Genomic DNA, 144179 nt, shown 5'->3' with positions numbered 1-144179 from the left:
CATTTGGCTAGCTGGAGCTTCACTGGTGTGCAAAATAATGCCTATTAAAGACGTTGAGCAGGGTGCTCAAAAAGTCCCCCATTAGCTTGCTGAGCTTGAAAGGTAGGGCAGAAAGTAAAATCATGGAAGAGCTGGTGCTCATTGGGACTGGTAGAACAGAAGGGAAGGGAGCCCAACAGTAAGAAAGGGGGGTAAAGGACCCCTCAACAGTTAAGTCCAGTCAAAGGTGACTATGGGGTTGCGGCACTCATCTTGCTTCAGGCCACGGGAGCTGGCGTTTGTCCACAGACAGCTTTCCAGGTCTTGTGGCCAGCAGGACTAAACCGCTTCTGGCGCAAGTCCAGTGATGGAAGCCAGAGCACATGGAAACACCATTTACTTTCCTGCCACAGTGGTACCTATTTATCTACTTGCACTGGTGTGCTTTTGAACTGCTAGGTTGGCAGAAGCTGGGACAGAGCAATGGGAGATTACCCCATCATGGGGATTTGAACCACTGACCTTCCAATTGGCAAGCCCAAGAGGCTCAGTGGTTTAGAGCACAGCACCATCCGCGTCCCCAACAGTAGGCATTGCAGAACCAATGGTGGCCAGAGCCAACTCATTCCAGTTTTGTCCCGATCCTTCTCCTCCCTGCCGAGTTCTGCAAGGGGCAGCACTGAGGCAAAGGAGGCAGCTGACAGGCAGTGCCATCCCCGGTTGTAACAAAGAAGACAGGAGCTGGTTGAGGGCAGGTTGGGATTGGTGGGGCAGTGACTCATTTGATTCCACTGTGGCCAAGATGAGCTATGAACCAGAGACCTTCAGATTTACAACTCAGGGTTATATCCTAGGTTATATTTTCCTGCAGTGGCTCAGGTTTGTTGGAATGTTCTCCCCAGGGAGGTTCAGTTCATGCCTTCATTATATACCTTTAGGGTAGGACATGGGTGGCGCTGTGGTCTAAACCACTGAGCCCCTTGGGCTTGCCAATCAGAAGGTTGGCAGTTCGAATCCCCATGATGGAGTGAGCTCCCGTTGCTCTGCCCCACCTCCTGCCAACCTAGCAGTTCGAAAGCACATCGGTGCAAGTAGATAAATAGGTACCACTGTGATGGGAAGGTAAACGGCATTTACGTGCACTCTGGTTTCCATCAAGGTGTCCCGTTGCACCAGAAGCAGTTGGGTCCTGCTGGCCACATGATCTGGAAAGCTGTCTGTGGACAATGCCAGCTCCCGTGGCCTGAAAGTGAGATGAGCGCCGCAACCCCATAGCTGCCTTTGACTGGACTTAACCATCCAGGAGTCCTTTATCTTTACCTTTTTAAGGCACCATGCAAAAATGTTCCTTTTAAACCAGGCCTTTGGCTGATTGACGCCCAATGCCCCTTTAAAATGTATTGGGGAGCAGGGGGGAGTTATTGGGGGGTTTTGTTGTTGGTTTTCTTGGTTATGTATTTTGTATTGTAATACTGTGATTTTATGTTGTGAACAGCCCTGAGACCTGTGGGTATAAGGCGATATACAAATGTTAATAATAATAATAATAATAATAATAATAATAATAATAAAAATAATAAAAATAATAAAAATAATAAAAATAATAAAAAATATCTAACTAAGTTTTATTCAGAGCATACCTATTTGCACAAGTGGACTGAAGTTTGTTGTGTCCATTAACCATTAGCTAGTGTGATATAGTGGAGAGTGATTTGCACTAGGACCTGGGAGCCCAGAGTTCAAATCCTCAACACTTCACCTGGGAAGAAGTGGGGGCTACAGGGTGGGGAATGTTGGTGAAATCTCCTGGCTTAAACACCAAGCCGATCATCCAAAATGTTGAGGCTCCTGTTTCAAACTTCTTTGAGGGAGAAAAAACAAACAAATATAGGCACAACTCTCATCTCTTTGAGGTTTGAAGGAAAGATGGCAAGAAATTATATGGAAAACGACACTCTGCAAGCCTCACCCGGCAAAGATTGAAAATGATCCAAAGGGATAATAGGAAGTACTTATGGGGTCAACATCCCCCTGATTGGCACATTTTGTTCATAATGGAATATGAATCACTTCTTACATTTTCGCAATGATCCCCACACTTAACTCTAATTAAAGTTTCTCTCTCCTTTCACTTCCTCCCTCTTTTAATTGCAAGAATCTTGGCACAGGATAATGGGTGGTGATGGAGGAGCGCGCGCGAGGGGCGCGGGGAGGGAGGCAGTGGGAGATTCATTCTCCCTGGATCTCAGAGGAAGCGAAATTAAACCTTTTGGTAAACAACTGCTTGTGCCCACGGATCTCTCCAAGGCAGTCTGTGGAGGGGAAGCTAATGGAGAAGGCAGCTTGACCTTTGAACTCAGCTGACAGAATTAGAATTGGTATGATTATAACATGCATCTCTCTTCCAGGCTATGCCCACTTTCCCAGAATCCTTTGCAAGCGATGGGCAGCTGGGAATTTCTGGCTGCTTATGTTGTTTTGGAGGAGAAGAGGGCTATTCGGTTGTTTGAAGATTGAAGAGCTTTAACCAATATATAACTTTCCTTTTTCTGGAAGAAGAAGAAGAAGAAGAAGAAGAAGAAGAAGAAGAAGAAGAAGAAGAAGAAGAAGAAGAAGAAGAAGAAGAAATAATAATAATTTATCTATTTTTAATGGGCATGTTGATTAAGCCCATTCCAGCTGGGCTGCATAAGAAACAGGGAATTGTGATTACCCCAGCCATTCAAGGCCAATCTACACACAATATACTAAATGTGTAGAACCATACAATTGTAGAGTTGTGAGGGAGGATGAGGATAATCTAGTCCAGCCCCCTGCAATTCAGGAACCTTTCACCCAACAGGGGGCTCAAACTCACAACCCTGAGATTATGAGTCTCATGCTCAACTGAGAATCACATTGAATGCACTTGAGTTCCTAAAGACTACAAAACCCATGATGCAGATATGAAGGAATATCTGGTGGGAATGCTCTGAAAGCCAGGAACCAATAACATTGAGCGTGTGGGTTTTGCTTTTTGTTTTGTTTTTGTTAAATAGCAGCTGTGTGGGGCCCAGTCATGATTGGGACCACAAGATAACTCCTCCCCCCCCCCATGCTGCTGTCCGGTCAAAAATCCCTCCCCCTTCAAAACTGCCATTTGCTGCAGGAGGGAAGGTGCAATCAGTGCCAGTAGTATTTTTCTGGGAAACTTTCTCTGCTCCTGACTACATCACTGGGAGCATAGAAAGCCTCCACCCGCCCCCCACTCAGTGTCCCCAGGATTTCCCAAGGAACACTGGTTTGTAAACCTCAATTTCTGATAGGTCCCATTGCACAATGCACAATGAATGCCTTGATTGATACTTTCCATTTCTGGCATTTGGAAAAAAAAGACCCTTCTCCCTGCATCATGGATTTTGTAGTCTTTAATAATGCATCGATGAACATCAGACCTTTTGCTAGCAGGGCTAAAGATGGATGGGGTTCATGCACAGAAAATCCGAAACACCACCACAAATATGAGCATAATATGTTCTTGCATATGTAGGAGTGCAGTGGGTGATAGTTTGGGGTACTTCCTCGCCAACCTCGCCCTGCCCTCAACCCTCATCCAGTCTCCTTACTTCTACTCACTCAGAAGTGTGTCTGTCATTGGCATCACCTGTTAGCCACTACTTGATTCCAGTAGATTTGCATGAAACGGCAGCTTTCCCCCACAGAACAGTGGCCAGAATCTTCAGAACAGAACTGAATTGAGCCAGGATACTGGGTCCAATTCCGCCCCCGCCCCGCCCCCGCCTCAAATTCTGGTGGGAGATGAAGTCTAGAACAACTCCCACTACCCAGAGCCATATGAAACGTTTGCTTTTGCGTTGGCTTGGAAAGAGAAAAGGGAGCCTTCCATCTCCGTGGGTCGGAAAGCGGAGAGGAGAGGAGGAGAGAGGGGGCCGGTTTCGTGCTCTCAGCGTGTGGATTAAGCGGCATGAATATTCATGAGGCTCTAATTGGCTCCCGCATGCAGCCAAAGGTGCCCGAGGGCCTCGGCATCCAGGCTTAATTGTTGTAGACAATTAATAACTTGGATTGTCTTAATTCCATATTGCGCGCCGCAGCTCATTAGAAGAGCAAGGAGAAGGGACCCCTCTGAGCGAACAGGTTCCGTCTGCTACCGAGACCCGTCGCCGCATCAGGCTTTCCTTCCGTAAGGCTGGGCGGATGCAAAGGTCATGGCTAAATACCGATCTGGAGCTTCTGCCGCCTCCAGAAGTTAGAAGCGCTTCGGAAAAAGTTTTGGTTTCTAAATGCGGTGACGTCTAGGCCCAGCCGTGCCTGGGGGTCTTTACCTTGTGATCTCAATTAAGTTGTGAGTGTGGTTAAATAATAATAATAATAAGAATGCTGGTTTTATCTGTAAATTATTGATAATGGTTTGATACTGCTTAATGTGCTCTGCTTAGGGCAGGGGTGGGAAATATTTGACCCTCCAGGTGTTGCTAAATTATATCAGGTCTCACCCACTGTTGTTGTTGTTGTTGTTGTTTGTTGTTATTATTATTGAAACACAGAACTGGAGAGTTGGAAGTGACCCCAAGAGTCTGTCACTGAATTTCTACTCCAGAGTGTGGGAATGTTCAGGGATGCAGGAGAGGATATATTGACTGATGATATCCTTTTCCAACTTGTGCTAACAAGTTCCCAATATCAGCAGAGTAAAACATTTCCCTTTTATTTTACGTTTGCAATGGCATTGTTTGCTCAGGCTCGCTTAAGCCTCTATAATAATCACTCTGGTAATTTCCCCTTTATTCCCTCTTAAAATACAAGACACGACACAGCCCTTTACAAAAGTATAAAAAGAGTTTACTCACATTCTGTTCACATCAGATCCCAGAAGGCCGACTTAGGCTTAATGAAGTAATATACATTTAGAATCCATCTTATAAGAAGATAGTCCCTTTCTCCTCTCTTGGCTGGGAGCCAAGAGGGCATCTTTAGCTTAGTAGATGTTGCTTGTTCGATGGAAGAGAGGCAAGAGAGCAAGAGAGAGAAGGCTGCCCCTGCCCTGTGCTTTTATCATTACCTGCACAGGTGAGGCCACACCCACCTCTAGTCACATGCAAAGGAAGTCTGTCCCAGCCCAGAAGGAAACAGGAAGTTTACCTGCTGGCTGGACAAACATCCCTCCCCATGTCTAAACATGTACACTCTAGGAATGTTGTAATTGACTGCTCCTGTGTTTCACATCCCACACAGAGCAGATTCCAATGTTTAGTTAGCAGAGTAAAAACTTAAACACGTTGCAGGATTTCCCCAAAATAGACCAGAGGCAATTAATATTTCATCCAGCAGAGCTTTACTGCTACTGAAGGCAAGCTGAGCATAACAGTCACAAACCCAATATGTTCTGGACTGGCACTGTCCACAAGAAATCCAGTTGCAGCAGACTTAAACTTACAATAAGTCTAAACCTTAACACTAAGCATACTATGTACAGAACACCACACCAGAAGGGAGATAGAAAGAAAAAGTTTAACCCAGACTTCTTCAGGCCTTACTTGTACAGTGGTACCTCGGGTTACATACGCTTCAGGTTACAGACTCCACTAACCCAGAAATAGTACCTCGGGTTAAGAACTTTGCTTCAGGGTGAGAACAGAAATCATGCTCCGGTGGCGCGGCAGCAGCAGGAGGCCCCATTAGCTAAAGTGGTGCTTCAGGTTAAGAACAGTTTCAGGTTAAGAACAGACCTCCGGAACGAATTACTGTAAGTACCTAACCTGAGGTACCACTGTATAGTCAGCATGAACTTGACAGGAAGAGATAAGAGAACCAGTTTAAGCCAGCTGTATTCAGCTTCTCTGAAGGAATAACCCAAACATCAGGAACCTGCTTCCTTCTTTCACACAGAGAAGCTCCCAGAACCCTCTTGAATTAAGTGGAATAGGAAAGATCTCTACACACCAGAGCAATACTTTCTGCACTAAGAAAATGCAAACTTGACAGGGTCATCTAGTCCAACCCCCTGCAATGCAGGGATCACAGCTAAGGGATCTCTGACAGATGACCATCCTAACTCTGTTTAACAACCTCTAATGAAGGAGACCCCACCCCCTCCAAAAGCATCCCTTCAACCATGGAAGATGCTCCTAGCATCTTCCTGGTGCTCTAGATTTGGGAGAGGGACCCACCCCCTTTAAACCCTTGAATTTAATAAATGGTAGGATTTTGATGATTTCGGGTGTGAAAGGAGAAATACAAGCTGCAGAGGAATTCCTAGGCTAGCCTATGCAAAAAGTAAAAGTAAAAAAGACCTAGGGCCATTAAGAAACAATACAGAGCCATTGGCAATGCAAGAGAACTGTCCTCCCCCCTCTTACCCTGAGGTGTAAACAGAGACCTGAGATTTCGAAGGTTGCCAGGGTAACTGGGTGTGAGGTGACAGGAAAAGAGTCTCTTGAGCGGGCAGAAGAAGGAAGGAAGGAAGATTGGGATCCGTCTTGGGAGTCTGGCTGCTGTGGCATACAAGCCTTTCTTGAAATGACTAGGCTTATGAGATCCGGACTCCCTCTATGTAGACTGAAGGTGCAAATAGGTGAATAAACCACATTTCTTAAAGCTACGACAGTCCCCGCTGTGTCTCAATTCTCCAAAGGTCCACAGACCCTGGGTGAGTGCCTGGATGCTGAAATGGCTAAAAAGACCGGAAGAATCAAAAATCAGGAAGACCAAATTTTTAATAAGGAATGGGGAAAATTTATAACTTATCTTAAAGACCATTGTAAACAGCTAAAACCGTTAGTAGGATTGGAATATCACTCGTAGCTCAAGGGTGAATTTTCGATACAATGGAGAAGTAAAAGATTTTGGATTACAGTGGTACCTCGGGTTAAGAACTTAATTTGTTATGGAGGTCCATTCTTAACCTGAAACTGTTCTTAACCTGAGGTACCACTTTAGCTAATGGGGCCTCCCACTGCCGCCCCTCCCCCTGCCGCCGTGCAATTTCTGTTCTCATCCTGAAGCAAAGTTCTTAACCCGAGGTACTATTTCTGGGTTAGCGGAGTCTGTAACCTGAAGCGTCTGTAACCCGAGGTACCACTGTATCATAAAAGATGCAGGAGGGAATGATTGACAATAGGACCCACAGAGGGGAGGAGGGGAGTCCAAGTGATTCCTTGGAATCTTTTTCTTATGTTGTATGTTGGATATGTGACAGTAAAATATTAATCTGAAAAAAGCGAATACATAAATTTTATATATAAAATCTCCTATGCAGTGTGCCATTCTGTTTCTGGCATTACATCAGGGTGGGTATCCTGTGGCCCTGCAGGATATTGTGAGACTACAACTCCCATCATCCCCGGCCATTGGCCATGCTTGCTGGACCCCATGGGAGTTATGGTTCAGCAACAACTGGAGGGCACATGGTCCCCCCCCCCCCCGCTTCTGGTTTAGAGATCTATTTGCGCTTTTATTTATTAATGTATTTATTTTTAGTTAAAAGGTGTATACTGTAAATTCTTTTGAATGAATGAATGAATGAATGAATCAATCAATCAATCAATCAATCAGGGGTGGGGATCAGCCCAAAGGCCACAGAAGAAAGCTTCTGGGGGCCACATTCCAGTGGTGGGTGGAGGAAGAAGAAGAAGAAGAAGAAGAAGAAGAAGAAGAAGAAGAAGAAGAAGAAGAAGAAGAAGAAGAGTTTAGATTTGATATCCTGCTTTATCACTACCCGAAGGAGTCTCAAAGCGGCTAACATTCTCCTTTCCCTTTCTCCCCCACAACAAACACTCTGTGAGGTGAGTGAGGCTGAGAGACTTCAAAGAAGTGTGACTGGCCCAAGGTCACCCAGCAGCTGCATGTGGAGAAGCGGGGAATCAAACCCAGTTCACCAGATTACAAGTCCACCACTCTTAACCACTACGCCACACTGGCTCTCAAAAGTAGCAGAGCAGATAATGCTAGTTTTACCGTTGTACCGTCAGCTTGTTTCCAAACTCCTCTCTATTCTCCATCCAGGCACACAAAAGGCATAATCCAAGTTCAAGGACAGATTCCAGCCTGATGAAAACACTTAAGGGTGGTGTGAAACAGGGCTTCCTGGATCTGCTTCTAGGCAGTTAAATATGTCAGAAGCAGTATAATTCTGAGAATCTCAACTGGGAAGATTTATTGTTGCACTGCAGTCCTGTGTGCAGGCTTCCCATAGGTATCTGGTCAGTCACTCAGAGAACAAGATGCTAGACTAGATGGGGCTTTGGCCTGACCCAGTAGTAAAGCTTCACTACTTAAGCTAAAAAAAGGTAAAGGACCCCTGGATGGTTAAGTCCAGTCAAAGGCGACTATGGGGTTGCGACGCTCATCTCGCTTTCAGGCCAAGGAAGCCAATGTTTGTCCACAGACAGCTTTCCGGGTCATGTGGCCAGCAGGACTCAACCACTTCTGGCGCAACGGGACACCATGATGGAAACCAGAGCGCACAGAAATGCTGTTTACCTTCCCGTCGCAGTGGTACCTATTTATCTACTTGCACTGGTGTGCTTTCAAACTGCTAGGTTGGCAGGAGCTGGGACAGAGCAACGGGAGCTCACTCCATCGTGGGGATTCGAACCGCCAATCTTCGGCAAGCCCAAAAGGCTCAGTGCTTTAGACCACAGCACCACCCGCATCCCTAGTCCTATGCTATATTCTCCTAAACTCCAGTTTAAGACAAAAGGCAGATTATTTGGCTTGGACATGGTTTGGCTCAGGTGTTAGTCTCTGTGCTGCACATAGTTAAATTATGGAACTTGCTCCCACAGGTGGCAATGATGTCCACTCACTTGGATGGCTTTAAAAGACAATTGGACAAATTTCTGGAGGAGAAGATGGCTAGAGGCAGCACTGCTTCTGAACACCTTTCTGTGGGCAACCTCAGGAGGGTAGAGGGCTCCTGTGCACTTGGGCTCTGCTTGTGAGTTTTCCACAGGCATCTGGCTGGCCACTGTGAAAACAGGATGCTGGACAAGATGGGCCACTGGCCTGATCCATTATGTTCTAACACCATCACCCTTACCTGCTTTGCTTAACATCCAGTCTATTGAAGAACCCTAGAGAAATCGCTACTTTATACCCTCCAACATTTCTCTGATGAAAATAGGGACACAACAACAATGACAACAACAACCCGTTTCTGAGCACAATTCAAAGGGTTGGTGCTGACCTGTAAAGCCCTAATCGGCCTCGGTCCAGTATACCTGAAGGAGCATCTCCACCTCCATCGTTCTGCCGGGACACTGAGGTCCAGCGCCGAGGGCCTTCTGGCACTTCCCTCACTATGAGAAGCCAAGTTACAGGGAACCAAGCAGAGGGACTTCTTGGTAGTGGCACCTGCCCTGTGGAACACCCTCCCACCAGATGTCAAAGAGAAAAATAACTACCAAACTTTTAGAAGACATCTGAAGGCAGCCCCGTTTAGGGAAGCTTTTAATGTTTTAATAGGTTATTGTATTTTAGTGTTTTGTTGGAAGCCGCCCAGAGGGGTTGGGGAAACCCAGCCAGATGGGCAGGGTATAAATAATAAACTATTATTATTATTATTATTATTATTATTATTATTATTATTATTATTATTATTATTATTAAATTGACCTAGCCACTCTGGGTGGCTTCCATAGGTGCCAACTCCCTGGGGCACCCACACAATTCCTTTTGAATGGGCCGGACACCCACAAATTGTGGTGCCAGGGCCATGCATGGTCCCGGGCACCCATGGTTGTGAGGCCAAGTTGGCACTCCTAGCGGCTTCCAACATACCATATTTTTCGCTCTATAAGACGCACCAGATCATAAGACGCACCTAGTTTTTGGAGGAGGAAAACAAGAGGGAAAAAAAATTCTGAATCTCAGAAGCCAGAACAGCAAGAGGGATCGCTGCACAGTGAAAGCAGCAATCCCTCTTGCTGTTCTGGCTTCTGGGATAGCTGTGCAGCCTGCATTCGCTCCATAAGACGCACACACATTTCCTCTTACTTTTTGGGAGGGAAAAAGTGAGTCTTCTAGAGCAAAAAATACGGTATATAAAAACATAATACAACATTAAACTTTTTTTAAAAAAAAAACACCTCCCTATCTAGGTCTGCCTTCAGATGTCTTCTAAAGGTTGCACAGTTACTTACCTTCTTGGCTCGGGGGTCGCATGACACCATGCCCCACAACGGCTTCTGTAAAATCCGGGGCTGACCCTGGGGAAAGGGGGACACTTGGAGGGTCTGCTACTTTGCAGCATTTCGGTGCATCAAAATAAACAGGCCAAAGGTATTATTTGACCGTGGATAGAGGAGAATGTCATCGTAGATATCGAGGTAAGAGGCAACCAAAGCATAAAGCAGAGTTTGAGCAGAGCGGGGGTCAACGAGAATAGTGTGGATCTTTTGCCATGTGTTGCATGTCATTGTGTACAGGCAACCTATTTTGCGCAGGTCATTCCAGGTCATCATGTGTATCAGCAAAGCATGCATAGCCCTGCCCCCACCCACAGCACACCCCCACCTCACCCACTTCTGGGTCCGAAAACAGCCTGCACAGTTGCACGTTCTTTGAACGCATGCAAAACGGGAGTTGCCTGTATTTATTTTGCCCGAATATCAGATGTGAAGCAAGTTCTGGGAGGAAAGCCCTTTATTTTAAACCTCTCGACCCCTGGCTCCCCCACCCTAGTAGGGCTTGGCAGGGAAGCTGCAGGCCTGCAGTGGAGACAGGGCACAAGTCATGTTTTGACTGGCAGCTCACAGCAGGTGGGGAACAACAGGAACTCATCCTGTGTTCTTGAAGCCCTGACTGTTTTATTAAAATACGTTGAAAAGCAGTGGGGGGGGGGGGAGGTAAGGGCTGGTTTCCTACCTGCAAACAAATTCAGCCTCACTTCCTGGAGAGAGATAATTGAGTACCATTCCACTAGAACAACCTTGGAAATTGACGGTTTCTCAAAATCCAGGGTTTTGTCCTCGGAATAGGCAGTCAGCTTTGGTTGAACTGACACCTGTTTCTTTTTTCACGGCTCAGAAACATCGTGCAACATTGGTGAGCTGTAGCACTACGGCCCTCCAGATGTTGCTGAACTACAACTCCCATCAGCCCCAGCAGGCATGGCCAATGGTCAGGGATGATGGGCATTGTAGTTCCCTGCAACAATTTAGAGGGCCTCAGGTGACCCATCCCAGGACTGGTGATCTGAGTTTGAAAATGGAATAAAAAATCCTTGGGGGAAATAATAATAATAATAATAATAATAATAATAATAATAATAATAAATAAATAAATAAATAATTTACATATCCCGCCCTCCCCAGCCGAAGCCGGGCTCAGGGCGGCTAACAACAATAAAATAATACAACATTCTAAAATCATTTCATTATAAAATTAATTCAAATCAAATTGATGGCAACCACTGGGCTAGAGTTCTGTGAAGATTGCCAAAGGAGGGAGTCAGGCTGTGCCCTGGCCAAAGGCCTGGTGGAACAGCTCTGTGTTGCAGGCCCTACGGAAAGATGTCAAGTCCCGCAGGGCCCTAGTCTCTTGTGACAGAGCGTTCCACCAGATCGGAGCCACAGCTGAAAAAGCCCTGGCTCTAGTTGAGGCCAGCCTAACCTCTCTGTGGCCTGGGACCTTCAAGATGTTTTTGTTTGAAGACCGTAAGTTCCTCTGTGGGACATACCAGGAGATGCGGTCCTGTAGGTACGAGGGTCCTAGGCCATATAGGGCTTTAAAGGTTAAAACCAGCACCTTAAACCTGATCCTGTACTCCACCGGGAGCCAGTGCAACTGGTATAGCACTGGGTGAATGTGATCTCAAGTGTATAACAGGCAGATAAAAGTTGAGGAGGGCACAGAGCAGGTAAGGTGAGAGTGTGGTCTGTGGAAAGGGGGTGTGGCCTGTTGAGGGGCGTGGCCTAGGGCATTTCCTGAGGGCCACAAAGAGGCACGAAGCTTCCTCATCTCTGCCGCATGCCTTTGCTCTGATCCAGCAGAGCTCTTCTGATGTTTTCCAATTGTCAGCTGTGTTATATTACTGTTTATTTATACTGTGCCTTTCAGCCAAAAAGGCTTCCAAGGCTCTCCGCGAGAACAAACAGATGCAGCAATACAAATACAAAATAATGCCGGCGTACGAATGCAAATGCGACGGAATGAAAATCAAACAAAATCTTAACGTTTCAAAAGCGTTCAGATGATTCATTTATCTGCCGAAAAGACAGCAGATTGTTCCCCATAATGAAACAAGGAGAGCGAGAGAGAGCAAGACTAAGTACTCAAACAGCAGCTCCTCTGTTTAAAGGTCCCAAGGAAGCAGGGTGGGGCAAGGCAGGTGGAATAGCTGGTGCCCCATGAGGCTCCAGCAGACTTTCCCCTCTAGCAACCTGCATGTCCACAACAGCTGCACCAAAATAATCTGGTCCTAAGACTTCTATGTGCTCCTTTCTATGCAAGAGAGCCATGTTTTCTCTGACGCTGCAGGTGGCCAAGCCATCGTTGACCTACCAGCAGGTGGGTGGGTGGGGAGAATAACAGCGCTAGATTTTAATTTTTTCTCCCCTCTTGCAAATAATTTGCCCAGTGCGCAGACTGCTATTAACAATGAATGACAGCTGCATTATTTATACACGCAAGTACATGAAAGAAATATCTCTTGCCGTTTGACAAACATTCAATTTGTTGCAGTGGCCATAAAAAATAAGGAAAGAAAAATCCTCCCCAAGTGTTTAAGTATTGCAGAGCAGAATCGGAGAGACAGGGACAGAGAGAGAGAAATGTTTAGTTGTCATGTCTTCCACTGTTTCTTTGTGTCTGGAATGCAGTTTCGCAGTGACTGGTATTTATTTTCCCCCCTCCAGCAAATGTTCCTGAAATGAAGGTTCCCTGCCTAACATTGGCCAGCGCTAATTGGTGCCTGTGGAATCACCATTTTGAAGCAAGCCGTTCCGCAATTTCACATTTCCTTTCTCTTTTGCTTAATTAAATCATCTAAGCCCGTAGCTAAGCTATGGAACGCCCTCCAGCAGGAGGCAGTGAGGACCACCCCCTTAGATGGCTTTAAACAGAACTGGACAAATGCAAGGAGGACAGGGCTATCAATGACTGCCAGCCATGATGGCTGAGCTCTGCCTCCATGGAGAGGGGCAGTGATGCTTCTGAAAGCCAGTTCCTAGATGCTGCAAGGGGGCAGAGTGCCCAGAATGCAGCAGCTAGACTGGTGACTGGGAGCAGCCACCGAGACTATATAATACCGGTCCTGAACCAGGCAGAGGGCCTTCTTGGTAGTGGTACCTGCCCTGTGGAACACCCTTCCATCAGATGTCAAGGAAATAAACAACTACAGTGGTTCCTTGGGTTAAGAACTTAATTCGTAGCTCAAGGGTGAATTTTGGACACAATGGAGAGGTAAAAGATTTAGGATTACAATGGTACCTTGGGTTAAGAACTTAATTCGTTCTGGAGGTCCATTCTTAACCTGAAACTGTTCTTAACCTGAAACACCACTTTAGCTAATGGGGCCTCTTGCTGCCACCGCGCTGCTGAAGCACGATTTCTGTTCTCATCCTGAAGCAAAGTTCTTAACCCGAGGTACTATTTCTGGGTTAGCAGAGTCTGTAACCTGAAGCATCTGTAACCTGAGGTACCACTGTATCTGACTTTTAGAAGACATCTAAAGGCAACCCTGTTTAGGGAAGTTTTTACTGCTTGATGTTTTATCGTGTTTTTAATATTCTGTTGGGAGCCGCCCAGAGTGGCTGCGGAAACCCAGCTAGATGGGTGGGGTATAAATAATAAATTGATGTTGTTGTGCTCGGGTCCCGAATTCAAGCTTCCCAACAGGGACATCTGGTGGGCCACTATGAGGGCAGGATGCTGGGCTAGATAGGCCATTGGGCTGATTGACACGCTCCTCTTATGTTCTTAAGCGTTCCTAGTAGTTTAAGGAAAGCGACATTGTTTGGAAGGCCATCTGGCAAGGTTTGTGATTCCTGCACTGCAGCGGGTTGGACTTTCAACAGCACAGTTCTATGATTAACAATGACTTTTCTCTGGTAAGCAGTGTATACATTTTGTGAAATAAATGAATCATGGGACACTTGCAAGAAGGACTGGTGCTCAACTGCAGATCTCCTCAGTTGTGATTCTCAGCATTCAGGAGTTGCTTCTTCTTTGGTGATCCCTCGTAGCCAAGTAAGATTGTCTTCCATAAACACGGTTTTAACAGTAAGTCCATAAGTGACTGTGGAGGGCAATTCTGGATCCACACATCCTTCTGCAGTGGGGATGTAGATTTCTGGGCAGGAGTTGATCACGGTGAGAGTTTGCCAAGCGTGCCTTCCTCTTAGCACGGTTCTCCCTTTCATCCTGAGTTCAAGCGTCTTCAAAGCCCATGGCACCTTTGCTAAAGGCAAACTCCAATTGTTCTCCAAATGGAGCACTCACAGGCCAGTGATTCCCAGTTGCCAGTGTTCATGCTACTTTTTTTTTTAGGAGCTCACTGCCTCCAACAAGGGAGGTATAACATGGCCTTCACAATTAGTATCCACCAGTAGCCCCGAAAGGAATCTAACTCAACCAGCAGGGGTCAGGAACCTTTTTCAGCCATGGGCCACTTCACTGTCCCTCAGACCATGTGGTGGGCTGGACTATATTTTTGGGGGGGGGGAATGAACGAATTCCTATGCCCCACAAATAACCCAGAGATGCATTTTAAATAAAAGCACGCATTCTACTCATGTAAAAACACCAGGCAGGCCCCACAAATAACCCAGAGATGCATTTTAAATAAAAGGACACATTCTACTCATACAAAAACACACTGATTCCCAGACCGTCCACAGGCTGGATTTAGAAGGCGATTGGGCCACATCCGGCCCCTGGGCCTTAGGTTGCCTACCCCTGCTCAACCAGGGTTGTATTTATCCAGAAACACCCCCTGCCTGCTTTTACCCATCCCCATATTCAGGTTGCCAGTGAATATCTGGGTTGTCATATTTTTCTTGTATTTCTTGTTGATTTATTATTATTATTATTATTATAGAGTGTGTGTGTGAAGGCTCTGGAATGTTAATCGGTATTCACAGCATCAACATGTAGCAATAAGCACTGTGCAATTTTGCCAAGTGTGCCTTTCTGAGAACAGAGGAGAGAAGCCGAGGGGGAGGATTCCGATAGGAGAAGAGCCAGAAATGGGTGTTTGGGGAATGCAAATGAGCCTTGGGTGACAGAATCCCTTTTCAAGGCAGGGAGGGAGAAAGATATCTTAAGTGGGAGGAGGAAGGCATGCATGGCAAAAGGTGTATAATCTTGTCGCAGAAAGGTGGCTTGCAAAGGAAACAGTTGGGGATAATTGCTTCTGAGTATTATATCCCCATTCGAATCTCTTGCAAGAATTAGAGCTGTAATGCAGGAAGGGGCCTTGAATGCAGTGGTGACTGGTGCCCATAAGAACTGGTGGGGAGGAAGGCAAGGAGGTCAACAGTAGGGGGAGCCAGAGCCCAATGGCTGCCTATGGCTCAGCTTTGGTGACAACTTTTATCATGAGGACCAGAGACTCTCCCCTAGGTGTCAGGCGTGGAGAGTCCTCCTCTCCCTTCGGTAACTTCACAGATAAGAATTAACGAGCAGTTGATCTATTTATAGTCCTTTTGTCACAGCATCATGTTGTAAGCACAAATGCACAGCTCTCCGCAAGGAGGGCAGTTGGCTACACTAAATCCTCCTTCCGATTTCTGCAGCATTTTAGACACCAACATGAAGTTCCTCCCTCCCTCTGACTCCTTTGCTCTCTGATACATTCGGACCTCCAAGTCCATGGTGGTGGTGGGGGGTCCCCCACACTCTCAAGTGACGTATCAACTAGTTGCCCCCTCCTTTCTGGTTCCCTTGTCATTATCTCATAGCTGGGTAACTCCTCCCTAAGCTGTTCAGCTTCTGCCTCTCTCTCTCTGCTTCTGAACACGTTGTGGACAAGAGGGGGGGGAGGAGACTCTTCCCCCTCCAGCTCTCCATCAGAGAGAAGCTGGTCTGCCATAGAATGCACTCCCCAGTCCTTGTCTTCAGACCGTTCCCTGACACTAGGTCTTCTCATCTCTACACTGCTGTTGCCTTCTTGTGCTGGCCTTTGATCGAGTTTGAAGATACTGGAATCAAGTATCCTCATAGATGAGATTAAAGTAAGCAAATTTAGAGAGCTGGAATTAAAATTCTTTCTAAAACGGTACAGAACTCTGGCCCAGCTGGCTAATACGGTAGCAGGATTGAATTCTAACTGTTGGCACTGTAAACTAGCCCAAGGATGGTTTCCCCATATATACTGGGAATGCCCAGAGGTAAAGGAATTCTGGAATAAAATCCTAAAGGTTATTAAATCCTAAAGTGAAACTTTCAATAGACTTTGATTTCACGACAATGGGTATACTTGGAAACACGGCTATAGAGAAAGGTGACCAGCTTACCTTCAAAGCTATGATATTAGTGGGAAAGGCAACGATAGCTTTAGGCTGGAAAGATAGAGAAAAATGGACAGTAGAGGCATGGAATAGTTATTTGTTTGAATTTATTCAGTCGGACATTGTCACAGTCATGTTATAGGAAACAACATGGAAGGTCAAGTCCACCACAATAAGGAACAGATGGAACCCCTATCTTCAATGGATAAAAACTACTGGAACAAAAGACATTCAGTGGAAACTAAAGACGCTATGCCTGTGGCTGAGGATAATTGTTTGAACCCTTCCAATGGATATGGGTGGGGCGGGGTGGGAAGGGAGGGAAAGGAAAAAATTGTATGGGAAATTTAAAAATTGGAAGGAGATAATATAATGTATGTAAAAATTCCAAACTCAAAGAAAAGAAAAGAAAAGAAAAGAAAAGAAAAGAAAAGAAAAGAAAAGAAAAGAATCAAGTATCCTCAACCTGCTGTTTTTTTTAACCTGACTGCCCCAGGGAGCTTCATGGCCAAAGGTATATTTATTTCTATATTAAGTTATGAAGGTTGCACCTATGCCATTAAAGCAGTGAACTAAATTTTAGTTTGGTAAGTACTTATTGCCTGTATTTCAATCTTTCCAAACGATTTCTATTTGTGTGTGTGTCTGTGTAAAAATGGTAGGAAACACGCCCCGCCCCAGTCTGTTTCTGAACGTGTTGCAACTCTAGAGTTGATCTTCACAAAGATGAAAACCTCTGTTCTGCCTTGGTCAGACCCCACCTGAAGTCCTGAACTCTTTCTTCTTTCCATTGCACCAGAACCATTTACAAGCAGAGCTGACACATTCTAGTTTTGTCCCTGTCCTCCTCCTCCCTGCTGAGTCCTACAAGGACAAAACAATGGTACCTCGGGTTACAGACGCTTCAGGTTACAGATGCTTCAGGTTACAGACTCTGCTAACCCAGCAATAGTACCTCGGGTTAAGAACTTTGCTTCAGGATGAGAACAGAAATTGTGTGGCAGCAGCGGGAGGCCCCATTAGCTAAAGTGGTACCTCCAGTTAAGAACAGTTTCAGGTTAAGAATGAACCTCCAGAATGAATTAAGTTCTTAATCGGAGGTACCACTGTACTGAGATTGAGGGGGAGAAGCTAGCAGCCAGAGTCATTCCCTTGAACAAAAGCATCGCTCAAGTGCCAGTCTACTCAAGATCTCCATAATTCAAAATATGCATTTGGAGTTTGGTATTTGCCTTTTGCTCTTCATTCTGCTTCGCTGGCTGGTGACAGCGGGCCAAGAACTCCAAAGCCTTTCAGACAATCAGGGAATAATAGACCTCGCGGAGGCTGGCTGTCCCCCAGACAGAATTTACAGGGCCCGAGAGAGTCTCCTTGGTGTTATTTAACACCCTGGTAATGAGCACCTGAACGGGGAAGATTGCTCAGGCGGTGTCACACAGCCTAGACAAACCACCAGGAGCTCCAAATGGAACCATAAATTTAAAAAACCACTGGGCTAGGTGGCCAACCAGATTTCATTCTGTCAGGAAAGATGAAGGTGAAGGCCATTGTGAGGATGATGATGATGAAGTTGACCAGGGATCATGGGAAATGGAGGAAGTTGGTGACAGAGAGCAACAATTATAAAAGTGGGGTGGGTGCAGGATCAATGGTCTTTTATTGGCAGCAAGAAAGATTGGGGGGAAAGGGACATGGGGGGGGGAGGCAAAGTACATCTTTGCAGCTCAGTGGGTCCCAAACCCCCTTAGTTCCTTAAATTCATCCCCAGTGCTCCCTACCCTGTAAAAAGCATTATTCAGAATAGTGCTTTGCACAACTCACTAAGGAAGATAATAACACCATATAATTCAAAACAGTAAGTTAATTGCACGTTTATTCAAAATCCAATAAGATTCATTAATTGATGAACTTGATCCAGTGATGCCAGCTTTTCAAAGTCTGATAGTCTTTTGCAACTCCAGGGGTACCTGCAGTCCCCTTGCCTCTTAGTGCCTCCCCAGGGAATCCCACTTCCCGTCAGGGGGTGGTCCTCCCCAGTTTGGGAGCTACTATTCTAGCTGTTTTATCCTGAGTTCTCAGCTACAGATCAATAAATGTTGTTTTTTTCTTCCTATCCAAAATCCTAGGGCATTTCCTTTTTTAGATATTCATTAGGAATTGAGAATCTCGGGCTTTCTCAGCCTCCCAATTCAGCCCTTGGACTTCTCCCTAGACCATGTCCCATCCCCTGGGCACACCTCTTGCCAGCCTTGTTCTAGGCCCATCCTCATCCATTGGCCGGGCTGGAATGTGCCCCTCATCCTGCATGCATGAAGATCTCTGCTTTTTGTGAGTCTGAAACGGAGTCTACTGTGTAAAGGTAAGAGTCACATCCCTTGCTTCACCCACATTTTTCTCAGGCTCTGCCCACCACTGTCAAAAGGATGCTTGGAAATGTGATGGCCTGGGACGCAGACTTGGATGCTGAACCTGAGGAATCCCAGCCTGCACAGGCGTCCCTGCCTCTAGGACCAGCTGAGCCAGGGCTGGGGCTTGAGACTGAAGGGTCCTCACCTGTGCCGGATCCTCAGGAGCAGTCACCAGCTGAGTCTGCTCTGGCTCCTGAGATGATGGATGACCCATTGCCTGCAGGTGCTCCACTCTCAGCCCTGTCAGGGGAAGCTGAGGTTGCCTCTGGGTCCGGTAACCCTCCAGCCTCTCCTGAGCTGCAGAGGCTCAGGGCAGAGAGGCGGAGGGAACTAAGTTCCTGCAGGAGGAGTGCTCGCCTCCAGGCCAGGAGAGGCGAGTCACCTGTGGACCGGGGCCGCCCTATGCCTTGGGGCAGATAAAAGCCAATCAGCCCCAGTCCCAGGTTGTGGGAGCAACGTTGTTGCTAACCTGTTCCTGCCTGCACCCTGTCCTGCTCGTTTGCCAGAGTTCCTGACCCCACCCGACTCCCTGTCTTGGACCCAGCTACAGCCTTGATGGACAACCTCCATACTGCACCATCGACCTCGGACTGGACTCGGACCTCGACTCTCGGTTAGCCCCCGGGACCAGCACAGGAAAGTTCCTAACTAGGGAATGAAATTGTACTTCAATCTCCAGTTATCTCCAGATAGGACTAGGAAATGTATCACATTTGGAGCTGTTCCAGGTGCTGAAACCTAAACTATTGCCCACAGAACAGGGCTGGGCCCTTCAGAAGTTGTTGAACTCCAATTCCCATCAGCTCCACCCAGCATTGCCAATGGTAAAGAGTGATGGAAGTTGTAGTCCTGCAGCGGCTGGAGTTCCCACCATTGGCTGTCCTTGCTCTTCAGCATATCAGGGTCCACAATTCCTGGGATGCTGGAACAGGACTTTGCCCCCAAATCTATTTTGACACAGCTGTGGAAGGAATGTCACTTTGCAGTAGAGTAGAGCATCTTCTCTGCATGCAGAATGCACCAGATTCAATCTCCAGGCAGGGATGGGAAAAGACTCCCTGCCTGAAATACTGGAGAGCTCCTGCTGGTCAGTGTGGACAATACTGAGCTAGATGGACCAATGATCAGAATCAATATAAGGCAGAGTTTCCTATGTTCATGCAATGTGATGGTGTGTGTGTGTGTGTGTGTGTGTGCGCATGTGTGCGTGTGTGTTTTATTACACAGGGTTCCAACCGATCAGTGAACAATTGGGCTCAAATAATGTAAATCTATAAGTATGGACTAAAAAGATGCAACAAATCACACATGCTTTGTATTGTCTTGCTTAATCCAGAACTCCAAATCCCAAGGAAATGGTCCAGGGATGAAAACTGAGGTATTCATATCTGGAACATGGTAGAAGATTGCAGGGCCACAGGTGAGGAGATGTCCTTCCTGGGGCGAGTTTGGGACATCTGTGAGGCTGCCTGAGGCTTTTTGCTGGAGTCACTACCAACAGCTGCATTGCAAGTGGAATATGGGGGCATTGTGGCGCATGCTAATTTAAGATTGTTTACTGGCCTCTCGGTTTGATTGATTGATCACTGTCCCTCACACCCACAGGGGTTCCACTCGCTTGACTGCACTGCCGCATTTTCCATTTGGCCCCTAAATGCTCTCTATATTTCCCTGTGTGGAGTTGAACATCAGAAGAGCCTGCTGGATCAGGCCCAAAGCGACTCATCACACCCAGCGTCCTGTTCTCACAGTGGTCAGCCAGATGTCCCTAATGGGAACCCTGCATGTAGGACCTAAGCACAAGAGCATTCTCCCCCTTTTGTGGTTTCCAGCTACTAGGATTCAGCACCTTGGCCAGAGAGAGAGAGAGATTGAGTTGGTGGTACTCACATCAAAGCCCTGGGTCTGGAGATGCAGGAAACTGAACCAGAGATCATTTGCATGCAAAGTAGATACCACTGAGCTACGGCAAGTCTCCCTCACTACCAACACCTCAGTATCCAAGGATGTGTACCCAAACTCTGCCCTGAATATGACATGTAATTCTCTGTACAACTGAAAGATAAATTCTGGGGAAAGTGAGGGTTGCAGGTGGGAGCAGCCCCTTGCCTTCTGCAACAGCGGCCCCCAGGTCCTTGCTGCATCACATGCGTGAGGGATTCTGTCTGCCCCTCCTTTCCTATTTGCCCCTGTTTTATGTATATTTTATCATTCAATATTTTATCAGCTCAATATTTACATGGTCCCTGCACTGAGACCAGTCAGGTCCTAGGGGTGTTCAAGGGGATATTATAGTGCCATGCCTCTCATGTCGCTAGTCCTGAGTGAGGTTCTGCCCCAACCCTTCCCTGTTTTCGAATCTTGCATTTGACTCCAAATTCACATTTTGTTTAGCAACAAAAAAGACTGTATTTTGGTGGTTGGGGGTGGTGGTTAGACTTCTTTTAGCTCAATTATATCATTATTTTTATTTATTTATCACCTACCCTTCACACCTCCTGCCATCCTAGCAGTTTGAAAGCACATCAAACTGCAAGTAGATAAATAGGTACCACTCTGGTGGGAAGGTAAATGGCATTTCCGTGCACTGCTCTGGTTCGCCAGAAGCGGCTTAGTCATGCTGGCCACATGACCCGGAAGCTGTACGCCAGCTCCCTCGGCCAGTAAAGCGAGATGAGTGCCACAACCCCAGAGTCGGTCACGACTGGACCTAATGGTCAGGGGTCCCTTTACCTTTACCTTTTACCTTTCACACTAAGATACGTGGGTTACACCATTAAAACACAATATTAAAAACAATTTAAAACAACATAAAAATTGAGTGGGTCTCAAAAACATAACCTCAAGTGTCATAAAGCCAGGATGAAAAGGTGTGTCTTCAGCATTTGCCAGAAGCTGTATAATGAAGATGCCAGATACATCTCTGTTGGGAGGGGGTTCCACAGATTAGGGGCTACCCCAGAGAAGGCCATCCCCTTCCCCGAGCCTTTGAGGGCAGAGGAACTGCCAAGAGGGTTCTCTCTGCTTATCTTGGCACCTGGGAGGTTCTGTAGGGCCTCCAAGGTTGCTAGTCCTCTATGAGATTTTGTCCCAAATGCTTCCTGTCTCTTGGACATACGTGAGGCTGATGCCCCTCCTCATTTTGCTCAACAACCCCCTTCCTGAAGACTCTCTTTCCCCTTAAGGTAAGGTAAAGGGACCCCTGACCATTAGGTCCAGTCATGACCGACTCTGGGGTTGCGGCGCTCATCTCACTTTATTGGCCGAGGGAGCCGGCGTACAGCTTCCGGGTCATGTGTCCAGCATGACTAAGCCACTTCTGGCGAACCAGAGCAGCACATGGAAACGCCATTTACCTTCCCGCCAGAGCGGTACCTATTTATCTACTTGCACTTTGACATGCTTTCAAACTGCTAGGTTGGCAGGAGCAGGGACCGAGCAACGGGAGCACACCCCGTCGCGGGGATTTGAACCGCCGACCTTCAGATTGGCAAGTCCTAGGCTCTGTGGTTTAACCCACAGTGCCACTCGCGTCCCTCTTTCCTCTTACTCCTTGCCCAAGCCCACTTGCCCTTATTCACTCCCCACACTCTCATGTCCCTAGGCCCCGGGGAATGTTTCCCACAATCGCCTTCCAGCCTTTTTTGCCCTGCCACTTGTCTCTATATATTTAATCAAACATATGACTCAAGATTCACATGATTTCCAGAGCCGGAGCAAGTGGCGTCTGAGTCAGAGGACAGGCTGCATGCCGGCTGGTTTACCAGGAGGACTAAATGATGCAAGGATGCCTGGGGGTGGGGGCCGCTCTTGCTCTCTCACCCTCCTCCGCTGCAGCTTAAAACTCATCCTCGTCTCATCTCTCTTCATTAAATTTCTCATTACTCAGCATTTGACACTGCGCAGCCCTGATACATCAGGCGATTATAGACTGCAGGCATCTCCTCACTGACTTCCCCAGGGAATGCACCCCCACCTCCCAAACCAGCAGGCGAGAGAAGGGAAGGCTGCCTCCAATGCTTTCCCTACTCGGAATAAGCATGCTGAAATTGATGGCTCTCACGTAGTTTTACTTATTTCAATGGGTCGACGCCAAGTAAAACTTTGTGGGTGGCAACCCAGAGTTTTCTAAGTTCCCAAGGTCCGTGGCTGCAGATGCTTCTCTGGTCAGACCTCCACAGGAACAGTGTAGTGTAGTGGTTAGAGTGTCAGACCAGGACAAGCATGCTCGGTCTTTTGTGTGTTTCAGGGTTGTTTACATATGGGGAGGAAAGGGTTAAAAGCTCCAGCCAAAAACAGCCCCATCTGCTGCATTTAGGCTTAACATCCCCTGTCACACACACACACACACCTGTTCCAATAGGAGGCTGTTTTTAAGCCTTATTGCAGCTGCCATTGACAAAGGGTTGTATCGAGAGAGTAGGCGCATTCAAATTTATGAGCCTAAGTTTGTAAGGCCCATTGATTCAGTGTGGCTCTCAACCTAACCTACCTCACAAGGTTGTTGTGGGGATTAAGTGAGGGGTGGGAGAAATACTTACACCGCCATAAATGCTCACCAGCAGCAGTCACTCTCCAGGGTTTTGAACCTGGAACATCCCTCTCCTACCTCTATGCCTACAGAACCTCTGGAGCAGCCTTTCTCAGCCATGGATCCCCAGATTTTGTTGGACTACAACTCCCATCATCCCTGACCACTGCTAGCTAGGGATGATGGATGTTGCAGTCCAACAACACCTGCAGATCTAAGGTTGAGAAAGGATGCTTTCGTGTGTTAATATCAGCAGAGAGGACTCCTATTCTGCCATCCTCAGAAGGGCTAGGTATGGTTGTCTGGGAAAGGGCTCTCTCTGTGGAAGCCACTAAGCTGCTTGTCTAGCATATTCGTTGCATAGCTTTCCCTGACTCATACAAAATCTAACTGTGCAATGCATAAACTTGCAGGTTGAGCCCTAAGCATGCCTACTTGGATGCAAGCCTTAGAGATCCATAAGGATTCTAAAGAAGCATGCAGAGCAGAGGTTGAGAACCTGTGTGGTCCTCCAGAATGGTGTCATTGGACTCCCTCCCATCTGTCCCCAAAGCCAAGGATGATGGGAGTTGGAGTCCAGCGGCATTTGGAAGGCCACAGACTCCCCAGCATAGGAAAAAGATCTTCTTCTGAAGATCACAGGAGGTCTAGCATGAGTGGCAGAGCCCAGGTTCAATCGCCATACCCGGAAATGACCAGGAAAAGTGACGTGCTCGGAGCTGTCCCAGGTACTGAAACTCGAACTACCGAGCACAGAACAGGGTCGCGCAGGCATTCGTGGCCCTCCAGATTGAACTCTAACTTCCATAGAAAGCGCGTGTGGTGTAGTGGTTAGAATGCCAGACTAGACCCGACCTGGGAGAGCAGAGTTCAAATCCCCACTCGGCCATGAGGCTCACTAGGTGACTTTGGGCTAGTCCCTGTCTCTCAGCCTAAAGTACGTCACAGGGTTGCTGCAGAGATTAAATGTGGGGCGAAGGTTTGTTCAACTGCCCTGAGCTCCTTGGAAAACAAGGTGGGATAGAAAAGCAATAAATAAAATAATGAATCAGCCCCAGTAAGGGATGATGGGAATTGTAGTTCGGCAACATCTGTATGCCCACAGCCACTGTCGAAAAGCATTTTACCTCTACTATACAAAGACCGGTTCCCCCCGCCGCTTTCCCCCCTTCGTCTCCCCCCTGGTTAAAATCCCCCTTTTCCCCTCCACGCCGAGGGCTCCTCCTCCTCCCTCCCGCTCAAAAGGCCATACCATCGCGCCCGTCCTTGCAGGGGGAGGCGAGGGTCGTGCGTAAATGAAATACACCCCCACCTCCATCCCACTTACGCGCGAAGCTCTCCAATTTGGAGAAGCTGGAGGCGAGCCGGGCGCAGGAGGCGCACAATCCGGGAAGGGGTTCGGCGCCCCTTCTGCCTCCCCTCCTGCAGGCGACGCGTTGGTAGAGGCCAGGGTTCTCGGAAGCCGAGCAGCCGAGGCGGAGTATAAAAAGCTGCGGCAGGAGCCGGTGGAAGCTTGTGAGCTGGGCGCTACTTCCCGGCGTGGAGCCTGGAGAGAGGAGCGCGGGTGGGTGGCTGCCTGACTTGCCTACGCGCGCCCTGGCCGTGCTGGGGGAAGGCGCCTTTGTCCCGTGGTGTCTCCCCACCTCTCCTTTGCATGAGGGAGTGGTCCATTGAGCGCCCTCACACCAGCACTAAAGAGGTAGCGGTCTCTGGTCGTGCTCTGCAACGGAGTGCCTTCAGATTTATTATAATTACTTTGTGGGAGGTGGGTGCTTTTTTATTTGTTGCCCGCTTCTGAGCCAGCGATTGTAGTGGAGATCGGTTTGCTGGTCGGGATTGAGAGGCAGATTTCCCTGGCTGAATTTATGCCCTATGTATTTTTGGGGGGCGGGGGCGGCAGGCTAGGCTATATACCTGTTCCTAGAGAGAGTGAGCAAGCTTCCTGTATTTTAGCTGGGGAGAGAGAAGGGGTGTCTGTGTGTGCCCATTAGTGCTATCCATTGGTTCTCAAGTGCTAACTGGCGTTCCTAAGTCTTCGCAGCTGGAGGGCGGGTGGTTTATCCTGAGTCTGCATTGGAGGTTATTATTATTTTGAAATCATACTCCCAATGCTGTATAAGGAACCTTCAAGCGACTTACAAAAATTCAAAAGCATAATCTAAAATCAGAGGTCTTGCCTCAAATCTGTGGCCAAGGGTTTTTTGTCATTGTCTACGGGTTGTTGTTTTTTTGGGGGGTGTCAATGTGTTTTCTACACTGTAGCTATGCTGGGAGTGGAGAATTATAGCCTAATGCTTGTGAGGCATTAAGGTTATCCTGCTTTCTGTGATTCTAAGTGTCCCCATAAAGGGGTGTTTTGCTTGCTAAGGGTTTTGTTTGTTTATTAGTGGGGTGTGCCTTCTGGGATCCCCTTGATATTTGCCTGGAGATTAAATTTTTCTGGCACCTTGACCCTGCTCTAGAGGGAGGGAGGAGGCTGGTGGCCTGATCCTGGCTCAAAACAGTGTTGTGGCGTGTGTGCTTTGTGGGAGGTTGTTTGCGGCACCCCCCACTACCCCAGCTTCTGCTGAGAAGAGAAGTTTTCCCCTTGCCATCTTCTGCCGGCTTCAGCTAAACAAAAGTGATCCTGTGTCCAACCAAGAGGTAGGAATCAAACTTGATATTTAAAAAACAACTTTTTGGAGTAAAGCGAGAGGTGGAGGAAAAATGAAGATGCGTGAAACAGCACTGGTGGGGAGAGGGTGTCCCAAGGGAGGCAAACGACCACTAATTCAAATCTTTCAGTAACATGAAGAACGGCACTCCTCAATTAGAAGCTCACTAAATGGGGGGGGGGGAGTCACTTCCCCAGTTCCCAATAGGGCTCTCCTGCGGAAGAAGACCATAGCTCAGTGGTAGAGCATCTGCTTTGCATACAGAAGGTTGCAGGTTCAATCCCTGAAATCTCCAGGTAGCGCTGAGATTGTCCCCTCTCTGAAAACCTGGAGATCCATGGCCAGTCAGGGCAGACAGTCCTGAGCTAAATGGACCAGTGGTCTGATCTGTTGTATTTCCTATGTGCCGACGCCGGGTAAAAGCTCTCACCTGCTTGCTTTATTTAAAGACTCTGAACCGAGCAAATATGTTTTATGAAGTGTGGACGTTTCAGTGGCATATGTTTGATGATGCGGAGCCTGGCTAGGAGATAGCTGTTGCCTTCACCTTCTGCTTATAGTCTTCCCGGAAGCGTCTGGTTGGTAGCTGTGGATAGCGGGGAGGATATAAAGAGATAGGTGGCAAGTTAGCTTGATCCAGCCATGGCTCAGTGGGAGAGGAACCACTCTTTGTGCAGGATGTCCCCAGGTTTGATCCCTGGCATCTCCAGGTAGTTCTGGGGAAAACTGTTTGAAACTGGTCAGTGCAGAGCTCAATGGACCATTGGGTCTGACTCATTTATTATTACTATTATTATTATTATTATTATTATTATGTATACCACTGATATGCCAAGACTATATAAGGCAGTCTCCTTTGTTTCTGATTTAAATCCAGTCGATGAGGACTAGAACCTTGTGTTATTTTGAAGGGAAAGGGTCTGAGCTCAGTGTTAGGAAAACGCGTTTTGCATGTAGGGGGGGAAGCCCCAGGTTCAGGTTCTGTGCAGGGCTGGGGGAGATTACAAAAAAGGCTGGAGAGCTTCTGCTGGTCAGTATTGACAGCATGGAACTAGAATCATAGGACTGTAGAGTTGGAAGGGACCCCGAGGGCCATCTAGTCCAACCCCCCTGAAATGCAGGGATCTCAGCTAAAGCATCCATGACAGGTGGCCGTCCAACCTCTGCTTAAAAACTTCCAAGGAAGGAGAGTCCCCCGCCTCCTGAGGGAGTCCTTTCCACTGTCAAACAGCTCTTACTAGGCGGGCTAATAGTCTTGACTTGAGATAAGGCAGCATCCCTTGGGGACAGTGGGATTAGTTGTGGTTTCCCTTTCCACCCCAGCTCCCTCTAAGCATCGTCCTGCTTGGGTGTCTGGCTATGTTTGAGGTTTCCCACAGAGAAAGTGGAGTGGTAGGCGATGTGCAAGTTGTACGAACACAGAAAGCTGCCTGAAACCCTTGGAGAGCTGTTGCCAGTCAGTGTAGACAATACCAAGCTCTTTGGACCAGCGGTCTGATTCTGTATCAGGCAGCTAGCTTCATTTGTCCCCGTCTGAGTCATCCCGTCAGAACCATGAATCTTATTTTCTTTCCGGTGGGGATCTCAGCAGAAGATCACCTGCTTCACACGCAAAAGCTTGCAGGTTCCGTCCTTCACTAGGGCTGGGGAAGCCCCTGTCGGAACCCTGGTGTGCTGCTGCCAATCAGTGTGGACAGTACTGAGCTAGGTGGGACAGTGGTTTGATTTCGGTATAAGCTTCCCATGCTCTGTGTGGCAGCCATTCACCCATTTGAAAGCTACTGTTGGGTCTCCCTTTATCTTTCCTGCCATCGGAATCAAACTCGGCTAGCTTGCAGGAGTGTGTGTTTGTGTGCAACAAGAATTGACCATCTGGCCCATAAAGGCATTAAGATCAAGAAATGCAACCCAGTTACGTTTGCCAGTGCCTGGTGATTATCAGCTTGCAGTAACTTGAAAGCGGGCTTTTTTCCCTGGTAGTGCCAGTGTTGTGGAATGCCCTCCCCGTTGAAATATGAGCAGCCCCATCAGTGCCGGCGTGCTGCAAGGATACACCTGCTTTGACAAACCTTTCTCTGATCTGGTTTGAGTCTCCTGCTCTGATTGTTGCTTTGTTATTCTGTGTTCATAGGCTCGCCTATTACATGTTTTAATTACGGGTGTTGCAATGCAGCTGTTTATGTTTAATAAGATCTCTTTCAATTACGGGCAGTTCTATTTTTGCAACTTGATTTTTAGCCTTGTTATCTTGCTGCCGGCTTTTATCAGTTCCACGACCCACTTGGTATTCCTTCTTGAAAGGAAAGGTGGTGTGTGTGTTCTTCTCAGTTATCCTAATGAGCTCAGCATTGCAAATCTAACCACAGGTCCTTCACCCACAACACCTACCCATGTATGTTCCTGCACTCCCAGTTTAGAGCTTCCTAAAAGCTGTGAGCATAGGATCAGCTCCCAACTCTTCCCAATATCCCCTTTCTTCATTAGGAAAATTCTCCCGTCTGGTTTTTCCTCCCGAAGCCTGTGCTTAATTACTCACCTTGCCCACCTCCCTGTTACGAGCCTGCATAAATTATACGGCAAATACCTGTGATTAAAAAGTGATCACCTCTGCTAATGTTGGAAGACGCGGGATGGATAAGAGAAAGTCCTCCTTCACTCAGCGGATATTTAAGCTGTGGTACTTGCTCCCACGAGAAGCAGGGATAGCTGCCAACTTGGATGGCTTTAAGAGAGGATTAGACAAATTCCTGGAGGATTTATTTAGAAATTTATGTATTTATTTATAGTTCATAACTATAAACTATGGACTATAAATAGTTCATAAGTGGAAATAAAATTCCACGGGGGTTGGGGGTGGGAAGGAAATTCTGGGGGAGGGAATTCCCTAGAAAATTCCCTGTATCACTGACTCTGGGGCGGATTTTGCTGGTTGAGAGGTTGCCCTACTTAAAGCGAAATATGTGTAACTTGTTTTTTCTTGGCTATGTGGAAAGGAGCGCACGTCAGGACTCCGGTGCTGTCTTCTCTCACTGCCTCTGTCAACCCTTCTCTGCCCCCCCCCCCCCGGTAAGAATTCTAGTTTTTCAGTCCATCCATTTGTATTCCTCCGCTTCCGAGGCAGAAAGCCAGATTTGATGACAAGCTTCCCGGTATGATAAAAGACGGAGAAAATCAATCTCCCTTTTCTCACTCTCATTCTGTTTCTCCCGGCCTTTTCTAGGCAATAGTGACTTCAGTTGCTAGGCTTCCATCTAGGTTTGTGCTGTTATTTATTTAAATATGGTATAACCATCAGCATGTCTCAGCTGCGCCCGTAAATATGAAGCCCGCAGAGAATAAAGGAAATAAAGTGTCGCGGTAAAACCAGACGCTACTTTAAAATGCCTGCTGGAATGAGAAAGCCTTTGTTGTGCGCTGAAAGCTAAGCAGAAGAGCGTGCCTGTCTAATCTCAAGTGGGAGGGAGTTCCACAGGCTTGAGCCCAATGCACCAAGTGCACGGCTTCTGGTAGTTGCAAGTCATGCGGTTGACCCACAGGGGGGCAGAAACAGAGACCCCAGCTACATTACACCATACATTTAAAGTGCCATGATGACACTTTAAACAGGCATGTCTCCCCCAAAAGCGTTCTGGGAACTGTTTTTTTTAGGGGTGCTGAGAGTTGTTAGGAGACTCCCTGTTCCCTCCCCTGAGCTGCAATTCCCAGACCAATTTAACAAACAGTCCCATCCAGAATGTTGTTTATAAGGCCCTGTCTGCACCATACATTTAAATCACTATCATACCACTTTAAATAGTCGTGACTTCTCCCCACCCCTCCAAACCACCCTGGGAACTGTAGCTTGTAAAGGGTCCTGAGGGTTGTTAGGCGGCATCTATTCCTCTCCCAGAGCTACAGTTCCCAGAGATCCCTGGGAAGATGGATTAATTGTTAAACCGTCCTGGGAATTCTAGCTCAGGGAGTGGGAGGGGTTCCTCCTAGCAGCTCTCAGCACCCTGAACAAATGAGAGCACCCAGAATTATTTGGGGGTAAGGCATGAGTGTTTGAAGTGGTATCATCACACTTAAAATGTGTGGTGTGAATCTGGCCTCATTCAAAGACCTCACTGATCATTCAAGGATATAAGGGATCAGGTGGTCTTTAAGAGATCCAGAATGACCCTTAAAATATGCATGGAGTTTTGGAAAGCAGAGTTTGTGTCTCTCTATTGGCATTTGACCAGGAGGTGGAGGGTAAGCTAGGAAGAAGCTTGACTTCAGATAACTCTGAGCTGCAGAGGGGGAAGAACAAAGCAAGGCTTGGAACAATCTCCTTTGCTTTTGAAGACATGTCCAGAGTACAAATTTAGGAACATAAAAGAAGACCCTTCCTAGATCAAACACGCTCCGTTTCCCCGCTGCCGATCTAGGACCAGCATCTAATTTCCAATGGATGACTCCAGGAGGCTTTGAAGGAAAGCACGATGAGGATAGCTTTCTCTCTTTTGTCTGTGCAGGATCTGGCCTCCGGGGGTAGGCTGCCTTCAAGGTGGAGGTTCTATGAGGTTGTTAGTTGCGAGCTGTTAAATGAAACCATCCTTGCCGAGTCTGCCCAATCCACAGGGAGCTTCTGTGAGATATTATCCAGGTAGATAGCAATATAAGAGGCAGCAAGGGGCACAAACGTGGATGGCTTTAAAAATCATGAAAGAGGATAAGGCTATCGGTGTCTACCAGCCACAAGGGCTGGGTTGCCCCTCTACCATCGGAGGCAGTGAACTTCTGCATGCTGGTTGCTGAAAACCACAGGTGGGGTTTACTTGCCTTTTGCCCCCGGCTTTCTAGGTACAGGTCTGCCCTTTAAAGCACCCTTTCCGAGCACTTTTTTTGGCCCCAGTGCTTTCCCTGTGAAAACCTGCTCTTCACTGCCAAATTGGAGCAAATGGCAATTCAGGGATTGCTGTTTGCTCCGATTCAGCAGCAAAGAGTGGATTTTGGCAGGAGCAAAAAATGTTTCAACTGAACGTTCAGACAGAAAGCTTTGAAGTGCAGACCTCTGCCTAGAAATGTGACACAAATTGAGGTCTGGATGAGCTCCAACTGTTGCACTAAGGTCTTGCTTGTGGGCTTCCCGTTGGGGCAGCTGGTTGACCACGGAGAGACCAGGAAGCTGAACTAGATGGGCCTTTGGCTTGATCCAGCAGGACTCTGGATCAAGGTGGGGGACTCTCCATTGGGGGCTTTTAAACATAGATTGGATGGCTGGCTGCCCGCATTTCCAGGTAGGGCTAGGAAACATTCCCTGCTTGAAACCCAGAAGACTTGCTGCCAGCCAGTGTGTTCAGTAATTTTAAAAACTTGTAGCTTGGAATTCTTTGCTAGAAAATATTAATGATAGATTCATTCTGTCAAAACAAGAAGCATGTAATTTCTTTTATTTGGCTGCTTAGGAAGGATCTGTGGGTAGGGGTTGCTTTTTCAAGAAAGGAAAAAAAATTCCCCTTTTTAGAAATGCATAAGCAAGGCTAAATTAAGTACCGAAAATAGAAGTGGCTTTTACTGTGGAAGCTTCCCCGAAGTGTTTCAGCGAATGTAGGATGTATCGACAGCAAATGAGATCAAATAGATTTCACTGCCAGCATCTTAAAAAACAGAGAGAGAATTGTCCCTTTCAGATTAATTATCCATGTGCCTAAAATACTAGGGAACAATCGGAGCTGTTCTTTGGGGAGAAATGAAGTGGTATCTACATATTTATTTTCCTGGCTTTTGTAGAACTGTGGAATGCCAGTTTGGAGCTGAAGGCAGCTTGAGTCGTTCTCCTCCTCTCTGTTTTGTCCTCACAACATCTCTAGGAGGTAAACAGAGACAGATTAGCCAATGGCCATCCAGTGAGCTTCGTGGCTCAGAGCGAGATCTGAACGCGGGTTCTCTCAAACTCCTACACCGGTGGTGGAGAACACAAGGCCATGGGTCTAGTTAGGAGTGAGAGACCCTGATTTAGCCTATGAAATCATTTCCCACAAGCCCACCCACACACCTGGTATCATATATTACAGGTTGTAATGCTCACAGTAGACTGTTATAAGAATTTGAAGGCCTCAAATATAGAATAAATATTCATAGATGCACACATACCTAAATATATGAACCACGTGTCTGAAATAGGATGGGAGAGCAATCCTGAAGCCATTTTGACTCTCCCAATGACTTCAAATATTCCTCTGCAGTAAGGGAGGCAAATGGAGAAAGCCTTCCCATTGGCTTTTTGCTTGCAAATCCTGTCTTAAGGGCGTATTTGTGTATGAATAGGGTGAGCCTGTGAACTAAAGTATTAACCATCACAGAAGAATGGCCAGACTGCCGGTGGCAGAAAGCCGACCGGGGTCCTGGGGCGACACATGTGCCCTGCGCCCAGGGGCAGGGCCAGCTGGGGCAGCACGCTCTGTGGGGCCTCCAAGGAGGCTGCCTGCCTCCTCCCAGTCAGCCACCCTACAGCTTGGGGGGGGGGAGGCAGCTGGCGGACTGTTTGGGGCATCGCGGAGCCTGCAGGTGCCCCAGCTACTGCGTCACTCCCAGGAGAGACTTGTGGCTTGGGCATGTTGCAGGCCCCACAGTGAGTGCCGCCCACCGTTTTGGCACTCCCTCCATGGTGACACCTGGGGCCACCCACCCCTACCACACCCCTTTTCTCTGCCCCTGCAGACTGCCTAGGTATTGCAGTCAGTGACCATTGTCCGGTATCCTGGCAGGCAGGAATTCTGCTGGCGACTGCCTCCTTCTGTGATGTATGTATGATTTTTTTTTGGGGGGGGGGAGTGGTCGGGCTACAGGTTGGGCAATTTCAAAAGTCTATATAACGGCTTGCGCACCATTGTTCAGGGTTCTCCTCCCTCCTGCGTGTGGTGAGTGAGGACCCTGTTGCAACAGTTCCTTGAATAAAAATCAGGCTTACTAGCCGCTTTGCTTCTCAATATACTCTGGTTGGCCTCTGTTTCTTCCTACCGATAGGGAGCCCACTTAAGGACTCTATACGTGCTCCAGAATACCCCATAAGTGAAGGGGAGCAGTTTTTCTTATAACAAGACCATTGAAGTTAATTGGCAGCCTTAACTTAGGTCCATCCTGCTCTCACAGGGGCCATGCAAATTCCTGTGGGAAACCCACAAGTGGGACATCAGCACAAATGCCCTCTTCCCTCCTGTGGCTTCCAGCAATAGGTATTCAGAAGCATCACTGTCTCCAAATGTGGAGGCCGAGCAATGGTCATCACAGCTAGTTTCCATTGATAGCCCTTTCCTCCATGAATTTGTCTAATGCTCTTTTAAAGCCATTGACAGTGGTCGCCGCTGCCTCTTGTGGCAGTGAGTTCCATAGTTTAATTGGCTCTACCCCGGGCTTCCTCAACCTCAGCCCTCCAGATGTTTTTGGCCTGCAACTCCCATGATCCCTATCTAGCAGGACCCGTGGTCAGGGATGATGGGAACTGTAGTCTCAAAGCATCTGGAGGGCTGAGGTTGAGGAAGCCTGATCTACCCAGTGCTTTTTTTTCTAAAATAAAAATAAAAATGTTTAGTGGTACCTCGGGTTAAGAACTTAATTTGTTCCGGTGGTCTGTTTTTAATCTGAAACTGTTCTTAACCTGAGGTACCACTTTAGCTAATGGGGCCTCCCCCTGCCGCCACGCCTCCGGCGTGTGATTTCTGTTCTCATCCTGAAGCAAATTTCTTAACCCAAGGTACTATTTCTGGGTTAGCGGAGTCTGTAACCTAAAGGCTCTGTAACCCGAGGTACCACTGTACTCTCATTTTGACTCAAGAAAATCACCATTTTATAGTTCAAATCGGGGAAAATAAATACAGTAAAGGGACAAAACATTCACAAAATGTTTAGGGGTATGTGTACCCCTGCGTCCCCCCAGAAAAAGCACTGGATCTACCATTAATTGGATACAACCACTTCCTTTTTTCTTTTCTTTTTACTCCACAGTTTCAGTAAATGCCACACTTTTGACATTGGGGGGTAGATAAGGCTTAGAAATAGCCTTCCATTGAAACAGTAGAAGGTGTGTCTGAATGTGTGTGTGTTGGGGGGAAGCCTAAATGGGTCTGGTTTTGAGTGCAGGTGTTAAGCTTTCTCTCCTCGACCATACCCCCCCCCCCAAATCTTCACATATTTCAGTTAGGCGGGCAGGAGCTCCTTTTGTTTTCGATGGGAGGTCTTCTTCCAAGACTTATTCCAGTGCTGGATAATGAGTAGGAGCGGGCGAGCCAGGGAGGCCATGGGCCAGAAGGGGAGACCCAGGGGGGCACTGTTTTTCCACCCCTGCTCCGTTGGACGCTGAATAATGGGTTTTGATAGACGTTTGTTTGGGGTCTGGCAAGCCAATTAATGTTGAACAGCGGCCCTGGCATCCACTGCCCATGAATAGTTCATCGTATGGTTTTTTCACCTGATGCACCCCTTGTCTGGCTTTTACTCGGTAAGAGCCTTGTGAAGAGCAAAGGTCTTCATCCTGCCCTCAGAATATAAGGCACTGCTCACCGCATTATTATTCAGACTGATACGGCCAGCCCATCCATAAACATTCCCTGGGCGACTTACAATGAAATATTAAAAACCGACTACCCCACACTGGGACATGGTCACAATGGCGGAGGCTGAAGTCCTACTCAGAGTAGACCCCTTTAACTTAATGAACCTAGGCTTGTCATGTTTGCTAGCATCAGTGGGTTTACTAGCATTACACACAGCATCTAATATTTATCTCTCTCTCTCTCTCTCTCTCTCTCTCTCACACACACACACACACACACACAGTTTTTATTAAATTTTCTGTTTTGCAATTCAAAATACTCTACGATTTCTGTGCGCACACACACTATATATATATATATATATATACCGTCCTCCTTACGAATGCTTCGGGTAGCAAGCTCCGCTGGAAAGTAGATGCCCCTAGTTGCAAACTTTGCCCCAGGATGAGAATGGAAATTGTGCGCTGGTGGCATGGCAGCAGCGGGAGGCCCCATTAGCGAAAGTGTGCCCCATGTTAAGAACGGTTTCGGCTTAAGAACGGACCTCTGGAATGAATTAAATTCGTAACCAGAGGTACCATCTGAAGGCAGCCCTGTTTAGGGAAGCTTTTAATGTTTGATGCATTACTGTATTTTAATATTTAGTTGGAAGCCGCCCAGAGTGGCTGGGGAAGCCCAGCCAGATGGGCAGAGTATAAATAATAAATTGTTATTGTTATTGTTATTGTTATTGTTATTGTTATTGTTACCACTGTACTCTTTTACCCTTTTACAAGTCCACCACATGTGAAGGAACATTCCCTCCACCTCTTTGCATCTCCAGCACTTATCTGATTCAGTCTTATGCATCTTAACAAAGCCACTTGGAGTTAAATACCATCTGTGAATCATTTTCAAGTAGTTCACCCAGAGGTTAAAATCTATATTGTGTCCTATATCTATTGCACTTCTATCCCACTTTTTTCTCCAAGTTGCTGAGTTCCTGTGTAATTCACTTCCACAGGAGGCAGTGATGGGCACCAAAGCTATCAATGGCTACTAGCCAGAATGGCTGTGCTCGTCCGTCACAGTCAAAGGCAACAATACCTCTGAACACCAGTTGCTGGAAACCTCAGGAGGGGAGAGAGAGCTCAAATCCTGCTTGCAGGTTTCCCAGAAGAGGCATCTGGTTGGCCACTGTAAGAACAGGATGCTAGACTAGTCCATAGGCTGGATCCAGCAGGCTCGTCTCAGGTTCTTATGCCTTCCCCCTTGAACACCTGGTCATCTGTGGGTTGTGGTGTGTGTTTGTGCATTTTAAAAGCAAAACCGCTTTGCTAAGCACACAGTGGCTCCACACCTTTCCCCTGCCATCTGCCCAGGGGCCGCACGCTCTGTGAGCTGGCACAATGAAGGCCTTGAACTTTGCCAGGCCTTGTTAATGGAGAACATTCCTTGCAGCCAAAAAGGTGGGCTGATCTCTCTGCCGAAGCATTGTTGGAAGAGGACTGCAGGCGTGCCGAGGCTGGGCGAGAAGGAGCAATGTTCTCTGGCCATCTGGATGCTCCAGAAGCATCAAGGCTGGCATTTGACACACCTGATATTGAGGGGGAGGAGGTGGGGAGAGGAATACCCAGCCGAGCTGCTGAGGATGTGAGTTCAAGCAGATCTAGGCTGCAAAACCAGAGAGGCTTTCAGGCTAGTTCAGCTGTCTGCGGGGACATCCGATAAAGCTGAACGTTGGAAGATTCAGGATAGTTAAAAGGAAGTCCTTCATGCAGCGCAGATGCGGGTTGGTGCTGTGGTCTAAATCACTGAGCCTCTTGGGCTTGCCGATCAGAAGGTCAGCGGTTCGAATCCCCACGACAGAATGATCTCCCGTTGCTCTGTCCCAGCTCCTGCCAACCTAGCAGTTTGAAAGCACATTGGTGCAAGTAGATAAATAGGTACCTCTGTGGCGGGAAGGTAAATGGCGTTTCCGTGCACTCTGGTTTCCATCACAGTGTTCCATTGTGCCACAAGTGGTTTCGTCATGCTGGCCACATGCCCTGGAAAGCTGTCTGTGGACAGATGCTGGCTCCCTTGGCTTGAAAGCGAGATGCACACCACAACTCCATAGTCGCCTTTGACTGGAATTAACCATCCAGGGGTCCTTTACTTTTGCCTTTCACCTGGTTAAACTATGGAACTAACTCTCACGGGAGGCAGTGATGGCAACCAGGTTGGATGCCTTTAAAAGAGGATTAGACAAATTCACAGAGGAGAAAGCTATCAGTGGCTGCTGTCCAAGGTGCTAGGCTTCTGAATACCAGTTGCTGGAAACCACAGAAGGGGAGAGTGCTCTTGTGCTTGGGTTCTGTCTAGGGCAGGGGTCGGCAACGTGCAGCCCATGGGCTGGATGTGGCCCATGAAGACCATTTTACCAGCCTACAAGCCACCTCCGAACTGATCTGCCGGCTCGACAAGTCCCACTGCGTGCTGCTCTAAACTGGCACAGCGCGGCACGGGGACTTGCCGAGCAGTGCCGGAAATTGTGTCTGTACACACAAAGATACAGGAAATCACTTCTGTGCATGCTCAGATGCCAAAAATCGCACCTGCTCAGGAGTGATTTTCGGCATCTGGGCATGTGAAGAAGCGATTTCCAGCACCGCAGACATGCGCAGACTCAATTTTCGGCGTCGCGCTGCACCAGCCCAGCCCACGGACGATCTCCATGGGAGTGATCTGGCCCATGGCTGGTAAGCCTTGCTGACCCCTGGTCTAGGGGTTTCTCACAAGCCTCTGGGGGCCCAGTGGGAGAACAGGATGCCAGACAAGATGGGCCAATAGCCTGATCCAGGAGGCTCTTCTTACGTTGTGGTGCCTACCTAAATAGCAACACCCTACTGGTCCCGGGCCCTAAGGAAGTTAGATTAGCCTCAACCAGAGCCAGGGCCTTTTCAACACTGGCTCCAGTCTGGTGGAACGCTCTGTCTCGTGAGACCAGGGCCCTGCGGGATCTGATTTCTTTCCGCAGGGCCTGTAAGACAGAGTTGTTCTGCCTGGCCTTTGGCTTGGAGCCAATTTGATTCCCTCCCCCTCTTTCTTTTTCCTTTTTCCTTTTTCCTCCTGCGATGAGGCTGCATTTTAATATTTTAATGTTTCAATATTTTAATGCTGTATTTTAATCTTGTTTTTAAGTTGTATTCATTCAACTTGTTTTTATTATTGCTTGTTAGCTGCCCTGAGCCTGGCCTTGGCTGGGGAGGGCGGAGTATAAATAAAAATTATTATTATTATTATTATTATTATTATTATTATTATTATTATTACCTTTTGATTTTCCCTCCTCCTGGTAAATATTACACAGTCTGTTGTCATTTCAGCACCTACCAAAGACCTTCCTCTTTTGGAGTCGGGGACACAAAACCCTTTTAAGTTGAGATCTTCTTCCTGGTCGACATCTGTACTGGAATTCTTTTTCAAATATTTTATCGCTTGTTGCTTGCCGCCCCAGGCTCTTTTGGAAGGAAGGGTGGGGTAGAGATTTGACACAGAAATAAATAACACTAGGCAAATTCATAGAGGGCAAGGCTGTGAATGGCTGCTGGTGTTGACAGATGTGTGCTACCCACAGTATCAGAAGCAGTATTTCTATTTCATCTTACTAGATTTATAACCTACTGTCCAATTCCATGGTTCCCAACTCTGATAGCCTTGAAGCACTTTGAATGCTCCACTAGATATCACAAACTCGCTGACCGCTTATGGGAACGGATGCTGGTAAGATGCTCTGGTCCAGCATCTTCCTCACAGGGGCCACCTGGAAACCTGTAGGAAACCCTCAAGCCCAAAAGCCCTCTCCCCTTCTGCAGCTTCCAGCAACTGATATCCAGAAACATTACTGTCTTCGTCTGTGGAGGCAAACCATAGCCAGGATGTCTAGTAGGGCTGGGCGCTATATCAGTATGTCATGCAAAACCATTTTGAAGTCGTGATATCTGTTTCATAATTTTTGACCTGGCAATATATCGTGAATCATGCATGATTTTGTGTGTGTTTGTGTGTGTGAACGCTATGCAAAAAAATCACAATGCGGGAAAAACCACAAAGCCAGACAATGCCTCTCCATAGCTCCATCCTTTTTTTTCTTTTTTCTCTTGCCAATTATTTTTTCCCCATTTTCAAATTTATAACACATCCAAACCAAATCAAAATTAGTGTAATACAAATTTTCTTCAAAAACTTGCTTTCCATTCTCAGATATATTCAAATTCATTCCCTTTTGCATGCTGCTTATTTTGCAGATTTATCTCTAATTAACATCCATTTCCTAGCAAATCGCTCATCCTTCAGCTGTCCCTTTACCGACTCCTGCGTATAGATACAACAAAATTACATAGCTCCATCCTTATTTCAGGCATTGTGATATATCACTATCCCATGATGTTTTGTTGGTGATCTATCACAATGTTAAAAACCAGCCATCAGCCATCACTAGTAGTAACCATTGATAGCTTTATCCTGACTGATCCTCTTTCTGATCCATGGAGGCTCCTCTTAAATTAAAGCCCACAGCCCAGTATACCTGAAGGAGTGTCTTCACCCCCATCGTTCAGCCCAGACACTGAGGTCCAGCTCCAAAGGCCTTCTGGTGGTTCCCTCCCTGTAAGAAGTGAGGTTACAGGGAACCAGGCAGAGGGCCTTCTCTGTAGTAGCGCCCTCCCATCAGATGTCAAGGAAATAAACAACTACCTGACTTTTAGAAAACATCTGAAGGCAGCCCTGTTTAGGGAAGTTTTTAATGTGTGATGTTTTATTGTGTTTTTAATATTCTGTTGGGAGCTACAAAGAGTGGCTGGGTAAACCCAGCCAGATGGGTGCAGTATAAATAATGCTGTATTTTTGCTCCATAAGACTCACTTATGGAGCAAATGTGTGGTCGATTGCTGGCTCCCTTTTTGGCCACACCCCCTTGCCCAGGCCTCCATTGTTGAATGTTCTGCAGATGGAGGCCATTTGTTTCCCCAGTGATATGGGACTGGCTGATTAGATTATCTGTCTGGAAACTGTAGAAATGGCTCCCTTTCCTTTCCTAAAGAAGCTGCAGAACTGTGAGTTGAACCCCATGAAACCAGGATTTTTCCCCTTTGCAAAGTAAGCTCAACAACTTTGAGCTGATCCTCAAAAAAGGGGGCTTTTCCCCCTTTGCAAAAGAAGTTGCACAACTGTGAGCTGATCCCCTCCAAAACAGGGCTTTCCCCCTCCTCTAAAAACTAGGTGCGTCTTATAGTCAGGTGCGTCTTATGGAGCGAAAAATACTGTAACTGATGATGATGATGAATACTTAAAAACATGAAAGTCTTTTTGGATCAGGCCAGTGATCTGTCTAGCATCCTGTTTTCACAGTGGCTAACCAGATGCCCCAATGGTTAGCCTCCAAGCACAACAACCCTCTCCCTTCCTGTGTTTCCAGCAACTGGTATTCAGAACTGTTTACTGCCTCTAACTGTAGAGGCAGAACACAACCATCATGACCAGTAGCCACCGATGCTGTGTGTGTTTGTGTGTGTGTGTGTGTGTGTGTGTGTGTGTGTGTTGATCTGGTCTTCCTTTCTGGAAAACACATGTCACTCAAGTATAATTGGATAGACTGGGAGGGGGATTAAGAGCTTTCTGTTCAAAGGCAGGCAGCATCAATTGGAGCCCGTTATTGACTCTGATAGAGATCAGGAGGCTGTTATTCAATTGTCTCGCCTCCTTCCCACCTCTGAAAGAAATTCTCTCTCCTCCTTTTTAGTTAAGCCCCTTCTTTTTTCTGAAAAGTCTCTGGCAATTTCCAGTCTTTCCGAGTGCCAAAGATGCCTCCTGCAATCAAAGGAATATCTCTATGTGCTCTTGTGTGTGTGCGCGCGCTGTGCTTTTTAAAAACAAGTCCCATAGCTTCCCTGACCAAGAGAGAACTGTAGCTTTAAAAAGGTGAACCTGGAAGGTCTCTATGCGTGGGAAGAAACCCTCCAAGCCCATACTGGGAAATGGAAAGCAGCCTAAAATGCGCTGCTCTTGAAATGTTCTCCTCACTTCCTCCAACTCTCCGTTGCTCTTAAGCTCCTGGCTCGGCACGCCAAGTCGAATCTGACAGCCAATTTTTACAGCTGAATTGAAACGGAAAGATGGGCACACTCGGGAGAGCATGGGAAAAGACTCAGTAAAAAGTGAGTTTCCCGCCCACCCCCCTTTAAAATGAAGCCTGTTTTGTTTTGTCTTTTGGGGGGAAAAAATCCACCATAAACCTTTTTAAAATGGCTATCCTGTGATAGGAAGCTGCTCTTTGGTCCATTTGGCTCAGTACTGTACTGTTTACACTGGCTGGCAGAGGCTCTCAAGTAGCTCCGCCCGTAGAGCATAGAATCATAATATAGTAGAGTTGGAAGGGACCCCATGGGTCATCTAGTCCAACCCCCTGCAATGCAGGAATCTCATCCAGACCTCTGCTTAAAAACCTCCAAGAAAGGAGAGCCCACGGCCTCCCAAAGGAGCCCACTCCACTGTCGAACAGCTCTTATTGTCAGAGAGTTCTTCCTGAGGTTTAGTCGGAATCTCCTTTCCCATAACTTGAAGCCATGGGTTCGAGTCCTACCCTCTGGAGCAGGAGAAAACAAGCTGGCTGCATCCTCCATGTGACAGCCCTTGAGATATATAGATATAGATATAGATATATATGTAATTTTAATTTGATTTTACAAATATAGAATTATGACAATCCAAATTACATATCCATATTTAGAGATATCTTCAAATCTCTGGACTTCCCATCTTCCCCTCCGTGAGTATTATTGTATACCTTCTCAGCTGGATATTATTTCATAATCCATATCTTATATCTCTCCATATTGTCCATAATATTTGCTACATTACAAGCGTTATTAGAATCCTACAAATGTTTTCATCAGCTTACAGTAGTCTCCTAGATAAATTATAAAATTTCCCCATTGTTTAGTGAAGTTTTGATCCTCTTGGTTCCTGAGCTTTCTGGTTAGTTTTGATATTTTGGCATAGTCCAACAGCTTGGTTTGCCCATTCCTCTCTTGTCAAGATGTTGTCTTCTTTCCATCTCTGGGCTAGTAGCATTTAATGTGGCTGCTGTCACATAAAACATATGGGAAAAACTTTCTGACAGTAAGAGCTGTCCGACAGTGGAATGGTCTCCCTGGGAGGTGGTGCACTCTCCTTTCTTGGTGGCTTTTAAGTAAAGGTTGGATGGCCATCTGTCAGGGATGCTGTAGCTGAGTTTCCTGAATTGCAGAGGGTTGGACTAGATGACCCATGGGCCCCTTCCAACTCTTTGGTTCTATGAGTATATGAAGAGGAGGTTAAGGGGTGATATGATAGCCATGTTCAAATATATAAAAGGATGTCACGTAGAGGAGGGAGAAAGGTTGTTTTCTGCTGCTCCAGACAAGCGTACACGGAGCAATGGATCCAAACTACAAGAAAGAAGATTCCACCTAAACATTAGGAAGAACTTCCTGACAGTAAGAGCTGTTTGACAGTGGAATTTGCTGCCAAGGAGTGTGGTGGAGTCTCCTTCTTTGGAGGTCTTTAAGCAGAGGCTTGACAACCATATGTCAGGAGTGCTCTGATGGTGTTTCCTGCTTGGCAGGGGGTTGGACTCGATGGCCCTTGTGGTCTCTTCCAACTCTATGATTCTATGATTCTATGAATCCAGCCAGGCAAAAGCACTTGAGGCTGATGAGAGTGTGGTTGGGAGAGAGTCCCAAGGGCCATATATAGAGGTCTGGGGGCCACATTCATCCCCTGGGGCTGAGGTTAGGGCATTCCTGACTTAGGTCATTTATCAAGGTCTCCATCTGACCCTACAAGGTCGTTCTCTCTCTCTCTCTCTCTCTTAATTATTATTAAATTGTTCTAATTTACATTTCAAAATATTCATTTAAACAACCTTAAATTAATGACATCCCTTCTTCTCTTTCTGTGGTTCATTTTGCATACCATACATCCCTGCATATTTTGTATAAACTAAACCGTTCAGTATTCCATTATTACATCCATCAAAACTTATTTACACTCTTGAATTTATCTTAATGCTACCAGCGTTTTCAAATGTACAAAATTTTCACCTATATATTCAATAAACATTTTCCAGTCTTCTTTAAACGTATGTTCTTCTTGTTCTCTTTTTCTATAAGTCCGCAAGTTGTGCGTATTCTGTCAACTTAAGTTGCTACTCTTCTTTGGTTGGGACCTCGCTTGTTTTCCATTTGGGGGCTAGCAAAACACAGGCTGCAGTAGTGGCATACATAAATAATCTTTTTCGACACCTGGAAATTTCCCTCTGAATTATTCCCAACAGAAAGGACTCTCTCTTTCTCTCTCTCTCTCTCTCTCTCTCTCTCTCTCTCTGTGTGTGTGTGTGTGTGTTTCGAATGTGCTTTTCAACATTTTTTTCAGTTCATTATATATCATTTCCCAATACTCTTTTACAAGTCTGCCACATACAAAAGAACGTTCCCTCCACCTCTTTACATCCCCAGCAATTATCTGATTCGGACTTATACATTTTAGCAAGTCTACTCAGAGTTGAATATCATCTATAAATCATTTCCAGGTAGTTCTTCTTCAAGGAATAACGTGCTGTGAACTTCAAATTGCTCTTCCAAAGTTTCCCCCAGAGATTCAAATCTGTATTATGTCCTGTGTCTATGGCAGGGGTAGGCAACCTAAGGCCCGGGGGTGGGATGCGGCCCAATCGCCTTCTCAATCTGGCCCGCGGACAGTCCGGGAATCAGTGTGTTTTTACATGAGTAGAATGTGTCCTTTTATTTAAAATGCATCTGTGGGTTATTTGTGGGGCATAGGAATTCGTTCATTATTTTTTTCAAAATATGGGATGAGGGTGGCGATGTGGGTTAAACCACAGAGCCTAGGACTTGCCGATCAGAAGGTTGGTGGTTCGAATCCCCACGACGGGGTGAGCTCCTGTTGCTCGGTCCCTGCTCCTGCCAACCTAGCAGTTTGAAAGCATGTCAAAGTGCAAGTAGATAAATAGGTACCGCTCTGGCGGGAAGGTAAACGGCGTTTCCGTGTGCTGCTCTGGTTCGCCAGAAGTGGCTTAGTCATGCTGGCCACATGACCCGGAAGCTGTACGCCGGCTCCCTCGGCCAATAAAGCGAGATGAGCGCCGCAACCCCAGAGTCGGCCACGACTGGAGCTAACGGTCAGGGGTCCCTTTACCTTTACCCTTTACCACATGGTCTGAGGGACGGTGGACCGGCCCCCTGCTGAAAAAGGTTGCTGACTCCTCTGGTCTATGGTATTGTTGTCTCTCTCTCTCTCTCTCTCTCTCTCTCTCTCTCTCTCTCTCTCTCTCTCACTTTCACACACACACACACACACACCCCTCCAGGGCCAAGATGGGACCTGCATCTGTTACCTGCCTTTCTCCATTGTGTACCCGGCATAACAGGTAGCTTGAAGGGTGCTTCTCCTCTGTCCTTTCCCTGCCTCTTCTAAACCATGCCACACGTCATTCTTTGAAGGGAGCCGCGATCTTTAATGTGTTGTGTTTTCTGCCTCCCTCTTCCCCCCCCCCACTTCGTCCTCCCCAATTGTCAACAACCTGCCCGGGATGCTTAGGGAGACAGACTTTCCTCTGTATCAGACCTGGCAGCGTTCAATGACAGCTAAGGAGCAAGATCATCAGCAGGTGAACGCTTTATTCCCAGACGATCCACTTAGAGCAAAGATAAGATGTTCGCTCCTCCGAAATTTGATGCCTTCCATGTACAGAACCGATTCCTCAGTTAAGCCAGCTGCCAGTTAGCCTGGGAGTTCGTTAACTCACTTCCTCCCAACTATGTACTGTGGAAGTAGGTCTGTCACAAACATTTTGATCTTATTTTAGAGGGCAATGGTGGAGGGTTGTGTGTAGGCGGTGGTGGAATAAAGGCTCTTCTCTCCCAAGGGGCACAAACCCTTGGGGGGGGGGAATCCTTTGAGGATTCAGTGGAATCATAGAATTGTAAAGTTGGAAGGGACCCTGAGGTCCCTAGTCCAACCCCATGTTATGCAGGAATATGCACTTGCCTCATACGGGGACGAAACCAGCAATCTTGGTGTTATCGGCACCATGCTCTAACCAACTCAGCCATCGAGGGACAGCTGCAAAAGATTAACCCCATGCATCTTTCTTTCTTTCTTTCTTTCTTTCTTTCTTTCTTTCTTTCTTCTTTTTGAGTTTATGCATTTCACTAATTTTACAATCATTTTAACATTTCCAAACTTGACTTCCTTCCCCCTCTTTCTGCGGTTCCTTAAATTTCTTTTTAATATCTTCGGCATATCCAAATTAACTCGCTCATTTATTCACCTTCTTTAAGTATATACTGTATCTTTCGCCCTATAGGACGCACTTTTTCCCCTCCAAAAATGAAGGGGAAATCTGGGTGCGTCCTATGGGGTGAATGCAGGCTTTCGCTGAAGCTTGGAGAGCGAGAGGGGTCGGTGCGCACCGACCCCTCTCGCTCTCCAGGCTTCAGGAAGACACCCGCAGCCTAGGCAGCCCTGCGGGAGTTCCCACATGGATGTCTAGGCTGCGGATAGTAGCCTGCTTCCCAGAGCGTCGGGCGACCTGAAAGCAGAGCGCCCGGCGCTTCGGGAACACATCCGCAGCCTAGGCAGCCCTGCGGGAGGTCCTGCAGGGATGCCTAGGCTGCGGATAGTAGCCTGCTTCCCGGAGTGTCAGACGCCCTGAAGCAGGGCGCCCCGCCCGCCGGACAGACATCCGCAGCCTAGGCAGCCCTGTGGATAGCAGCCTGTCCGAGCACCCCACCCGCCGGACAGACATCCGCAGCGTGGGGAGCCCTGCAGGAGTTCCCCGCAGGGCTCCCCACGCTGCGGATAGCAGCCTGCCACCCGGCGGGCGGGGCGCCCTGAAGAAGGGCGCGCCTCGCACCGGGCAGTCATCGGCCAGCCCCACAAGCTCGGGGGACAGCAGGGAGGCGCAGCGCCGCCATCCCGCTGTTCCTCAACCTGGTTCGGTTTCCCCAGCCTGCTTTTGGGGGGGAAATAAAGGGATTTTTTCCCCCTTTATTTCCCCCCAAAAAAACTAGGTGCGTCCTATGGGACGAAAAATGCGGTACTCTTTCGAAGCTGCAGGTTATTACGAAAATCCTGCCAATGTTTTTATCTGTTTACAATTTATCTGTAAATATTCAATAAACCATTTCCGTTCTCTTATTTAAAAATTGTTATCTTGATTTCTTATTCTCCTGGTAAGTTTTGCCATTTCTGCATATTCCGTAAGTTTTTGTATGCATCCTTCCTTTTCTGGGACTTCTGCTTCTTTCCTTATTTGGGTGAGTAACATTCTTGCCGCTGTGGTTGCATACATGAATAAGTTTCTATACAGTTTAGGTAGTTCTGTCCCTATAATTCCCAAAAGAGAAGCTTCTGGGTTTTTTTGTTTGCTTTTAAACAAAGGTTATTTTAAACATCCTTTTCATTTCATTATATATCATTTCTCTGGCATCTTCAGATAAGTCTGGGAATATATCCAATCTTGAATCCTGGAAAGCTGCTGCCAGAGAATGTAGACAATATGTAAACCAGGCATAGGCAAACTTGGCCCTCCAGATGTTTTGGGACTACAACTCCCATGATCCCTAGCTAACAGGACCGGTGGTCAGGGATGATGGGAATTGTAGTCCCAAAACATCTGGAGGGCCGAGTTTGCCTATGCCTGACGTAAACAATATGAGATGCTGAGATTCCTGCATTGCAGAGGGTTGGACTGGATGATCCTTGGGGGGGGGTCCCTTCAAACTCTGCAGTTCTATGATTCTGTGACCAGTGTCTGATTTGGTATAAGGATGGGGGAAGATGGACTTGAATGTCCCCCAAGGTCTCTTTCAGTGGTGTGATTTCTGGTGCTTACTGGTACCTTGACCCAGTAGGCAGTGGCGTAGCGTGGGTTGTCAGCACCCGGGGCAAGGCAAGTAATTTGCGCCCCCTAACCCGTGGATTTTAGTAGGGGTAGAGAGCTGCAAGTGCGAGCACGCGCCCCCCAGATGTTGCGCCCGGTGCGGCCAGCCCCCCCTGCACCCCCACACTACACCACTGCCAGTAGGAAGGCCTGGGGTCACCAAGACCTCAGCCACATAATTGAATTTGCCAGTCAGGCGTGTTTTGCTCAGGGAAGCCATCCTCCTCCTCTCCCCCACTCCTTTTCCTTTTTTTTTTTTAAAAAAAAATTAACAATTTCAACATACTAACTATCAAAACATATCACATTCATTATTTTTCCCCTTCCCCCCTTCAAACCCTCCCCCCCCGAGACTTCCCTAAGCTCCTCTCTCTGATTTCTCAGCACATATTATTCTCTGCGTGTTATAAAATTGTACATATCCTTACGTTCTCTATCTATCATGTTATCAAACCAATAAATTTGTGTATGTTTATTCAAACCTCACCAAGGAGTCTAATTCATTTTGTTGTCTTTTTAGATCATTTGTAAAAAGCTCCCATTCTTCCTTAAAGTCACAGTTGTCCTTGTCCCACAGTTTGTATGTCAATTTAGCCAGTTCTGCATAACTCATCAATTTTTCTTGCCAATGTTTTTTTCGTTGGGATTTCCTCATTCTTCCATCCTTGTGCTATCAAGACTCTTGCCGCTTTTGTAGCATACATAAATAAGTTCTTATTTTCCTTGGCAGGTCTTGTCCTAGAATCGCTAACAGAAATGCTTCTGGGTTTTTTTACTCCTTTTCCAGCCTAATGCCTGCTTTTCCCCCCCTCCCTGGCATGGCACAGGCTTTTGCTCAGCGAGGCGAGCTAATGTTTTAATGCTTTTCCCCTGTTCTTGCTTGGCTGATGCCCCTAGCAAGAAGCACGAAGCCAGAATCCTCCGCTTTAGATCAGACGACATTCTCATTTCCAACCTCTTTTTCTCTCCTTCCCCTAAAACACACACCTGCCTAACCTCCTTGACTGTTTTTGGTATACGAGAGAGAGAAGGGGGAAATCCATCCATTTGCTTTCCTGATTCTTCCTCAGGAGCCATAGCAGCCTCAAAACCTCCTCCTTCTCTTTGGGTTTTCCCCCTGATCCCTTCCAGAGCTCAGGTATTGTTGTTGTTGTTTAGTCGTTTAGTCGTGTCTGACTCTTTGTGACCCCCTGGACTCAGGGTCCCTTCCAACTCTGCAATGCTATGATTCTATGAAATGTGGATTAGACAAATTCATAGGCAGAAGCCTATCAAGGGATAGTAGCCTGGCTATGCTTTGCATCCATGCTGTTGTTGTTGTTTAGTCGTTTAGTCGTGTCTGACTCTTTGTGACCCCATGGACCAGAGCACGCCAGGCACTCCTGTCTTCCACTGCCTCCCGCAGTTTGGTCAAACTCATGCTGGTAGCTTCGAGAACACTGTCCAACCATCTCGTCCTCTGACCTCCCCTTCTCCTTTTGCCCTCCATCTTTCCCAACATCAGGGTCTTTTCCAGAGAGTCTTCTCTTCTCATGATGTGGCCAAAGTATTGGAGCCTCAGCTTCACAATCTGTCCTTCCAGTGAGCACTCAGGGCTGATTTCCTTCAGAATGGATACGCTTGATCTTCTTGCAGTCCACGGGACTCTCAAGAGTCTCCTCCAGCACCATAATTCAAAAGCATCAATTTTTCGGCGATCAGCCTTCTTTACTTCCATACATCGCTACTGGGAAAACCATGGCTGAGACTGGGGAAGGGGCGTGGCTCAGCTGGAGAACAGCTGCTTTGCATGCAGAAGGTCTCTGGTTTGCTTCCAAGACATTAAAAAAAAGACTTAATTTTTCAGCAGTCTACTTAACGCCAAGGTAAGTTCGATCCCCATATGGGACAGCTGCATATTCCCTGCATTGCAGGGGGTTAGACTAGATGGTAGGGACGCAGGTGGCGCTGTGGTCTAAACCACCGAGCCTTGGGCTTGCCGATCAGAAGGTCAGCTGTTTGAATCCCCATGATGGGGTGAACTCCCTTTGCCCTGTCCCAGCTCCTGCCAACCTAGCAGTTCAAAAGCACACCAGTTCAAGTAGATAAATAGGCACCGCTGCGGCAGGAAGGTAAACAGTGTTTCCATGTGCTCTGGTTTCCGTCACGGTCTCCTGTTGCGCCAGAAGCGGTTGAGTCATGCTGGCCATGTGCCCCGGAAAGCTGTCTGTGGACAAGCTCTGGCTCCCTTGGCCTGAAAGAGAGATAAGAGCCGCATCCCCATTGACTGGACTTAACCCCATTGACTGGGGTCCTTTACCTTTACCTTACTAGATGGTCATATGGGTCCCTTCCAATGCTACAATTCTTTGATTCTATGTTCTACCTCGGCAGTCTGGGGTGGTCTGGTCCTGGGAGGAATCAGAAGTTGAGAGAGCTGCTGCTGCTGCTGCTGCTGCTGCACTGAGGGTCCTGCTTTCAGGCTTCCCATTGAGGGGCTTGTGGCTGGTCACTGTTAAAATAGGATACTGGACTAGATGGGTCTTTGACCAGCTGCAGCCCTCTTCTTACAATCTTATGAGTACCAGAGAGGGAGGTCTATTGTCTTCATACCCTGCATGTGGGCTTCTGAGGGGGAACGACTTTTCTGTTTGGCCACTGGACTAAATGACCCAGCAGGGTTGTCCCTATGACGGAGGAGAAATCCATTTTTTTAAAAAAAGGATTTACTGTATACATGAAATTTGGTGGTTCTGACGCAATTGATGTTTGCCCGCATTGGACCGTTTCTTTCTTCTGTCTGAGCTACTGTGCCTTTTTGCTTCTGGAAAGCCCTACTAACAAAATTACAAGCAAAAAGGGGAAAAAAGCCTATAAAAAGAGTCAAGCTCCATGCAACACCATATTTCTGCAGCATAATTTTATAAATATTAATGCATAGGTGTTTTTACATGGCTGTGTGCACTGCCAATGCAGGCAATGATTCAGATAATGTGTGAGAATTGGTCATATTTTCAGCGGAACTGGTGGAAATTGTTTTTATCTATATAATTGTTCTATATACACCCACACCCCTACCTGTGTGTTTTTATTGTATTGTGAAATTGCTTTGAGATGCTCTCTATAGGAAGCAATTCAGAGTTGAAATAAATACATAACTCACTTCTCATTGAGCTCAAGGAATGAGCTGGGCATCAGAGAGAGAGAGAGAGAGAGAGAGAGAGAGAGAGAGAGAGAGAGAGACCCATTTGACATTGGCATCTTCAGGCTTGTATGCTGTGTTGGCCTTGCTCAGAGTAGACCCACTAAAATCCATGGACCATAGTTATGTCACGGGATGGGGGCAAATTTGATTTGGTGCACATTTAAAGGCAAACAACATCCAGTCCACACTTTCCAAAAAGATAGGAGATTCAGAATAGCCATCCTTCAAAATCCACACATTTCTGAATTTTGCAACGCAGTGCTCCAACGAAACAATGTCTACAAAACTGAATATCTTTGGGGGCAAAGTGTCTGTTTAAATGCATATATTAGTGAAATGAACATGCAAATATGTGCTCTTTTAATGCAATTAGTTTGCTAAAAGAAAAAGGAAAGAAAAAAGTGTCAGGCAAAAATTGCATATGAATGTGTATCTGGTGGATTTTCATGAGGATTTTGAAACAAAAAATTCGCAAACTGCTAACAGCCTGGATAGCTCAGTTGGTTAGAGCCTGGTGCTGATAATGTCAAGGTTGCAGGTTCAATCCCTGTACGGGATGGCTGCATATTTCTGCATTTCAGGGGGTTGGATCTGATGATCCACAGGGTCCCTTCCAGCTGTACAATTCTAGGATTCTATGATGTGGAAATACAGGGAGCTGAATTCATGATTTGGGAAACGAGGAACTGAAATGGACAGATTCACTCATCCCTAGCTGTGTATGTTAATTTCAATGGGTCTGCTCTAAGTAGGGTTGGAACCTCAAGCTTTGAAATAATTCCGCCTGCCCCAGTGAGGCCAGCAGTTGTTGGAAAGCACAGGAAGTTATCATGCTATTATCCTGCTCTGGTCAATGTTGCCAGTTTCCTATTAGATGTCTGGTCATCGATTGTGAGAAAAGGTTATTGGACCAGGGAGGCCATTGGTCTGATCTAGCCGGGCTCTTCACACACACACACACACACACACACAGACATTTTTTTAAATTAATTTTTCTGTTTTACAATTTAAAATACTCATTTTGCATCCTTAAGATTGGATGAACTCATGGAGGAAAGGGCTGTTGATGGCTACTAGCCAGGATTGCGATCCTCTATGCTTCTGGATACCAGTTGCTGGAAACCACAGGAAGGAAGAGTGCTCTTGAACTCAGGCCCTGCTTGCAGATATCCCATAATGGCCATCTGCCTGGCTACTGTGAGAACAGGATGCTGGACTAGATGGGCCATTGGCCGGATCCAGCAGGCTCTTGTGTTCTTATGCCAGGCTTCCTCGCTTCGGGGTTTTCTTCTTCTCCCTATTCTTCTCTTCTCTCTTTTAAACATGATCTTTATTCAATTTTCTGTTCTACAATTTCAGATAAACACTTTACATACTTAAGGTATCAGTGACTCCACTTCTTCTCTTTCCATGGTTCATTTTACATATGAATCCCTGCATATTTTACAAAAACTGTACCAATCAGTATTCCATTATTGCATCCATCAAAATTTATTTATCTTAATGCTGCCAGCGTTTTCAGCCGTACACAATTATTTCTCATATATTCAGTAAATGTTTTCAAATCATCTTTTAAACATATGTTCTTCTTGCTCTCTTATTCTATATGTTAAATCTGCAAGTTGTACATATTCTGTCACGTTACCACTCTATAGGACGCACCTTGTTTTAGAGAGGGAGAACAAGGAAAAAAAATATCCCCCTCTGCTCAGTGCCCCTTCAGCGAAGCGGCAGGAGAAACGGAGCCCCTTCCATTTCTCCTCCCGCTTGGCTGAAGGGGCGCCACGCAGCTCTCCCTGTCTGCTGAAGCCAGGAGAGTCTTGCTCTCCCGGTTTCAGCAAAAGGAACCCGAAGCCTCCGGAGCGCAGTGGGAACTCGAGCTGTGCTCCGAAGGCTTCAGGCGGCTGTCCCCAATACTCTTTCACCCTTTTACAGGTCCACCACATATGAAAGAACGTTCCCTCAAGCTCTTTGCACCTCCAGCACTTATCTGATTCAGTCTTGTACATCTTAGCAAGAGCAAGGCTCTTTTTAGGTTCTTATGATGTTGTTTGCCTGGAGGTCCATCAAAAGACCTCGCAATGATCCCTTGCAATGCATCAGCTGGGTCTCAAGCAAATGTCTAAGAAATTTCTTGAGCATGAATCTTTCAGAAGTCTCACTTGGCCAGCAGCATTCAGCTGCTGAACTTGGATGCCGCACTTGTGATTTTACAAAACAGAAGGATCCTCTTCAGTAGTAAACACTTGAGCTAGGTAGGGCATGGTGCTGCCGTTGCTTCTAGAAAGATTTCATGAACCCTATCAGATGTGCGTCTCCATCCGAAGAAGGCTGGCGGATGCTTCTCCCTGTCTGGCAAGGAGCCATCCATCTTCGTTACCAGCTGGAACGGAAGAGTTGTTGTTGTTTATTTAAAGCCATTTAGAAATCTCTTCTCGTAAAGTATTTCAAAAGCAATTTTGCAATAAATGCATGAGCCATGGGGGGGAGAAGGAACAATTACATATAAGAAAAACAAACCTAACTTTTCTGCTAAGAAACCCAATTAAAAATACTTTTATATGTAAAACACCCACAAAACTTTAATCTATGGAACAGTGGCAATGATGGCCACTGTTTCGGATGACTTGAAATCCGCCTTGGCAACAACAAAATGAATTGGACTCCTTGGCAGGTTTTGAATAAACATACACAAATTTATTGATTGTTAACATAGTAGATAGATAATATAAGTATTTATACAATTTTACAGTAGGCAGAGAACAATATGAGTTGAGAAATCAGAGAGGGGCTGAGGGAAGTCTCGGGGTGGGCGGTTGATGGGGAGGTGGGGTGAAAAATGGGGGAAAATAATGAATATGAGATATTTTGATATTTTGATATGTTGAAATTGTTAATAAAAAAAATTCTATAAAAAAGAAATAAATCCGCCTTGGCGGGTAGCTCCGTTGATAGAGCATGAGACTTTTCATCTCAGGGTCAGGGGTTCAAGCCTCATGTTGGTCAAAAGATTCCTGCACTTCAGGGGGGTAGACTAGATGATACTCAGGGTCCCTTCCAACTCTGCAATGCTATGATTCTATGAAATGTGGATTAGATAAATTCATAGGCAGAAGCCTATCAAGGGATAGTAGCCTGGCTATGCTCTGCATCCATGTTGTTGTTGTTGTTTAGTCGTTTAGTCGTGTCCGACTCTTAGTGACCCCATGGACCAGAGCACGCCAGGCACTCCTGTCTTCCACTGCCTCCTGCAGTTTGGTCAAACTCATGCTGGTAGCTTTGAGAACACTATCCAACCATCTCGTCCTCTGTCATCTCCTTCTCCTTGTGCCCTCTATCTCTCCCAACATCAGGGTCTTTTCCAGGGAGTCTTCTCTTCTCATGAGGTGGCCAAAGTATTGGAGCCTCAGCTTCACAATCTGTCCTTCCAGTGAGCACCCAGGGCTGATTTCCTTCAGAATGGATAGGTTTGATCTTCTTGCAGTCCATGGGACTCTCAAGAGTCTCCTCCAGCACCACAATTCAAAAGCATCAATTCTTTGGCAATCAGCCTTCTTTATGGTCCAGCTCTCACTTCCATACATCACTACTGGGAAAACCATAGCTTTTACTATAAGGACCTTTGTTGGCTAGGTGATGTCTCTGCTTTTTAAGATGCTGTCTAGGTTTGTCATTGCTTTTCTCCCAAGAAGCAGGTGTCTTTTAATTTCGTGACTGCTGCCACCATCTGCAGTGATCATGGAGCCCAAGAAAGTAAAACCTCTCACTGCCTCCATTTCTTCCCCTTCTATTTGCCAGGAGGTGATGGGACCAGTGGCCATGATCTTCGTTTTTTTTGATGTTGAGCTTCAAACTGTATTTTGTGCTCTCCTGCATCCATTTCTGCATCCATAGTTGGAAGCAATAATGCTTCTGAATATCATTTGCTGGAAACCACAGGAGGGGAGATGGCTATTGTGCTAGGGTGCTCTTTGCAGGTTTCCCATTGGGGCATCTGGTTGGCCACTGTGAGAACAGGACGCTGGACTAGATGGGCCATTGGCCTGATCCAGCCGTGAACAACTTGGCTGGCTTTAAAAGAGAATTAATCCGAAAGACCCTTTATTTAGGGAGCGGTGGAGCTCTATTCCACTCACAAACGTTCCAGAAAGATGCCTATATAATGAGAAGTTCTAAATAGATGAAGAGAACATGGACACATTTTGTTAGACACCCGCAATTCTATTGACCGATTGCATTCGAATCGTAGCATTGTAGAGTTGGAAAGGGACCCCAAGAGTTATCTAGTCCAGCTCCCTGCAGTGCAGGAATCGCAGCATCTGAAGCAAGTGTTTCTGGAGCAGGGTTGGAGAGCTCAGAACTGGCCAGAAGCACGTTGACGTTAGCAAATGCACAATTGTAAAATACAGGATAATAATAAAAATTAACTGGTTAGAATCAATTAATTAAAATATATTGGAGCACATTTAGAACCAGCAATTAAAGGCCTTTCTGGGTGGGAAGGGCCTGTTCATGGAAAGATAGCAAAGAGTGATTCAATGTACCGGTAACCTCTCTCAGGAGGGAATCCCATGATATGGGTGCAGCCACAGAAGAGCTCTCTCTCTCTCTCTCTCTCTCTCTCTCTCTCTCTCTCTCTCTCTCTCTCTCCTTCCTTCCTTCCTTCCTTCCTTCCTTCTCTCTCTCTCTCCTTCCTTCCTTCCTTCCTTCCTTCCTTCTCTCTCTCTCTCTCTCTCTCTCTTTCTCTTTCCTTCCTTCCTTCTCTCTCTCTCTCTCTCTCCTTCCTTCCTTCCTTCCTTCTTTCCTTCTCTCTCCCTCTCTCTCTTTCCTTCCTTCTTTCCTTCCTTCCTTCCTTCCTTCTCTCTCTCCTTCCTTCCTTCCTTCCTTCCTTCCTTCCTTCCTTCCTTCCTTCTCTCTCTCTCTCTCTCTCTCTCTCTCTCTCCTTCCTTCCTTCCTTCCTTCCTTCTCTCTCTCTCTCTCTCTCTCTCTCTCTCTCTCTCTCTCTCTCTCTCTTTCCTTCCTTCCTTCCTTCTCTCTCTCTCTCTCCTTCCTTCTTTCCTTCTCTCTCCCTCTCCTTCCTTCCTTCCTTCCTTCCTTCCTTCCTTCTCTCTCTCTCTCCTTCCTTCCTTCCTTCCTTCCTTCCTTCCCCCCCCTCTCTCTCCCCCTCCCCCTCACCAACTGTGCCTCTCATACTGAGAGGACCAAGACAAGGTGCTCACCTGAGGATCTTAGCACTCAGACAGATTTGCAGAGGGATATACGATCTTTCAGGCAGCATGGATAATAACGATAGTTATTAGTAATAATGGATGTAGATAGGGTATATAGGGTAAAGGACAACTGAGAAAATGGGGAAAGAGGTGGAGGGGACAGAGAAGCAGGGAAAGGGGTGGAATTTTTCTCTCTGTGTGGCTTTCTTTTCTCTGGGAGGTTAAGTTGTAGAGATGGGGGGGGGGAGCAGTGAAAGCTCAATCTTCTGGATTTTCTACAGCTGGTGTGCCACCCCCTCCTCAGACCCAGTTGCCTTCCAGGTCTGCACAAATAATTTCTCTTAGTGTGTGTGCGCACGTGTAAGATGCTTTTCCCTGGCTCTGCAGAGCCTTAAAAACAACTAATGAAGCAATTATTCCAATCAGTCTGGGAAATTGCAACAAGGCTGCAGGGATGATGGCTTAGTCAATTTTGCCAGTGAAGAGGAGGAGGAGGAGGGGTGGGTGAGTGGGTGGGTTTATTTAAAGTCTCCAAGGACTCAGGCGCCTGCAAGGCCAGGAGGGGTTGTGAACAGTCACGGTGCTGATTTTCGGGTGGGGATGGGGGAGGAGTTTGCCCAGGCTACTCATAATAATACTAATAATAATAATTTTACAGTGGTGCCTCGCAAAACGAAAAGAATCCGTTCCGCGAGTCTCTTCGTCTTGTGGTTTTTTCGTCTTGCGAAGCAAGCCCATTAGCGGCTTAGCGGCTTAGCGCTATTAGCGGCTTAGCGGCCTTAGCGGATCAGCTGATAAGCGGTTTAGTGGATCAGCTGTTAAGCGGCTTAGCGGCTTAGGATCAGCTGATAAGCGGCTTAGCGGCTTGGGGAAAAGGGGGGGGGAGGAAAAAAACCCCGCAGGAACTCGCAAGACATTTTCGTCTTGCGAAGCAAGCCCATAGGAAATTCGTTTTGCGAAGCACCTCCAAAACGGAAAACCCTTTCGTCTAGCGGGTTTTCCGTCTTGCGAGGCATTCGTCTTGCGGGGCACCACTGTATTTATACCCCGCCCTCCCTGGCCAAAGCCAGGCTCAGAGCGGCTAACATCAAATATATAACATATTAACATAAAATCAGGCAATCAAGTAAAATACATCCTAAAATCAGATCAGAATCAAAGTGAAATCCAATCAGATGGCAGCCCACAGATTAGGGCTGGGGACCTTAAATGCTTACCAGCCTAACTGTTTGTACTGGTCTTATATGAGCCTGTGAGAAAAGTTGGAGGGCCACTTTCATACAAGTTCTTATAAGGAGAGAGGGGAAGTCAGGCTGAGCCCTGACCAAAGGCCTGGCGTAACAGCTCCGTCTTGCAGGCCCTGCGGAAAGATATCAGATCCTGCAAGACCCTGGTCTCTTGTGGCAGAGCATTCCACCAGGTCGGGGCCACGGCCAAAAAGAAAGGACTTCTTCATGCTGCTGCTTCTTTGACGATCCCTCATAGCCGAATAAGATTGTCTTCCATGAACACGGTCTAAACAGTGAGTCCGTAAGTGACTGTGGAGACCAGTTCTGGATCCACACGTCCTTCCACAGTGGGGACATAGGTTTCCGGGCAGGAGTTGATGACGGTGAGGGCTTGCCAAGCATGCCTTCCTCTCAGCACATTTCTCCCTTTCATCCTGAGTTCAAGCGTCTTCAAAGCCCATGGCACCTTTGCTAAAGGCTATAGGGATGTGCTCTTGTGCTTTGATCCTGCTGGCAGGCTTCTCATAGGCATTTATTTGGCCACTGGGAAAACAGAATTCTGGACTAGATGGGTCTTTGGGCTGATCCAGCAGAGCTCTTCTAATTTATTTGTGTTCTCGCTAGATCATAGAGAGAAGCACTGTAGAGGATAAAGCGATCAATGGCTCCTAGCTGCAATCACCATATCTGCCTCCACGTTCAGAGGCAGCTAGGCTCATTCATTCCAGTTGCTGGAAAGGAGCAGAGAGTGCTCTTGCATTCTGCCTGCGAGTTTCCTAGACAATGGACCCTCCAGGTCCCTTCCAACACTACAGTTCTGATTCCAAGATTTGATGAATCCAATGAAGGGCCCCAAGGAGAAAATTGGAGCGTTCTATTGTGTTTTAGTTTTGCTAAGCCTGCCTCTTGGAAGTGCTCAGTCCGGTGCCCTTGAGCAGCATCTGGTGGAAGCTTTTCCTTTTTTGAGTCTCATCCAAACTGGAGGCTCCCCCCTCCCTCCTCGCCCAACGCCTACATGCACAGGCACCACTGCCGAGGGGGTAAAAAAAGAGGTGAAACTCCAAATTGCTTCTTGGCTGTGTTTCGAAATTGCTTGTGACTTTCAGGGTCAAGCTACAAAGCAGGCTTCTCCGGCACGGAAATTGTCGGGGGTGGGAGCAGATAAAGGATTTTGCTCAGGGGGAAAGGGAGGCTTTCGGAGGGTGGAAGAAGTTCTTCCATTTTCAAGCTTGGAGGGACGGAGGCTGCAGGACTTGGGATATGTGGTCATAGGCTTGCAGAGCTGGATTTCTGCAAAGGCAGGTGCGTGGGGAAAGAGCACAAGGTGGCACAGTGCTGTCTCTCGGTCTGGTCTACAAATGCAGGAGAATACAGTGGACAATCGGGTTGCGAACGTGATCCGTGCGGGAGGCACGTTCGCAAAACACAACGCTGCATCTGTGCACACGCGGGTTGCGATTTGGCGCTTCTGCCCATGCGTAAAGCGCCATTTAGCGCATCTGTGTATGTGCGAGTGCCGAAACCCAGAAGTAACTCATTCTGGTACTTCCTGGTTTCGGTGCATCCGTAACCCGAAAAGGTGCAACCTGAAGCGTCTGTAACCCAAGGTATGACTGTAATAAGGTGCTGGGAGTCCTGAGGTGTTTGTTTAGAGAAAGGGTAGGACAGTGTTTTTCAACCACTGTTCTGCGGCACACTAGTGTGCCGCGAGATGTTGCCTGGTGTGCCGCGAGATGTTGCCTGGAGGGAGGCGGGGCGGCGGCGGCGAGGAGAGGCCGCCCAGCGTGGGGCTCTCGCCGTCTGCCTGCCTGGCTGCCTGCGAGCTCGGCGGGCAGTGCCTCCATCCGCAGCGCCCGCCTCGCGGCTCTCATTCCCTGCCCCTGCCAAAGCTCACCCAGCCAAGCCGCGCTCTCCTTCCTGCCTCGCTTTGCTGCCTCCTCCCCCCCCACCCCCAAAGCTTGGAGATTCCCCGGCGCCGACCCGCAGGTTTGACCCCCTTCTCACACCTGTTCGCGCTCCTTGCACAGAATGGGGCGGATGGGGAGGAACGGGGCTCGCCGCTGCCTCCGCTCGCCCTCCCCCCCTCCGCCGGCGGTCCCGCGATTCTTGGCTTTTTGGCAGTTGGCACAGAAGGAAGGCAAGGGGGAGGGGAAAAAATTGAAACTTACACTTTCGTGCGTCCCTCCCGGCGTGACGCTGCGCGCTGACGTCACGGGGCTGTAATGGTGGTGTGCCTCGAGATTTTTTTCATGAAACAAGTGTGCCTTTGCCCAAAAAAGGTTGGGAAAGACTGGGGTAGGGAGCCTCTGGCCTGTGGGTCTAATCAGGACCACTAAGCCTGTCCTTTTGGCCCATGGGGCTATTTTGCCCAAACTTGCACCAACCTGCCGTATGCCTGGCAGACATGCTTTGGGGCAGGAGTCTCTCTTACTGGGAAATGATATACAATGAATTGAAAAGGATGTTCAAAATAACTTTTGTAAAAACAAACAAACCAGAAGCTTTTCTTTTGGGAACCATAGGGACAGAACTACCTAAATTGAATAGAAATTTATTTATGTATAACTACAGCAACAAGAATGCTACTTGCCCCAAAGTGGAAAGAAGCAGAAGAAGTCCCAGCAAAGGAAGAATAGATATAAAAACTTACGGAATATGCAGAAATGGCGGAACTTACCAGAAGAACAAGAAATCAAGATAACAAACTTTTGATAAAAGAATGGAAATGCTTTATTGAATATTTACAGATAAATTGCAAACCGACAAAAACATCGGCAGGATTATTGTAAAAACCTGCAGTTTCATAACAGTACATATTTCAAGTAGATAATGAAATGAGCAAATTAAATGAATTTGGATATGCAGGCCTTCCCGGGCGTTTCCCCAACAATCTTTGCCCTCCGGGCTTTGTGAATACCTGGCTTCAAGAAACTCCATCAACAGATATCTGTCTGGTCCATTGATTATGGAGGCAGGGGGAGGTCTGGATTCCCCTCTTCTAGAGTGGAATCATTAGCCACTGGAACCAAGGAAATCTTTGGCATTATTTGAAGTTTCTACAGTTTTCTATATCGGATAGTCAGAGGAAACAGTACTATACATGGTGTTATAGGAATTCTAAGGTCTCATATATATATATAAATCATATGTTCATAAATGTACAAGGCAAACACATGCATAGGTATATAAACCATGTGTCTGAAATAGTACAGGAGAGCAATCCTGAAACCATTTTGACTCTCCCAAATTGACCTCAAATATTTCTCTGCAAGGAGGAAGGAAATGGGAAAGCCTCTCTGTTGTATTTTGCTTGCAAATCCTGTCTTAAGGGCGTATATGTGTATGAATAGGGTGTGCCTGTGACCTGGATTCAGGAATTAAAGCATTTACTATCACAAAAGAATGGGCACGCTGCCCAGGTAGAGCAATCACTGGCCATTATCAGGTGTCATAATAAAATTTAAGGTCTTATATATATAATCAATGTTCATAAATGTACCAACCAAGCACGTACATAGATCAGCAAAGGAAGACCGTCCTGAAACCATTTTGACTCCCAAGCTGACCAAATGTTTCTCTGCAAGGAGGGAGGAGGTGAAAAAAACCTTCCTTGTTACAGGAATTTAGAAATCACCATCTCAAAGGAATGGGCAGACTACCAGAAAAGGCAATGAGATAAGGACTGATCAGATAACCTGACAGACAGGAAAAACAACAACATTCAAATTTCTGTTGTAGACCACCTTTTCTGTGATGTACGTATGATGTTTGTGGGGGGTGGTCTTGGGTTACACCCCTTCTGTGATGTATGTATGATGTAGGGAGGGGTGGTCTTGAGCTCCAGGGCAGGGAATTTAAAATGTCTATATAATGGCAGGCACACCTTTGTTCTGGGTCCTCCTCCTTTCTCCTGCGTGTTGCAACCCTGTTGCAACAGCTTTAATAAAGATCAGGCTTACTAGCCACTTTGCTTCTCAATATTCTCTGGTTGGCCTCTGTTATTTTCTCCTACCAATAGGGAACCTACGTAAGGACTCTATACGGGCTCTTTGAAACCCCATAAGGGAAAAAGGGCAGATTTTGTTTACAAAAGAGGTATCCTGACAAACAGGATTTTTGTTGGAGATTTCCCCCTTCTGTGATCTATGTATGATGTTTTGGGGGGTGGTCTCTGGCTACAGGGTGGACAGTTTCAAAAGTCTATATAAGAGCTTGCGCACCATTGTTCTGGGTTCCTCTCTTTGTGGGGGGAGTGGGGGACCCTGTTGCAACACTTTAATAAAAATCAGGCTTACTAGCTGCTTGGCTTCTCAATATTCTCTGGTTGGCCTCTGTTATTTTCTCCTTCTGATAGGGAACCTACTTAAGGACTCTATACAGGCTCTTGGATACTGTGATAGGAATTTTTGTTTCCAACAATACCCCTCAAGGGAAAAGGGAGCAGTTTTTCTAATAATAATAATAATAATAATAATAATAATAATAATAATAATGGTATATGCTTATTGCTACAATTTTATGGACTGCTTTTCTGAGCCTCTTTGCAATTGTGTATGTATGGTGCCTGTCTCAACTGTCATTGTCCTGGCCTCAGTTAGAGGCTGTGGTGGGAACTTTTTGGGGGGTGTCGTTAAACTGCCCCCCATTCCTGGTTTTAACAGGCGAGACCCATCCCTTGCCGTCTGTCAAGAGCATTGTTCTCCACCCCGTGACAAGCCATGGCGTGGCAGCTGGTGGAGGAAGGAGAAAGCTGTGGGTTTTGTCTGTGTGTGTTTGTTCCAGCATGGAGAATAAATAACAAGGTTATAAATACCGGAGGGGAGTGTGGGGAGGGGACGAGGAGAGGAAGATCTTCTCTCAGCCTTAATGAGAGGGAGAAAGGAGCCTTGATATATTTCATCCTGCAGCGTAAAAAATAAATTTAAAAAATCTCTTCCGTGCCAGACAGTCTGGACAAGGCCACTAAACTAGATGCCTCAATGGGATAGTGATCCAAGCCGCGAAGCGGAGGCGAGAAAGGATTCACTTCGGTGCCTGTAGGGATGGTTGAGAGAATGATTGAGGGCTCCCTCTGCAAAGGGCTTGGAAAAGGAGTCAAATAAAAAAAGGGACAGAGAAAAGAAGAGTCAAGGCTGCTGTCTCGATCTGGCAGCTTGCCACTTTGTGGTTCTGAGACAGTTTGTAGAGGAGCATAGCGAGAGTACCTTTTAAAAATTATATTAAATTAAATTATTTATTTAATTTAGGTATATACAACCCTTATAATAATTAGGTATATACAACCCTTTTAATAATTAGGTATATACAACCCTTCATCCAAGGATCACAGTGGTTTACAGTAAGTGTTGGAAATGTAAAGAAAAAGAAGGTTCTTTTTATCATAACTGGTGGTCTTGAAGTAAGGTTGATGCTTACTGGGAAACGATATATACAGTGGTACCTCGGGTTACAGATGCTTCAGGTTACAGACTCCGCTAACCCAGAAATAGTACCTTGGGTTAAGAACTTTGCTTCAGGATGAGAACAGAAATCGTGCGGCGGTGGCTCACTAGCAGTGGGAGGCCCCATTAGCTAAAGTGGTGCTTCAGGTTAAGAACAGTTTCAGGTTAAGAACGGACCTCCGGAACGAATTAAGTACGTAACCAGAGGTACCACTGTATAATGAATTGAAAGGGATGTTTAAAATAATGTTTGTAAAGAAACAACAACCAGAAGCTTTCCTTTTAGGAATTATAGGAACAGAACTACCCAAACTGTACAGAAATTATTCATGTACAGTCATACCTCAGGTTACGAACGCTGCGGGTTGCAGGTTTTTCGGTTGCGGACCGTGCCAAACCCGGAAGTACCGGAACAGGTTACTTCCGGGTTTTGGCACTCGTGAATGCACAGAAGCACAAAATGACATCATGCACATGTGCAGAAGTGCCGAATCGCGTCACGTGCATGCTCACATGCAGCGCTTCAGGTTGTGAACGTGCCTTCCGCACCGATCATGTTCACAATCCGAGGTATGACTGTATGCAACTATAGCGGCAAGAATGTTACTTGCCCCCAAATGTGAAGAATCAGAAGTCCTAGCAAAAGAAGAATGGATACAAAAACTTGTGGAACTGCAGTTTTATAAGAGTTTATATTTAAAGTAGTTAAATAAATGAGAAAGTCAAGTTACCGGTAATCTGGATATGCAGAAAATATAAAAAATTTACAGAACTGCAGAAAGAGGAGGAAGGAAGGCAAATTTTGAAATGTTAAAATGACTGTAAAATTATTGAAGTGTGTAAAACTGAAAATCATAAATAAAATAAAAAATACAGTATAGAATGCCACCCAACATTTCTCCAATGAATATATTATTATTATTATTATTATTATTATTATTATTATTATTATTATTATTATTATTATTTATACCCTGCCCATCTGACTGGGTCGCCCCAGCCACAATGGGTGGCTTCTAACATATATAAAACATAATAAAACACAAAACATAAAAAACCTTTGTATAGTTTTATAGTTCCTTATCTCCTTGGCACGGGGGTCACATAATTCCATACATGCCAACATTGCTTCAGTAAAAATAGGGATGGCCTAAGGAAAAGCAGGACATTCCGGGATCAAATCAGAAACCAGGACGGCCTCTGTAAATCCAGGACTGTCCCTGGAAAATAGAGACACTTGGAGGTTCTGACATATGAGGATTGCCTTTGAGGAGCGGTTTGTTTATTTCAGAGATCTGGGGCCCTAAGTTGTTGATGGAACCCCAGGTCCCATCAGCACAAGCCGGCATTACCAAGAGTCGTCGTCGTCGTCTTCTTCTTCTTCTTCTTCTTCTTCTTCTTCTTCTTCTTCTTCGATCACGTAACTGATGACAGCAGTTGAAGTCTTTGATATTCATTTCGTTTCTTTCAGGGACGAGAAACCTCTGCCCCTCCATATATTGTTTGACCCCCCCCCAGCTGCCTTGACCCCCAGCCAGCATGGTCAATAGTAAAAGAAAATGTGCGCTATGGTCCAGCAACTTTCAGAAAGGCTCCTAGGTTCTTGTTTATTTGTTGCTGTTGTTTTAAATTGGTCTACCACCCACACCAAATTGGAACTTCAAGGTGGTTTACACAAATGGAAAAAGAACTGTTTGACAATGATACAGAAATATACCCCCGAAAGCAGCGGATAAAAGCATGATTGCAGATTTAGAATCATATCACATTTGGCCGTGGGAGATGCGCCAATTGCAATTTGAAGACTCAGTTAAGAAGACAATTTTGGACACTTTTGTAGAGTTATTTATGTATAATGCACAGCTTTTGACACGACACCCTCTCCTCTCCTTGTGCTATTTCTATAGCTGAGTAATATTTTTTACTGGTGATGAGGTTATTAAGGCTATAATCTAGTATATATTGCCATTGCCCTCAGTAGGGTTTTTATTGGGTTCTACCGAAGGGACACAGGTGGCGCTGTGGGTTAAACCACAGAGCCTAGAACTTGCCGATCAGAAGGTCGGTGGTTCGAATCCCCATGATGGGGTGAGCTCCCATTGCTCGGTCCCTGCTCCTGCTAACCTAGCAGTTCGAAAGTACACCAAAAAGTGCAAGTAGATAAATAGGTACCACTCCGGCGGGAAGGTAAACGGCGTTTCCGTGTGCTGCTCTGATTCGCCAGAAGCACCTTAGTCATGCTGGCCACATGACTCGGAAGCTGTACGCCGGCTCCCTCGGCCAATAAAGTGAGATGAGCGCCGCAACCCCAGAGTCGGCCACGACTGGACCTAATGGTCAGGGGTCCCTTTACCTTTACCTTTATTGAGGATACTGTACCTGAGAGACATCAAAGATTTGGAGTTCTAGTTCTGGGATTGATGGGAGTTGTAGTCCAGCAACATGGGGAGGGCCGCTGTTTCTGCATCCCTGATTTAAAACATGGTTTGTCCACCAGACTATGGAACAAACCATGGCTTGTTTCTCCAAAGTTTGCTTTGTTTTCCAGCTGTTCTTGCCTCATTCGTTATTAGTTTGGTGTCTGAGGCGCAATAGTCAAGCACACCACAGTTAAGAATGGGTATTAGGTTCTCACGAGTCATGATTAAAGTAACCCAAGGCTCATAAACCAGAAACAAACCATGGTTTCAGATTGTTGTTTGTCAGCAGGAAACAACCCTTGCTTAAGCTGCTGGGCAATGCTCACACATAATGCTAAGCTACATTTGAATGCAGCACGGTTTAATAAGCTATGGTCTTGCATTAAAATAATAGAATTGCAGAGTTGGAAGGGACCCTGAGGATCACCTAGTCAAGGAGAACTACTTGAAAATGATGTACAGATGGTATTTAACTCCGATTAGGCTTGCTGAGATGTATAAGATTGAATCAGATAAGTGCTGGAAATTGGAAGAGCTGAAGGGAACATTCTTTGATATGTCGTGGACCTGAAGATGGGTAAAAGAATATTGGGAAATACAGCGGTACCTCGGGTTTCAAACACTTCAGGTCACAAATGCTTCAGGTTACAGACTCTGCTAACCCGGAAGTAGTACCTCAGGTTAATAACTTTACCTCAGGATGAGAACAGAAATTGTGTGGTGGCAGCGCGGCGACACTGGGAGGCCCCGTTAGCTAAAGTGGTACCTCAGGTTAAGAACAGACCTCCGGAACGAATTCAGTTCTTAACCAGAGGTACCACAGTAATCCATAATGAATTGGAAAAAATGTTTAAAAGTACAGTGGTAACTCGGTTTATGAATTTACTACGTTCCGGAAGTCCATTCTTAAACCAAAGCAGTTCTTAAACAGAGGTGCGCTTTCCCTAATGAGGCCTCCCGTCGCCGGTGCCCTTCCACCGTTTGGTTTCCGTTTGTAGACCAAGGTAAAGTTTGCAAACCAGGGCACTACTTCTGGTTTTGTGGAGTTCATAAACTGAATAGTTAGTAAGCAGGGCTGTTCTTAAACTGAGGTACCACTGTACTTCCTCCAAAAAACCCTGAGCCCTTTCCGTGGGGGATAATTGGAAATTCCCAGGTGTCAAAAAAAGTTTTTTTATGTATTCCACTACGGTGGCCCGTGTTTTGTTAGCCCCAAAATGGAAAATGAGCAGCTTAAACTGATGAAATATGCACAGCTTGTGAACCTAACATATAGAATAAGAGAAGGGGAGAACATACCTTTAAAGAAGATTGGAAAACATTTATTGAATATTTTTTTGGGGGGGGAATTGTGTACACTTGAAAACATTGGCAGCATTAAGATAAATTCAACAGTGTAGACAAGTTTTGATGGCTGTAATATTGGAATACCGAATGGTTTAGTTTATGTAAAATATGCAGGGATTTATGATATGTAAAATGAACCATTGAAAGAAAAGGGAAGTCACTGATATTTTAAGACTGCTTAAATGAGTATTTTAAATTGTAAAACAGAAAATTTAAGTGTGTGTGTGTGTGTGTGTGTGTGTGTGTGTAAAAAGATTATCTGGTTCAATGCCCTGCACTGCAGGAATATGCAGCTGTCCCATTCAACCTTGGAGTTATCAGTCCCTCGCTCTAACCAACTCAGCTATCCAGTTATGTGTGTTCTAAACGGGGGGGGGGGGGGAATTGACCTTTTAGAATTTTATATGGTAATATTCAGTTATGCCACAGTTGCACTATGGTCCAAGGTCCTATTTTATTGCAGGGAATCAAATCCATAGATTCTAAAGTGTTCTATAGCCATGCCTGTACTCCTTAACATTGTTTCTGTTGTAAGGGCTACACACACATGAGACAAAATAACTACCCGCAGGACAGTGATAAGGAAGAGCACACATTTTATTCACACATGCTATCAGCAAGGATGCGGGCTCAGGCCTGAGAGAAATGGTTATGCAAAATACTAGGATGTGCCCAGACTTGTTCCGAACAGGAAAAGCAATTAGTGCCTCTAGCAATGTCACACCTGTGGGGAACGTCACACCTGTGGGGAAGGAAGCAGATGGAAAACTATTAGCACGAGTGGCACTGTGGGTTAAACCACAGAGCCTAGGGCTTGCCAATCAGAAGGTCGGCGGTTCAAATCCCCACGATGGGGTGAGCTCCTGTTGCTCAGTCCCTGCTCCTGCCAACCTAGCAGTTTGAAAGCACGCCAGTGCAAGTAGATAAATAGGTACCACTCCAGCAGGAAGGTAAATGGTGTTTCCTTGCGCTGCTCTGGTTTGCCAGACGCGGCTTAGTCATGCTGGCCACATGACCCGGAAGCTGTACGCCGGCTCCCATGGCCAATAAAGCAAGATGAGCGCCGCAACCCCAGAGTCGTCCGTGACTGGAACTAATGGTCAGGGGTCCCTTCCAAAACGGAATGCCAGCCTCTTAAGCTCACACCCTTTTCTCTTTCCTTTTGGCCTCCAGGTATCAAGGATGGATGCTGAGGATGACCCGTTGTTGCAAGATGCTTGGGTGAATGAGGAAGAGGAGGTAACCACCGGCCCCCGCAAAAGAACAGAAGGGCTCCAGCTCTGTGGGAAGTGCCAGTGGAATCCCAGGCCACGGACTCCAGCCACAGCTCTGCCTACCTCTAGTTTTTGGAATGCCGTGGGTTGGATCTTCACCAACCCCTACTCGGCCAGCCTCATCCTCTTCTTGGGCTGTGCCATCCCAACCACCCTAGCCATTGTCATGTTCCTGCATTACCCAGCTCTGGACATCGACATCTCGTACAACGCCTTCGAGATCCGCAACCACGAGTCCTCGCAGCGCTTTGACGCCCTGGCCTCGGCCCTCAAGTCCCAGTTCGGCTCCTGGGGCCGCAACCGCCGGGACCTGACGGACTTCAACTCGGAGACTTTGCAGAAGCTGATCTTCGAGCAGCTGCAGCACCTTCACCGCAATGCCTCGCGGCCGGCTGGCACTGCCAGGCGGAAGCGCAGAAGCCTAAACCAAGAGAGGACTAGCCCCCAGGGTGAATCTGGTTCGGCCAACCAAACCTCCCGCCAGCCACGGAGCGCCCTGTCCCACTGGGAGTACTCCAATGCGGTTGTGAGCACCAACACACAAACCCATGCACACTGGCGCATCGAGCTCATTTTCCTGGCCCGTGGAGACGCTGAGAACAACATCTTCACCTCTGAGCGCCTGGTCACCATCCACGAGATTGAGCGCAAAATCATGGACCACCCTCACTTCCGGGACTTTTGCTGGAAGCCCCATGAGGTCCTCAAAGATCTCCCACTGGGTTCCTACTCCTACTGTTCCCCTCCTAGTTCTCTCATGACTTACTTCTTCCCCACGGAGAGGGGTGGGAAGATCTACTACGATGGCCTAGGGCAGGATCTGGCTGACATTCAAGGTGAGAATTGTTGGGTCAGGGCACCGGCCCAACCATCAGGCAGACAAAATGCTTTGCTTTGAGATATCCGGCCAGTTGTTGGTGCTCTTGGGATCTCATATGGCCTTGCAAATAAGTTCATAAAAGCTCTCCAGGCTATCGGTTCCTGCTGTGTTTATGCCCTGATTAAAATCTTTCCTGGTGAGGAAACTGTGGTACTCCAAGTGACTGTGTTCTGCCACTAGGTGTCGCTAGAATGCACTTGGCACAGCTAGCATATCTCTTTTTCCCTGCAGACACAAGGGTTGGATTTTTGCCCTACAGCAGGGGGTGGGGGAACATCTGTGACCCTCCAGATGTTGTTGGACTCTATCAGCACCAGCCTCAATGAGGGAGCCTGTTGTGGGCACGCCTGGTTGTGCCTCCTCAGAAATGTGTGCCTGGCACCATAAGCCCCTGGAAGCTACCCTAGACCAAACTAGAGCATTGGTTCAGTATTGTCCACACTGACTGGCAGTGGCTCTGGGGGCAGGTCTCTTTTCCAACCCTACCTGGAGTTGCCGGAAACCTTTTGTAATGGTTGGTTCTCTCCCACAGAAGCGAAACAACTCCAGCAGTAATCAACTCAGGTTTATTGCTCAAAACACACAAATCACTCTGAAGCTCAGTCACTCAGCATCTGCTTCCAAATTAGCTGTTGCCGAGTCTGAGTTACGCCCCTTCCTCTTCCCACATTTAAAGCCCCACTTTCGCTTCCTTTCCTGTTCACACCTCTCATTAATTCTTGCGCACCTACGCATCATGGGATGGGCTATTTCCAGTGGCCCTCCCTCTGAGTCTGAGCTTAAACTGTCAGTCTGCGTCTTCCCCCTTGAACTCCTCCCTTCCTTCTCCATGTTCTCGGAGCTCAGGCTTCTACTGCAATGCGCTCCATGTGGGGCTACCTTTGAAGGTGACCCGGAAACTACAGCTAATCTAGAAAGCGGCAGCTAGACTGGGGACCAGGAGCGGCCACCAAGACCACATAACACTGGTCTTGAAAGACCTACACTGGCTCCTAGTACGTTTCTAAGCACAATTCAAAGTATTGGTGCTGTCCTTTAAAGCCCTAAACGGCTTTGGTCCAGTATACCTGAAGGAGTGTCTCCACCCGCATCGTTCTGCCCGGACACTGAGGTCCAGTGCCGAGGGCCTTCTGGCGGTTCCCTCGCTGCGAAAAGCAAAGCTACAGGGAACTAGGCAGAGGGCCTTCTTGGTAGTGGTGCCCGCCCTGTGGAACGCCCTTCCACCAGATGTCAAAAAGGGAAAAAAACTACCAGACTTTTAGAAGGCATCTGTTTAGGGAAGCTGCTTAAAAGCTTCCCTAAACACCTAAATGTTTAATAGGTTATTGTATTTTAGTGTTTTGTTGGAAGCCGCCCAGAGTGGCTGGGGGGACTCAGCCAGATGGGCGGGGTATAAATAATAAATTATTATTATAATAATATTATTATTAACTAGGCTGTTCCTCCCTCGTTCTGCATTCCTGCTTAATTACCTCCTCCTGCCTCTCCATGCTCTCCCCCTGTCAGCAATGGGACACAGCTGACACTTTCTGTTCTACCCCTGAGCCAGGGTCTCATACAGAGGCCTCCTCCATCACTTGCCACTTGGTCCTTTTAACTGGACATGGCAGGGGTTGAACCCAGGACCCTCCGGCATGCAAAGCTGGTGTTCTAAGGCTGAGCCACAGTCTCCCTCTGAAAACCTCTGATCTCTCTCTACCTGCCCCAAGGTTCCCTGGAGCTTGCAATGACCCACCCAGAGTTCTACTGGTATGTGGATGAGGGTCTGTCGGTGGAGAACCGGAAGAGCTCCCTCTTGCGCAGTGAGATCCTCTTTGGTGCTCCGTTGCCAAGCTACTACTCAGTGGAGGACCGGTGGGAAGAACAACGGAGGAAGTTCCAGAGTTTCGTGGTCACCTACGTGGCTTTGCTGGCCAAACAATCCACCAGGTGAGCAAGGAAGGTATTTCGCCCGTGGGTGCAAAGCACTTCCAAGCTTGCCCCAACCCACTCTGCTTTTTTGCTGGAAGGAACCATAATACCTGAAAGAGTGTCTACACCCCCATCATTCAGCCCGGACACTGAGGTCCGGCCCCAAGGGCCTTCTGAAGGGTCCCGCACTGCAAGAAGTGAGGTTACAGGGAACCAGGCAGAGGGCCTTCTCAGTAGTGGCACCTGCCCTGTGGAATGCCCTCCCACCAGATGTCAAGGAAATAAACAACTACCAGACTTTTAGAAGACATCTGAAGGCAGCCGTGTTTAAGGAAGTTTTTAATGTTTGATGTTTCATCGTGTTTTTAATATTCTGTTGGGAGCCACCCAGAGTGGCTGGGGAAATCCAGCCAGATGGGCAGGGTATAAATAATAAATTATGATGATGATGTTGTTGTTGCTGCAGCCCTTTGTCTGGTAGAGGAGGGTCCATTAAGTCTTCCAAGTTCCAAAAAGTGAAGTGTCTAGTCCTCATGGAGACATACAGACTCCAAATCTAAGGACACAGAGCCTCTCTTGTGGGTGCTCTTGAGATGAGGCTGTTTTGACTTTCTGAGACTAGCAGGCAGTGTTAGCCGCTCCATTAGGGAGGGTGCCAGCCACCGCTGCATTTGATGTCCCTTTCTCCTTTGTCTGGACAGGGTAGGCCACTCGTCTTGCCCACCTCCTGCCCCATCAGGATGGGCCCTGCCTTTTGGCAGCTGCTGGAGGGCAGGCAGCATGACCCTAGACTGACCCGCCCCCCTTGGTGGGCAAGGAGATTTGATTTTCAGCAGCTGGTATTCAGAAGCATTGTTACTGGCAGGGACTGGCAGGACACAGACGAGTGTGCATTGGGGTAAGGGGGGCTCGAGTCCGAATTGGGAGAGGTGGGGCAATGATTTTGGAGGACCTTTACCAGCCAGGAGGCAAGAATTGGAGACAGGGAGTGGAGCATGGAGCTGCAGGATGGAGCGCAGGAAGGGTAGGAAGAAGAGGAGGAAGAGGCAAGAAATGAATGGTCAGGGACTCCCCCAGCCTCTCCTGCACCACTTGTCTCCCAGAACCAGGAGGGGTGTGAAGAGAGAAGAGCAGAGGCAGCTTCCACAGGGGCGCAGTCTCCACCTGGGTACATTCAGCATGTTGCGGGGGGGGGGAGGTACTTAAACAGGGGGAGGGGGAGCAACTGCTGCAGAGAATTCAGACTTGGGAATAGCTGTTTTGTGCGTGGTTATTCGGAGCCGTAGAACTCCAAAGTGTCTGCTTTTGACATTGAACAGCTAACTATCTGTCGTGGGCATTCCTTTGGTTGGGGAGTGCCTTTGACATTTGCCCCTGACTAGGGAGGAAGAGCAATGTCACCATGGGTAGCAGCCACGGAGAGCCTCCTGCTTCGAGATGGCCGGGGAGGGCAGTGGGAACGAACACAACAGTTGAGAGGCGGATAACCTCAAACCTGCTGGCTCAGTGTGGCCCTCCAGGGTTCTCTGCCTGGCCCACAGGACACTCCCCAGCCATACCTCTCACTGGCCCTGTTTTGGCCCTTCCTTGAGGGTTTTTGGGTGGCTGGGATGCACCCTTGAACTCTGCTAATGCTTCTTCCTTGCACAAATGGAGGATTGAGAGGGATGGAAGAAAGAGGATTGAGGCTGGGCACAGTGCTTGAGGCAGATCTGGCAAGGGAACAGGCGAGGGAACAGGCTCTTTTTTCTCTCCTGCTCTCCTGCGGTTCAGACTTTATCAGCTCTCTCATTTTAATTATCTGGGATTAGCTTTGCTTGAAGACTCTTTTTGCAGGCGAGCTTGGCAGTCGGGGTGTGTGTGTGTATCACAGCTCTCCACGTCAGCCACTCCATCTCCTGAATCCTCTCACTTATTTTCCTCCCCCGTGCGGTTTAATAGAATGAAAATACCGATTAGGATTCCAGGTGGGATCCATGGCTTTGGGAGTCAGCAAGCTAAGCTCCAGAGGGAAGTGGGGGAAAGAAGCAATAAGACTCTTCCCGTGCTCTCAGCAATCGCTCTCTTGAGAGTGTAATCCTGCTACTCTCAGCTGGGAAAGGATGCTCTCTGCAATGGGAGGAAGGCAGAGAGGGCCGGTAGGGAGCGGAGATAGAGCCATCGACAGGGCTCCTTGCTGGGTTATCCAAGGGCAACATTGAGACTGAGGAGAGGAATTTGAGGAAGGCAACCACGCTGGGCTGCTTGTAAGTAGGAAGACCAGCAGCTGGGGGCCGGCTGAGATCCAACTGAGGTTGCTGGGGCAGTTTTTAATAAATAAATAGACTATATTGGTGGGTTGGCTGAAGACAGACATGAGATGGGTAAGGCAGTGCTGCATTTGCCACAAGGCAGCCTCCCACAGGTTTTCTCTTGCTGAGATCTTCCTCTGACCCACCAGTCAAGAGTTGAGTCAGCGTTAGCTGCGGGACAAAATGGGCGACGAAAGCAACATGGCCTCTATTTTTAGCACTTGTAGGCTGACTAGAGGGACGTGGTTGGCGCTGTGGGTTAAACCACAGAGCCTAGGACTTGCTGATCAGAAGGTCGGCGGTTCGAATCCCCACGACGGGGTGAGCTCCCGTTGCTCGGTCTCTGCTCCTGCCAGCCTAGCAGTTCAAAAGAACGTCAAAGTGCAAGTAGATAAATAGGTACCGCTCTGGCGGGAAGGTAAACGGTGTTTCTGTGCGCTGCTCTGGTTCGCCAGAAGCGGCTTAGTCATGCTGTATGCCGGTTCCCTCGGCCAGTAAAGTGAGATGAGTGCCGCAACCCCAGAGTCGGTCATGACTGGACCTAATGGTCAGGGGTCTCTTTACCTCTTTAATACTTTTGTTCCTGACTCCAGGTCACAGGCTCACCCTATTCATACACAAATGTGCCCTTGAGACAGGATTTGCAAGCAAAAAGGCAATGGGAAGGCTTTCCCCATTTGCCTCCCTTACTGCAGAGAAATATCTGAGGTCATTGGGAGAGTCAAAATGGCTTCAGGATTGCTCTCCCATACTATTACAGACACATGGTTCATATATTTAGATATGTGTGCATCTATGAATATTTATTCTGTATTTGGAACCTTAAATTCTTATAACAGTATTCAAAAGTGAAGATGGTAATCATAACTCTCCTTCTCCCCGGTTTCTTCCTAGCAAAGTCCAGGTGCTCTATGGTGGGACGGATTTGTTTGACTATGAAGTGAGGAAGACGTTCAACAATGACATGTTGCTGGCTTTCATCAGCAGCAGCTGCATTGCAGTGTTGGTCTACATCCTGGCTTCCTGCTCAGGTAAGCTATGGCGGGAGCAAGGATAACCTAGAACACAAGGAGAGCCCTTCTGGATTAAGCCAATGACTCACCTCATCCACAAGCAGGTGCACTTTCTCCCTTCCTGTGGCATAGCCAGCATGCCTAGTAGCCATTAGTAGTCTTCTCCTGCATGAATCTGCCCAGTCCCAGAACAACACCGTGGAACAATGGTCAGCATAGCCAATGGTCAGAGACAATGGGGCTTGTAGCTTTGACTTAACACATCTGCCTCCTCTGCTGAGCTGGTGGTGTGTCCGCTGCTCCAAGTTCTGATGGGTGGTGAAGGTGAAGGTGAAGGGACCCCTGACTATTAGGTCCAGTCATGACCGACTTTGGGGTTGTGGTGCTCATCTCACTTTATTGGCCAAGGGACCCAGCGTACAGCTTCCGGAGGTCATGTGGCCAGCATGACTAAGCCGCTTCTGGCGAACCAGAGCAGTGCACGGAAACGCCGTTTACCTTCCTGCCAGAGTAATACCTATTTATCTACTTGCACTTTGACACACTTTCGAACTGCTAGGTTGGCAGGAGCAGGGACCGAGCAACGGGAGCTCACCCTGTTGCAGGGATTTGATGCGCCAACCTTCTGATCAGCAAGTCCTAGGCCCTGTGGTTTAACCCACAGCGCCGTGACACATTCTAAAACCCAGAGAGAACCTCAGCAATTGTATAGTCAATCTATCCGGAAGATAAATTGTATATCAAAGAGTTAGTGATCTGACACTGGTTGCCCTTCCTGCCCCTGTTCCTTCCCTCTCTCCTTGTCTCTTTGATGGCGTGAGAACAGCCTACAATGTCCTAATCAGTTAGGAGGAAGAGATAGTGATGAGTACCTTCTTTGATGTTGGACACTGTTTTGAGAAAGTGAGGCATTGGGAATACTACTTGCAATAATCTGCAAGTAGCCAGTAATGAATGATCTGCGCGTAGCCAGTCAGGCAGGCCACAGGCTAGCTATCTAGCTCAGTGTTTCCCAACCTTTTTTGGGCAAAGGCACACTTGTTTCATGAAAAAAATCTCGAGGCACACCACCATTACAGCCCCGTGACGTCAGCGCGCAGCGTCACGCCGGGAGGGACATGAATTGCTAGCAAATTACATAATCACCTCCTTGAGGGCTGGCTCATCTTCTCCGAAGGCAGAACCCCATTAATTAACAGCACAGACTCACACCATAGCCAAGACGAGAGGGGAAAACCTCAGTCATGCACAGTCATGCACATGTGGGGGCTAAATGAGGACGAAGACCGGGCAGAGAGCAGGGTTCAAATCACCCCACCTGGCCAGGACAATCCCTGGGTGCTCCCTTGGGCCACTCGCCTGACCCACCTCGCAGGGCTGTTGTTGCGAGGATAACACGGGGAGAACCACGCGCGCCCCCGGGAGCTCCTTGGAGGAGAAAGCGGGCGATGAATGCAATGCATGAAATATATGAGAGGCGACCAGGTTTTGCAGGTGAGGGGCCCCCGCCAGCCTCCGCTTCCAACACCCGGCGCAACGACGCCGAAGTTTCCCCCCGGGCTTGGCTCGGGGAGCAGCGCTGCTCCCCCCTGGCTCCCCTTCGCCCTCCCGGCTCTCTCTGCCGCCCACTGGGGACCCCCCTCACCTGCCAAGTCCGGAGCGCCGGTGAAAGTTGCATGCATGCACGCAGGGCGCCGCGTTGCCATTGCATTGCACTGCACTCCATGCAACGCCTGCACGCATGCATTGCCTTGCACGCCCGCCAAGGGGTCTCCCCGCGGTCCGATGCGTCCCCTCCGGCGCGGATGCAGCATTGCAAAAATAACCCCCCCCCGACGCAGCCCTACCTGGGGGGCAGCCTCCGCCGCTCCGCCTCCGCGGGGATCCCTGGGCTCCATCCTGCCGCCCGATCTCCGCGGGGGCGCAGGCAGGCTGCGCGGGGTCTGCGCGGAAGAGCCCCTGCCCGCCCGGCCGCCACCGCTGCACTCATTCCATGGCCAGGAGAAGAGCGCTTCAAACAAAACGCCCGGCCCGCCAGGCCACGCTGGGAAACGTAGTTCGCGCACCCCGCGTAGGCGCGGAGCCCAAGGGCGAGGGGACTACGGATCCCGGCAGCCCCCGCGCCGGGGACGGAGGGGGAGAGGCCGGGTGCAGGGATGGAGGGACGGGTGGGCGAGCGAGTGAGTGAGTGGCAGCCGCCAAGCCTTGGCCGAGAGCCAAGAAGGGCCTCCCCGGAGGAGGAGGAGGAGGAGGGAGGCGCAGAGCGGGAGGGAGGGAGGGAACCCCAGGGGTCATCTAGTGACGGCACCCCAATCAAAAATTTGACTTTTTTTAAAAAAAAATATCTTTCGAATTTTTTAATTTTTCCCGCGGCACACCAGGCAACATCTCACGGCACACTAGTGTGCCGCGGAACAGTGGTTGGGAAACACTGATCTAGCTATCTATAATGGTTTGGGCACAGTTTCTGAGAAGCTTGTGCACGGACTGATCGGCTGCGGGACCATGCAAACTAAAAGCTACCTGGGGGAGTCACTTTGCTACTTCTTGAGGGCTCCCAAGTGCTTGCTTGGTATGTATATATTGCTTGCTCTTTAGAATAACATATTTAAACTCACTCACCTGTGTTTTGCATTGCTTCTGAATCTAATTTCAAAGGAACCACCTTGCATTTGGCAAGACAGCAATCAGGAGACCATCTCCTAACATTAGCTTCTGTGGATGAAGCCGGCAATTTCTGGACTGTTAACCAGCAACTGGGGAGACAGAGAAACGCTTGGCCAGCAGCTGTAACAATATAGTTCCCCATCACCTCAGACACAAGACTTTCCAGCTGGTTCACAGAACCAACTGTGACACTTGAGGGCATGCATGTGTGAATCCGTTTTTGGGGCGTTCTCTGTGCAAAGTGGTTTGCTTGATCTTTCGCTCTCTCTTCCTCCTCTTCCAGTGTTCCTCTCATTCTTTGGGATCGCTAGCATCGGGCTCAGTTGCCTTGTGGCGCTTTTCCTCTACCACGTCGTATTTGGGATCCAGTACCTAGGAATCCTGAATGGAGTGGCTGCTTTTGTGATTGTGGGGATTGGTAAGTGGCCTAAACCTACCCAGATGTCAAAAACCAGGCTGTGGCTCAATGGCAGAGCATTTCCATTGCATGGAGAAGGTCCTGGGTTCAATCCTCAGGATCTCCAGGGATCCCCTTGCCTGAAACCCTAGAGAGCTGTTGCCATGGGTAGGCAAACTAAGGCCTGGGGGCTGGATCTGACCCAATCGCCTTCTAAATCCGGACCACAGACGGTCCGGGAATCAGCATGTTTTTACATGAGTAGAATGTGTCCTTTTATTTAAAATGCATCTCTGGGTTATTTGTGGGGCCTGCCTGGTGCTTAAAGTTTGCTGGCCCCTGGTGTAGACCATACTGAATTAGATGGACCAATTGGCCTGACTCATGATAAGGCAGCTTCATATGTCCCAGTGTCTTAAGAGGATGGCTGTAGGTCACTGGCAGAGCACCTGCTTTGCATGCAGAAGGTCCCATGTTCAATCCCCAGCATCCTCAGGTAGGGTCGGGAAAGGCCCCTGCCAGAAGAGCTGCTGCCAGCCAGTGTGGACAGTACTGAACTAGATGGACCCAAGGGTCTAACTTGGCATCAGGTCACTCAACTCAGGCACAGCTTTAACCATCAATACACAGAAAACTTTATCTTGGAACAGACCTGGGCAACAGCTCACTTGGAGATAGACATTCCTAGTGGGGTAGGTTTTTATATTGTGGAGCCTGACATCAGCTGAAGACCATGCTAGTTGATTCCGAGCAGGTTCTGATTGATCCCTTCTTCTCTGTGTGATCTCAGGTGTGGATGACGTGTTTGTTTTCATAAACACCTACCGGCAGGCCACACACTTGAAAGATCTCCACCTCCGCATGGTCCACACCATCCAGACAGCTGGCAAAGCCACTTTCTTTACCTCCTTGACCACAGCTGCGGCGTACGCAGCCAACATTTTCTCCCAGGTAAGCATTTTCAGGAGAGCTTTGCTTATAACTTTGAAGGACGTGGAGCTTGCCCGTGGCAATGCCACAATGAGGAAATAATACAACACAAGCATCACCGCCCCTCGCATAAAGGATAAAAAAGTGATGTCCAGGGTCGTAAAGACTGCGGAGAGAATAATTGGGTGCACTCTTCCCACCTTGGATCAAATCTATGCTTCCAGGTGCCATAAGAAAGCTGCAGAGATAGTGCAGGATAGTGCGTACCCAAGAAATTATCTCTTTCAGCTTCTGCCTTCTGGAAGAAGATACAGGGTTATAAAGACTAGGACTAGCCGCCTGAGAAACAGTTTTTATCCAAATGCGATTTTGGTTTTAAACGCAGTATAAGGTAGTCTCTGTGGGAGTATATTGTATTTAATTATGGGGTATCAGAGTTTTTAGGGGGGTTAACCAGACTGGAATAGCTAGGATAGCAGGCTTGTTGGTTTTTGAATGTCTGATGTAGATTTTTTCAATTTCGTTGTTCTTTATGGGACAATGACAATAAAGATTATCATATCGTATCATAATGGTTTAAGGAATCAACATTTAGTCTAAAGTCAACAGCCTGTGTTTTGTTCAGGTGGCTGCTTTCCTTTCACTTCTTTTCTTCATCTAGCTCTCCTGCAAATGCACTGAGGCATTGGTCTGCCTCCTCAGTTCTGGCACATTTAAAATGAGCTTTGTTCTCCCCTGTCCCCCTTTTCAACTCCAGATCCTCCAGTTCTGCCTTTCCTTTTCCTCTCCTCTGCCCACCTGCTTTCCCTCGCCAGATCCTTCTAATCTCTTTCTTCCTTAACTTTTGTCCAGGGGTCCCCAAACTACCATATTTTTTGCTCTATAAGACTCATTTTTTCCCTCCTAAAAAGTAAGGGGAAATGTGTGTTCGTCTTATGAAGCGAATGCAGGCTGCGCAGCTATCCCAGAAGCCAGAACAGCAAGAGGGATTGCTGCTTTCACTGCACAGCGATCTCTCTTGCTGTTCTGGCTTCTGAGATTCAGAATATTTTTTTTCTTGTTTTCCTCCTCCAAAAACTAGGTGCATCTTGTGGTCTGGTGCGTCTTATAGAGTGAAAAATACGGTAAGGGCCGAGGGACTTGTATATCTGGCCCGTGGCAACCGCCGCCTGCTCTTACCGGTGCAGCGCTGCGCAGTTGCCCACTTCCAGGTCAGAGGAGCACCGGAAATAGCTTGTGTGCATGTGCAAGTGTTATTTCTGGTGCACATCTGGGTCGGAGGAGGCCCGTGCACATGCATTTCGATTGGCAAGCCCTAGGCTCAGTGGTTTAGACCACAATGCCACCTAAATGCAAACAGAATTGAAATCCGCTTCCATCTCTCCTTTCTCCTGCAGATCCCCGCTGTCCACGATTTTGGCCTCTTCATGTCCCTGATCATTTCCTGCTGCTGGGTGGCAGTCCTCTTCATCATGCCTGCAGCCCTTGGGGTCTGGTCCCTCTACTTGTCGCCCTTGGAGAACGCCTGCCAAGCCAGGTGAGGTTCACTGACTGAGCTGTCAGAGGGGAGCTTGCAGAGGGCAGCTGGTCACATGGCCTAATGGCTGAACAATTGTGATATCTGAGTGCCAGTGTGGCATAGTGATTAGGGTGTTGGACTAGGACTTGGGAGACTAGGGTTCAGATCCCCACTCTGGAGGGGAGCTCAGTGGGCTACTGGGAGCCATTCACCGCCTCTCAGCTTAACCCTGTGGAAGAGGCATGGTGACAAAAGGGACAAAAGGGACCCCATGTTGGTTTTCACCGAGACCATATAACACCGGTCCTGAAAGACCTACATTGGCTCCCAGTACGTTTCCGAGTACAATTCAAAGTGTTGGTGCTGACCTTGAAAGCCCTAAACGGCCTCGGCACAGTAGACCTAAAGGAGCACCTCCACCCCTATCGTCCAGCCCGGACACTGAGGTCCAGCTCTGAGGGTCTTCTGGTGGTTCCCTCACTGCGAGAAGTGAGATTACAGGGAACCAGGCAGAGGGCCTTCTCGGTAGTGGCGCCCTTCAGATGTCAAGGAAATAAACAGCAATCTGACTTTTAGAAGACATCTGAAGGCAGCCCTGTTTAGGGAGGTTTTAATGTTTGATGTTTTATTTTGTTTTTAATATTCTGTTGGGAGCTGCCCAGAGTGGCTGGGGAAACCCAGCCAGGTGGGCGGGGTATAAATAATAAATAATAAATTATTATTATTATTATTATTATTATTATTATTATTATTGATGCCTAAGGAAAGCACACCTATTCAGCCTCAAAAACTGTCTGAAAAAGAGGATGCAATAATATTGGCCTTCCCTGCAAGGTCGTTGTAAGGCAGGGGTTGGGAGCTTGTGGCACTCCATATGTTTGTCAGGGATTGGTTGGACACAGAGGGATGGTTGGTGAAACCAGATGGGGAACCACCAAGGGAAAGAAGCTCAGAGGCCGGGGAGTGGTACTGGGATGATGCTGAGTAGTCAGATGGAGAAGACTAGGGAGAGGACGTGTCGGAAGATGAAGAGGTGGCAGAGCTTAGTGAGCTGGGAGAGTCTGTAGCAGGAAAACTCCAGGATCAGAGGTGGAAGCTGAAGCAGGGGAGGTGGGAGGTCAACAGGCAGCAATGAGCTCCCTTCCCTCCTTGTCTCCCAGAACCAGAAGAGGCATGAAAAGGGCGGAGCAGAGGGTGGCCGCCAGCAGGTGTAGTCCTCAATTGCTTGGGGAAGCCCTGGAGTGGAGGGGACTTAAAGGGCTGCGGGGAGGCAGGGATTTTTAATCTCAGCAACTGATCCATGGGGCAAGACCTACCAGGCTGTGCTCATTAGGCCTGACACTCCACCAAGTCGGTTCTTGCTAATAAAGAGTTAACTCCAACTTGCACAGTGTGATTTGCTGCCGGCTCACCCCAGACAACTGTTGCTGGACTGCAATGCCTTTCATCCCTGAATATTGGCACTGCCAGCTGGGGTTGATGAGACCCCCACAGTCAGAGGCAGTGATGCTTCTGAATACCAGTTGTTGTACCCTCAGGAGGGGAGGGTGCTTTTGTGTTTGAATCCTGCTTGCAGGTTTCACATAGGTTGGCCACTGTGAGAACAGGATGCTGGACTAGATGGGCGATTGGCCTGATTCAGCACTTCATATGCTCTTAGTTGGAGTCCAACAACATGAGGAAGGCTGCGGGTTCTCCATCCCTGCCTTCCAACTGGATGGACTCCAGCTCCAATTAGCCCCGGCCGGGGGCCCTGTGCCACTTCAGGTGTTGCTAGACCACAACTTTCCCCCATCCCCCTTGGCTGTTGGCCAGACTGGCTGCGGGCTGGGGGGTGACTTGAAAGAAGCTGGAGTCCAGCAACATCTCGAGAGCATCACAGATTCCCCATCGGTGCTGCAAGGATCCAGCGAGGATGTGTGAGTTTTTGCACGTCTCTTTCTCAAACCCTCTGGCACAACAGCAGGGGAAATTGTTTGCACATCAAGCGCACCTGATGCCCAGCTCTGAGCACAGCCCTTTCCCGATCCCCTCGATCTGCCCTTTGCTGTGTCGACAATGACGACCCACAGATGCTTTGCTAGGGGCAAAGTGCTCTGAGATGCTCACTCAGCACCCATCCTTCCCTCTCCTGCAGCTGCAGCCAGAAATGTGTGAAGCCGAATTCCCTGCATGTTTCAGACGGGCTCTTCATCTCCTCGGAGGCTGCAAGTGGTCCAGGGCCAGGCGGCCTTCCTTACCTGGATGACGACATCCCCTTGCTCAGTGTGGAAGACGAGCCAGGTAGGCAGTCCCTGAGAGGCAGGGCTGAGCTCAGTGTCCTTTTTACAAAATAAATACAAAATCCGTACAATACATGATCATACAAAAGAGCTGTAACATAACCGTAACAATGAACGGTTTCCTTGCAATATGATAATCTTTACAGTGGTGCCTCGCAAGACGAAAAGAATCCGTTCTGCGAGTCTCTTCGTCTTGCGGTTTTTTCGTCTTGCGAAGCAAGCCCATTAGCGGCTTAGCGGATTAGCGCTATTAGCGGCTTAGCGGATCAGCTGATAAGCGGTTTAGCGGCTTAGCGGATCATCTGATAAGCGGCTTAGCGGATCAGCTGTTAAGCGGCTTAGGATCAGCTGATAAGCGGCTTAGCGGCTTGGGAAAAGGGGGGGGAGGGAAAAAAACCTGCAGGAACTCGCAAGACATTTTCGTCTTGTGAAGCAAGCCCATAGGAAATTCATTTTGCGAAGCACCTCCAGAACGGAAAACCCTTTCGTCTAGCGGGTTTTCCGTCTTGCGAGGCATTCATCTTGCGGGGCACAACTGTATTATCGTATCGTAAGGAACGATAGATGGCTATCGTTGACCCTGGACTTAATGAAGCACAGTGGACCAACACCAGCTGATGACATGGCTCCCCAAATCTCTTTTCTGATGAGAGCAGCTTTTGCATCTCATTTGGAAACCAAGGACCCAGAGTCTGGAAGAAGAATGGGGAGGCACACAATGCCAGATGCTTGAAGTCCAATGTGAAGTTTCCACAGTCTGTGTTGATTTGTGGAGCCATGTCATCAGCTGGTGTTGGTCCACTGTGCTTCATTAAGTCCAGGGTCAACGCAACCATCTACCAAGAGATTTTGGAGCACTTCATGCTTCCTTCCGCAGACGAGCTTTATGGGGATGCTGATTTCATTTTCCAGCAGGACTTTGTCACTTGCCCACACTGCCAAAAGTACCAAAACCTGGTTCAATGCCCATGGGAGTACTGTGCTTGATTGGCCAGCAAACTCGCCTGACCTGAACCCCATAGAGAATCTATGAGGCATTGCCAAAAGAAAGATGAGAGACGTGAGACCGAGCAATGCAGAAGAGCTGAAGGCTGCTATTGAAGCTTCCTGGTCTTCCATAACACCTCAGCAGTGCCACAGACTGATAGCATCCATGTCATGCTGCATTGAGGCAGTAATTGATGCAAAAGGGGCCCAAACCAAGTACTGAGTACATATGCATGCTTCTACTTCTCAGAGGTCCAATATTGCTCTATTTGCAGTCCTTGTTTTGCTGATTTCATTTAATATTCTAATTTTCTGAGATTGTTAATTTGGGGTTTTCATCAGCTGTACGTCATAAACATCACAATTATAACAAATAGAGGCTTGACATATCTCGCTTTGCATGTCATGAGTCTATCTCGTATATTAGTTTCACCTTTTAACTTGAATTACTGAAATAAATGAACTTTTCCACAATATTCTAATTTTCCGAGTTTCACCTGTAGATCACTGTCCTAACCTAGCAAGCTCTTCTCATGTCATTGTTGCTACTGCAATTATTTTATTTATTGTCCATCCTCCCATCATAAGGGCCTTGCAAATTTGTGAAAATGACATGCAGAAATGTGTTATAACTAGGGGAAACGATTTGCAAAAAGTTATATCAACAAATCATTCAGTTTACTTGTCTGCTGCCTTCCCAAAGCAAAACTATGCTCAAGGAGCCTGCGACATAGAAAAAAACTGCTTAACTACAAACACATACCCTCCGACATTTCTCTGGTGAAAATAGGGACGTCCTAAGGTGAAGAGGGACAATTACGGGTTCAAATCAGAAACTTCTGTAAATCCGGGACCGTCCCTGGAAAATAGGGACACTTGGAGGGGTCTGCAAGCATCACAAAAGTCAAAAGTGTGTAGAAAAAGATGCAAGTATGAGGAGAAACCAGCACTAAAATGCTGAAGAATTTGCATAAGAATTTATTCTCTTTTGCTGGAGAAAAGAGTGGAAAATTGAATTTAAGGCTGGAGATGCAGAGAATTGGGAGTGTCAGATTCTTCCATCCCAATAGCTCAGTTGGTAGAGAGTGAGACTGAATCTCGGGATTGAGGGTTTGAGACCCTTCTGGGGCAAAAAGATTCCTGAATTCCAGGGGGTTGGACTAGATGACCCTTGGGGTCCCTTTCCACTCTGCAATTCTACCTTTAACACAGAGAATGGGATGCTGGACTAGACAGGCCATTGGCTCGATCCAGATGGGCTCTCCTTAAATTTTTATTCCTATGATCTTCCCACCCACCATCCCCTGAAATCCTCAGAGCTGACTTGGGATACCTGCTTCCTCACCAAGAGCATTTGCTCAGATGGAGAGTTTGTTTTCCTGCACAAACCTTTCCTCCCGCAAAGCGCTCCTTTGCAATCCAGGGTCAGGTGCCTCTCAGGAAACAGCCCCGGGTGCTCGAAATTCCTGCTTCGCCAGGCGCTTCGCCTCATTGATATGCCATCCCTGCCCTGTATGGTAATTTATGGAAATGGCTTCTTTGCAGCGGTTTCTGGAATAATATGACACAGGAGGGCAATTTCCTCCGGGGACCCCCTCAGGTCAACAGGGCAGGGAAGGTGGTTCAGTGTATGCATGCATGAGGCTGTCATTATAATGAAGGAAGAGAGTGTTTCTCTCCATGCTAAACCGAGGAGGAACCATACTTTGAGGCATGGGCATAGCCAGGATTTATGTTTTTTGCGGGGCCAGAATACCCACCTCTCATCATCCTCTGTCTGGCTCTGTCTAGCAGATTCTGAATGAAATGTCTCCACAACAGTTGTCTTAATTACCTTCTTTTGACCCCAAGTGCTCAGAAAAATCTGTCAGAATTTTTCTACGATTTCTGTGCGCATATATATTTCTGTTTTACAGTTTAAGATAAACATCTTACATCCTTAAGACATCAATGACTTCCCTTCTTCTCTTTCCATGGTTCAGTTTACATATCATAAAATCCCTGCATATTTTACAAAAACTATACCATTCAGTATTCCATTACACTGTTGAATTTATCTTAATGCTGCCAGCGTTTTTCAGCTGTACACAATTATTCCCCATCTATTCAATAAATGTTTTCCAATCTTCTTAAACGTATGTTCTTCTTGTTCTCTTATTCTATATGTGAAGTCTGCAAGCTGTACATATTCTGTCAGTTTAAGTTGCCGTTCTTCTTTGGTTGGGACCTTTAGTTGTGACATTGATATTGACAATTTCTACTTTTAGCTAAGTATTTTTCTTTATTTACTTGATTTTGGGGTAGCAGCTGACCCCCAACCCCCTGGCTACACCCATGCTTTCAGGATTTTTTTTTGGGGGGGGGGTAACAAGACTAACAATAGGGAGGTGCTAAATGGAGGGGTAAGGGACATGGGTGGCGCTGTAGGTTAAACCACAGAGCCTAGGACTTGCTGATCAGAAGGTCGGCCGTTCGAATCCCCACGATGGGGTGAGCTCCCGTTGCTCAGTCCCTGCTCCTGCCAACCTAGCAGTTCAAAAGCACATCAAAGTGCAAGTAGATAAATAGGTACCGCTCTGGCGGCAAGGTATACGGCGTTTCTGTGTGCTGCTCTGGTTCGCCAGAAGCGGCTTAGTCATGCTGGCCACATGACCCGGAAGCTGTACGCCGGCTCCCTCGGCCAATAAAGCAAGATGAGTGCTGCAATCCCAGAGTCGGTCATGACTGGACCTAATGGTCAGGGGTCCCTTTACCTTTAAATGGAGGGGTTATCATTTCAGAATTTCTGGGGGATGAAGAGAATTATCATAAAGCTTTGCAAATTTCACCCCTGGGATTGGTGGGAGAGAGAGATTGAAAATAAAGCTGCAGATATGCTATTGCTCATTGGCACAAACCTAGGGTGCAACTGCAGTGGGCAATCTGTGTACGGGTCTGATTGCTTCGGAAAACATAGCGTCCGTTTGGTGTAGTGGTTAGAGACCCGGGTTCAAATCTCCCCACTCAGTCATGAAGCTCACTGGGTGTGACCGTGGGCCAGTGGCAGTGAGCACAACCTACCTCGCAGGATTGTTGTGAGAATAAAAAGGGAAAGAGGAGGACTCTGTGCACCCCCCAAGAGCTTCTTAGAGGAACAGGTGGGATGTGATGAAAAGGAATGAATGATAAATATTGGTGGCTAGTCGTCACTGACAGCAAACCTATCCGTCTCAATGAACTTGCCTAACCTTCTTTTAAAGCCATCTGGGTTGGTGGCCCTCACTGGCTCCTGTGGGAGAGACTTCCACCGTCTAACTTATTCACTGTGTGAAGAAGGACTTCCCTCCCTCTCATTATCAGAGGTTAACCCAGTGAAGGTGAATGCTGGAAGATTTGGGACAGATGGAAAGGAAGGGAAAGGAGCCTTTGTCCTTAAAAGTGTTCTTTGCTCCTCTGCTAGTGACTCTGGAAATGGGAGATGTTCCCTTGGTCTCAGTGCTGCCTGACAGTCTTCAACTCCCCACCAAGAATTACAGCCAGGGGCATCTCATTGCCCACCTTCAAGAGCTCCTCCAGGTCTGGGTTTTGTGGTCAGCCGTGAAGAGCAGATGGGTGATTGTCGGTAAGCATTCCTGGATCTGTTTTGTGGAGATCCAATATTTATTGCTATATGATTATCTCTTAATTTATATTCTGCTCAATGCCCAATTAGGTTCCAAAGCAGTTTGCAAACTGTAGAAACCAGTTGCACAACCACTGAAATTTAGAAGAAGGACTTCTATATTTCAAATCCAGTGAAATATGATCAAAATGCACAAAGGAAACTATATTATTATTAATATAATCAAAATGCACAAAGGAAGCTATATTGTTATTAATATAATCAAAATGCACAAAGGAAACTATATTATTATTAATATAATCAAAATGCACAAAATAAACTGTATTATTATTAATCATAATCAGTGTATTCTTATCCTGGCTTTTCCCCAAACCAGGACTTGAGGCAGCTTAAAACTACACAGATAAAATACAAAGAGCTGAAAGCATGTAAAAGATAATTATTAAAAAGTAATTAAATGCTAATAAAATTAAAGCAATATAAAAAACAAATCTACATAAATGTAATCCATTTTCAGATCTAAAGTAATAGCAGTCCACCGATACAAAATTTGTTTTTCAAAGTAATCCACTTGGCCCACAGAGGCAAAACAAACTTAGCCCATGCTCAGGTGTTCTGCATATAAACATTAGTACACATTCACAAAAAGCAACTATAATGCTGACATTGTTCCTGTGAGGAAGTGGGATGCGAGGTGAGAAGATGCTGGCACGGTCCATCTTTGACCCTCTCTCTCTTTCTTCCTTCAGGGCTCTTCCTCTCCATTCTTCTTCTGTCCGTCTTCTTCGCCAGCCGCCTCCGCCCAGCAAGCCGGGCTCCCCTTCTCTTCAGGCCTGACACCAACATCCAGGTCCTGCTGGACCTAAAGTACAACCTGAGCGCTGAGGGCATCTCCTGCGTCACCTGCTCAGGTGAGTTGGGCCTCTTGGCTAGAGACCCAGCTGTGTTTGGAGCTTGCTGGTCAACAGAGAGCCATCCTTCCTGGAGATCCCAGGACAGCTGCTTCCATGTTGAAGCAAAATAGTACCACTCTGCTTTTCCATTCAGTGTTTTTATTTTATTTTATTTATGCTTTCCCCCCTTTTTTATTTCCATGCTTATTACATACAAAAAAAGGGGAACAATACTGAAAAGGGGGTACAACTTAAGAGGGGAGGAAAAAGGAAAGAAAATGAAATTTACACAATCTGTTATTAAGACAAAAATTATGACAAAAAATTGTGATTACAATTTCATGTTACAATAAAAAAAGTCTCGTCATCTTTTATACCCGACTTCCCATTTATTCCTTAATTCTTTTTACATAAATTTACTGCCATATCAAAATACTATTTTTTATGTTAATATTTTCACAATTTATAAATGTTTACATAAGCAATTAATAAAAACTGCTGAGATCACTCAAAAGCTGCTACAGATTTTAACATGGTATAATTTTGTTTAAGATATGTTCTGAAGGCCTCCCATTTTGATACAAATTCAGTTCTCGGTTTATTTTTTTATTCCATTAAGTGTTTTTAAGGGGGCTTGGGTGGGAAGGGGGCCTGCATGAGTTGGAGAGCACAGCCTTGCACCCGAAGCTGTATTTTATGGGGCAAGATTGTGTTTTGGAGCTGGTTGTGTTGCAGAACTCGCATCAAATTGTGGGAGAAGTCACTATGACTTAGGCTCCTATCAGCCTCTCCCAAGATCATGACCAAAGGGTGAAAGAAACTCCTCCCCAGTGTGGTGTAATGGTTAGAGCAGTGTTTCCCAAACTGGGGTCTCTGGCTGTTTTTGGACTACAACTCGCACTGAGTTCGAGTGCCAGGCAAAGGAGTGGGAGACCAAGGTTTGAATTCATGCTCACTCATGAAGCTGCCTGGGTGACCTTGGGCCAGTCACCGCCTCTCAGCCTAACAGGGTTGATTAAATGAGTTGGGAAGAGCCACCTTGAGCTCCTTGGAGAAATAAATAAGTACCGTCTTTTTTGCTCTATAAGACTCACTTTTTCCCTCCTAAAAAGTAAGGGGAAATGTGTGTGCGTCTTATGGAGTGAATGCAGGCTGCGCAGCTATCCCAGAAGCCAGAACAGCAAGAGGGATTGCTGCTTTCGCTGCGCAGCGATCCCTCTTGCTGTTCTGGCTTCTGAGATTCAGAATATTTTTTTCCTTGTTTTCCAGTCTTGTGGTCTGGTGCATCTTATAGAGCGAAAAATACGGTACATAAGAAGACGAAGGGCCATAGCTACCCTCTGCTTCTCAATGTGTATTGTATTGTCTTATGTACTGTGGCTTGCCGTTTGATTGATTACAGTTTAGATATTATTGTAACTGTTGAGTGGATTTCTGTTTAACTTTTATATGTTGATATTATTTTATACTATTCTAATGATTGTTGAATGTTTAGGTTTTTTGATGTAGGCTATCTATTTTAAAGTTATGTTTTACTATCACATTTTTGTATTGCAGTAGATTGTTATCAGATGTACATTTTTTGTTTCTTCAGCTTGTAAACCACCTTGTGTATTGTAAGATAGAAAGGCGGTATACAAAATAATAATAATAATAATAATAATAATAATAATAATAATAATAATAATTAATAATAATAAATAGCTCAGTGGTTAGAACATCTGCTCTGCATGCAGAAGTTTAAAGCCCAGTGTCTCCAGAATTGGGATAAGGCTCCCTGTCTGAAGCCCCAAAGAATCGCTGCCAGTCAGAGTAGACAATACTGAAGGGCCAGTGGACTCACTTTGTATAGGGCAGCTTCGGATGTTCCTGTGTCTTAAGGGGAGGGCTGTCGCTCAATGGCAGAGTACAAGGTACACATGCAAATGGCCCCAGGTTTGATCCCTGTGACTTCCAGGTGGGATTGGGGTAAGAGTCCAAGATGGTGGGGGGCTGGCCAGCCTAGCTGTCCTCCTCTTGATGCTGGAGATCCTTTTGTCCCTGACTAACGTTGTGTGACAGGCTTGTTTCAGGAAAAACCCCGTAATTTGCAGAATAACATCCGCACCTCTCTGGAGAAGAAGAAGCGGGGATCTGGAATTGTGTGGGGTAGCCGAGGAAGCACTGCAGGGGATGGAATGGTACAAGGTGAGTTAACCCTGCTCTTCAGCCGCAAAAGTGCCCAAAGCATCTCACATAAGATTGATAGAAACAGGGCAATCTAAAAGTCACCACACAAAAGGAAAGAGAGGGGAGGAGGGAAGAGGAAAAATATGCAAACATAGACACCATTTCTTTATCTCAGGTTGTTCTCTTGCTGGGTACATCTTGGATTGAGAAATGTAATATAGTGGTACTTCGGGTTAAGTACTTCATTCGTTCCGGAGGTCTGTTCTTAACCTGAAACTGGGGCCTCCCACTGCCGCCGCACTGCCAGAGCACGATTTTTGTTCTTATCCTGAAGCAAAGTTCTTAACCCGAGGTACTATTTCTGGGTTTGCGGAGTCTGTAACCTGAAGTGTCTGTAACCTGAAGCGTCTGTAACCCAAGGTACCACTGTAGTCTTTTCGTACCTCTGGTTGGGGCTGATAAGGACTTGTAGTCCAAAACATATGGAAGACACCAGGTTTGTGAAGGCTGTATAAGCCTTCTATTTTTCTGCATGGGTGACTGATTTAGGCTTGGGTGAAGGCAAGCTCAGAACAAATACTCATACAGAGATGAGACAGGCAGCCTCTTCCTCTTGCCGGTGTCACACCTCTGCATATGGAATGATTTGAACCATTCTATCGCCGGTCACACCCACACATACATTTAAAGCATGATGCTTCCTCCAAAGACTGATGGGAGCTATAGTTGACCCCTCACAGAGCTGCCACTTAACAAAATACAGTTCCTAGGATTCTTGGGGGTGGTGGTGGGGAAGCCATGTGACTTAAATGTGCTTTGGATTCATGGCTAGGATATTCCACATGGAAAAGGAACAGATTTGACAATCCACCCCACCCAGTTGCAGAATGTGATCAATAGCAGTGACTCATACAGAGGGGCGGAAGCCAGCCTCTTCTGTGAATATGCTGCCTTTAGAGAACCTTTAACCCCCCAACAAAGGGGTGCGGGTGGCGCTGTGGGTTAAACCACAGAGCCTAGGACTTGCCGATCAGAAGGTTGGCGGTTCGAATCCCCACGACGGGGTGAGCTCCCGTTGCTCAGGCCCTGCTCCTGCCCACCTAGCAGTTTGAAAGCATGTCAAAGTGCAAGTAGATAAATAGGTACTGTTCCAGCGGGAAGGTAAACGGCGTTTCTGTGCACTGCTCTGGTTCGCCAGAAGCGGCTTAGTCATGCTGCCCACATGACCGGGAAGCTGTATGCCAGCTCCCTCAGCCAATAAAGCGAGATGAGTGCTGCAACCCCAGAGTCGGTCACGACTGGACCTAATGGTCAGGGGTCCCTTTACCTTTGCATTTAACCCCCCAGAAACAATGGTTTTCTCTTAGTCCACACATGGAACGCAAGTCTGGGAAGGTCTGGAAGGGTCCTCTAGCCCAATTGTTTGTGGTGATGTTGAGGGTGAAGTCTGGCTGGTGGGTGGGTTTTTCAGGGCTCCCTCAGGCTGACTGTACCATGTTCTGCAGCAGACCCCCAGGGAACAGTCTACATCTTCAAATCCAAAGGCAAAGGGCGGCCAGTGGTCTACAGATTCTCTCTCAATGCCACCGTCCCAGCGCCATGGCAGATGGTGTCAGCAGGAGATGGGGACATCCCCTCTTTCCTGGTGAGTTTCCAGAGCACCTATCAATTACCTGTGTGGCTGAAACCCAATGCTCTCATTAATGCAGCTCCATGCAGGGCAGGGAAGGCCGAGATATGGGTAACGCCTCTGGGGTAAACGCATGGGATTCCCCCCCCCCCCCGGAGTCCTGTTCCAAGATGTGAGACTGGTTTTATTTGTATATTATTAGTACTTGTCTGATAGCACTCTCCTGGTATGCCCCGCAGAGGACCTTAAGGTCCATGAATAATCATCGTTTAGAGGTCCCGGGCCCTAAGGAAGTATTATCCACCAGGGCCAGAGCCTTCTCAGTGATGGCTCCGACCTGGTGGAATGCTCTGTCCCATGAGACCAGGGCCCTGGAGGATTTAACTTCCTTCCACACGGCCTGTAAGACAGAGCTATTCCGCCGGGCTTTCAATTTGACCTTAGCCTGATCTTTTATTCCCCTTCCTTTTCCTCCCCCTCCCCTTTTTATAAAGATTACCCACTCTGGGATCCCACAGCTAATTCTCCCCTGGTCTCCTCGCTGGCCCAAACAGGACTAATTTAGCCAGCTAGCCCTGATGATCATCTAATGTTTATTGGATGGATTTCCCCCCTAAATTGATTTTTGAATTCTGAATTTATTGTTATTCACATTTTATACTGTATTTTATGCTGCTTTTTGTTGCATCAATTAAGTGTTTTAAATTTGTTGTTAGCCACCCTGAGACCGGGAAGGGCAGGGTATAAAAAAATAAAATATGTATTATTTATTATAAGGTTCCCTGTTTAGGGCAGGAGAGGGGAACGTTTGTCCCTCCCGACGTCACTAAACTACATTTGGCCCCACCCACTGCTATCTTATGGAATTTGCAGGAAATTTTTCCCTGTTTAGGGAAGTTTTTAATGTTTTTATTTATTTATTTACTATTTAATATTCTGTTGGGAGCTGCCCAGAGTGGCTGGGGAAACCCAGCCAGATGGGTGGGGTATTATTATTATTATTATTATTATTATTATTATTATTATTATTAGAGTTGGAAGGGACCCAGAGGGTCATCTAGCCCAACCCCCTGTCATGCAGGAATCTCCGCAAAAGAATCCCCAACAGATGGCCCAACCAGCCTCTGTTTAAAAGGAAAGGGAGTCTTGCCATCCGAAAGTCATTCCTAATGTCTAGTCCTTGCCATTTGCATCCATTGGTTACTGGTTAGAGGGAGCTGGGCTTGTGCAATAGTTTTAGCACACAATCTGGTGTGGGGGTGGGGGTGTGTACACAGCAAGCCTGAAAACCTTTATCTCCTGGTATGCCCCGCAGAGGACCTTAAGGTCCACAAATGACAACACTTTGGAGGTCCCAAGTCGCAAGGTGGTTAGATTGGTCTCAACTAGGGCCAGGGCCTTTTCAGTACTGGCCCCGACTTGGTGGAGCACTCTGTCACAAGAGATCAGGGCTCTGTGGGACTTAACGTCTTTCCGCAGGGCCTGCAAGACGGAGCTGTTCTGCCTGGCCTTTGGTTTGGACTCAGTCTGACCCTTATGTTTCCCTCCCCTTATGGTTTCGATCTATGGGCTACTTCTAAAATGAGGCTGTATTTTAAATTGCATTTTAACCTGTATTTTAAATTGGTTTTATTATTATTATTAGTAGTAGTAGTAGTAGTAGTAGTAGTAGTACTATGTTTTTACTGTAATTTTAATGGTGTTAGCCGCCCTGAGCCCGGCTCTGGCTGGGGAGGGCAGGGTATAAATAAAATTTATTATTATCATCTAGTTGCCACTTCATGCAGGGAAAAGTGTGCGATGCTAATATCTCTCTCTTCTTTTTTTTTACGTCCCATTTTCCTCGGCTCCGAGACATGTGTTAGTGAAGTCTTCTGTTTTCATTAATCCATTGCTTAGGTGTATAGAGTTCCTTACGGTAACTTCACCAAGAGGCTGACCGCTTGTATGTCCACAGTAGGGCATGTCCAACAGACGGGCCCCAAGAAGTGGATGGTGACCACCTTGTCGTGCGACGCCAAGAGAGGGTGGAAATTCGACTTCAGTTTCTACGTGGCTGCAAAGGAACAGCAACGCACGAGGTAAAAGCCCGGTGACTAAACTCTGACATGGGTTAGAACAGACCAGGAGGGCCATCTAGTTCATGGGTAGACAAACTAAGGCCCGGGGGCCAGATACAGCCCAATCTAAATCCAGCCTGTGGACGGTCCAGGAATCAGTGTTTTTACATGAGTAGAATGTGCCCTTTTATTTAAAATGCATCTCTGGGTTATTTGTGGGGCATAGGAATTCATTCATATTTTTTTCCCAAAATATAGTCTGGCCCCCCCTACAAGGTCTGAGGGACAGTGGACCAGCCCTCTGCTGGAAAAGTTTGCTGACCCCTATTTTTTATTAATTTTTCAATTACAATCCAATAATAACCTCATTATAACAATACCAAATTATGATATAACTACTAATACCCAGTGCTTTTTTTCTGGGGGGGGGACGCAGGGGGACGGATACCCTTTAACATTTTGTGAATCTTTGTACTTTTGTCCATTTACTGTGTTTATTTTTCCCTGTTTGAACTATAACGTGGTGATTTTCTTGAGTCAAAACGAGAGTACCCCTAAACATTATTTTAGAAAAAGAGCACTGCTAATACCAGTCACCCAAATACCGAATTATATGATTTAGGTGCCGCCAACCCCGTGTGCTAGAATTGATGGTTTGATGCTTTTCTTTATTTCTGCGTTCCAAAATCTTATTAATTTAAATTGCTTTCCAATCAAAATAATAATCCCTTATACAACAGCTGCAACACAGTTGTACCTCTTGTTACGTCAGTCTCCGGTTGCGTTTCTTCAGGATACGAACATGGCCAACCTGGAAGTGTATACTGCAAAAACAGACAGACCTCAGTGTAACACTCAAAACGGAAGTGTGCCACTCAAATCTGAAGCGTATCACTCAAAATGGAGCACGTTCGGCTTCCGGAAAATGTTCGCAAACCGGAACACTTACTTCCGGGTTTGCAGTGTTTGGGTTCCAAGTTGTTTGACTTCCAATGCATTTGAGATCCAGGGTACCACTGTATAATCCCATAGAATCCCATAGAAAAGTGGCAAAATATGAGTGGCAAAATATTGACAAGTCAGAACATTCACCATCCTTTGTTGTCCTATTGGCAGACGATTTACCTGTTGGCCTCTGCTGTCAAAGCTGCAAAATCTGGGTCACCTCTCTGGGAGGAGGAGATCCAGACATTGAAACTGTTCTGGCACGTCCCTGAATCCCCAAGGGATGAGTGTGATGTTCTGTAGCGCTCGTATTGATTGTCCAGCTTCATTACTCTCTTTCCTTCTTCTAGGAAGCTCTACTTTGCCCAGTCCCACAAGCCCCCTTACCACGGCCGAGTCTGCATGGCTCCACCTGGCTGCCTCCTTAGCTCCAGTCCCGATGGACCAAACAAAGGCTTCTTGTACGTGCCAAGCGAGAAAGGTGAGATGAAGTGGGATTTGTGTGGCTTCGATAAGAACGTCAGAAAAAGCCCCATTGGAGCAGGTCAGTGGGTCATCTAGTCTAGCATTTTCTGAGATGTCTGTGGGAAAGCTGCAAGCAGAATACAAGCACATGAGCCCTCTCCCCTCTGACCCTGGAGGCAGAGCTTCTTCTTCTTCTTCCTTCTTTGGCGATCCCTCGTAGCCAAGTAAGATTGTCTTCCATGAACACGGTCTTAACAGTGAGTCCGTAAGTGACTGTGGAGGCCAATTCTGGAGCCACATGTCCTTCTACAGTGGGGACATAGGTTTCTGGGCAGGAGTTGATCACGGTGAGGATTTGCCAAGCGTGCCTTCCTCTTAGCACGTTTCTCCCTTGCGTCCTGAGTTTGAGTGTCTTCAAAGTCCATGACACTTTGGGTAAAGGCTGTTCTCCAATTAGAGCGCTCACAGGCAAGTGTTTCCCAGTTGTCCGTGTTTATACCACATTTTAGATTTGCCTTGAGAGAGTCTTTAAACCTCTTTTGTTGACCACCAGCATTACGCTTTCCATTTTAAAGTTCGGAATAGAGCAGTTGCTTTGGAAGACGATAACCAGGCATGCGCACAACATAACCAGTCCAACAAAGTGGATGTTGAAGAATCATCGCTTCAACACTGGGGATCTTTGCTTCTTCCAATTCTAGTAGTTCGTCTGTCTTCCCAAGTGATGTGTAAAATAGTCTCCTCCTCCTATAGATTTACTTAATCCTATCTTAATGCCATCTACACTGGTAGCATCAGTTCCCTCAAAGCATCAGCGTGTTTCTTGGTCACACCTCTGGCTTATCAACCAGCTACAAAACCTCCCCTTCCCTCTTTCCTGACTCCTGCTTCCCATCCTGAGCAGGCAAGGAGTAGCAGGACCATGATCCATCAAGGGCAATTCAGCAAATGCCTTAAATCACCTTTGTGCAATTGACACAGCCTCAATTTGTTGTCAGAGTCGAGCCACATTAGATTATCGCAATAACCTGCAGTTTCATAAGAGTATATATTTAAAGCAGGGGGTTAAATGAGTAAATTAAGTTAATTTGGATAGGCGGAAAATATTAAAAATAAATTTAAGGAACCGCAGAAAGAGGGGGAAGGAAGTCAAGTTCTGAAATGTTAAAATGATTGGGAAATTATTGAAATGTATACAACTGAAAATCATAAATAAAAAATGTGCCAAGCCACATTGGATTGACTCAGAAATGAAACAGAACTCTCTCTCTTTTTTAAAGACCTCACCAGAGGTCTTTAGCCTGGTTATTTTTCTGAAGCCCAATCTCACGGTTGCAAAGGCCACATTTCAAAGTGTTTCTCCTGACCTTTTGAAAGCGCTAAGTGGTTTGGGACTTGGTTATCCGAAGGAACACCTATGTTCCTGTAAACCTGTGTAGACCTTAAGATTGGTCCCGGGAGCTGTACCCTTTTCCTCCCATCATGTTTTGCAAAAGCATCAGACTGATAGATACCAGACTGGCCTTTTTGGGGGTGGCCCCCAGGCTGGTGGAATTCCCTCCCGTGGGATCTGCTTCATGTCGCTGCTGCTCTGGATGTTTTTAAAATGGGCCCTGCAGATTCACTTGCTTCCAGGGCAAACCTAACAAGGGATTGGTGGAGTCTCAGATTCACTGGCACATCCAAAGTCTTGCTGACTCCTACCTCAGGAAGACGTTGGAAGGCATATTTTGTTTCCTTTTTTTGCTGCATCAGATCCATGCTGTTGCAAGTGAGGGAGCTGAGGATCGGGCCCCTCAGGGGAGCCTCAAAACGTTGCACCCAGCAAAACCCTGCTTCTGCATATTGAGGGGCTTTCCGCTGGCTACCCTCCGTGAGAGAACCCCTGGCAGTAGCAACACACCTGCCAGGATGGAGCCTGAGATTTCCACCACCACCAGTTCTACTTATCTCTGTTGTGCAGCCTTCGAAGGATGGTGGAGAAACTGCATCCTGGAAAGAGAGACAGATAAAGCGTTTGTTTTCATTCGACTCAGGACAAATAGCCCTTGCAGTGAAGCTGTCATTGGCTTTGAATCCTGACGGCTGTCCACTGTCGGAGGCAGGAAATGCTTCTGAATACAGTGGTACCTTGGTTTAAAAACAGCTCCGTTTATTAGCACCTTATAGACCAAGTAAGTTTGTTCTGGTATAAGCTTTTGTGTGCATGCACACTTCTTCAGATGCACACGAAAGCTTATACCAGAACAAACTTAGTTGGTATATAACAGGGGTAGGCAATCTAAGGCCCATGGGCCACAAGCGGCCCACAGGGGTCATTTAACTGGCCCACAAACTGCACCCGAACCGAGCTGCCTGCTTGGTGAGTCCCCACGCGCTGTGCTATACCGGCACAGCGTTGCACAGGGACTTGCTTCCATGGTGCCAGAAATTGCATCTGTGCAGACACAGACACTGGAAATCGTTGAGTGTGTTCCATTTGTAAATTGACTCCCCCGCTACTATGGGAAAGCATGCCTTGGTTTAAGAACACTTTGGTTTAAGAACGGACTTCCAGAACGGATTAGGTTCGTAAACCAAGGTACCACTGTATTAGTTGCTGGAAACTGCAGGAGAGGGGAGGGTTCTTGTGCTTGGATCCTGCAAACAGGCATCTGGTTGGCCACTGAGAACAGGCTACATGAGGCTACCTTTGAAGGTTACCCAGAAATTGCAACTAATCCGGAATGCGGCAACTAGACTGGTGACTGGGACTGGCTGCCAAGACCAGTATACCTGAAGGAGCGTCTCCACCCCCATCATTCAACCCAGACACTGAGGTCCAGCTCCGAGGGCCTTCTGGCGGTTCCCTCACTGTGAGAAGTGAAGTTACAGGGAACCAGGCAGAGGGCCTTCTCGGTAGTGGCACCCGCCCTGTGGAACACCGTCCCATCAGATAGAAATAAACAACTCTCTGACTTTTAGAAAACTTCTGAAGGCAACCCTGTTTAGGGAAGTTTTTAATGTTTGATATTTTATCATGTTTTTAATATTCTGTTGGGAGCTGCCCAGAGTAGCTGGGGAAACCCAGCCACATGGGCAGGGCATAAATAATAAATGATGATGATGATGATGATAGACCAGATGGGTCTTTGGTCTGGCCCAGCTACCTGGCTCTTCATAAGTTCTTAAGTTTAAACAAAGCAAACGATCCTCAACAAGATCCTAATCATATCCTTTCTCCTATACATCTTCTCCTCCAGCCTCCCCTAAAGTCAAGTTGTCCGTCACTTCTGGATTCAACCCTTGCGGGAACGCTAGCTGCGGGAAACCGGCGGTGCGCCCCCTAGTGGACACGGGAGCCATGGTCTTTGTGGTGTTCGGGATCCTAGGGGTGAACCGCTCCCGGCGCATGGACAACCACGTCATCGGAGACATGGTACACCTGCCTTCTTGCTCAGGTTGGGAGGGTTTGGAGGGATGCAAGACCCTTTCTGATCTCCCTAGATTAGTTGTCTGCTGCTACAAGGGACCAGGCTAGAACAAGTGGGTTGCAAATGCAGAGAAGAAGATGAACCAGGGCAGCGAGGGATGGTGGGAATCGCAGTCCAATATCCCTGCAGAGCTTCTGAAGCTGCCTGGCGACGCCGCAGGGGATGGAAACTGGGAACTGCTGCATGCAAAACAGATACTCTTAAAGAAGAAAATACAGTTATAAAAGGGGAAACCAGTGAAATTTCTAAAATAATTGAAATATACTCAGAGTCTAGAGTGGATTTCATGCTCTTTATTCAGCTCATAGTGGTGAGGAGGAATGAAAGTTTTCCCAAAGTATCTGCTTTATATACATTATTTACACAATGGGCTGCACGTGATTGGCTAATTCCAGGATTCTCCTGTAGGCCAATCAGGTTGTGGATTCACTTCCATCTGGAGCTGGATTGGGTGGCTTCTGCAGACCAATTATACTGCCCCATTGTTCTAGGACCAATCAGACTGCTGCATTCTGAATCCTATTGTTCTAGGACCAATCAGACTGCTGCATTTTGGATCCTATTCAACTCAGTACATAGCAATAATACTAGAAACAGATGATCAAGAAGATCAGTTAAAAGAGATGTGGGAAAAGGAGACAACAGGGCAAACAGATCAAAGCTGAGGGGAAATACGGGAGAAACATACGCTGAAAATGTTTATAAGAATAAAAGAAAATTATTGGAGGTGCTGTTAGCTCCAGTCAAATAAACAAGGAATATTCGGTGTTATGTTGGAGGGGGTGCCGGGAAACAGGGAATTACGTTCACATGTGGTGGAGGTGTAAATATGTACAATATTTTGGGGGCAAAGGGTGTTTAAGGACCTAACAGAAATCACTGGGTTAAAACTGACCGAAAGTCTAGAGGGTAGCATTATTATCAATTTACGATGGGGTGGAAGATTCGCAGGCTAGGAAGGACTTGCTCGCAAATTTATTGATGGCTGCACGAATTATGATAGCCAGGAAGTGGAAGGGGCAAGCAGAATATAAATTGGAAGGGTGGTATAAAGAGGTGTGGGATATAGCTGTTAATGATAAATTAACATGTGCCATTAATGTAAGACAAGGAATATGCTGGAGAAATGATTTCCAGGAGATGTGGAAGGTATTTGTAGAATTTGTACTGCTAAAACAGAAAGGGGTCCAACCAACGCAAGAGGTGTTGAAATTTTGGGAGGTTGGAATGGAATGGTCTCGGTGGTGGGGTGCACATTTTGATTCTTATTTATTTATGGTTATTACTTTGTCAAAAAAACCAGATTCTCTGCCCCTGAGCTCACCAGCCATTTTGCATGGGATGCTGCCATCGTACCATTTCCTGCACTGCAGATCCCGTACAGGGCTGAGGGTCAGTCTGGATGACACACACACCCCGGGGTACCCTTTCCAGCAGCGTCTCTGTTTTCCCGACTTGATCCCGTTGCCTCATGTGTTTGTCTCTTTCTGTTTGTGTCTCCTTGTGAAAGGGCAGCGTCATCTATGATGACGGCTTCGACCTCTTCAAAGAGATTGGCAACCTGTGCAGGATCTGCAAAGCTATTGCCGGCAACGTGGAGCTGGTCAAGCCGGGAGGAGCCCAGTGCCTGCCCTCAGGTATGTCGACTCCTCTTCCAGTGTTGTAGCCCACCATTTGGAGTAGGGGGGTCTTTGTTATCACAGAGGTATGCAGGACCAACAGGAAAGGGGAGGGAGCCAGTGGAAACTACTGGGGTCCAGGGTCCGGTTACCTTGCCTATGCTTCTGTCCTTCTCGGTAGTCTCAAGTGAGGATAGCTCAGTCGGTAGAGCAGGAAACTCTTAAACTCAGGGTTGTGGGTTTGATCCCCATGTTGAACAAAAGGATTTATGCGTTTCAGGGGGTTGGACTAAATTTAGACCCTTGTAAAGTAAAGGTAAAGGGACCCCTGACCGTTAGGTCCAGTCGTGGCAGACTCTGGGGTTGCGGCACTCATCTCGCTCTATAGACCGAGGGAGCCGGTGTACAGCTTCCGGGTCATGTGGCCAACATGACTAAGCCACTTCTGGCGAACCAGAGCAGCATACAGAAACACCGTTTACCTTCCTGCTGGAGCGGTACCTATTTATCTACTTGCACTTTGACGTCCTTTTGAACTGCTAGGTTGGCAGGAGCAGGGACTGAGCAACAGGAGCTCACCCCGTCGCAGGGATTTGAACTGCCGACCTTCTGATCAGCAAGTCCTAGGCTCTGTGGTTTAACCCACAGCGCCACCCGCGTCTCTTAGACCCTTGTGGTCTCTTCCAATTCTGCAATTCTATGATCGTTTGCCCAATTGCTTGTGACATCCATTGTAAAATCGGTGAATTTCAAAGAAAATAATAATGCATACTGTCAGCAGGGAACTGCCATCGGCTCAGGGGGGAGAGGGGAAAAGCCATGTGGATTACAGAGAGCCCCCAAAGATCGTGGGAAGCAGCAACCTCCTCAGCGGAGGAGAGTAACCACGCCTCCAGTGGAGAGGAGCTTCAGGGCTCGGAGGAGGCGAGGCGGTGCCAGGACACCTTGCCTGGGCAAAGCAGGGAGGAGAGAGGTCATCCGTTACCCACGCCCTCCTTGCGCAGTTAGCTTCCGCGCCGAGAGGGAAGGCGCAGACTGGGTGTCAAGAAACTATTCTGCTGGGGAATGTTTAAGGACCACCCACTCATGGATTCTGCCAGTGAATGAGCCAGCCACGGGAGAGTGGCGCTCTGGACAGATAAAGTTTATTTTGGCATCAAAAGCAAGGCTTCACAGCCGAGCAGGGAGGCATTTGCCTGCTTGCTCTCGAGCAACCCCTTGGAAACCTAACACATACATATCATTTTTATTTCCAAATGTTTATTCCTAGGTACAGTGGTGCCCCGCAAGACGAATGCCTCACAAGACGGAAAACTCGCTAGACGAAAGAGTTTTCCGTTTTGGAGGTGCTTTGCAAAACGAATCTCCTATGGGCTTGCTTCGCAAGACGACAATGTCTTGCGAGTTCCTGCTGGTTTTTTTTCCTCCCCCTCCCTTTTCTAAGCCGCTAAGCCGCTTATCAGCTGATCCGATCAGCAGATAAGCCGCTTAGAGCCTCTAAAAGCCGCTAATAGCGCTAATCCGCTAATCCTTCAATGGGCTTGCTTCGCAAGACGAAAAAAACCGCTAGATGAAGAGAATCACAGAATGGATTCTTTTCGTCTTGCGAGGCACCACTGTAGATAGATAGATAGATAGATAGATAGATAGATAGATAGATAGATGATAGACAGATAGATGATAGATATTTATAATGCTCAGTGCATGCACAATTCTGAGTAACGCCTTGCTAACATGCCACAAGCCAGGATCAGGCCAATGACCCATCTAGTTCCGGCATCCTGTTCTCACAGTGGCCAACCGGATGCCTGTGGGAAACCCACAAGCAGGATTCGAACACAAGAGCAACTCTCCACTCCTGCGGTTTCCAGGAACTGGTATTTACTGCCTCCAGTGTTCAAGTTAGAAAACAGCCAAACAGGGTTAGCACCCATCAAAAGCCTTACCATGATGGTTATGTATTCTGGGTTGCACAAAAAGGAACCGTACATCTATCTATCCCCCTGTCTTTCTAGGATACAGTATCTCCACTGTCCTTCAGATGCTGCACCCAGAATGCAAGAATCTTCCTGAGCCAAACCTCCTTCCTGGACAGCTCTCCCATGGGGCGGTGGGGGTGAAGGAAGGCAAAGTCCTATGGATCTCCATGGCCTTCGAGTCGGTGAGGACTCCCCACCCAAATTCTGTCACCCCCATTGCAGCTGCTTTGGATTTTGAGCCAGCTGAGCTATATACTCAGAGTAGACTCCTTGAAATAAATGGACCTGTCTGTGAACTTCAGTTGGGTCTACTCTGAGCAGGACAAGCACTGATGACAACCTTCTGTTCTTTTGTGTAGTCCTTTGTGTGTGTTATTGTCATTGCAATTCTACTCAATATCGAATCAGAGCAGAATTCCAATGTATAGTTAGCCAAATAAAAACTTAAACATGTTGCAGGACCCCCCCCCCCAAATAGACCAGAGGCAATTGTATTTCATCCAGCAGAGCTTTACTGCTACAGAAGGCAAATGAGCATAATGGTCAGAAATCCAATACATTCAGGATTGAATCTGTCCATAAGAAATCCAGTTGCAGCAGACTTAAACTTATAATAACTTATAATAAGTCTAAACCTTAACACTAAGTATGTACAGAACACCACATAAGAAGGAAGAGAGATAGAAAGAGAAAGGGAAACCTTCTGGCCTTACTTTTATAGTCAGCATGACTTTGACAGAAGAGATAAGAGAATCAGTTTAAGCCAGCTGTAATCAGTCTCTCTAAATAACCCAAACATCAGGAACCTTTCAGAACCGTCTTGAATTAGGTAGCATAGGAAAGATCTCTACACATCAGATCAATACTTTCTGCACTAAGAAAGTTATCCCCAACTGCTTCATCTTTTGAGTTCTACAAGTTTCTAGCCCTCATTGGGTAAGGGAGACATAGTCACCAGATTTCAGGGCACACAGCCACTCTGTGCCTCATGGGTGCCTTGAACAAAGAAAAGGAAGGAAGGAAGACTATATGAATAGCACAAAATATGTGAGTAACGAAAAACCCCTCCACCATCATTGCAGATACAGTCACCAATAGTGCATGCATCTTAAGCCAAACATCTAAGCCCTTCAGATGTCCAGATAGATCCCCACAGGAAACTGGCATCCATTAGGAAGGAGTTCACAGTTGCAAAATTGATGCAACTTCAGACCAAAAAGAATATATCGCAGGCTCACAGCATGTACCTCAGCGGGGCGTCCTTAGCATCATTGGACAGTGACTTCTATAAAAATATTGTCCAGTATACCGTATTTTTCGCTCTATGGGATGCACTTTTCCCCCTCCATAAATTAAGGGGAAATGTATGTGCGTCCTATGGAGCGAATGCAGGCTCCTTGGCTTCAGCAATAGCAACGCGAAGCCTCCGAAGCGCAGAGGGAGCGCTCCCTCTGCACTCCGGAGGCTTCGCGTTGCTTTCGCTGAAGCCTGGAGAGCAAGAGGGGTCGGTGTGCACCAACCCCTCTCGCTCTCCAGGCTTCAGGGATAGCTGCCTGAAGCCTCCGGAGCGCAGCGGGAGGTCCCGCTGCGCTCCGGAGGCTTCGGGTTCCTTTTGCTTAAGCCGGGAGAGCAAGACGCTCCTGGCTTCAGCAGAGAGGGAGAGCTGCACAGCGCCCCTTCAGTGAAGCGGGAGGAGAAATGGAAGGGGCTCCGTTTCTCCTGCCGCTTTGCTGAAGGGGTGCTGAGCAGAGAGGGGGAGATTTTTTTTTCTTGTTCTCCCCCTCTAAAACAAGGTGCGTCCTATGGTCGGGTGCGTCCTATAGAGCGAAAAATACAGCATTTGAAATGTTGATTTCTGCTGGATCGATCTCAGTTCGGAGTCTAACAAGGCAGACCCTGAGGACTGAAGTGGGAACCTCTTTCTGTCTCTCTCAGACTACCTACAAAGGGAAGTCATCCTTTCAAACCTACTCTGACTATCTCAAGTGGGAAACTTTCCTCCAGGATCAGCTCCAGCAGTTCCCCGAAGGCTCAGCTCTACGCCGGGGCTTCCAGACCTGTGAGCACTGGAAACAGATCTTCATGGAGATCATAGGTAAGTGGCTTTTTTTGCCTCCGTCTCCTGTTCAAGGAGCCATTTGGAGAACCAGGGATGGCTGTGAATGGGGTCAATGGCAGCAAATTGGGAGCATCCATTTGCTGCAGACACTGTGAATTGAGAGTGATTTGCATGTCCCAGTACGTTTCCGAGCACAATTCAAAGTGTTGGTGCTGGCCTTTAAAGCCCTAAATGGCCTCGGTCCAGTATACCTGAAGGAGCGTCTCCACCCCATCGTTCTGCCCGGACACTGAGGTCCAGCTCCAAGGGCCTTCTGGCAGTTCCCTCGCTGTGAGAAGCCAAGTTACAGGGAACCAGGCAGAGGGCCTTCTCAGTAGTGGTGCCCGCCCTGTGGAACGCCCTCCCATCAGATGTCAAAGAGAAAAATAACTACCAAACTTTTAGAAGACATCTGAAGGCAGCCTTGTTTAGGGAAGCTTTTAATGTTTAACAGACCACTGTATTTTAATACTTTGTTGGAAGTAGCCCAAAGTGGCTGGGGAAACCCAGCCAGATGGGTGGGGTATAAATAATATATTATTATTATTATTATTATTATTATTATTATTATTATTATTATTATTATTATTACTACTACTACTACTACTACTACTATTACTATTACTATTATTATTATTAAGCAGATGCTCTGCCACCTAAACATTAGGAAGAACTTCCTGACAGTAAGAGCTGTTCGACAGTGGAATTTGCTGCCAAGGAGTGTGGTGGAGTCTCCTTCTTTGGAGGTCTTTAAGCAGAGGCTTGACAACCATATGTCAGGAGTGCTCTGATGGTGTTTCCTGCTTGGCAGGGGGTTGGACTTGATGGCCCTTGTGGTCTCTTCCAACTCTATGATTCTATGATTCTATGAGCTACAGCCCTCCCTGCACTTGTTTGGACAAACAGTTTGTGTGCATGTTTTAAACATAATAAATAAAATCTCCCCCCCCCCTTTCCAGGTGTGCAGAGTGCCCTGTATGGTCTCATCCTGTCCCTCGTGATTTGTGTTGCTGCTGTTGCAATCTTTACCACACACGTGCTCCTCCTGCTTTCTGTGCTGCTCACCATTTTAGGTAGGTACCTAGTTGTGATTTTGAAACTTTGGATTCCTGAGAATGTGGGAACCTGCCTGATTGGACTATATGTCCATTTGACCCAGTATTGTCTGCTCTGACTGGCAGCAGCTCTCCAGCTAGACCTTCTTAATGTTCATAGTAAACTTTCATTTCATTACTTCTGTGTGTGTGTGTGTCCTCCCTGCAGGGGTCGTATGCTTAGTAGTGACCATCATGTATTTGTCCGGCTGGGAAATGGGCGCAGTGGAGGCCATCTCCCTCTCCATCCTCGTCGGCTCCTCTGTGGACTATTGCGTCCATCTTGTGGAAGGCTTCCTTCTGGCAGGAGAGAACCTGCCGCTTCACCTGGCAGAGGTAGGACAGCTGTCCTTTTTTAAATAAATAAATAAATAAATATTTTTTCTTGACTTGATGACAACAAATGGTGCAAATCTCAAGACTATAGATTACAGTGGTACCTCGGGTTACATACGCTTCAAGTTACATACGCTTCAGGTTACACACTCCGCTAACCTAGAAATAGTGCTTCAGATTAAGAACTTTGCTTCAGGATAAGAACAGAAATTGGGCTCCGGCGGTGCAGCGGCAGCAGGAGGCCCCATTAGCTAAAGCGGTGCTTCAGGTTAAGAACAGTTTCAGGTTAAGTACAGAGCTTCGGAACGAATTAAGTACTTAACCCGAGGTACCACTGTACTCCAATGTGCTCTGTGTGGGGCTTCCCTCGCACTTGGTCCAGAAGCTGCAGTTGGTGCAAAATGCTGAAGGATTGAGACCCTCTTTCCCTGGTTCACTACTGGGACAAATTCAAGGTTTGGCTATTAGTATAAGGTAAAGGTAAAGGCACCCCTGACCATTAGGTCCAGTCGTGGCCAATTCTGGGGTTGCGGCGCTCATCTCGCTTTATTGGCCGAGGGAGCCGGCGTACAGCTTCCAGGTCATGTGGCCAGCATGACTAAGCCGCTTCTGGCAAACCAGAGCAGCACACGGGAACACCGTTTACCTTCCCACTGGAGCGGTACCTATTTATCTACTTGCACTTTGACGTGCTTTCGAACTGCTAGGTTTAAAATGGAGTTTTAAACTTTGGAACTCCCTGCCCCTTGATACACAAGTAGGTACCTGCTCCAAAAAGCGTTATGGTTTGGACAAACCTATCCAGATGTTTAGCTGGGACTACTGCAATGCATTCTACGTGGGGCTACCTTTGAAGGTGACGTAGAAACTACAACTGATACAGAATGAGGCAACTAGAGTGGTGACTGGGAGCAGTGCCGAGACCACATAACACTGGTCCTCAAATACCTGCCTTGGCTCTCAATATGTTTCCGAGCACAATTCAAAGTGTTGGTGCTTACCTTTAAAGCCCTAAACGGCCTCGGACCAGTATACCTGAAGAAGCGTCTCCACCCCCATTGTTCAGCCCGGACACTGAGGTCCAGCGCCAAGGGCCTTCTGGCGGTTCCCTCCCTGCGAGAAGCAACATTACAGAGAACTAGGCAAAGGGCCTTCTCAGTAATGGCACCCGCCCTGTGGAACACCCTCCCATCAGATGTCAAGGAAACAAACAACTATCTGACTTTTAGAAGACATCTGAAGGCAGCCCTGTTTAGGGAAGTTTTTAATACTTGATGTTTTATCGTGTTTTTAGTATTCTGTTGGGAGATGCCCAGAGTGACTGGGGAAACCCAGCCAGATGGGTGGGGTATAAATAATAAATTGTTGTTGTTGTCGTCGTTGTCGTCGATGCAGTTTGACAGCAAGTTTAAATCTGGCTTTGGTCTGCCGTTGTTTTAGCTTTAGCTCAATGTTGACACTTTTATCTTCTTTTGTAACACACTTCTCCCCCCCCCCGCCCCCTTGTGTTTCCTCCTTTCAGGACCCCAACTCCAGCCGCCAGTGGAGGACGATCGAGGCGGTCAGCCACGTGGGCGTAGCTATCGTTTCCAGCGCCATCACCACCGTCATGGCCACCGTCCCCCTCTTCTTCTGCATCATCGCCCCCTTTGCCAAGTTCGGCAAGATCGTGGCCCTCAACACGGGGGTCTCCATCGTGTACACGCTGACTGTGAGCACCGCCCTGCTGAGCATCATGGGGCCCCCCTCTTTCACCCGCAGCCGGACTTCCTTCCTGAAGGCCCTGGCAGGGGTGCTGGTGGCCATCGGGGTGGGGCTGTGCCTTTGCCTGGTCCTGCTCAGAAGCGGATTCAAGATCCCCCTGCCCAATGGGACAGTCCTATAGTTCCATGTTTCCCCAATGGCCTCTTTGTATATTGTTTCTTCTTCTCCCCCCAAACTGGATTTTCCTGCAGGAGTCCTGGAAGATGTCCAGGGATGCTTTCAATTACAGTCCTCACTTGCCGTTTCTGGGATGTCTCTTGTGTCCCCAAGAGTCTTGCTCTTACTGTGGGTTAAGGGTGCAGGGATGGTGGGCAGCACCCGGGTCAGATTTCTCCAACCCTGCAGGACTTCGACTCCCATCAGCACCAGCCAGGGCTTCCCTGACAGCCAGGGCTGGTGGGCGTTTGCTTATTTGTGCCTCACCTTTTCTCCAAAAAGCTCAGGGCGGCATACACAGTTCTCCTCCTCATCATTTAATCCTCACAATGACCCTGCGAGGTAGGTAGGTAGATTAGGCCAAGAGGGAGCAACTGGCCATGGCCACCCAGCGAGCTTCGTAGCCGAGGAGTTGGGGGCGGGGACCACAAATTTCATTTTATAATGTACAGTGGTACCTCTAGATACGAACGGGATCCGTTCTGGAGCCCTGTTCACATCTAGAGGTAAACGTAACTAGCGATGGCACGTCTGCGCATGTGTGTGTCGCTTTTTGCCGCGTCTGCGCATTCACGTGATGTCATTTTGAGCATCTGCGCATGCGCAAGCGGCGCTCCATTACTTCTGGGTTGCCGCGGAGCGCAGCTCGAACACACTCAACTCAAAGCGTCTTCAACCCGAGGTATGACTGTATATAAAACAGAGAGAGCAGCTGCAACAACAGATGGGAATCAAAGGACAAAAAGCGAAACTATGAAACAGACACGTAGGATGAGTGCAGTTGTACAAGGGTTAAAATAACAACTCCAAATAAAGTAGTATCTCGGGTTACAGACGCTTCAGGTTACAGACTCCCAGAAATAGAACCACAGGTTAAGAACTTTGCTTCAGGATGAGAACAGAAATCGTACGGCGGTGGCACTGCAGCAGCAGGAGGCCCCATTAGCTAAAGTGGTACCTCAGGTTAAGAATGGACCTCCAGAATGAATTAAGTTCTTAACCCGAAGTACCACTGTATTCAGATAATCAGCATTATCTGATTATCAAGTCCAAATCTGGGTTTGCCAGGCTTGGGAAGAGCCTTGAAAAGGATGGTTCTGTTGTATGGCTGAGTGGAACTTGAACCCAGGTCTCCCAGGTCTTAGTCCGACACTCTAACCACTTCCCCACTCTCAAGTCTGATGGCATGTTGAGGCTGATGAGGGATGGCCAGGAATGTAAGGTTCAGCTCTCCCCTCTGACCTGCCAGAGTTACAAAAGGAAGGTGATCTGAAGCCTTGGCTCAGCCTTCCCCAAGTTAGCACCCTCCAGATTTTGGGGACTCCCAACTCCTATCAGCCCAAACCGTTGGACCAAGTCATCGCTGGAACTGATGGAATTCAGAGTCCAGGCACAGCCGCAGGGTACGAGATTGGAGGAGGCTGCTCTGGGTCTTGCCTGTCATCACCTTGATAGCAAAGTCAGTAAAGCATGGGACTCTTTACCCCAGGGTTGTGGGTTCGAGCCCACATTTGGGTGAAAGATTCCTGCATTACAGGGGGTTGGGCTAGATGATCCTTGTGCCCCCTTCCAGCACCACGCTACTATGATTCTGTCTAAGGGCAGGACTCTGAGTTCACAAATGACACCCAGGAAATGGCGAGGGAGGGCCATGAAATTGCAACTCCCAGCAGCCACCTCTTGTAGTCCGAAACATCTGAAGGCCACCAAGCCCGTCCTATCCTGTGACAGACCCCAGCAGGATAGGTCTTCCCCCATGGATATGGGGGTAGGAGAGGCAGGGGACGGAATGATGCCGATCCCCTTTCCTGTGGGGTTTAGGGGACAGGGGTCTTCTTTTCCAGCTCTGAACCAGTTTTGTACTCCAGCCCGACTTGCTGGATTTCTCTGTCTAGTTTTATAAGAATATTTTTTTGTATGTCCAGAAGAAAATTGATTCCACTTTCCTCTCCTTGCTCTCCCCCTGCTCCCAAGTTTGATCTGCGCTTTACCTGCTCTTACCTTTGCTCTGAACCTGCTTGTGTTTTAATTTTATCAGGAAGGATGTGGGAGAGTTTTACGCGGCGTCTGGTGGTGGGATAATTGGCAGTTTGGGGGTGCCCTTGGCCACATCCACATCAAGCATGCTCTCTATAAACAGCCAGGGTTTCCCCCAAAGAATCCTGGGAGTTGTCATTTTTTAAAAAAGGGGGTGCTCAGAGTTATTAGGAAGATCCCACAATTCCCCTCCCAGACCTACAGTTCCCAGAGCAATCGGTTGTTAAACTAAGGTTACCAGATTTTTTTTTCAATGATTCTGGGAACACTTTTCAACTTCAATGGATTTTGTATGGGGACTGATTTGTAAATCCGGGGACTGGGAAACAGGGACATCTGGTAACCTTATGTAAAACCACCGTACGAACAGTAGAACTGGGGTCTCCTAATGACTCTCAGCACCCGGAACAAACTACAGTTCCCAAGATTCTCTGTAGGAAGCAGTCCTGACTGACTAAAGTGGAGTCATAGTGTGAATGTGGCCATGGTTGAAGGAAGATGTGCATAGTTTCTTATTTTTGCTGCCTCTGGTTCCCCTCAGGCACACAGCAGAGGCTGGCCCATTAGGGCAAAAGGGGCTGTGCCCTGCCCATCTCAATCTGCCCTTATCCAGTCTGGGTTTGTCTGCCACCCAGTCCAGGGGGCGGCCCTGCCAGCTTCGGTCCCAAAGCTGCCCTTTGTAGAACTCAGCAGAGGGCAGAGGATGGGCGCAAACCTAGAATGAATTGGTTCTGCCTCTCATTGGCTCTGTCTCAGCCAGTCTTTGGCTCTGCCTACTGTTGGTGCCAGTCTCAATGGGCACCAGTTGCCACTGCACACATGAAAACCTGAAAGCTAGGCTCTGCATTTCCAGGCCCATGGAGACAGAAGCTGAGGTTGTCGCCAGGAATATGGACCCCAGTTGGCATTTGTCTGTCTCCAGCTCACATTGGATCTCTGTGTGCATCCCCCCCCCGAGTTTCTAGTCCTCATGATATATTTGAGCCATAGGTAGTCATTACCAACCTGGGAACCTCCTAGGTTGGTGGTATAAATGTAATGTAGGTCAAAAAGATAAAGGACCCCTGGACGCTTAAGTCCAGTCAAAGGCAACTATGGGGCTGTGGCGCTCATCTCGCTTTCAGGCCGAGGGAGCCGGCGTTTGTCCACAGACAGCTTTCCAGATCATGTGGCCAGCAGGACTAAACTGCTTCTGGTGCAACGGGACACCGTGACAGAAGCCAGAGCGCACAGAAATGCTGTTTACCTTCCCGCCACAGTGATACCTATTTATCTACTTGCACTGGTGTGCTTTCGAACTGCTTGGTTGGCAGGAACTGGGACAGAGCAAAGGGAGCTCACCCAATTGCGGGGATTCAAACCGTCAACTTTCTGATCCGCAAGCCCAAGAGGCTCGGTGGGTTGGACCACAGCGCCACCCATGTCCCAAATGTAATATATAAATATTACAAACCAGAGGCAGTGATAGGATCTTTGGAGCACAATCGAGCATTGAGTGCAAAGCAGAACAGACACCCTTACATTTTGACATTTTTACTTCTGGGTGGATAGAATCCATTGGTTTGGGTGGAAGTTGGTGGTGGGAGACAAAGCTCAGAAACAAGCAAAGAGTCAGAGAAAGCCATACTTTCTCTGGGATGGCTATATTTGTCCAACCTGAATGGGAAGCTTTTTAAACTCTTACTGTGGAAGACAGTCAGGAGCCAGCCAGGGTGGGGAGAAGTATTCTGGTACCCTGCATATGATCCCACCAGTTTGGTCACCCATACATTTCCCAATTCATAGGCTCATAGAGTTGGTCTCTCCCAGGTCCTAGTCTGACACTCTTAACCACATGGACTCCTTTCCCATTAGCTTGCCTTCTGTGATGTCATGGAATGCTCACTTTAAACATATGGAGGCGATCGCTCTTTTTAATTTAAATGCATTTATAGCTCACCTTTTTCTCCAGAGATCTCAAGGCAGTGTATCTGATTCTCCCTCCCCCCTCAACAACCCTGTGAGGTAGTTTTGGCCCGGGAGGCAGTGACTGGCCCCAAAGTCACATCCAGTGACTTAGATGATTTGAACCATGGTTTCCCAGGTTTGACGCTCTAACCACTACTCCACACCTGCCACAGCAGCTTTCTTTTTTCTTTCTTTTTGAAGACCCTCTCAAAAAAAAAAGTCATTATTTTCACACTCAGTTCTCCTAAGATGCAGTGTGGCCCAGTGGTTAGAGTGTCTGACTCAGACCTCGGTTCAAATCCCAACATGGCCATGAAGCTGGCTTGGTGACCTTGAGCCAGTCACTGGTGCTCTCAGCTAAACCTACCACACAGGGATGTTGTGGGAATTAAAAGGGGGGGGGGGAGTACCAGGTACTTGAGGTCATTGGAGAAAGTGGCTGAGATATAGGTGCAGTAAATAACTAAGATAATAAAATGCACTGGTTTTGTGTGCAAGTGTTTCCCTGCATAGACATTTTTGCAGGCAATTTTTGTTCCCCTAATAGGGTGCATTTTTGTATGGCGGAGTGTGCAAATTTGTGGGGGAGGTTGCACCCCCTTCCTCCTATTAATGTTGTTGGAGGAGGAGTGCGGGTTTCCAAAGCGCAGCTGCGCTTTCAGTTCCCATATCGTCTTGGGAGACATAGAGTCGGATACGTTAAAAATGCCAAACAAAAAGATTTTCCCTCTGCCCTCCCGCCCCTCTGCCCTGCCCTACAGCCCCCGCGGGCTGCCTGTTCCGAGCAGACAGTTTGCATTAAGCCCCAGATGAAACCACAAACCGACTCCATTAACAAGTACATTTGAAGCATCGCTGATTCCCATCAGTCTTACGGATGGCATAACTAAGCAGCGGACTTGGTATGCATAGCAGCTTGTTTTACTAAAAAAAAAGAGGTGAGGAATTTCTCATTAAGGGCTGCTTAGAATCACAGAACTGAGGAGTTGAAAGGACCCAGAGGATCGTCCAGTCCAGCTTCTTGCAGTGCTTCTTAAAACATTTTACTTAACAGGGATGCAGGCCCATACATGGATTCTAGCTTTGCTTAGGCAGGCTGAGAACTGACCCTGTTCGGATATGGTTGTGCGGACATACAGAGGTCAAGCTTGCACTTCTGCCTTTGTCCCACACAGTTTAGGTTTGGTTTTTTTAATTGCTTGCTTTGTTTATACATTGCTTTTTGACACTGAGGTGTCTCTCTCTCTCTCTCTTTAAAAAATAATCGTTATTAATTTAAATTACACACATATACAAAGCATTTACAATCTCACTGTAGAAAATAAAAGAAAAAACAATTAAGAAAAAAGAAAAGAAGAAAATACAGGAAAAAAGAAGAAAAAGTAAAAGCAGATTTACGTGCATAAAAAACTTAAATCTTCCTAATTAATACTTAAATAAATACCGGTACTTAAATAAAAAAGACTTCTGACAAAATGAGACATTGAGGTGTCTCAAAGCGACTTAACAAAGCAGGAACAGAAATGGCGAGTAGCTGTGATTCCGGCATTGCAGGGCGTTGAATTGCATGACCCTTGTTGACTCTTCCAACTCCTTGGAGAAAAGAGTGGGATATAAATGCAATTAATTCACTGATTAAATTCCCCATATGAAAACATCGAGAGGTGGTAGGAGTACAAATGAAGACAGGAATAACCAGCTTAAGGCCAAATGAGAACCTAAAATTCTCATAGATAGATAGATATGTGGATCTTACCAACCCACTAATAGGATGAACATGGGGAGGGGGCATGGGGAGGCCAAGAGCATATCAGATTTCTTTACTCTGGCTTTTGCCACGCGAGTTATGTGTTTCCAGGACCCACCCAAGTCCTGTGACAGTCATTTGTCTTAACCCTTTTTAATTCTGAATTCTAAACTAGTGTTTCTAGCCCTTGTGAGCATGGCAAAATCTCAGAGGTCAGTGTGGTTCTTGGTCCAAGAATGAGGCATCTTTTGTGATGTTCTACATGCTTGGATACTTGTGTTCTTTGCTGGGAAACAGCTCTATGTAACAACTGGAACTGTTCATCTGATTTTTGAAATGCTCTTCTTCCCTAAGAAAGGAAGTATGGGGGTTCTCTGGAAGCCTACCTGGTCCAACCCTGAGCTCCTCTTAAGTGCTGGCTCTTTGGCAGTCTTCTTGAAGGTAGTTTCCTTTCCCTGGCTGGAACCCTTGGAGGTTACTGGAGCAAAGCATGGCAAACTGCAGATCAGACAGTGGAAGGTCAGCACCACGGAGAGCTCTCAGCAGGAGACAAGGTTCAGGATCTGGCGAGATAATAGACAATAGGGAGCTAGACAAAGACTGTTGCTTCAGCACTGGTCTGGACCCATGGAGGTACTGAAAGAATGTACGATGAAGCACAGATCAGATGGTGGAAGGTCAGGACCACAGAGAGTTCCTTGCAGAACAAGTGGTCCTAGGCAGTAAGGAGCTAGGCTAGGGCTGTTGCTTCAGCACTGGTCTGGACCTATCTGAAGCTTTATTTAGCCCTTGGTTGAAATCCTCTCTCATTTTTCTTGGTTGAAGGAAGGCACAGCTTCCTCATTCTTTTGATCATAATTTGTGTGCCATGAATTTTCCTTATGAGAGAAGCTGCTTCTCCCGGGAAGGTAATAAAGTGCCCGTTATTTACCACGGTGACTGATATAAATCCTCTGATGGTCTCCACCAGCAGAGATGGCACGGACTGATTTACAGACAAACTGGGAAAACTCGAGGCAGGCAGGGTCCTCTGCTTGTTGCTTTTGCAAATCATCGTTGCTGCAGAGAGCGTTTCAAGCAAGGGAGCCTCATGGAATTTGCCTCCTTGGAGGTCCTACGGATCTACTGTGGCAGGAATTCTTACTGGATTCTCATGGAGACTGGAATTGGTGGGACTTCTGCATTCCCAGTGGTGTATTTAAATCCACATTGACGCTTAGATTAAATATATATCCCCAATCCATTTTCCCCATTATTATTATTATTCAAACAAAGCCTTCCTACAGGAGCATAGTTGCGATGCTTGGGGAGCAAAATTAAAACCCCAGATTTCAGCATATTCTAACCAAAGAGGATGCAGCAGGGAGGGTGATTTATCTGTGCTGTTCTCCTGCTTTAAAATAGGTCCCAGAAGCAACGATTCCCTCTCTAGAAACAAGAACCTTTCCTGATGTTATATCTGTTCCACCGGAACACAATGAGAAATCAATAAAAATCACCATTAAAATGTAAAGAAATGGTCCCCTGCCGTCAAGTAAGCTAGTTAGACTCTGCCGTTAAAACAAAACAAAAAAAGTTCTATGGTTGCTCACTGACGGATAAGATCCCCAACTGATTCAACAACCAGAGCTTTGAATATCGGGTCCAGTTTTTCATCACCTATCCCAGCCACCCCTGATGAAACCTGAAGTCACAGATCATTTTTGCTCAAAATTGCCTGGATATATCGTCTCGGTCATCCCCCCGGAAACTTAGGCAGTGCAATCTATTGCTCAGGTGTAAGTCCTACCGTGCTCAATGGGGTTTGCTCCCTTGTAGGGTGTTTTTAGAAGCACAACTGGCTCAGACAGGGATGGGGAACCTCCGGTTCTAATTTGGCCCACCAGTCTTTCCTGTTTGGCCCACAAGGCTGAGCTGCAAGGGGGTTTACATTTCGAATCCTGGCAATCAGCTGTGCAGGCAAACATGGGTAAGGCAATTGACAGCTTGGTATCCTTGCCCATTGGGAAACTTTTCCCAGGGAGGTGGGGTGGAGCAGAAAAGTTCTCCATCCCTGTGGTTTTTATTATTATTATTATTATTATTATTATTACAGTGGTACCTCGGATTACATACACTTCAGGTTACAGACTCCGCTAACCCAGAAATAGTGCTTCAGGTTAAGAACTTTGCTTCAGGATGAGAACAGAAATTGTGCTCTGGCGGCGCAGCAGCAGGAGGCCCCATTGGCTAAAGTGGTGCGTCAGGTTAAGAACAGTTTCAGGTTAAGAACGGACCTCCAGAACAAATTAAATACTTAACCTGAGGTGCCACTGTATTATTATTTATTTATACCCTGCCCATCTGGCTGAGTTTTCCCAGCCACTCTGGGCAGCTCCCAGTCGAGTGTTAAAAACAATACAGCATTAAATATTAAAAACTTCCCTAAACAGGGCTGCCTTCAGATGTCTTTTAAAAATAAGACAGCTGCTTATTTCCTTGACATCTGGTGGGAGGGCGTTCCACAGGGCGGGCGCCACTACCAAGAAGGCCCTCTTCCTGGTTCCCTGTAACCTCACTTCTCACAGGGAGGGAACCACCAGCAGGCCCTCGGAGCTGGACCTCAGTGTCTGGGCTGGATGATGGGGGTGGAGACCTCACTGTCTGGGCTGGATGATGGGGGTGGAGACCTCAGTGTCTGGGCTGGATGATGGGGGTGGAGACCTCAGTGTCTGGGCTGGATGATGGGGGTGGAGACTTCAGTGTCTGGGCTGGATGATGGGGGTGGAGACCTCAGTGTCTGGACTGGGTGATGGGGGTGGAGACCTCCTTCAGGTATACAGGACTGAGGCCATTTAGGGTTTTAAAGGTCAGCACCAACACTTTGAATTGTGCTCGGAGAATGTATTGATTGATTGATTTACTTATCTATTTTATTGCATTTATATCCCATCTCTTCCCCCCCCCCCTCCGAGGAGCTCAAGGTGGCACACCTGGCTTCCCCACTACTCATTTATCCCCCACACCAACCCTGGGAGGCAAGTTAGACTGAGAGGCAGCGACTGGCCCAAAGTCGCACTCCATGAGCTTCATAACCACGTGGGGGAAGGGATTTGAACCCTGGTCACTCAGGTCCTAGTCCCAACACTCTAACCACTAGGTCACACTGTCTCTCTTCTGGACCACAGCTTTAGGCAAGCTGGCCCAATTGTTACATCTTGGGTTATAACTGAATATCCAGTTTTCAGCTGCAGTTTTCAATGTTGCAGTAAGTCGAGATTTTTCCGTGTGAATGTTCTGGGCCAGGTTTGACTTGCATTCTAAATATAGAGCTATGCAAAAAAATATTTAAAAAGCAAAAGGGGAGGAGGCATTGGGTGAGAAACCAGGAAGGTACTGAAAAGCAGAATATCTCTGGCTTAAATGAGGATCTCCTCCTTGCATGTGGATTTATTTTATAGTGTTGGTCTCCTATCCCCTCTCCACCCACGAAGGTTACATAGCACAATTTTCTCATGTAATGTACCTGTTCTTAACTTTTGTGTTCATTCTTTCTCTCTTAACTTCTGATTTCCCCCAACATTCCTATGTTGTTGATTTTTGATTTTTTTTTTTTTGAGACTGTTGTAAATAAATAAAGGTTTTGACATTTGCCTGTCTTGGAACCCTTTTGAGCAAATTTGTTTCCACGTGTTTGGCTGGACCTTTAACGGCTGGTCGAGCATTGAAGGTTTGGTGAGTTAAGGAAAATCCTTCCGAATCTGGTCCAAGCGTTATAGCATTACACTTGAGCGTATAGCTGATAAAATTAATGGACACGTGCTAGTCCTGCTCACTCATTTCAGCAAGTTTATGCAGCATTGGTTACAACCCCAAATGCCCATGGGGGGGGAATCCATCTTCACACATCGCATAGTTAAATTACGGAATTTTTGTTATTAGCAAACCAATTTGATATACAGGTATTGAGGGAGGATTGGAAAAAAGAATTAGAGATCTCAGTTTCGACCACACAGTGAGAAACTGTTTTAAGTGCTATAACAAGGGTGTCTCTGGATCTTAAATTGAGGCTCACACATTAAAAAATAATATTTAGAATATTTGATGTTGTTTAGTCATTTAGTCATGTCCGACTCTTTGTGACCCCATGGACCAGAGCACGCCAGGCACTCCTGTCTTCCACTGCCTCCCGCAGTTTGGTCAAACTCATGCTGGTAGCTTCAAGAACACTGTCCAACCATCTCGTCTTCTGTCATCCCCTTCTCCTTGCGCCCTCCATCTTTCCCAACATCAGGGTCTATTCCAGGGAGTCTTCTCTTCTCAAGAAGTGGCGAAAGTATTGGAGCCTCAGCTTCAGGATCTGTCCTTCCCGTGAGCACTCAGGGCTGATTTCCTTAAGAATGGAGAGGTTTGATCTTCTTGCAGTTCATGGGACTCTCAAGAGTCTCCTTCAGCACCATAATTCAAAAGCATCAATTCTTTGGCGATCAGCCTTCTTTATGGTCCAGCTCTCACTTCCATACATCACTACTGGGAAAACTATAGCTTTAACTATACGGACTTTTGTTGGCCAGGTGATGTCTCTGCTTTTTAAGATTCTGTCTAGGTTTGTCATTGTTTTTCTCCCAAGAAGCAGGCGTCTTTTAATTTTGTGGCTGCTGTCACCATCTGCAGTGATCATGGAGCCCAAGAAAGTAAAATCTCTCACTGCCTCCATTTCTTCCCCTTCTAATTGCCAGGAAGTGATGGGCCCAGTGGCCATGATTTAGAATATACTGGACCCCATTACGTTTGTGTTGTTTTTTTTAAAAAAGGTCTAACTAAGGTATCTAACTGTTGGAGATGCAGTAGGGATAATGCTTCTCTAAAACATATGTGTTTTTTCATTGTCCTATATTGAAAGATTTCTGGCAGAAGGTAACTGAAACTGTCAATAGAACTGTACAGAACAACCTTACATTTGCAGAGCAAAAATATCCTCTTGAATTATATACCCAGCACATGGAACCTTGCAAAAGGACAGTACGAGTGGACTCTCTGTGCCCTTACCACAGCAAAAAGACTGATGCTGATGAACTGGAAAAATAAAAAGGTGGCTCCCTTCTACGATTGGATTGAAGACTTCAGCAAACTCGCAACATAGGAACAACTAGCATATAAACGCAGATTTGCCATGCACAAATTCCATTATATTTGGAATCCATTCTTACAAATACTGCAATGGGTTAAGATCGGGTGAAGTACAATAACAACCTTGTAAAATAAAAATAATACAGAATTTGCTCCCACAAGAGGCAGTGACAGGCATCCACTTCCATGGCTGTAAAAGGGGGTAAGCCATTACATGGAGGGGGGGGAGGCTATCAATTGCTGCTAACCACAATGGCCATACTCTGCCTCCACTGTTGGAGGCAGGGGACTCAGGTCCTGCTTCTGTGTTTCCCACTGGAGCAGCCTTTCTCAACCTGTGGGTCTCCAGATGTTGTTGAACTACAACTCCCATCACCCCTAGCTAGCAAGGCCAGAGCTCAGGGATGATGGGAGTTGTAGTCCAACAACATCCGGGGACCCACAGGTTGAGAACCCCTGCACTGGAGCATCTAGTTGGCCACAGTGAGAACAGAACACTGGACTATATGTGTGTTTGTAACGAGCTAAGCTTTTCCTATATTCCTGTGTTACATCTTACTACCAGGGAGGATGCAGGTGGCGTTGTGGTCTAAGCCACTGAGCCTCTTGGGCTTGCCAATCAGAAGGTCAGCAGTTTGAATCCCCGCAATGGGGTGAGCTCCCGTTGCTCTGTCCCAGCTCCTGCCAACCTAGCATTTCGAAAGTACGCCAGTGCAAGTAGATAAATAGGTACCACTATGGCGGGAAGGTAAATGGCGTTTCCGTGCACTCTGGTTTCTGTCACAGTTTCTCGTTGTGCCAGAAGTGGTGTAGTCAGCTTCCTCAGCCTGAAAGCAAGAAGAGCGCCGCAACCCCATAGTCACCTTTGACTGGACTTAACTGTCCAGGGGTCCTTTACCTTTACCTAGGTAAAGGTAAAGGGACCCCTGACCATTAGGTCCAGTTGTGGCTGACTCCGGGGTTGCGGCGCTCATCTCGCTTTATTGGCCGAGGGAGCCGGTGTACAGCTTCCAGGTCATGTGGCCAGCATGACTAAGCCGCTTCTGGCGAACCAGAGCAGTGCGCGGAAACACCATTTACCTTCCCATCGGTGCAGTACCTATTTATCTACTTGCACTTTGATGTGCTTTCAAACTGCTAGGTTGGCAGGAGTTACCTTTACCTATGAGTAAATTTATACACTCTCAGGCTGACTATATCGCACATATGGCCTCTCTGTGTCTTTCTCTCACTCAAACATGCACACCCACCCGCTCCACTTAACTTTGAAAAACTCATCTCCAAGTCCTTCGCACTGGTTATCCCTTCAATGGGCAATTTATGCAGAGAAATGCAGAGTCCTTAAATCTTAACGTGTCTGCAATTTAGCAGGCTCTTCTCTCCTCTCTCTCTCTCTCTCTCTCTGTGCCATGATAGCAATGGATGTCGGTGTGCATGAATTTCTGATGGGTGAAATTGCACGCACACACATACATACACAGCAAAGCTTATACTGACATTGGGTTACCTCCACACACCCTACCGTGCTATTTTTCTAGAAAAAGTGGTGCCGGAACTCACTATGAATGTTTCCCTTGTTCTTTTATAAAGGTAAAGGGACCCCTGACCATTAGGTCCAGTCGTGGCCGACTCTGGGGTTGCGGCGCTCATCTCGCTTTATTGGCCGAGGGAGCCGGCGTACAGCTTCCGGGTCATGTGGCCAGCATGACTAAGCCACTTCTGGCGAACCAGAGCAGCGCACGGAAACACCGTTTACCTTCCCGCCAAAGCGGTACCTATTTATCTACTTGCACTTTGACATGCTTTCAAACTGCTAGGTTGGCAGGAGCAGGGACCGAGCAACGGGAGCTCACCCCGTTGCGGGGATTCGAACCGTCGACCTTCTGATCAGCAAGTCCTAGGCTCTGTGGTTTAACCCACAGCGCCACCTGCTTCCCGTTCTTTTATAAGGTAAAGGTAAAAAAGGTAAGGGACCCCTGAATGGTTAAGTCCAGTCAAAGGCGACTATGGGGTTGTGGCACTCATCTTGCTTTTAGGCCAAGGGAGCCGGCGTTTGTCCAGAGACAGCTTTCCGGGTCATGTGGTCAGCAGGACTAAACTGCTTCTGGCACAAACCAAAGCTCACGGAAATGCCTTTTACCTTCCCGCTGCAGCGTTACCTATTTATCTACTTGCACTGGTGTGCTTTCGAACTGCTGGGTCGGCAATAACTCTTTTATAAGGGCAATGGCACCCACATGAGAGGTGCCGAAACTGAGTTGCAGCAAGATCCGGCAGGAAAAATAGCCCCTTGAAATGAGGGCTACAGATGCAGGAAGCCTCTGAGAGTTTTGACACTTGTCAGAGGTGCGGCAGGAGGTTTGCTGCAAGGATGGGGAATGTGGAAGCATAGCAAGACCATCGCTTAATCTAGCTCAGTATTGTCAACACTGACTGGCAGCAGCTCTCCAGGCTGTCAGGCAGGGAGTCTTTCCCCAGGTGCTGGGGATTGAACTAGTATCCTTTGGCATGCATGCAGAGCAGATGTTCCACCACAGAGCTACATTGTTCCCCTTAAGACACTGGAAGATAAGAAGTTGCCTTAGACCAAGCCTGACCAGTGTTCCGAATAGCTCAGCTTCCCAGCATTTTAGGGGGCACCTTCTGCATGGGAGGCGGATGGTCTACCTAGAGCTACAGCCATTCAACAACACTCTTGGTTTCCATCATCCCTGTGGCAAAAGGCTGTGGCTCAGTAGCAGGACACTTGCTTTGAATGCAGAAGGTCCTGGATCTGATCTATGACATCTCCCAGCAAGCCCTGTCTGAAATTCTGGAGAACTACCACCATAGAAGCAAAAGAGGGTTAGATGAAGCAGAACGGGCACTTTTCAAGGATTCTTCCAGGAGTTCAACATCAACTTCGTTGGACTGGTCATGTTGTTCATGTTGCCTGATTATTGTCTTCCAAATCAGCTGCTCTATTCCGAACTTAAAAAAGGAAAGTGTAATGCTGGTGGTCAACAAAAGAGGTTTAAAGACCCTCTCAAGGCAAATCTAAAAAAAAAAATTGTAGGATATACACCGACAACTGGGAAACACTTGCATGCAAGCACTCCAACTAGAGAACAGCCTTTACCAAAGGTGCTGTGGGTTTTGAAGACACTCGACCTCAGGATGAAAGGGAGAAACATGCTAAGAGGAAGGCACACTTGGCAAACCCTCATTGTGATCAACTACCACCAGGAAACCTATGTCACGACTGTGGAAAGACGTGTGGATCCAGAATTGGGCTCCACAGTCACTTAAGGACTCACTGTTAAAACCGTGTTTTTGGAAAACAATCTTACTCGGCTGCGAGTGATTGCCAAAGAAGAAGAGGGTGTTGGGAGATCTGCAAATAAGCAGGTGTGTGTGTGTGTGTGTGTGTGTGTGTGAGAGAGAGAGAGAGAGAGAGAGAGAGAGAGAGAGAGAGAGAGAAATAGGTCATAATTTATTTACAGCTAGGGAAGGTTCTTTCCTATTTCAAAGCTGCTAATAGATTTTTTCGTCTTCTTCACCCCGCCTGGCTTCTGCAGAAGCGGGTGGCAAAGGGAGGCAGCACTTGTTTCCTGAGATCCTGTCTCAAGAAAGCCCTCGCTGTACCTGTGAAATTCCGCAGGTTCCTAAATCTGGAGCGAGCCCAGCAAAAAGGACAGCTTCTGAACTGCTCAAAGGGCTCTCATGTGGGGGGGGGGGGAGAAGACTGTATTGGGAACTGATTATGGCCCCAGTGCACAAGATGGTTGTTTAAGAGCATCAGAAGAGTCCTGCAGGATCAGGCCAGTGACCCAACTGGTCCACCACCCTGCAGGCCTTCCCAGAGACATCTGGTTGTTGTCCACTGTGAGGCTGGACAAATTGAGCTTGGAGGCTGAACCAGCTAGGTGGGCTCTTCCTAGTTCCCTGTGTCATAAGGGACGGGACCTTAGCATAGTGGTTAGAGCATCTCCTTTGTGTGCAGAGGTCCCCATGTTCAGTCCCTAAGGTAGAGCTGGGATAGAGGCTCCACATCTGAAGAATTGGGTGACACCTGCCAATCAGTGTGGGCAATCCAGAGCTAGATGGGCACAGCTTTCTGTGTTCCTATGTTCCCCTATTTTGTCTTCCCAACAACCCTCTGAGGTAGGCTATGCTGATAGGTGGTGGCTGGGCCTTAGGTTCTCCAGTAAACGTTATTATTGAGGAGAGAGAGAGAGAAAATAATTAGATATTCTGCTGCTGCTCAGGTATATCTAATTGATCATAATATAGACATGGAAGCATGGGAACGATTGTGGAATAGGGATATAACATTTAAACCACAGAGCCTAGGACTTGCCAATCTGAAGCTCGGTGGTTCGAATCCCTGCAACGGGGTGAGCTCCCGTTGCTTGGTCCCTGCTCCTGCCAACCTAGCAGTTCGAAAGCACATCAAAGTGCAAGTAGATAAATAGGTACTGCTCCGGCGGGAAGGTAAACAGCGTTTCCGTGCGCTGCTCTGGTTCGCCAGAAGCGGCTTAGTCATGCTAGCCACATGACCTGGAAGCTGTATGCCGGCTCCCTCGGCCAATAAAGCGAGATGAGCGCCGCAACCCCAGAGTCGGTCACGACTGGACCTAATGGTCAGGGGTTTAAGAGAAAATTATATGAAAATGATACATCGATGGTACCTAACACCAAGTAAACTGGCAAAAAATGTATAAAACTAAATCAAATAAGTGTTGTCAATGTAGAGAGAAAGAAGGTGTTTTTATCATATGTGGTGGTCTTGTAGTAAGGTTAAGGCCTACTGGGAAATGATATATAATGAAATGAAAAGGATGTTTAAAATAACCTTTTAACAAAAACAAAAAAACAACAACAACCCCCAAACAGAAGCTTTTCTTTTGGGAATTATAGGGGTAGAACTACCTAAACTGTATAGAAACTTATTAATGTATGCTGCTACAGTGGCAAGAATGTTACTTGCCCAAAAATGGAAAGAAGAAGAAGCCCCAGCAAAGGAAGAATGGATGCAAAAACTTATGGAGTATGCAGAAATGGAGAAACTTACCGGAAGAATAAGAAATCAAGATAACAAACTTTTTTATATAAAAGAATGGAAATTGTAATGGGTGTGAGTTACTCGTGCGTAAACTGCCACCTCTCTAGGCTTAATTGCCTTGGTTAAACCGTTCTGACTGCACAGCCCATCTCCGTGTGGCTGTCTCAGTCGCTGGCAGAATCTGTCTGTGGGCGTTTCTTAAACCTTTTCCAGCATAAAAGCTGTCTGACTCCCAGTCGCCGCCTTCTCTCACTGCGCGGGAGTCTTCTGCGCAGGGAGGGCGTGGGTAGTGGAGGGCCTGTGCTCTCCTCACTAATCTCCAGAGAAGAATCCCGGAGATCTCCCTCCGCTTCCCCCATTTGCCCCCCCCCCTTTATCCCTGGTGTTGCGCTGATTTCCTTCCTCCTCTACCGAGCTGCTTCTCCCCCTGGTGCTGGGTCCTTCGCCCACAGAATCTGGGAGCCTTCCCTTCGCCTCTCGCTCTGATGTCAGTTCCCTGACAGAAATGGTTTATTGAATATTATAAATCATTTCCCAATACTCTTTTACTTTTTTACATGTCCACCACATATGGAAGAATGTTCCCTCCACCTCTTTTCATCTCCAGCACTTCTCTGAATCAGTCTTAATACATCTTAGCAAGCCTACTCAGAGTTAAATACCATCTGTAAATCATTTTCAAGTAGTTCCAGTTACCGATAGGTAGCCGTGTTGGTCTGCCATAGTCAAAATAAAAAAATTCCTTCCAGTAGCACCTTAAAGACCAACTAAGTTAGTTCTTGGTATGAGCTTTCGTGTGCATGCACACTTCTTCAGATACACTGAAACAGAAGTTGTCAGACCCTTCTATATAGTGAGAAGGTGGGGAGGGGTATTACTCAGAAGGGTGGTGGGAATGGGAGATTGGCAGATAGCTGAGATGAGCCTGTTGATGACTCTTAACGACTGTAATAGGTCTTAACAACTGTAATAGGAATTGCAACTCATTACTAAACTTAAAACCATGGAGAGACCTGGGCTGAACAAAGACATTGGATTCTTATCTCATTATACATGACTAAGCCATTTCTCACCTCCTCACCCCTTGCCTTTTCCTGTAAGACCTATTACAGTCGTTAAGAGTCGTCAACAGGCTCATCTCAGCTATCTGCCAATCTCCCATTCCGACCACCCTTCTGAGTAATACCCATCCCCACCTTCTCACTATATAGAAGGGTCTGACAACTTCTGTTTCAGTGTATCTGAAGAAGTGTGCATGCACACGAAAGCTCATACCAAGAACTAACTTAGTTGGTCTTTAAGGTGCTACTGGAAGGAATTTTTTCATTTTCAAGTAGTTCTCCTTCAAAGAATAATACGCTGTGAACTTCAAGTCACTTTTCCATAGTTTTCCCTAGAGCTTAAAATCTTTATTGTGACCTATAGCTCAGGATTGTCTACACTGATTGGCAGGTGTCAACCAGTGCTTCAAATGGGGAGCCTCTCTCCCAGCCCTCCCTGGGGATGCCCTTAGGGACTGAAAATTGGGAGTTCTGCACACAAAACAGATGCTCTAACCACTAAGCTAAGGTCTCCTCCCTTATGACACAGGGAACTAGTAAGAGCCCACCTAGCTGGTTTTAAACATTTGAACTGAATTGAATTGAAATTGAAATACTTTATTGTCACTTGTACAACTTGTATACAGTGAGATTACACGAGCACCCCCCACTCAGCTCTCTTAGTCTTATTTCCCCTCGTTTACTGATGCACACCCACCAAACCCGAAAGTCAGTTGCCCTGCCATTCAGCAGCCTAACAGCCCACGGATAGAAGCTGTTCTGTTGGTGCGACTAATCATGCTTCTATATCTTCTGCCTGAGGGCAGGAGATCAAGAAAGTGCCGGCTAGGGTGTGAATCATCCCTGAGAATTTTCCTCACTCTCCTGAGGCAACGTTCTTCTGCTATTTCATCCAGCAGATTCACGGGACAACCCATAATATCTTGTGCTGTATTCACCACCCTCTGTAGGCACTTCCTATCAGATCAGGTCAAACCAGCGTACCACACCGTGATGCAGTATGAAAGGACACTTTCTATTGTTCTATTGTTGACCGGTAGAAGGAGATCATCAGATGTTGATTGACATTGTTCTTCCACAATACTCTGAGGAGATGGAGTCTCTGTTGGTCTTTCTTAACCACCTGGGTTGTATTTATTTTCCAACTAAGGTCTTCACTGAGGTCTTCCAAGTAAGGTATTCCTAGAAATTTAAAGGAAGAGACTCTCTCCACACAGCCCCCCCCCCCCGATGTACAGCGGGGCTAGTTCTCCTCTCTTCCTCCGAAAGTCCAACACCATCTCCTTTGTCTTGCTGATATTAAGGTGCAAGTTGTTCCCTAGGCACCATGTAGATATTTTTTGGACCTCCCCTCTATAGGCTGATTCGTCTCCACCTGTTATTAAACCTATTATGGTGGTGTCATCTGCAAACTTAATAATTTCAGTAGACGGGTCAGATGATACACAATCGTATGTATACAATAAATACAGGTAGGGACTTAGCACACATTAACAAACAAATCAGAAACAAAAGGGACTTAACAAACAACAATTTCCCCCCAAATGCATTATAAATCATTTCTCCCTTATCTTCTCCACTCTGTGCTTCTCTCTTCTTCTGGCCCTCATCCTGCACCCATCTCTCGCCTCCTGCCAGCTCTCCAGGAGGCATGTGGGAGTGTTGCCACTGGGTGTCTGAGGTGTGTCACCCAGGGTGTGGGAAATGACTATAAAAAAGAGCTGAGCCACTCCAGTCAGCGCATGAGCCCAGCTGTCAAAAAGCGAGAAGCCACGTTGCCCTGGGTTTTACTCAGTTGCTTGCAAAGCCCACGCTAAGTTTTGCCATCCCCACATGATGGATGGCTTCTCCCAAACAGTTAATGACGGGAGACGCAGCACCATGGTTGGGTCAGCATCCTGATGAAGATTGCCAATTTGCTCCTCCACAGACCTTGGATTGATCTTGAAAGACCTACATTGGCTCCCAGTACATTTGTGAGCACAATTCAAAGTGTTGGTGATGACCTTTAAAGCCCTAAACGGCCTCAGCCCAATATACCTGAAGGAGTGTCTCCACCCCCATCATTCAGCCCGAACACTGAGGTCCAGTGCCGAGGGCCTTCTGGCAGTTCCCTTCCTGTGAGAAGTGAAGTTACAGGGAACCAGGCAGAGGGCCTTCTCAGTAGTGGCGCCCGCCCTGTGAAACGCCCTCCCATCAGATGTCAAAGAAATAAACAACTATCTGATGTTTAGAAGACATCTGAAGGCAGCCCTGTTTAGGGAAGTTTTTAATGACTGATGTCTTAATGTATTTTTAATCTTTTGTTGGAAGCTGTCCAAAGTGGCTGGGAAACCCAGCTGGATGGGCAGGGTATAAATAATAAATAATAATTGTTATTGTTATTATGTGCTTGCAGAAGGGGGCAAATGTTGGGAGCTAAGCAACAATGCTTGCAATAAGTTTCCTGACCCTGGGGAAGGTGGCAATGGACAGAAACGCCACCCTTCGCTAATTCCCTCTTGAGTAACTACCTACAATTGCTCTCTTTCTGGATTTACTTCCTTCCTGCTGCTTCTTCTGTTACGTACCCTCCAACATTTCTCTGATGAAAATAGGGGTGTCCCCCTCCCTTTAAATCCATATCAGCAAAAAGAAAAGAACTCACTATGAAACACACTTACAGGTGGTACTTAACACCACATAAACTAACGCTAATACACCGAGGAACCTCACCAAATTGCTGGAGAGGGTACACCTCCACAGGAACATACCTCCACATGTGATGTGGTGGGAATGTCCTAAAATCCAACTCTTCTGGACATCAATCATACAAGAAATATGCAAAATAACTAAGCAAGTATTAGAAGTCACCCCAGAACTGGCCTTACTAAACAACTTCCAAGATAATAAAATAGGGATGTCCCATTCCATAATAATAATTTTTCTATTTATACCCCACCCATCTACCTGGGTTGCAGCTTCCAACATATATAAAAACACAATAAAACATGAAACTTTAAAAAAAAAACTTCCCTATGCAGGGCTGCCTTAAGACAGCTTGTGGGGGCAGATAACTCCATACCCTCTAACTTTTCTCCAGTGACAATAGAGACGTCCTAAGGGAAAGCGGGACATTTCTGGATCAAATCAGAAACTGTGACGGCTTCTGTAAATCAGGAACTGTCCCTGGAAAATAGGGACACTTGGAGGGTCTGCAGTTCGTCTTGGGCCTTAACCTCATGAATCTTTGGGGAGGGGGGCATAAATCTTGCCTGGGTGCAGATCAGGTCCATATATCAGGATTTAACCACCCCTCCTTTAAATGAATGGGGTGGTGGTGGTGGATGGGGGTCAAGGGGGCGGGAGAGACTTTCCTACTTCCACTGCTAAAAATGGCTGGAGTAGAAATGAAAGAAAACAATGTAATTTTCTTCCTATTGTTCAACAACAACCACCCCATTGTTGTTTTTATTGAATGGATGGTGCAACTGGCAACAATAAATCAAGTTATTTCTTTTGTTTCCCTTTTTTGCTGCTGGCACATTTTCAAGCCTACGAAAGAAGCCGATGTGGGGGGGGGCTGCCCCTCCCCAGTTGTGATGCAGAAACATGGATCAGGTTAAGGGCGGGGTTTTTTCAGGAATATCTCTCTATCGAGTTTATCTGCACGGATGTGCTTTTGCTGTTGCAATTTCTGTCTCGCTCCTTCATTGTATGCCACCCTATATGCAGATACAAGGCAAGCTGAGTTTATGATGGGAAAATGAGAAACCCTTATACATTTATTTATGTTCGCCTCTTGGCATACTGCTTCATTGCCGGAGTTTCTAAGCTGTGTGCATGAAGATTTCAAAAAGCATAGGTAAAGGTAAAGGGACCCCTGACCATTAGGTCCAGTTGTGGCCGACTCTGGGGTTGTGGTGGTCATCTTGCTTTATTGGCCAAGGGAGCCAGCGTACAACTTCTGGGTCATGTGGCCAGCATGACTAAGCTGCTTCTGGCGAACCAGAGCAGCGCACCTTCCCGCTGGAGTGGTACCTATTTATCTACTTGCACTTTGACGTGCTTTCGAACTGCTAGGTTGGCAGAAGTAGGCGGGGATTTGAACTGCCAACCTTCTGCAAGTCCTAGGCTCTGTGGTTTAACCCACAGTGCCACCCGCATCCCTTCAAAAAGCATCAAAATGGATCAAAATATATTAAAATGAATTGTAAAAAAACAGAAAACTTCCTTAAAATGCTATCTTGATTGCTGTTTTTGTTGACAAGACGGCATTTTAAGGACGTTTTCCCCCTCCTAAGGGTTTCTCCTAAGGGTTTTTTATTTGTTTTGTTTTCTCCTAATGGATAATTATTATTACAATTTATTATCCACACTTTACCCTAAGGTCCCAGGATGGGCTGCATCAATAAATACACAATATTTAAAACAGTATAAGGCAAGCTGAATTTGCCAAAATGAGATAGGTCCTAAAAACACACACATATGAAGTGCCTGAAGTTTAATAGGGAGACTTCTCAGTTGTGAAGAGAGATGATCAAGGGACTGGAAAGCAAACCTTGTGGGAAACAGTTGAAGGACTTAGGTATGTTTAGCCTGGAAAAGAGGTGACAGCCCTTTAGATATTTGAAGATGGCTATCATGAGCCTAGGGCTCACCGATCAGAAGGTTGGCGGTTCGAATCCCCGCAACAGGGTGAGCTTCCGTTGCTCTGTCCCAACTCCTGCCCACCTAGCAGTTCAAAAGAACGTCAAAGTGCAAGTAGATAAATAGGTACCGCTCCGGCGGGAAGGCAAATAGCGTTTCTGTGCGCTGCTCTGGTTCGCCAGAAGCGGCTTAGTCATGCTGGCCACATGACCCAGAAGCTGTCTGCGGACAAATACCAGCTCCCTTGGCCTATAGAGCAAGCTGAGCGCCACAACCCCAGAGTCATCCGCGACTGGACCTAATGGTACCTTTACCTTTATCATGTCTCCTCTCAAAGGGCTGTCACATAGAGGATGGACCAAGCTTGTTTTCTCCTGCTCCAGAGGGTAGGACCTTGACCAATGGATTCAAGCTACAAGAAAGGGGATTCCAACGAAATATCAGGAATAATGATGTAAGAGCTGTTCGATAGCCCCCCCTTGGGAGGCTTTGGGTTCTCTTTCCTTGGAGGTTTTTGAGCAGAGGGTGGATGGTCATCTGTCATGGATATTTCAGTTGTGATTCCTGCATTTGGACTAGAGGACCCTCAGAGTCCCTTCCAACTCTACCATTCTATGATTCTATGAGAGTCAGACCCCCTATATTGAATGAATTGGTGGATACAAGCAGTGCATCTGAGCCGTCACTAACAGAGACTCCCCTGAAGATCTCTGTGATTGGACAGGGGTACAATGAGGCAGTCCTGGTTCTTTTTATCATATGTGGTGGTCTTGTAGCAAGGTTGAGGTTTACTGGGAAATGATACACAGTGGTACCTCGGGTTACATACGCTTCAGGTTACTGACTCCGCTAACCCAGAAATAGTGCTTCAGGTTAAGAACTTTGCTTCAGGATGAGAACAGAAATTATGCTCCGGCGGCGCGGCAGCAGCAGGAGGCCCCATTAGCTAAAGTGGTGCTTCAGGTTAAGTACAGTTTCAGGTTAAGTACGGACCTCCGGAACAAATTAAGTACTTAACCCGAGGTACCACTGTATAATGAAATAAAAAGGATGTTTAAAATAACGCTTGTAAAAAAACAACAACCAGAAGCTTTTCTTCTGGGAATTATAGGGACAGAACTACCTAAATTGTATAAAAATTTATTCATGTACGCAACTACAGCGGCAATAATGTTACTTGCCCAAAAGCTCAGGAACCAAGAAGACAAAAACTTGAATAAAGAATGGGGAAAATGTACAGTTTATTTAGGAGACCACTGTAAGCAGATGAAAGCATTAGCAGGATTTTAATAGCACTTGTAAAATAACAAATAACATGGATAATATGGAGAGATTTAAAATATGGGTTATGAAATAATATGCATTTGAAAAGGTTGACAGTAGGACCCATGGAGGGGAGGGTGGGTCTTGAGAAGACTTGAGAAATCTCTAAAGATGGATATCTATTCTGTATTGTTATAACTTTGCACTTGTAAAATCAAATAAAAATTATTTCCAAAAAAAAGAAGTTTTGAAGTGGTGGATGCAATGCAAAATGGATAGATTGGTCCTTCCTCATTCCAAGGTTGGGAGCTGGCCTTGAAAACAGAGTCTGAGGTTCAGACTGCAGCACCCCTCCACCCTTCCCAGCGTAAATTAAGGCTTGTAATTTTGCCTCCAAATAGAATATTTTCCAACCAGATGTGTACAGCTGTCCCAATCAGCTGGATTATAACAAATGAGGTTTCCAAATGGAACGTTGCTTTTCTGTGAGGGCATAATACATCTTTTCACTATCTGCTGGAGCCCTTTGATGGATGAGGTTAGGTCTTCCCGCCCCCGCCCCCCCCTCTCCTTCCCTCCCATGGTTGCATAGCAAAAGCCAAACAGAGCTGCAAGATGTTCCTGAATTTGAAGCAATAGTCAAACGTTCCATCTCAAGCCATCTTTGATTGGCACTTTTGCCAAATCGGTTCTTAGCGGGGGCAATTAGAATAAGATCTACTATTGGATTATTGATGTAAACCCCCCAAATGTATTTTCTATGGTTAAATTTTTCCCTCTGTCTTCAGTACATTTTTTTTCTTTTTTCTTCTTTTTTCTTTCTTTCATTTGCCATGGCTAGTGGCTGATGCAAATAAAGATTCTTCTTCACTTTTGCCAGACGTAAGCCGAGCAACCCGTTTGCGGCCCTTCCCTCTCAGGATCGCTGCCAAGGTGGCAATTCTTGTCTTCTAAAGTCACTAGACCTTCCTTACAAATTGCGTACATCTCTGCTTCAGCACAGCTTTTTAATTAATTAATTAATTAATTAATAAGTCTGCTGCTGCCTGTGGGCTTTCTGTGACATCATGGAATGTTTCAACCAACCAACTCAAATGAGCTCAGGGACAAGCAAAGGAGGACAACTTCGCTGCAGAGTGTGGCTCCTCTTCTTTATCACATCTGCTGCACAACAAGACAATAACCTATCCCCAAATTGATATGGTTAATCTGACTCAACAACACTAGCACACACACATACCTCAGACATATAAACAAACCACACTGCAAACAACCTCAGACATATAAACAAACCACAACCAACTAAGCCCTGGCCCCTATTTTATTTTATTTCATTTAAACTTTTTCAAAGTTACACATTTCATTAATTTTGCAATCATTTTAACATTTCAAGGTTTGACTTCCTTCCCCCTCTTTCTGCGGTTCCTTACATTATTTTTTTTACTATCTTCTGCATATCCACATTCAAGCATGTGTACAAATTCAACAGGGCTTTGTTCGTTTGTTTGTTTTGTTGCTATCTTGTTAATGATGTTAATATTGTTTTATGGATATGAATGTTATAGTATTCTGTGAATCCTATAATATGATTTTTGGTGTACCTGTGATGTTTAGCTTATTTTTCAGTTGTTTTGTTAATTGTGTTACATAGATGGCAATTGTTTTGTTTTTATTTGTGATTGTTTTGCTGTTGATTTGTTAAGGGTTCTGTGTGATTTATTGTCAGGAGTCCAGGTTCCCAGCTTGATAACACAGGGAGTGTAGATAATTAAAAAGGAGAATTTATTGCAAAAACAAACAGATAGCTCTGGATGGCTCTAACACAGCCTCTGGCATCATTACTCATGATGACCCTTTTGAAGATTCCTTCCAGTATTTACAGAATATATTGAAATGACGCCCCTTGCGTCTTTTGTTTTGATTCCTATCTAGAAGCCCTCCCATTTGCTGACTCCTTGGAGAGATTTGATTAGTGCCCACCTCTTCCTTGTCCATTCACGCCCATTTGAGCTTCCAGCAAGCTTTGGCTGAGTTCTAGCCTGCTCTCAGCTACTGTCTTATCAGCCTGCCCGTCAGGAAGAACTGAAGTCTGCAGCTGCCTGCTCTCCCCTGTCTGACTAACATCAAAGCCTCCCTGTTCCTGGCTGCTTTCTGCATTTGGCTGCAACCCTTCACTTTGAGCTGGCTCATTCCTGACTTTTATGCTGTATTTGGGATGTTCCATTATGTTATTGTTTATAAGCCACTTTGGGATTCATTTGAATAAAAAGCGGCATAGAAATAGAATACAGTGGTACCTCGGGTTACAGACACTTCAGGTTACAGATACTTCAGGTTACAGACTCCGCTAGCCCAGAAATAGTACCTCGGGTTAAGAACTTTGCTTCAGGATGAGAACAGAAATCGTGTGGCGGTGGCGTGGCAGCAGTGGGAGGCCCCATTAGCGAAAGTGGTACCTCAGGTTAAGAACAGTTTCAGGTTAAGAATGGACCTCCAGGACGAATTAAGTTCTTAATCCGAGGTACCACTGTACTCTTATGAAACTGTGGGTTATTACAATAATCTTGCCAATGTGCCCCTCCAATCTCTTGCAATGCCCACTGTGTGTGTGTGTGTGTGTGTGTGTGTGTGTGTGTGTGTGTGTGTGTAGGACCTCCCTATGTGGTAATGACAGAAAAACCCTGCACAATCACCATGCTATAGAAATAGAGATTATTATCCCCCCATCTCTCTCTACCCCATCTCTCTTTCCCCCCAGCCACATAATGTACAGTATATGACAACAGTGTCTCAAACCAAATGCAAACAAACTGTGAAGAAAAACTCTATGAACTGAAAGTGGAGGCACTATATGTAATTACCTTTGTTTGTTTGTTACACAGGATTTTGATTTATTGTTAAGAAAGGAGGCAGGGAGGTGCCAGCAGTGGAATGTTGACAAATGCTTCAGTTTCCGCTGAGGAGGGGAAAGGTCGATATGAGTGGAGAGGGGTGGTGCTCACATAGGGGGCCTAGGAATGGTGTATCTATTGGCCAGATGAAGGACATGAAGCAGGGGAGTGAGTTGGAATGAGGAGATCAGGATCCCAGATGTTGGATGATGAAGAAAGAGGAGCGCCTGGTCTTTCAAATTCTGCAATTGTCTGGCTGCCAACTGCTCCAGCGTTTCACTCGTATGGTGGTTGACATTTCGGCGTTGCCAAGGAGTACACGCTCCCATCTGCATCTTTCCAGAGCATCATCAGCCAAAGCAGCCCTCTCGCTGCAAAACAAACAAATAACAATAAGTAAAAATTGAGGCTGCTTCTAATTCTGTCCAACCCCATAGGAGGATGAGCCACAAGGAAGCTAAGCCAGATACAGGGTGTTTAACCCCAAACTACTGCCACCTCCCAAGTCAATCTTTTTTTAGAGTTGTCTTATATACACCTCTTTTGAATTATGGTGCTGGAGGAGACTCTTGAGAGTCCCATGGACTGCAGGAAGATCAAACCTATCCATTCTGAAGGAAATCAGCCCTGAGTGCTCACTGGAAGGACAGATCCTGAAGCTGAGGCTCCAATACTTTGGCCACTTCATGAGAAGAGAAGACTCCCTGGAAAAGATCCTGATGTTGGGAAAGATGGAGGGCACAAGGAGAAGGGGATGACAGAGGACGAGATGGTTGGATAGTGTTCTCGAAGCTACCAGCATGAGTTTGACCAAACTGCGGGAGGCAGTGGGAGACAGGAGTGCCGGGCGTGCTCTGGTCCATGGGGTCATGAAGAGTCGGACACGACTAAACGACTAAACAACAACATATACACCTCTGCAGTGCAGTCTGGGTCCAGCTTGTCATGTGTGGGCAGAGTAGGAATATTTGAATTCTCAAGAGAGGGCCTGTTCTGTAGCGTCTCATGAGAATCCGAACCCTTCTTATGGTCCAATAGCCTTGAGAGATATGCTCTGACCACCCTCCAGTTGGAGGAAATAATGCTTCTGGGTTAAGGTGCAAAGGCTCATTTTATGGCCTACCGATAAACATGGGGTTTACACTACCAAACGTTGCAGGGGGCATTTTACACATGTTTTGCACCATTTTTGAGTGAATTGGAAGATGTCGGGTTTTTGGCGAAAGCAGTGACCCCGTGGGACAGGGCGCCGAGGGCTCATTTTGGAAATGTGGTATTTGCACGGCCAGGACGCAGGCCAGGATGGTCTTCCAGTTACAAGCTTTATGAGGCATCTGACCCTCACCTGAGCCTACTCCAGCTGAGGCACCACACACCTACTTCCCAAGCCATCGAGCCCCACCTGGGCTAATTCACTATTCAGGTCAACTTTACAAGGTTTCAATTTCTTTCCTCTCATCAAACCCTTTTTAGCAGGTCTGCTATAATCCTGATTCCAGAGCAAAGCACACAAGCCCCCGCCCCACAACAGATCCATTATTTTCAAAATCTTGTACATACAAAACACCATCTTTGGCAACTGCACATTTGTTGTGATTCAAATTTACATTAAAACCATGCTTGGTCAGGGTTGGCGCACTCAGCAAACTGTCTTTTTATTGGGGCAAGTTAACTACTTGCAACAAACTTGAGCAAACCTGCTCATTATCCTTGCACAGATGTTTTGTTGCCATTTGCAACTGTAACTGTCTCTGATCAGTTTTCATTTAACTCTGACACCATCCAATTCACTCCAGAGTGTCTGCAAACATCGACACGAGTCCCACTGTAATGTTTGGCAGTTAAAACAACACATTTCACAGCGCCCCACAAAATGATTCCCTTGGCGCCCTAATACACAGCTTCAAGATTTAACCAGAAACAACATTGTTCAATTCACATGAAAGTAATAATAATAATAATAATAATAGTAGTAGTAGTAGTAACAATAATAATAATTTATTTATACCCCGCCATCTGGCTGGGCTTCCCCAGCCACTCTGGGCGGCTTCCAACAAAATGTTAAAATACAGTAATGCATCAAACATTAAAAGCTTCCCTAAACAGGGCTACCTTCAGATGTCTTCTAAAAGTCTGGTAGTTGCTGTTGTCTTTGACATCTGGTGGGAGGGTGTTCCACAGGGCGGATGCCACTGCCGAGAAGGCCCTCTGCCTGGTTCCCTGTAACTTGGCTTCTCACAGGGAGGAAACTGCCAGAAGGCCCTTAGCACTGGACCTCAGTGTCCGGGCAGAATGAAGGGGGTGGAGACACTCCTTCAGGTTTACTGGGCTGAGGCCGTTTAGGGCTTTAAAGGTCAGCACCAACACGCTTTGGCTGTATAGTGCAGGTGGGGCACTGAGTGCATTGATAGGTATGCTCTCCTTATCATGTCATGTCCGTGGTGGGACATGCACTCGCACAACTGAGAATGACTGCCCATCGCTCTGCAGTGAAGCGTATGCAGTAGGTTCCAGGTTCAACTCCCAAATGGCATCTCCAGGTATGGCTGGGAAGGTCTTCTGCTGCTGGCCCATCTAATCCAGCATTCTGTTCTCACAGTTGCTAGCTGGAAGTCCAACAAGCAGGCCCTGAGGATAGCTCAGTCAGTAGCACATTACACTCTTAAGCTCACAGTCATGGGTTTGAGCCTGTCAGGGACAGACCTGAGAAGGAATGGTGATAGCCCCCCCCTCCCTTTTCTGAACCTTCCCAAGGTCAGGAGGACAGTATTGATTTAGAACAGTGGTTTGCAGAAAGGCATAGTCTAGAGGGGGAAAGCTGAGAAATACTGGGTGAGGAACAGCTAGAAGAGGAAACACCAGGATAGAGACAGCTGGCAGATTCAGTGTCCTTGGACAGCATTCCTGACCCCCCTTTGCCTAAGACTAGACGGGCTTGGAAAGTGATGGAACAGAAATTGCAATGGCAGCAAGCTCAGATTACCCAACGTAGGAGTGGCGTAGATTAATGGGGATGGAGGGGGTAAACCTTTACTGGGAGCAACGCCATATTTTAGAGAGATATGCAATTCCTTTGTCTCTTGCCGTGATTATTAAATAACTTATCTGGTAAGAATGCTCCTTTCGTTTGATCTGCTTAATTACTGCCCCCAGGGGAGGGATCCGATTCCCCGAAGCCTGACTGAGCCCCACGCTGGGCAAAAGATTCCTGCATCACAGGGGTTTGGACTAAATGACCCTCGTGGTCCCTTCCAACTCCCCAGTTCTGTGATTCTATTATTCCCCTCTTTTGATTCCCAGCAGAAGAGGCGTACAGTCTCTAACAGTGGAGGCAGAACACAGCCACGGATAGCCCAGTCCTCCATGAATTTGCATGTTCCAAGTTGGTAGGACATCACTGCATTGCAGAACATAAAAACATGAGTCTTGCAGGGTCAGGCCAGTGGTCCATCTAGTTCAGCATTTTGTTCTCGGGGTGGCCAACCAGACGTCTCTTTTGCAAAGCCCTCAAGCAGGACCTGAGTGAAACAGCACTCTCTCCATCTGAGATTCCCTGCACTCTGTATTCAGTAACATTACTGACTCCAACAGTAGTGGTCAAACATCACCATCATTGCTGGCAGCCTTTGACATCCTTACCTTCCTCCCTGAATTTGTCTAATCCTTTCATTATAGGACCTTTCACATGAATAAGCAGAGGTTGGCTGGCCACCTGTCAGAAATTCTTTAGATGTGATTTCTGAATTGCAGGGGACACCTTGCAACTGTACAATTCCACAAATCTATGAATACAGTTGCAGCCCTTATTTAAAACTTGTAGCTTGCCATTTCGCCACTAACGTCTCTGGCTGATTTGCATTTCTCTTCTTGGCTGAAGAAACACCTTGTTAAGAAGTGGGAACATTTTCTTGCAGATTAGGAGGGAGCGTGCTAATGAAATTTCCTAATAAACAACACACATCTGGGAAAAGCCAGTTAATAACAGACGGGCAGAGAGAGAGAGAGATGGGGGTGAATGCAACCAAAACAGCCCCTCTTTTTAATGTTTTTGTGCATGGTGCTCTTGAATTAAACAATTTCTGGATAATTGACAAGGCTCATGCCATTAAGCAAATTGACTTTAAATTGATTTCAAATTAGTGGATTAATGATTCTCCCCACCTCTGGGCTGTCATTTCCAAAATGGACAATACAGAGAAGGGTGCATTCTTTCATAAAGGGTGTCCATTAAAAAGCTGTTTTGTCCTAGAACCAAACTCATAATTGGACTGGTTTGGTCACACTTGGTGGATGTATTATTGATCTACATAAAAAGTGTATGTGTGCGGGGAGTTAAACCTGCTGACTTGCCATCATCTCCGAGGGAACGAAAGTGGGAGAAAGAAAAATCTCGCTGCGTCTGCATTTTTTTCTTTTTTAAATAGCTTCCTTTTCTCCGTTTTCCCCGTGAACTCCTAGTAAATGCGCTTTAATGCGGCCAAATTGATTCGCTATTGTTAAATAACCTTGCGATTTATGACAGCATTAAAAGTTTATTCATTGCATTGAGGTGCTCGCCTTGAGGTGTAGACAATGCAACCCTGGCCTTCGCAAAAAGCAAAGCACCCAGATCTGACAGTTCACAGCTCTGGAGTGTCAAGAGATGTTAGTGAGTGTGGGAAGAAGTGCTTGGGTGGGTAGGTTGGTGGGGGAGGCAGAAGCGAAGCAGGAAAAGCGAAGTCCTTGAACAATATTCAGTGCAGCATATTAAAAAAAAACATGTCAGCAAAAAGGAAGTTTGATGTTAGCTTATATATTCCTGAATAACATTGGTGGTGTTTAGCCCATGTGAGAAGCCGCCAGTGCTGTTCTTACTCAGAGTAGATCCCATTAAAATGAATGAACCTAAGTCGTTTAGACCACAGCGCCACCCGTGTCCCTAGAGGAGCCCAACTGAACCACCAGGGCATGAGGAACCACCAAAAGTGCTTCACCAGCAGTGAACAGATCAGATGTTCCTTAAGGTACTTTGGACCCAAAGCATGCCAGCCCAACCACTGAGAAGGCCCTGTCCCTTGTCCTCAGCACATGTGCCCGTGAGGGTAGCAGGACTGAGAGAAGGGCCTCGTACTGATCCTGTTAGCTAGGGATGACTGGAGTTGCAGTCCCAAAATATCTGGAGGGCTGAGTTTGCCTATGCCTGGTTTAGAGCTTCGTGAATTAGTACAAGTAGAAGAATTAGTAGTAGGAGCTGTTCCAGGTGCTGAAATCCTAGCTGCTATAGAACAAGAGCAAGGTGACTATGGAATGGTGGTGTTGTTGTTTAAACCACTGAGCCTCTTGGGCCTGCTGATCGGAAGGTTGGCGGTTCAAATCCCCATGACCAGGTGAGCTCCCATTGCTCTGTCCCAGTTCCTGCCAACCTAGCAGTTCGAAAGCATGCCAGTGCAAGTAGATAAATGGGTACCGCTGTAGTGGGAAGGTAAACAGCATTTCCGTGTGCTCTGGCTTCCATCATGGTGTTCCGTTGTGCCAGAAGTGGTTTAGTCCTGCTGGCCACATGACCTGGAAAGCTGTCTGTGGACAAACACCGGTTCCCTCGGCCTGAAAGCAAGATGAGCGCTGCAACCCCATAGTCGTCTTTGATTGGACTTAACTGTCCAGGGGTCCTTTACCTTGTACCTTAGGGACTGAGTCTTTAGTGTGGCAGGCCCTGCCCTGTGGAACTCCCTGCCAGTAGAGATTCAGGAGGAACCCTCTCTGCCTTCTTTCAAATGCCTCCTGAAAACTGCTTTTGGGACAGGTCTTCACAATGTGATTTAAAAGAAGAAAAATCCAGTCACTACCTACTAATGTTTTACTGATGTTTAAAATTACATATTTATTGTCTTTATTGCATTCTGTATGTCATCGTCTGCCTTGTTATAGGGTGGAATTATAAATTCCCAAATAAATAAATATGAAAGTGTAGAACTGCGGGCGGTAGGTTATAGGGGGAGCCATTCTCAAATCTGCCCGCATCCCTCATAGACAGTATGGAAAAGGACTGGGTACAGATTGACTGCTGAGAAAAGATCTCCTCACAATATGTTAGTTGAGCTTGAAGGACTCTTGAGAAATTCTGTCATTGTTGGCACTTCATGCGGCCAATAATTATGGTCCATCTCATTAGCACGTTCAAGAGGATTCTAGGATGAGTTTTGTCCAAACATTATTCCATTTATTAAGTGCCTTCTCTCTCTCTCTCTCTCTCTCTCTCTCTCTCTCTCTCTCTCTATCTCTCTCCCTCTCCATAGACTGCAAATTTATCTATGAGACACACTCCATCATGCTGTGTCTCCATAGTGCTCTGGGTTCCTCTACATTGCTCTGTGTCACTTCATGTCACATTTAGCCGTCCACTGTTGGGAGCGGGACACTGGGTTGGATCAGGCATAGGCAAACTCAGCCCTCCAGATGTTTTGGGACTACAACTCCCATCATCCCTAGCTAACAGGACCAGTGGTCAGGGATGATGGGAGTTGTAGTCCCAAAACATCTGGAGGGCTGAGTTTGCCTATGCCTGGGTTAGATGGACTTTTGTTCCAATTTAGCAGGGCTTTTTTTTTTTTTTTGAGGGGGCAAAAAGACTGAGAAACCCTGGCTTAAGCTGCAGCTCTAGCTGTTTTGCAGCTGTTTATAGAGAGAGAGGAATTTATTTTAACGCAAGGGAGAAATACATCTGCTGACTTGCAGAGCTGAGATATGTGGGAGAAGAGAACCAGCTCAGAGTGCACATGGCTAACGCTTCACAAGTCGATTGCTCCATAGCAAAATAAAAATAAAACCTTGAGCAAGGGCAGAGTAAGTTTCAGAGCTGGCCATAAAACCTGATGGATGACTTCCTGAAAATGAGAGTTTTTCTAATCCAAAAATGCCAGCCTGCCAGCTGGTCTCCTTCGGAGAAGAGGGACAGCAACTCATTACCAGATTTGCCACTCTGTTCTCCCCTTTCTCTCTCGGATGCGGGTGGTGCCCTTCGCAGGCTGGAGAGACAGCAGCAATAGGAGGAGAGCGAAAAGATTGTATTGGCAAGGCAGGAATTGGCCTGTTGCCTCCCACAGTGGAGATGATTTTGCAAACCTCTTCCTTGGCTACCCTCTAAACTGAAAAGTCCCAAACTCTGCAAATGTTCCTCAGGTAATCATACGCATATTCATTGACCTGCCCACTTTTGCCTCAGGCCCCCAGAAGGCTGCTCTGAGGGGAATGTGGCCCTCGGATGAGAAATGGTTCCCCACTCGTGTTTCCCAGAGTGTCTGCTGCTGCAGCATTGCAAATCCAAGGATCTTCAGTGTCTGCCCTCTGCAGGCAAGGCCAGATGACTACCGCCAATGGTTTCCTGCAAGGCAAAACTGACAGCCATCACACCCTCATCCCTGCGAAATGGCAAAAGAACCCGTGGCGCTCACCATGCCAGCTCACTAGAAAGGCACAAACAATTACCCTTGCACAAAAGCTGGAGAGACGGCAGGCCTTAATGGCGGTGGAAATTAAGCTCGTAAATTGGAGAGAGCAGCTAATTGTTGTTTTATGGAGTCGATGTTCTCCTTTTTTAAATAAAAAATAAATAAATAAACAGAAGTCCTTGTAAGTATTCATAAGGCCTGCTGGTTCTCTTTTGATGGCATAGCATAGGCACAGCTGGAGATGGAGGGTGAGGAGTTGGGTGCAGCTGGCAGCTCAAGGTCGCCTGAAACATCTGAGTTGCATCGCTCAGGTCAATGCCGTCTCCCAGGAGGGATTCTGAGAGCAAGGGAGAAGCTGTCCCATCTGACTGCACCAGACCCGAGGCAGCTGCTTTTGCAAATTGGGTTGTGATGAAACAGGCAGACTTCGGCACTGGGTAGCATCTGCTGAAATCTAACCTCCAAAGGGAGGGAGCTCAGAAGCCGGCGCTGTCGTTCACCAGGCTATTTCTCCATCTTTGAATGCATTGATGTGGATCTTCAGATGTTGCTGGACTCATTGGCCCCAGCCAACATGACCAGTGGTCCCCATCCTTGTATTAAAAGGTAACTAGAAAGGGACATGGGTGGCATTGTGGGTTAAACCACAGAGCCCAGGACTTGCCGATCAGAAGGTCAGCAGTTCAAATCCCCGCAAATGGGTGAGTTCCCGTTGCTCGGTCCCTGCTCCTGTCAACCTAGCAGTTCGAAAGCACTTCAAAGTGCAAGTAGATAAATAGGTACCGCTCCAGCGGGAAGGTAAATGGCGTTTCCGTGCGCTGCTCTGGTTCGCCAGAAGCGGCATAGTCATGCTGGCCACACGACCCGGAAACTGTACGCCGGCTCCCTCAGCCAATAAAGCGAAATGAGTGCCACAACCCCAGAGTTGGCCACGACTAGACCTAATGGTCAGGGGTCCCTTTACACTTTACCTTTAGAGGTTGGTAAAGCCAAGTGATTCAGAGACAGGGAACATGATGTCCTTTATATATTGTTAGAGTCCAGCTCCCATCAGTCTCAGCTAAAGTAACTAATTGTCAAGGAGGATGGAAGTTAGTGTCAAATCAAATACCTTTATTGGCATCACAGTATAAAACATTTCAAGTCATTGGGATAATTAAAAGGACAAGGGTGAAGCTGTCAAGGGTCATAAGGTAACACTGTGATCATGTGCACTTAGATATTCTGCTACGCCCTGTCTGTTCCCCAAAAGGATGGATCGCTGGAAAACCTTTTGGGTAAGATTGTGGCTAAAAAGGAGGCTACTAAGGCAGTGATATCTTTGTCCCGATCTGCCAGGAGAAACCTCATTCGACTTCTTCTCAGAGTTATAGGCCAGATGCCCAACATTTTGCTCAGAATCAGCTGATGAGGTTTGCTGTGTAAAGAGCAATCTAAGAGGATGTAGTCCATTGAATCAGGTACAGTGGTACCTCAGGTTACATACGCTTCAGGTTACAGACTCCGCTAACCCAGAAATAGTGCTTCAGGTTAAGAACTTTGCTTCAGGATGAGAACAGAAATCGAGCTCCAGCAGTGCGGCAGCAGCAGGAGGCCCCATTAGCTAAAGTGGTGCTTCAGGTTAAAAACAGTTTCAGGTTAAGTACGGACCTCCGGAATGAATTAAGTACTTAACCCGAGGTACCACTGTACTCCTTGGTTGCAGGCACACAAACGGGCTTGATATGGAGTATGTGAGAATCTGCCTTTGGTTGCTGCAGAAGGGAAAGCATTTAATCTTGCAAGCATAAAGGCTCTGCAATGGGCAGGGAGTAGTAGATCTCTTAGATATTTGGCACAGTTTCTGTAGTGTGTTAGTGTCCAGATGGCCAGAGGTCCCAAAGGGTCATGCATCCATACTAATGCGCAGAGCAATATCTTGTACCTTTGCACTTCCGTCAGCTGCCCACCTCTGTGCCCTCCCCCTCATGCACATAAACATACACAGAGAGAGAGAGACAAACCAACCATAATGATGGACTTCTTGATAGTATTTATTAGCTCCCACCTCTGCCTCTAATTGGACTTCCTGGGTCTTCCTTCCAGCCCCGCTGTTGTTCGCTTCTCTGCTGAATTTTAATGTGGGTGGCTTTTAAGATGATTTATTGTGTTTTAATTCAGTTGTTTTTTTTAGTACACATTAACTCAATAGGGTTGGGAGGGGATGTAATAAATAACTATAACTACGTGTGTGCAATGGAGAAAGTCAGAGTAGTGCAGAGGTTAGAGTGTCAAACCAGGACTGGGATAGGCCAGGGTTCAAATCCCCACTCAGCCATGAAGCTCACTGCCTCTCAGCCTAACCTACCTCACAGGGTTGTTGTGGAGTTTGAAGGAGGGGGAGAACCACATATGCCGCCTTGAGCTCCTGGGAGAATAGGGATATAAATAAAAATTAATGCAAAAGAGAGCGAGAGCAGATGGTTTGCCTGAGATAATTCTGGCAACTGTAATTTGTGAATGATGTTGGGAACTGTAGCTCTGGGAGGGGCGAACTACAGTTCCCAGAATTCCTTGAGGGAAGCCATGCTTGTTAAAGTGATATAAAGATGCTTTAAATGCCTGGCGTGAATGCAGCCAGAGAGATTGAAGCAGCAATGTGTTTTCAGCACCACGGCAGCGTGGACAGCAACTGTAGTGGTAAAATTTCACCCTAGGTATTGCACTGGGCTTTCCCAGGCACAATTCCACGATTTCAAACCCCGTGTATTGTTGTTGCTGTTTATACCAGCAGTTCCCCGGGGAAACCTGCGTTTTACCGCTGATCCTGCGGAAAACCAATCTGCGTGAAACCAATTGCCGTTTTGCTCCGATTGTGCGGTAAAATGCAGGCACTAAACAAAACAAAAAAAACCGCCTGGGCACGGAGCTTTAAATCGCAGACTTGTGCTTAGAAACATGGTACAAACACGTACAAACTAAGGCTGGATGAGCGCGCGGTCTTTTCAACACCGCATGCTGCAACCACGGTGGTTCTCCATATTACATAGGATGGGGGGGATTTGTCCATGGGGTCTTTCCTGATCATCCACGATCCAGCACTAAGCATCTCAAGGCAGCAGAAGCGGATCAGAAGTGCCTCGATGCTACCAAGAGAGTACATCTCCGCTCCGCGGATGGAGTCGGCCACACCTTTCAGGAAGTTAAATGGGTTGACATGCACGCATTTGAATAATGGGAGCCTCTGCCACTTGTGCGATTTGTGCTGAGCCGGCACAAATTTATTCCACATTACCAACTTCGGGGAAGGTTGCCGGTGGCCCAGTGATTAACTGTTTATTTAGCAGCTGCTACGTTTTCTGCTGCTTTGCAGGAATGCTGAGCAGGAGCGGGGGTGGGGGTGGTTAAAATGTGTGGTGAGAAAAAGTACTTTTTTAAAAGGGGGGGGCTGTTGGTAAAACCTATTTAGTGTTTCGCAACTTTCTGACAAGTTGCAGGACCTTAGCCAGCCCTAGCAGAGTAAACGCAGAATCCACGGGAGCAATTGGCAACTGGGCTGCAGACAGGATAGACGAGGCAGGAACCAGGAACTTGTAGTTAGATGTTTATTATATACAGTGGACTATTTACAGGAACAGAACATGGATCTTCTGCTAGCTCTCTCTGATACGACTCACAACTCCTACACTGACACAGAACTCTGAACCTACGAACTCTGAACGAACACATTCCAGTTAGTAGGCCATTAATTATCACTCCCTAGAGAGAGCTTGATCAATCAGGGAGTGGTCTCCATGTCTCTGTTATCACCAGGCAGACTTACTCCTTCAGATTGCCTTCTGGCTGTCTGCCAAACCTTAATTGACTCTGTGTGAGTAGCTGCACGTACACTGTTTCCCAACTCGCTGTAAGGCCTGTGGGGGCGGGCAGGCTTTTGCTTGGCCCTTGACACTCTCCACAGGCCATGCCTCTTGCAGAACTAAAAGTTCCTTGGGGGAAATGATTCATTGTTAAAACTCAATGACGGGTATGTCCAAAGTCCACTTCATCAAATCTGGCCCTCTATGAAATAAGTTTGGATACTACTGCTCTATGGGAACTGTAGCTCTGGGGTGGGGGAATGGGAGGGGGGTCTCCTAAGAACTCTCAGCACCCTTAGCAAACTACAGTTCCAGGCTTTCTCTTTTTTGGGGTGGGGGGGAGGAACCCTGACTGTTGAAAGTGGTCTCCTAGTGCTTTCAATGTATGTTGATGCCATGATGCAGAAATTAACAGTTAGGGGGGTATCAGGGAAAGGGAACAAACTGTTGTATAAATGCAGCCAAAGGAAGCTCAGTGAAAATTGCAAGAGCATCCTGTGAACAGGGCAGGAAAGCGGGAGCCTCTGTCAGAGGGGCGAAAAACTTGCAAGAAATTGGAGGGCTGTTTTCGACAGCGCTAATCAAAGGTCAGGACAAAGCACTCTTTCAGCTCCCCCACCCTCCCCAAAATAACAAATGCCAAACACTTTCAGCATAAAAAAAAAACAACCTGTAAGAGGAGCCTATTAAGCTCAAACACCAGAAAGGTTTCAAGTAATTGCTATCAATATTCTGAATGGGAAATGGGTCTGATCTGCTTTGACAGCAGGGAGATAAACCCCCGCTTCTCTGTCTAAGCAGCAGCAGGAGGAGAATGCTGGCAAATAAATGAAAACCTCTGGAGGCCTGACATTTGCTCACCTTTCTTGGCTTTTTAGAATCATAGAATCATACAACTCTAGCGATGGAAGGGATCCACCAAAGGTCATCTGGTCTGACCCCCTGCAGGGCATGAATCACTGCTGTCACTGACCTCATGGGTTGAGAGGCTGGCATGTCTACTACACCAGCAAGGCCATGCAATCAGGTCCAGATTTAGCAAAGGCTATTCTGTTAAGGTGACTGGGGTCACTGCTCCACCAATTTCAGGCTGTCCTCAACCAGCCCTCACCTGCCTGCCTTCTTATGTGTTGCCTTGTGCTGTGTGTGTGTGTGTGTGTGTTTCCGAACAACTTCACCTTTTGAATTCAAAAAGCGGAGCTTCTAGTCCTCATGGGTACCTGAGACACAAAGTTTCCAAATTTCAGGGCACAGAGCCTTAACTAGCTATTCTGAGTGCCTCGAGATGGGCCTGTTTTGACTTTCTGAGACTAGGGACTCATTCACACTCCACACTCCTTTCCCGGGGGAAATCCGCTCTTTGGTGCTAAATTGGAGCCAATGCAATCTGGAGGAAGCCCAAATTGTCATTTGCTCC

General features: G+C 46.9%; 1 protein-coding gene across 5 annotated transcripts; it reads left to right on the top strand.

Moving 5' to 3' along the window:
* The first annotated feature begins 24804 nt into the window (after positions 1-24804).
* Positions 24805-105863, top strand: DISP3 (dispatched RND transporter family member 3). Of its 5 annotated transcripts, none has more exons than XM_083512670.1 (21): positions 24805-25068; positions 66509-67445; positions 69199-69418; positions 72586-72722; positions 75655-75789; positions 76559-76719; positions 78096-78235; positions 80355-80500; positions 84926-85087; positions 85837-85998; positions 88042-88167; positions 89655-89794; positions 91679-91860; positions 93135-93265; positions 96492-96667; positions 98233-98359; positions 100357-100502; positions 102256-102415; positions 103378-103491; positions 103682-103848; positions 105371-105863. In XM_083512670.1, the coding sequence occupies exons 1-21, from the start codon at positions 25024-25026 to the stop codon at positions 105731-105733; spliced, it is 4077 nt and encodes a 1358-aa protein (XP_083368796.1). In that variant the 5' UTR covers positions 24805-25023; the 3' UTR covers positions 105734-105863. The 5 variants fall into 5 exon arrangements, with proteins under 5 accessions (XP_083368796.1, XP_083368797.1, XP_083368795.1 ...); XM_083512671.1 differs by lacking the exon at positions 24805-25068 and adding an exon at positions 25077-26012; XM_083512669.1 differs by lacking the exon at positions 24805-25068 and adding an exon at positions 43976-44227 and having other exon boundaries at positions 89658-89794.
* The last annotated feature ends 38316 nt before the right edge of the window (positions 105864-144179 follow it).

Source organism: Podarcis liolepis, assembly GCF_965112155.1.
Source record: "Podarcis liolepis genome assembly, chromosome: 7".
Taxonomy (NCBI): domain Eukaryota; kingdom Metazoa; phylum Chordata; class Lepidosauria; order Squamata; family Lacertidae; genus Podarcis; species Podarcis liolepis.
Note: the sequence above shows the minus strand (reverse complement) of the source record. Positions and strands in the feature narration are given on the sequence as shown.

Bases quoted from the DNA above. Each gene is read 5' to 3' on its own strand.
- DISP3 (XM_083512668.1), top strand. From the start codon at position 44,150: ATGCTTAGGGAGACAGACTTTCCTCTGTATCAGACCTGGCAGCGTTCA. The intron at 69,419-72,585 runs GTGAGCAAGGAA...GTTTCTTCCTAG, and splicing joins CTGGCCAAACAATCCACCAG to CAAAGTCCAGGTGCTCTATG. The intron at 72,723-75,654 runs GTAAGCTATGGC...CTCCTCTTCCAG, and splicing joins CATCCTGGCTTCCTGCTCAG to TGTTCCTCTCATTCTTTGGG.